General features: G+C 34.7%; 1 long non-coding RNA gene across 1 annotated transcript; it reads left to right on the forward strand.

Annotated features, from left to right (window-relative positions):
• The first annotated feature begins 36,324 nt into the window (after positions 1 to 36,324).
• Positions 36,325 to 36,990, forward strand: LOC105717190 (uncharacterized). Its single transcript, XR_001107466.1, has 2 exons — positions 36,325 to 36,382; positions 36,765 to 36,990. It is a non-coding gene; the product is annotated as an uncharacterized LOC105717190 (long non-coding RNA).
• Positions 36,991 to 144,179: the final 107,189 nt, after the last annotated feature.

A 144,179-nucleotide genomic window follows, 5' to 3' on the forward strand; every position in this document is an offset into this window, starting at 1 on the left:
GAGGCTGAGGCAGGAGAATCACTTGAATCCAGGAGTGGGAGGTTGCAGTGAGCTGAGCTCATGCTATTGCACTCCAGCCTGGGTGACTGAGTGAAACTCTATCTCAAAAAAATGAAAAAATTTAAAAACTTAAAAAACATATTTATAGATATATAATCTCCCATCTAGAGAAATGAGTTAATAATACTTATTAATTTATAATAGATTATAATAACCTCAACATGCAAGATGTACCCTGGATTTATTTTATTTTATGTATATTCTCCTGCCTAGTCGCATAGGACTCTCACCTGATAAATGCCCATTCTAATATATTTGCTTACTCCTTCATTACTTCTTTACTTCTTACACACAATGCGATTTATTTCCTGATCTGAATATGTGTCTAGTTTCTGGCTTCTGTGTGCTCTAGAGCATTCCATTAAATACATCAGCTCATCTTACAGGCATTGCCCACTCATAATGGAAGCATAGGCCGCCTTCTCCTCTGTACTTCCACAATCAATGTCACATGGACAGCTTCTTAATGATCTATGTGGAAATATATGTCAGATCCCTGGGCATGTCTTAACATCTTTATTTTCACTAAGTGTAGCCAAATTGCTTTTCAGATTTTTGTCCCATTGTGCACTAAAATCCAAGTCTCTTTCATACCAACATTTGTTACATACTTCTATAATTTTGGCTTTTTTGGCAAATGCAAAAAGAGAAACATGCACTGTTTCATTGCTACTTTAAACATAGCTAATAATTGCATCATATTATGAATTCCCTGTTGACTTTCAATGGTATGTGTTCATGCTTGCAACCATCTGAAACTGAGATGAATCCACAAAGAAAAAGAAAAGCAGAGAGACTTAGACTGAGATTTCAAAAGAGAAGGATTCTGTGAAAGAAAATGCTTGAAATACATTCATTGCCTTTGTCTCTCCCAGTGATTTGATACTGAAATTGGCAATTTTAAAAAATACTGTGAATGCCTAGAAGCTGACATTAATGGCCGCAGCCAAAGATGCTGAAGAGGCTAATATTGATGCTGTCATCCACAGCACCTCCCCCAATGCTTCTGGCAGGAACATGACTTTTGAATACCAACCAATGCTTTTACTAGCACAGCTGACATTATTGCTAACATGGACAATCATGCCACAGTAACAATTGTACTCACCCCCAGTGTGCTTGCTGTGGTCAGCACCTTCACTGGCACCAACAGCACTGCCAATGCCAGTTAGTACCTGTGTAATGTCTGCCTCAGCTGCCAATGGCAACGATGCTCTCTTTACCTTTTATCAGCTTTACAACCTAATGCTCTCCAGAAATCATAGCAAAATAGTTTTAGCTTCATTTTTAAGTTTTAATTTGTGCTTTAATTATATATGCTAAGTTACAAGACTATCCGTGTAGTAGATTTGCAATGTATTCAGAATTATTTGGTCCTGAAAAAACTTGCTTCCCAAGTTCCTTTGTCCCATAGGATGAGATAACTCACTTCAGGCTCCCTGTTTTATCATGTTACTATTCCTGAAATTGATAAAGGCCAGGTAGGGCTAGTTAACAGAATAAACAAAACTGTTTTACAGCCTGGAGCCTGTGCTATGGAAAGTGGTAGGAATTAATAAGTACTATAGAAGAGATTCAGACACAATTTTATTTTCCAGAATGCAGTTTTTTATAAATATTTTTTCCATTATTCGAAAGCAGCAAAAATCTTAACATTTTATATTTAAGGTAAAAAAGTAGTGAATATTATATCCAGTATTAATATGACAAATAAGTCATAAATCTTTAAAGTAATGACTGAGTATATATATTGTTTTTGGAATATTAACTGAAAGATTAAATAAAAATTAAAAAGTGACAATAATATATTTACATAAAACATGGTAGACAGAAACTTTCAGCTACACTCTTGCCCAGCAATCTCTAGCAGGAAATACATCAGGTCTTTCAGAGTTAAAACCCTGCCTCTTTATTCTATGGAAACATTTGGCTTTGGAAATAAATATGTTGGTCTAGGGCACTGTTTCTTTAATTTTAGTTAACATATAATGCCATATTAAAAGAGAAAAGAAGTCTCAGTCTTTCAATGTTGAGTTAAATTATTTTGATTATAACATTGCTTAAATATGTACAAATATAAACCAAAGTATAAACTCCTGGTGTTATAACTTATATAAGACCACAAAACTGAAATAAATATCTACATTAAATAAAAGAAAAACCACAAAACCAAGAAAATTTAACTTAACAACATTTATTTAAAGTGTCCGTTTCCGTTGAGGGTTTTTCTGAGCTGAATTGCCACTCACCATAGGAATAGGCGGTTGACTGCCATGATACAGATTCTTTGGAGTCAGTACTTATCTACTTCTCTGAGCCCTTTGAGGACTTAATTTCCCACCACATTTCTCTATGCAAAGGACTGTGGAAACTTTATTTGTAAAGCACGCTGTGAATCAATTGGCTTTCACTTGGCACAAAGTCATCTTTTACTTATTAAGTTTGCTTCTTTTCTCATTACCCTAAGACAATTAAAGTCATATTTTAGGTGCCAGAACAATTGTAAAGTCAAAGAAAAATGCTGATTCTGAAAGAGTATAGAGTTACAGAATATGAGTTGGTAGTCATCCAAATTATTTGAATATTCTTAGATATTATCATTGAAATAAACACACACATACACATACTTAGTTAAATCTCAAGACTACTTCATTTTGATTTAGGTTAAGGGCAGAGGATATACAAAATTTTAATATGCACAAAAAGCTAGAGCTCTAGCATTACCTGAACATATGGGAGAGAAAATATTTTTATTTTAATGTACAAATCTGGAAAAGTTGTGTTAATGTAATGCCATCATTTTTTGTTCATTGCACAAAAATCTTTTTTGAGGATCAATCCTTTATTACATAAAGTCCTCGAGAAACTGGCATAAAGATGAGAAATTCATGGTATGTACACTCAAGAAGATGAAAACCTAAGGTTGGATGATTGCACAGAGTAATGATTATCATATAAGGTGGTGATGGCTCTAATCATGGTATGTATAAGCTGCATTCAGACATTAAAAGAGTCCTTGTTAAATTATATTTGATATGATGATTTACTAAAATATATTTCTAACTCATTGAATTGAGTAGTGGGGAAGAGATGTTAAGCCTGTACACTAATTTTACACTTGAAACAGCAAGGGAGAATTTTAAAGGCATCTCATCCTCCAACATTCTATTAATCTGTTGCTCTCAGAAATTTTTTTTTTTTTTTTTTTTTTTTTTTTTTTTTTTTGAGACGGAGTTTCGCTCTTGATACCCAGGCTGGAGTGCAATGGCGCGATCTCGGCTCACCGCAACCTCCGCCTCCTGGGTTCAGGCAATTCTCCTGCCTCAGCCTCCTGAGTAGCTGGGATTACAGGCACGCACCACCGTGCCCAGCTAATTTTTTTTTTTTTTTGTATTAGTAGAGACGGGGTTTCACCATGTTGACCAGGATGGTCTCGATCTCTTGACCTCGTGATCCACCCGCCTCGGCCTCCCAAAGTGCTGGGATTACAGGCTTGAGCCACCGCGCCCGGCCTCTCAGAAATATTTTTAACACTGTGTTGATTAGAATACTTGGATACAATGGAAAGAAACTAACCCTAGATAATGTTAGCAAAAATCAATTGATACAGAGGATACTAGGTGCTTGCAAAATCAAAGGCATGGGAGAAAACTTCAGCCATCATACTGCAGAAAATTTTAAGTGTTTCTGATTAAATAGAGAGAAAGAATAAAGAGTCCCTAAGTCCAGTCAGCTACAATTATTTCTGTCCTTGTTTTGTCTTACTCAACATTTATATTTCTGAGAGAATGAGTACAAATGTCCCAATTGGAATCTTAAGACTTCTTCATCTGAAGTTAAGTTCTATTATAATAAACTGCTTATCTATTTAGTATGTAAATTCCACATTAAAATATAAATGCAATGAGGGAAGAATCATTAGTGTTCAGTTTACTACTGAATCTCCAGTGGCTGTATCAGTGTCTAAAACACAGTATCAGTTTAATAGTGATTGGTGAATAAAGTACAAAATGAATGTGCCTCCCTTGTCTAGAGGAAGCATACCTTGGTTTATAGTCTCATAAATACTAAGCACAATGGGAGGACAGTTCTCTATGGGAAAATCAGTGGGGCTGATACCAGAGACAGAGGAAATTGATACTGGAAAGACAAGAAAAGAAGGGGAGTGAACCTAAGTGTCTGTTAAAAACAACTACAGATTGATGTTGAGGTAAATGGGACCTTTTTTGAGTCTGTTTACTCCTGTCTCATGTGTAGTTTATAAGCATGTTGTTTTATCAGCATTAAAGCTAATAATAGAAAAAATGAAAGCTCTTAAAACAATAATGTATGCATCCACCCCAAAAAAATTGGGAAAAGGAGCAAATTAAGAAAAAAGTATAAGAAAGGAAATAAAAAAGAGTGCAAATAAACAAAAATAAAAGCAGAAAGTCCATAAAAGAAATCAATGGAGACAAAATCTGGTTCATTAAAAAGACCAAATAATTGGATAAATTTTGTCTATATCTACTTGGAACAAGAGACAAGAGAAAATCATAATATTATGAATAAGGTAGAAGATAATACCACAGATATTTCTGACATTTAATGAAAGAAAAGGAATACCATGACAATAAATTCAAGAATGTATATAAAACATGCAAATTCCTTCAAAGATAAGAGCTAACAAACCTCCCTCAAGATAGAGATAAGGGAAATAGTTTATGAAAAAAATTTAATTTGTAATTAAATAATTTCAATAAGAAAATGACAAACCCAAGTATCTTAAATAGTACATTCTTCCAAATATCTAAGTAAAAATAAATATGGATTCTACACAAAACTGAAGAGAACAATTCCCAACTTATTTCATAAAGTTAGTTTCTCTGATCTCAAAACCAGACATAGACATTATAAGAATATTGTAAACTAATATCCCTCACGAACATACACAAAAATATCACCTACAAAACAATACAAAATTTAATTCATTAAATATAGAAAGTATTATAAATCAAAATCAAGGTAGGTTTATCCCAGGGATATGAGATTGATTCCATATCTGCAAATGAATAATTGATACAATACAATATCAATATCAATATATAGTACATTTTTCCAGTAAAGTGCTAGATAATCGATACTTTAGATTTATGGGTTACAGATGTCTCTTGTAGATTTTCTTCTTCTCCTTAGAAAGAAAAAGGTCTTTATAAATATAGCTTGAAGATCATATACAAACAATATATGAATCAGAATTCACCTGCAAATTTTAGTTTGCCAACATCTGCATTAAAGCAAACTTGCATCTGACAAACAGCATCTATGATACACCTAAAAATAGCATAATACTTAATAATAAAATACCAGATACCTTCCACTTTAATTGTGAGAAAGGTAATAATATTAATTCCTACTACTCATACTTAACTTTGTACTGGAGTATCCAGTGAATAAAAATGATGATTACCAAAAAAAAAAAAAAAAATTAAAGAAAAAAAAAAGATCCTTGATTATATAATATTCTGTGTAGAAAATCTCAAACATATAATAAAATTTTAGAACAAATTAATATGTTTAAAATGGAAGCAAGATACAAGGTCTAAGTATAAACATAAAGTTTAATTCCATTTTAATTATTAATTGAAAATGTAAATGTAAAACTATCTTTTACAGTAGCGATGAAAAATATACAGCATTTTCACATTAATTTAGCAAAATGCATTCAAGATTAATAACTTGAAAACTTAAAAAAATAATAAAATAAATAAAGGACCAAAATATGGAGAGATATATAGGAAGAAATGATATTGTTGAGTTTTCCAATTCCTTTCAAAATGACTTATAGATTCAATGCAATCCCAGCCAAAATTTAGTAATTTATTTTGTGGAAATTAGCAGGCTCATTCTAAAATGTATACATAAATATAATGATCTATAATAATCATTATTAATTTCAAACAAAAGTTGGAAAATTCATGCTACCTAATTTCAAGATTTAGCATAAACTACTAATTAAGTCAATAAGATAAATCAAGACCTAGTAATATGGTGTCTATAAGAAATTCACATGAAATATAAGAAAACAGATAGATTAATATGTGGATATTGAGAATTATATACCATGCTAACACAAATCAAAGTAAAATTGAAATAGTAGCTGTATTAATTTCAGCCCAAGCAGACTTTAGAACAAGAAAAATTATCAGGGTCAAAGAGGGATAATGCAGAACAAAATGGGGGTTAATTCTCCAAGAAAATATAACAATTCTAAATATACATGCATCTAACTACAATACATCAAATACAGCAGGGAAAAACTTATAGGCATGCAAAGAGATAAACAAAAATTTATTATAGTTAGTGATTTCAGCACATCTCTTTTGGTAATTGACATATGCACTAAAAATAAAATAAATAAAAATTACTTGAACTAACGTGTACCATCAGTCAAACGTATTTAATTAACATGTATAAAATTGTTCATCCAGCAACATCATAATACACATTCTTCTGAAACTTTCAAATCATTTTCACCAAAATAGACCACATTCTGACAATAAAACATTCTTTAAGAAATGTATAAGAAATTATAAGAAGTGTGCTCTCATAAAACAGTAAATAAAATAGAAATCAATAACAGCTTGAAAATAAAAAATGAAGTATGTGTAGAGATTAAGCCACAAGCATATAAGTAATGTATAGGTCACATAAAAAGTCTCACAAAATTTTTTTAATATTTTCAAATAAATAATTTTTAAAAAATTTTATTTTTGAAAAATTGTGGGATTTATCAAAATCTGTGGGATGCAGCAGTAGCAGTGTTTTTAGCATCAAGTGTATAGCATGGAATATGTATGTTAAAATAGAAGAAAAACATAAAATCAACCATGTAAGCTTCCAGATTAGGAAACAAGAAAAAGAAAGGCAGTATAAGTTTAAATCTAGCAGAAAAATACAATAAATACTATAGCAGAAATCAATTAAATTGAAAACAGAAAAAAAACCAAAATCAATAAAACCAAAAGCTAGCTCTTTGAAAGTATCAGTAAAATTAATAAACCTCTAGCCTTGCTAAACATGAAAATAAAAAAGATACAAATTGCCAAAATCAAAAAAGGAAGGGGTTGTTCTGAAACCAAAGGCATTAAAGGATAATAAATGAATATTATGAAGAACTCTACATCCACAAATTGAAAACACACACTTGAAAGATAAAAACTACCAAAAATCATGCAATGTATATAGGTAATCTGACTAAGCATATCTACATCTATTAAAGAAACTAAATTAATAATTGATCACCTCCCACAACAGACAGTACCAAGCCCAGATGGTTTCACTGGGGAATTTTACCAAACACTTAAGAAAGAAATAACACCAATTAATTACAGTCTATTTCAAAAATTATAGGAAGACTACTTCCTAACTCATTCTGTGAGACCAATGTCATCCTAATACCTAAACCAAAGAAATTACAACAGGAAAATAACAGACCATTCTCTCTCATGAACACAGATGCAAAACTCCTGTACAAATTATTAGCAAATTAAATCTATAAATGTAAAAAAATAATTACATTATGAAGAAATGAAATTGATTCCACATATGCAAAGCTGATTCAGCATTTGAAAATAAATTAACAAAATCCATTACATAAAAAGACTAAAAAAGAAAAATCATATAATCATATTAATAGATGGAGAAAAAGCATCTGACAAACTCCAACATCCATTCATTTTAAAAAACTCTAAGCAACTTAGGAATAAAGAGAAATAGCCTTAACTTAGAAAAGAACATCTACAAAAACTTACCACTAACATTATACCTAACAGAGACTAAATACTTTCTTTTTTTTAAATACATATATTTTTTATTGCACTTTAGGTTCTTGGGTTCATGTGCAGAACACGCAGGATTGTTGCATAGGTACATACATGGCAATGTGGTTTGCTGCCTCCATCCCCCCATCACCTATATCTGGCATTTCTTCCCATGTTATCCCTCCCCAACCTCCTTAACCACCACTGTCCCTCCCCTAGCCCCCCACCCACCAACAGACCCCAATGTGTGATGCTCCCCTCCCTGTGTCCATGTGTTCTCATTGTTCAACAGCCGCCTATCAGTGAGAACATGTGGTGTTTGATTTTCTGTACTTGTGTCAGTTTGCTGAGAATGATGGTTTCCAGATACATCCATGTCCCTACAAAGGACACGAACTCATTGTTTTTTATGGCTGCATAGTATTCATGGTGTATATGTGCCGTATTTTCCTTGTCCAGTCTATACCAACCTGGAACGAAAAACTTTCAATCTAAGATTAGAAACAATACAAGAGTTTCCCTTCTTCATTCCTATTCAACATTGTACCAAAAGTCTTGGCTATCTCAATGAGATGTGAAAAGTAAAGAAAAGTTACATAGGCTGAGAGGGCAGTAAAAATCTCTGTTGTGCACAGATGCTATGATTTTCAACATAGAAAATGTAGAATCAACAGCAAGAACACAAAAGTTAGAACTACTGGAAGAAATGTACAATTACAGCAAGGTTTCAGGATAAAAGGTTAATGAACAAAAGTCAGTTGCTTTCTTATATACCAGGAATGAACACTTGGAAATACAAATTTAAAACACAATATTATTTATATTAACACAAAATAAATTATATCATTAGGTTTAAGTGTAGCAAAGTATGCAAAAGATCTATATGAGATAAGCTACAGAAACCTGTTGAAATCAATAAGATCTAAATAAACAGATATCCCATGGTTATGAATAGATGATATTGTTAGGATAACCTTTCTTTTCCACTTGATTTATAGATTCAATGCAATACCAATTAAAATCCAAGCAAATTATTTTGTGGATATCGAAAGCTGATTCTAATAATTATAAAGACAGGGAAAAGACTCAGAATAGTCAATTCAATACTGAAGAAGAACAAAGTTGGAGAACTGACACTACCCAATTTTTATCTATTATTAATGTACTAGTGTTAGCCTTCCAATTGCAACAAATGAACAATACTAAGGCAAGATGTTAATAATTGAATAATTGGTTTAATAGTAAATCTATAGTAATCAAGACACTATGGTATTGGTGAAGGAATATACAAATAATTCAGTGGAACCAAATAGATGCCCAGGAATAGACCAACACAAATAGAGTCAATTGATCTTTGACAAAGAAGCAAAGGCAATTCAATGAAGAAAGAACAGTTTTTTCAACAAATGGTGTTGCAACAATCAGATATCAAAATAAAAAAATTAATAAATTTTGGCACAGACTTTATGTCTTAAAAATTAAATCAAAATAGATCGTAAAACTAAATGTAAAATAAATTATAAGACTTCTGCAAGCTAATACAGATGCTTCTTGATGTACAATGGGATTACGCCCTTATAAACAAACACATCATACGCTGAAAATATTGTAAGGCAAAAATATATTTAATACACCTAATCTACTGAACATTACAGCTTAGCCTCGATTACTTTAAACATGCTCAGAACAATTACATTAGCCTATATTTGGGCAAAATTATCTAACAGAAAATTTATTTTATAATAAATTGTTGAAAAATCATGTAATTGGGTCGGGCGTGGTGGCTCACACCTGTAATCCCAGCACTTTGGGAGGCCGAGGCGGGTGGATCACAAGGTCAAGAGATCGAGAGCATCCTGGTCAACATGGTGAAACCCCATCTCTACTAAAAATACAAAAAATTAGCTGGGCACGGTGGCGTGTGCCTGTAATCCCAGCTACTCAGGAGGCTGAGGCAGGAGAATTGCCTGAACCCGGGAGGCGGAGGTTGCGGTGAGCTGAGATTGCGCCATTTGCACTCCAGCCTGGGTAACAAGAGCGAAACTCCATCTCAAAAAAAAAAAAAGAAAAGAAAAAAAAAAGAAAAATCATGTAATTTATTGAATACTTCACTAAAAGTGAAAAACAGAAAGTCAAACTCTCAGTCATAGACCATCTATATAGAAGAAAATGTAGGTGACCATTTGTTTGGCATTGAGTTTTTAGATACAATATCAAAAGCATAGTCTATAAAAGTGAAAAAAAAAAAAATTAAAATTTTCTGCCCTGAAAAAAACAACAGCCAAAAAACAGGTCCTAGACAGGGGTAAAACATTTGCATAGCAAAAAGAACTCTTAAAACTAATTTTTAGGAAAACAAGCTGATTTAAAATAGATATAATAGTCATTAAAAATGACTTAAAATAACAAATAAATATAGAAAATATGTTCAACATCATATTTCATTAAATTTCAAATTAAAACAATAATAAGATATAACTACACACCTATTAGAATGGCCGAAATCCAAAACTCTGAGAACACCAAATGCTGATGATGATGTAGTGCTAAAGGTCCTCTTATTTACTAATAGTGAGAATGAAAAGTGGTACAACCACTTTGGAAGACGTTTGCCAATCCATTAGAAAGCTAAACACAGTCTCAGCACACTGTCCAGCAAGTGTGCTTCTAGATATCCAACAAAAGGCTGAAGATTATGTCCACACAAAAATCTGTACACAAAGGTTTTAACAGCTTTATATGTTACTTCCCAAACCTGAAGCAACATAGATACCTTCAATAGGTGAATGGGGAATCCATGCTATATCCATACAATAGAGTAATATTCTACAGTAAAAAAAAATGAGCTATCAAACCACAAAAAGGCATGAAGGAAACAAATTCATATTACTAAGTGAAATAAGCCAGTTTGAAAGGTTACAGACTCCAAGATTACAACTCTGTGACAAAAACAACAAGGAAAGATGAAACACTGGAGACAATAAAAAGTTCAGTGGTAGCCAAAGGTTTGAGGAGAGGGATAGATATAAATAAGTAAAGCACAGGATATTTTTAGGGCAGTCAAACTATTCTACATGTTACTATAATGGTGTGTAAATGACAATATACTTTTGTCAAAATCCGTGAAACTGTAAAAAACAGAGTGAACCCAAATGTAAACTACAGACTTTACTTAATAATAATGTATTAGTATTAGTCTGCCAATTGCAACAAATGAACACTACTAAGGTAAGATGTTAATAATTGAATAAACTGGGGGAGAAAGACAAAGCATATTCGAACTCTGCACTTCTGCTCAGTTTTTCTGGAAAACTAAAAGTGTTTTTAAAAATGAGATGTACTAACTAGAAAATCAATATGTGATTAATATTGATCTTCAAGAAGAAAGACTAAATTTGAGAAATAATAAATGACATTTGATTAGATGCATTAATTTTAATGCTTCAGTATGAACTAGAATATTTGCTGAACATCAGACTTCTATTAATTTTAGAATTTAATATGAAATCATCTACTTAAAATTATGTGTTGACAATTTCATTCTCTTTAGTAATTATATTCTTTAAAAGGAATGACAGAAAAACTTAGGATATCTTGCTTTATCCAATGCATTTTTCTCACATTGCCTCTTTCATTTAACAAATTTCATGCAGAAAACCATTTCAATAAAATATATAATCACCTGTCTTTAAAAATATATTAGTATTGTTGAGCTTCCTTTATTAGTAGAATCTTGTCAAGACTTGAAATTCCATAATGGGTTAATTAAGAAAAATTATTCTGAGCAATACATTATCAAGCTTGATAAGATCACCCATTTAGTTACAGAGGACTCCCTTGTGGCTTACCTACATTGGTACTTTAATTACTTCAAGAAAAGATAATCCCCTGTTTTATTTCTTACAGACCCATTAATGATATGTTACAACAGAATCAGGTGTCCCAGTAGGTGAAAAAAGGCTATTCCTTGTCATTTTTAAACAACCTGATGCTATGCACACTCTTCATTGAAGATAATTTCACACATAAATTGTCTACTCAACTTCATGTATAAAAGAAAGTTGATCATAAATAAAAATCATAACCCCTGCCTCACTGATCACATCCTAGCATACAGTTTAATATGATTACTTAAATGCTCAGATTGTGATAAGTATCACAGGTCATCATTGTATGGGTGACTAATAACACATTGATGTTGCCATCATTTGGTCTCAAGTTAAAGTTTCTTTCATCTCTGTTGTGGGTCAAGCAATTGTCAAACTGAGGATAATGTCTGTTTCTCTCTCTCTCTCGCTCTCTCTCTCTCTCTCTCTCTCTCTCTCTCTGTTTCACTCTCAGAATGCGTCCACATTTTTTCAGCATACTCCTTAATTTCTATCAGCACAATTATTTTCTCAATAGTATTCACTTAATTAGTCATTGAAAATTTATCAAATGATCATATATCTTGGGTGCCCAGGTTTGTTTTAGCATATGGAAGAATATATAAATGAGCAAATTTAATCCCCTTCAATTCAAGAATTCAATATGAACTTAAGCCCAATATTAGGTATTATATTTCTTTCTATATTTGCACGTCATTGATAGTAATAAAGCCACTATATTATGTTAAGAAACAGACACAAATCCCTTAATGAATTTTCTCTGGGTCTTCATTGCTTTGAAGTAAAGAGAAAATAGGTTCAAATAAAACAGGGGAATCAGTTCAAAAGCAGTAAGAGAGTATTTCAAGATTGTAATCATCCTTAGAGTATTTTCTTTTCCCACAGTCACAAAAATCAGTGAAGCCTCTCTCAGGGTTTCTAACCTACTAGCCTTGGTGGTAGATACTAAGCTTATAGTCAGTAGGCATTGCAAGTGATTCAAGACATTCGAGAAGAGGAACAGTCACTTATTTTCCATTTTTCATGTGAGTGGACAATAGCAAGAGAAACAGAAATTATTAGAAAAATAGAAAGCATGACAGAGAAGATATAATTTGACTTTATAACTGATTAGAAAACTCCTTAAATTCAAAGTGGCTCCCACTTGTAATCCCAGCACTTTCAGAGGCCAAGGAGGGTGGATCACCTGAGGTCAGGAGTTCTAGAGCAGCCTGGCCAATACGGCAAAAACCCATCTCTACTAAAAATACAGAAAAGAAAAAAAAAAAGAAAACATCTTAAATTCAAATTCAAGACTACCTACACTATATATATATACACACACACACACACACACGTACAAATATATATATGCGCAAATATAAATATGTGCAAATATAAACATACACACACCACCACATGTCCATCACAAGGCAAGACATATATATGCATGTGTATATATACATAAATGTATATATCTCAGTGTGTGTGTGTATGTGTATATATATACATACACACATACATATACCTATATGTATATACACATATATACCTATATATAGGTATATGTATATACAGTTATATACCTTACATATCTACATATATATATATATATATAACCTTGAGATAGACATATGGTGGTACATATATACATGCACAAAAGTTATGTTAGTATATGCATATATACCCAAATATATGTGAGGCTATATGTGTACGTGTGTGTGTGTATATATATGTGGAGTGTGTGTATGTGTTTGCACAGGTGTATAAAAGACACAGTGCTGGTCCCCAGGGGATGAAGAGTGAAAAATGACATAAGCCTTGTTTTCAAGGAGGCGAGAGTTTATCAAGGGACATACACAATTAAAATGCCTAATTGAAGCTCTTGTGACTATGTTCAAAAATAGCACAGAGTGATTTTTTCCCAGGGTCAAGGAAAACATCATCTTAAAAGGAGACATATATGTTGGGTGGAATATGAATGAGAGTTCTTAAATGGCGTACAGTATGTAGTGAGGACAATGGTGTTGTGTGAAGAAAGTTCTGTGAGTCCTTCTAGAGAATTATCCAACTTGATGGGTGTTATGCAACCCACCCCCCTAGATTTGTACCCAGTTGGTTCAAAGTGTGAATAACTAAGGGATAACCCACTTGATGGCTGACACTTGAATGGGAGCAGTGTTGTTGGGGACCATTCCCTTAAACCTGTGGAATATAATGCTATCTCAAAGTGTCTAGTGTCAGATTTAAATTCTATCATAATGTGATAGTTGTCAGAATATAGATTTTCTTTTACTTAATGGCATGTTCTGATGATTTGAGAATAAGTCTGACTGAACTCCAAGGTATCAGGAACATTCATGACTGATACTTTGTGTTGAAGTTTAATTTTTTACTCATCATCAAACTGGGCATTTTTTGACTTTACCTACAGTTGGATCTCCTTCAAAACTGTAGAAAGGTCTTGATATTCAAGAAAACAAAAAAGCATGAGGCAAAAAAAAAAAAAAAAAAAAAAAACCTAGTAGCTGAATCAAGTTATGAAGATAAATTACATGGAAGTAGAAATGCTTTTTGGATAAAAACAATCATTAGAATATAAGATTTAAATAAGAGTATAAACTGATGGAGACAACAGATGCTGGAGAGGGTGTGGAGAAATAGGAATGCTTTTACACTTTTGGTAGGAGTGTAAATTAGTTCAAACATTGTGGAAGACAGTGTGGCTATTCTTCAAGGATCTAAAAAGAGAAATAACAAAATCAATCTATTATAAAGACATATGCACACATATGTTCCTTGCAGCACTGTTTATAATAGCAAAGACTTGAAACCAACACAAATGGCCATCAATGATAGACTGGATAGAGAAAATGTGGCATATATGCACCATGGAATACTATGCAGCCATAAAAAAGAATGAGTTCATGTCCTTTACAGGGACATGGATGAATCTGGAAACCATCATTCTCAGCAAACTGACACAAAAACAGAAAACCAAACAGGGACATTCTCACTCATAAGTGGATGTTGAACAATGAGAACACATGGACACAGGGAGGGGAACGTCACACACTGGGGTCTGTTGGTGGGTGGGGAGCTAGGAGAGGGATAGCAGGGAGTGGGGAGATTGGGGAGGGATAACATTAGGAGAAATAACTAATGTAAGCGATGGGATGATGGAGGCAGCAAATGACCATGGTGTGTGTATACCTATGTAACAATCCTGCAAGATCTGCACATGTACCCCAGAACTTAAAGTAAAAAAAAAGAAAAGAGTATAAACTGAATGGAAGCTAAAACCTGGCACCATTTTCTTTACCACATTAGAAAAAATGAAAACTTGCAAGATTTTTTGTTCCATAGCCAATAAAAAATAACAATGGAAAAAAAATCTACATCCCCGTAGAAAGGACCATCAAACAGATTTAAGATTACTCCAGAGTCAAACTGTGTCTGAAAACTTCTTGGCATTTGCTTAAGGACATATAACTGTGGGCAATCAGAATATCTGTGGTAAAAGAAAAATAAAGTCATTATATTTTTGAGAAATAGAAAAATGTAAGTTTTACAAATAACTGCTTTTCAAAAATTAAAAATTTCTAATTTCCTACAATGCTAAAAAAAAAAAAAAAAGCAAGAGGAACTTTAATATGTAGAAAACACTTTTCTTCCTCTGGTGAAATCTCAGATGACATTGGCTTATTGTTGGCTTAGTTTCTCCTGCAACTATCCATTTGTGATCCATGACAATCTTTGTTCTGCACCCTTGTTCCATCAACCCAGTTTTTCCAATTTCACTAGCATTCAATTTAATCCTCTCTGTTTTCTGTTTGCCTAAGGATAGAATCCTAGGTGGGGATCTCTTCTTCGAATCTGAACCTCGCAACATTCTGGCAGATCCCAAACTCTCAGAGCCACTCACCTTAATAGCTAAGGTTTATTCTCCTAATTAACTTGACTTCTCACCATTCCACAAACATGCCATACTCTATGATTCCACTTTGGCACAAGTTTTTCATTTTGAAAATAAAGATGTGTACTTTGTCTAGGAATCTTTTATTTCATGTTAATTTCCATTTACTTGCCACATTTCCTATAAACACACTGAACCTGTAGTCATATATAGAAAAAAAATGCTTATTGCATAACAAGCAAATGACAATAAAAATAAGAATATCTAAATTAAATATATAAAATACTTTAAATTCCTGATCACAAGTAACTGGATGCTTATTGTGACATGCTATATTTTCTTGTACAGTTGATTTTTTTTTTTAGTTTAAAACCAAGAAAAAATCAATAGTAAAAGTCCCTAATAATACTGATTGCCTCAAGTAATCATCGATAACAGTTATGGTATTTTTTTTCCATTCAGTTTCTTTAAAGTATTTGTTGTTTTTATAAAATTGACCCTTGTAGCGCTAATTTTTTTTCTAATACTGCCATTAATCATATTCAAAAGATAACTTGGGCAAAAAGCTTGTTTTATACTTTTTGTCTAGAAAATCTTGAAAAATTAAGTGTTTAAGATAAGAAACAATCTAACTCCTAAAATACAAAAATGTGCTCAACATGTCCAATGCAGGTACTTAAAAGAGAAATTTTTATGTATCTTTGAAATTATGTATCAAAAGCTCTCTGATAAATGTTTTATTGATGGGCACAATTCACATATTGATCATTATCTCCATTCTATGACTTTCAAAGTAACAGACAACTGTATGCTTGTCTCTAAATGTGTTCCTTAATCATATAAGTACTTAAATTAACTGAAGAGTTAGATGGGATCTTTGGGAATTTCAGTGACTTTTGTTGTGTAAATAACTTTGTATTATTAATATTGTTTTCAAATGCAGAGTGAAGTTATTTAAAGTATATATTCTCCAGAAGCACACTGTTAATGGATTGTATTTTTGTCCACTAGAGAAAATGTCTTTAAAGCCAATGCAGATGAACTACAAGAAAGCTAATGATCACAAACATAAATATAAAAGATGTTTCCCTATATTTTAAAATTTTAATTCGGCATATTAGCATTACTTGCCACACAGCCATTAACACTGAGGAGAGGAATTGTATCTATTAATACAAAAGGAACACACATGGATTTTTTCAGTTTGCTTTTGCATTGTGTTATCACACTTACATATGAAAGCTTAAATATTTAGCTGGTTTTCTAGCTAAAATTTTATAAACTCTGTTATCACAATGTTTTGTCAATAGGTAGCTGAATAGATTCTGCTTCCAGTACAAATAGTTTTTGCAAATTAAAATTACAAAAATCAGTTATCTAGTATTTCCTTGCTCAATTACAGTCTTTGCTAAGATAATATAATGTATAAAATTAGTTATTAGTATAAATATGATTATAATATGCTTTAGAAAATTTATATTAATTCAAAATAGAAATCAGGAGTAGTAAGTACCAATATTTGATAGCCTCATTTATATTAATTATTTCAAATCTCTTCAGTATTTGCTAAGCTAAAATTCAAAACTCAGCTAGGTTTTTGCTTGGTACTTGTCAGTTATAATGAGTAAAAAATGATACAATCCAGCACATCATTATAAAATAATTGCCACACATTTCATATGGTCACTGGACAGTGATCAGATCTCCTGATACATTTTTTAGTAAATGCGGTCCCAGCTCTAGGAAGCTCCATCTTCCCACCCCCTGTTAAAACCAAGCTTATAGTCTTGCCTCACAATTTAGTGAGAAAATGGGTGTAAACACATCAAATTCATCTCTCGGTTTTATTAATCCCACCCACTTGCCTCATTTCTAATCATGTTTCCTCATTTCTGTTGTGTGGACAGAAACATCTATATCCATTAGAATTTGATCAGAGAAGCAACACAACTGCAAGTGATGAAGAAGGAGGAGTTTATAACAGAGATTAGTGGAGCTCACAAAGCAGTCTAGGCAGGACAATGGTCCTGTGTCTTTTACTGTGACTAAAGTTACAACAGGTGTGCTAGATCAGCTGTTGGGAAAAGGAGGCTTAATACAACAAAAACAAGGATAATTAGAACAGGTGGGGAGTACTGGGACCTACGAAGACAAACCCTAACTCTTGAATGACTCTTACCAACTCCTACCTCAGTGCTATGAGAAACTTTCAGGAGAAGCTGAGGTCCTTTGGAGCTGGACATGCAGAACTCAGTGAAGCTGATTCAGGAGATCTTGTCAGAACCATTTCAATGAATAAACCTTCTATCTAATTGCTCAGGAAAAAATAAAAATGTTAGCCTTAATTCATGTCTTCTCTTTGTCTCAACTTATCTTATTCTTACTCTTCTTCAAGTCCTGTTATTACTAGTACAATAGAATGTGAAGCTGCCCATTCCTCCCAGATAAACAATTAATATCTAGTTCCAAGTTGTGACCATGTTTCGTCCATAAACATATCTTTCATTGTCCAAGTTTTGAGCCATCCTACCTCAAAAACGTAGACTCCACGCAGCGGCCTTGCCCCAGCCCCAAATTCATCAATGATTTTCCTTGACACAGTGAAATCTGAAGTCCTTCCCTGAGCTCTAAATCTCAATGCGGCTCCCTTAATCTAAAAATGTATCCATTCAACCTCACCCCATTCCACTTTTTTTTCTCACTTTATTTCATCCCTGCCACTTTAGCTTCCTTTATGTTTTGAAAGAGTTCTGTGTTATCATGATTCAATTGTTTTACCTTAAGCCAGCATCATTCTGCCTCTAGCTCTTCAATCTGCATGATTCTTTACCTTTCAAGTTTCATTTCAATATCATCCACTTGCAAATTAATTTTCTAATTACTATATTTTTAGTAAACATTCCCTGTCTCTTATTCTACACACAGACACATACACACACACTTACTCCCTTCTCTATCTTCTTCCTGGGCCTTATCGTAATGTAACTTATGTAAATGTAAAGGTTTCATAAACAAACCTTAAAAACAGAACCTGACAGACAGCAGTCAATATATATTTTAGAAAGACAAAATTATCACTTTCATTTGTATTCACTTTATTAATTGTAACGCTTTAAGTCATTTCACATATTCATTTGCAGTTGGTAAGTCTTCTGTATGTGGACAGCTGAATTATGCCATTGGTTTCTTTCTCATGTTCTTTTGTCTTATTTAGAGTGTCTTATTTATTTGTGAAGGCCAAGTATACCTTAAAATATTTATCTTTAGGCCAGGCACGATGGCTTATGTCTATAATTCCAGCATTTGGGAGGCTGAGACCAGTCAATCACTTGAGGTCAGGAGTTCGACACCAGCCTGGCCAACATGGTGAAACCTCATCTCTACTAAAAATATAAAAATTAGCCTGGTGTGATGGTGGGCACCTGTAATCTCAGCTACTTGGGAGGCGGGGGAGTCTCTTGAACCTGGGAGGTGGAGGTTGCAGTGAGCCAAGATCGTGCCACTGCACTCCAGCCTGGGCAAAAGAGCAAGACTCTGCCTCAAAAAAAAAAAAAAAAAATCTCTAATCTCTCATGTATGTAACATATTTTTCATCATTTAAAAATATTTGATAATTTTGTCATACAGATATTTTATATCTTCTAAATCAAATCTATCTTATACTTTGACTTTTCTGACATAATTGCCTATAAAGTTATTTTTCAACATGGTAATAAAAAGATCTTGACTAAAGTTGTCTAGCCATGATACAATTTTATAATTTAAATTTGTATCATTAATAGATGTGTGATATATTTTGTTATATGATATGTGATAGGGCTCCTGCATTTTAAAAAATTTATCTATATTTGTTGCCAATGATCTAATTAATAAAATTTCTGTTTTACTGATCTGTCTTATGTGAGAATCTTAAATTTTTAGTAAATATATCTTCAAATTCAACTCTGACATCTTACACTTTTTTCCAGAACTTTCCAGATTAGTGTCATATATACTCTTCCAAATAAAATTAAAACAATTTGAAATAACTTTAGAAATGTACAACTATGTTCCTAAGCATGGATGAATTACTTAGATATTTGTTTCTGTCTCTTTGTTGTTGTTTGCTACAGTTTAGGAAGTAAATTATCCTTTCATTAGATTTTGAAACATTAGAGTTTTATTATCATCTGTGCAAAATTGTCTTTCTTAAATGAAATCTTTGCAAATAACTCTTTCTATACTTTCCTTAAAACAACAATATGGGAAAAGTGTGTCACCCAGGCTATTTTTGCACTTGTCTAAATTCAGATTCATATTTTTATTTCCAAGAGAAGGTACTTATCATAAACTCATGGAAAGATTGAAATATATTTAAAATTAAAAATAGCCACATGTTTAACCTTACTATTTTTTTAATAATTTCAAAATAATGTAGAGTATATAACACCTAATCATAATACCAAGAAAGATTTGTATTATAGCTGTCATCTCATTTACAGCATTATAAAACATAAGTGAAATAACTAACTGTACACTTAACATCTGTGTCTTCCATTACACTAAACATTACTAGAGATTAAGAACCTACTGAGGATCCTCTGTCTCATTTAGTACTATGTTCAGAGTTTGACCACAGATCCTTACACACAGGCTCTTCAACAAATATCTGTTCAAAATGTGAATAAGTTAATGAACAAACCTATAAATTCACGCTTAGGTGGAAACAATTCTGAATAAAAATTAAGTACTCCAGGAGCTTCTTGCCAATGTGGCTTAATGTGTGTCAAAGGAACTTTTTTTCTAGAAACTAAAGATATCTTTAAATTAACACACAAAGGAATTTTCATAAAAAAATAGAAAGATATTAAAACACATTTATATATGATTTATGTTTACCTGGAAGAAGTTATAACTTCTTCCATGTGAGTATAAAATAAACCAGAGTGCGGAATTCACTTAGAAATATATTTTTAAGTAAAAACTGCTGGAAAAAAGAAAGCATCAAATATTAGCTCTTTTCTTAGTCATTGAAATTCTGTATTTTGAAAGAAACTGAATGCAAATCAATTAAATAAATGTTTGTCATATCTTGACCTTAACAAAGATTGTACCGTAATTCTTGCAAGTTATGAAACTCTGTGTACATAGATATTTTGAAATGCATTTGAGGGAATAGGCAAACATCGAATCAATGAATTAATATGATAATTACCCTGGAGGCTGTTCAGGTATTTGATTGCAGACCATTATCCAAAATAGCCCTATTATATTTCTAAGCTCCTCTTTCTTCTGCAAAGATACAATTCATTTTATGGATAAGTTTAGTATTTAGTGATCAAACACCTTTGCCAATAACTTATCAACCATTTATCTAGAATATTTGGTTCACTTTGCCATTATAGTAGTTGCACTAACAGGGTGAAATAGTAGCCTGTGTCAGATTAGCTCTACAGTGGTCAAATGAAACAAAATCAATAAATAACGATATTTCAGAGTCCCTTTTCCTAGTCTTTTTTGTTGTTGTTTTTAGTAACAGAATAAATCATTATAATTGTATTCAGCTTGATTATCCTTTTCCTTGCTTTTCTCTTTTTTTGATCAGTGTTTAGCTGAATCATCTTTGTGGTTCCAGCAATATCTCTTGGACCAATTTATCAATAATAGTTTAATAAAGGTTCAACAATGTATAAACGTCCTGTTGCTTAGGATTTTATTTGATTTTACATTTTAATTCTAAACTATTATGTTAGGGAGTAGATATTTATAAGTTCAGTGGAGGCTAGGGTACAATAATTCTTTTCTTTTCTTTCTTTTTTTTTTTTTAAGATGGGGTTTCACCATGATGGCCAGGTTGGTCTTGAACTCCTGACCTCAGGTGATCCACCCACCTCGGCCTCCCAAAGTGCTAAGATTACAGGTGTGAGCCACCGTGCCCGGCCATAATAATTCTTTTCTAACCTATCTAGCTGAAAAGAGAATCTATGAGGCTTAGAAAATGTAATTCGTGCCCCAATTGAATTTGGGCTTTTCTCAATTAATGATTTTAAATGGCTTACCTTGCCTTTTGATTTCTTTCTCCCCTGAGCTAACCAATCAAATCTCTTCATCCCAGTCCTTAAATCATCTGGTTGGTGGTCATCACACTTCATTCTTTTCTATTGCTTTGTCTTTTTGAAAGTCCTCTTGCTATTTCTTTCTTTACTTTGCAGTACCACTTCAAAGTTTTGCCCTTATCCCCTCTACAGGAAAACATCATATCAGTTTAATTATTTAGTAAAAAACACTAACAGAAAAGGAGTTCAAACACTAGAGATTCAGGACTGCATATCCCATTTAAACAACCATACTGCCTCTATTTCTGAGAGGAAATGCTCTCAGATGTTCAGTTTCCTTTCTGTGTAGTGAGAGTGCATGTAACTTTCCTTCAGCTCCCAGATTCATAGAAGAAAAAGTGGCATAAAGCACATAAAAACTATTAGGCTTTGGAACCAGAAAAACAGTTTTCAGATATCTGTTTTCTTGTTTATAAATCAATTTTCTTGGGGAAAAAGGGTTTTCTAAAAAGGAGAAATCATGCAGATTAAAATAAATAGATTTCAAATATTTTATTATTCTCACTAATGAGAGAACCAGGTGTGTATCATAATGTGTTCAAAAGAGAATCCAGACATGTCAATATAGAGTCTATATACATGTAGTTTGTGTATATACACACATTACATCTGTATATACATACTAATACTAATACACATACATAAGGAGATACATGCATGTATATATGTGTATATATACCCACAGATCCATACACACCAAGCATAATGGAATTTGGGTTTCTGCATATTCAGATTTGCCATTATTGAAATTAACTTCTGACATTTTTGAGAGTACTTTCAGACCCTAAGGTGAATGGATTTCATTTGTAGTTACTGAATTTGAATATAGATGATAAACTTAGAAGTGAAATACTACTGAATACATTTCCAATTTTCCTGCACAGTGTTTCATCAATATTTTAATGTTGTCTTTACTGCTTTTATAGCAATATACCATTTCCTTCGGTCTATATTCTCAGAGGATGCTTTGAAAATTCCCAGTTTTATCTACTTATATTAATTATTGTCCTTGAGAATAACATGCATGGCTGTGGATTTTTAGCAGATACTTTACAATCTAGAAAACTATCAAGGTGATTTTTAAGAGGAGAAATAGTTGTACCAATTTAGATATTCTGATTAATGAATACATTGCAGAAAATATTAAACACCATTTATACTTGCTATGAAAGCTCCATGGGCAACAAATTCTGTGTAGGCAGCACAAAGGCAAATGCTGATCTTGTTATCTACAATTTGACAGTATTCCTCTAAAGACCACGTGTACTTGTTTGAAAAATGCCATTTTCTGAGATGCAGATGTGGAGGTGCATGAATATAGTAAATCTGACAATGTTGAACTTTGCAGGAGTCCTGTGAGTCTAGAAAGCAGTCAAGGTTAAGAACTTGCTCTATTCTTCTGTGCTCTGGAAAAGGCATAAAGCAAAGGGACACCCCTCCCCGCAGGACTTAGATCAAAATGTGGATGGCTTCTTTGTTTAACTTACTACAAGTTCAGACACAGAACCTTCAAACTCCCATTCCTTGTTTCATAAATGATGAACTAAACTGCTTGTTCCCAATGATCAACAAAAACAGAATGCTTGTTAACCAAACTTCAGTTAAGTTTCTCTTCTTCTTCAAGGTCCCTGAACTTTAACCCACCCTCAGCCCAAGCCATCCAACTGCCCCTCCTGAGAACAGGCAGGTATCAGAATAAAACATCCTCTGATTGACTGATTGATAATACTGTGACTGGATTTGCAGCTTGGGTTCTGGGCTCAGGTTCTTGGCTTCCCTTGCTAGAAGAATCGAACAAGAGCCTTACCCCCACAGTGAGTGTTCCAGCTCCAAACAAGTGTTCGCAGACCCGGAGAGTGAGCAGCAATGCAGTTTATTGAGCAAGCAAAATTAAAAGCTTCCACAGCATGGAAAGGTGGAAGGGAGGCCAAGAGGGTTGCTGTTGATGGTTAGGGCTGCCTGGACTTATATCCCCAAGTAATTCTGAGTTGCTGAGTGTTTGCCCCCTAGTCCTGTGTGGGGAGGGGGCTTGTGACCACAAGTCACCTAATCTCTCCTTCTTGTGGTTGTTTCCTAGTTTCTATTGAACTTGCAAGTAGTATTGAAATGTGGTTCAACAGCTGACTGATACTTTGAACACAGCCTCCTGATATAATTGAAGTACCCGTGTTGACCTTTTCCCAGGTTAGGATTTCCAAAAGGTTCCCCATTGACCCAAAAGGTTTTATTCCCTCAATACTATGCTTTCATCCCACTTAAACACACCTAGTTCTTTTTAGCCTTATTTACTCCTCCCTATGAAAGAAAATCCCTTTTGGTCTAATTCTTGAGATTCTTAGAGATCTTATGATGACAGCATTTTTCCTATTGCAATAGTCCATTCAACCCTCTTTGCAAAAAATTCTTTTGAATAGTCTCTACTTAGGAAATCCAGATTTGAATTTTGTTTGATAGCTCATAGACTGTTATATATTTGGGCATTTTTGAGTAGTTTCTGAATATTATAATGGCCCTATTACTATTAAAGCCTGGTATAAAAAGGGTCTTGAAGAGGAGCTGGAATAAAGTAGACACCCACTAAAACTGTGGCTATGACGATGAAGATGTTGATGTTGTTGATATTGCTGTTGCTGCTGCTGCTGCTAAGGATGATAATGATGAAGCAGGGAGTATCCTCTTCGTTCTAAATTTGGAGCTCAGAGGTCAGATCTGAGATACTTGAAAGATGTGATATTTCAAAGATGAACTGGGAAACAGAAAAACTCAACTGCCAATGTAGAAGGAAATTAATAGCAATAATAGTAAAACAAAACCTTATAATTTGTATTTGCTATATAATAAATTTTGCTGTGTTGTGTGCTATTTAATATAATACCTCCCCAGCTCTGTTTAAGGCAGAATATTAACTGCCTCCCTGTAAACCATTTAACCTTCTCTATCCTCCCCACATTCTTAGCAACGTTCCCAGGAATCTAAAAGTTCCTGTTTTTCTTGTTAACCAGCTGCAAGGTCACAAAGCAAAGAAACCAAAACTGTAAAATGTGTTTCTCAAAATTTTACTTTTCAAACTTAAAGTACATCACAAAACGTGTCACAAGTTAATTAACTGCTCTTTGTTCTGGCTTCTGTAAACTTGCTTCCTGCTTCGTCATCCGAAGTGCATAAAAGACACCTTATTTTCTTTGTCCTTTGCTCAGAATTAAAAAGCAATTCTGCTAAGCCCATAATCACATTAAATAAAAACCTCTTGCAACCCCATCGCTCTCTCCAAATCTCTAATTTCCCACTACACCACTTGAGACCTCCAGTGCATGCATAAAAGATCAATGATTCACTGTTGTGTAATAATTGCCCACCCATTATAACCTGTTACTAGTGTACTCAAAAAAGGCTCTCCAGAGGAAGCCCATAATCCAATGTGCATGTTTGATTATTTTTGCACAAGTATACACACAGAGAGATATCTATCTATCTATCTATGTAAAGTCATTACATGTATGTGTGCCTATGTGCATAAAGTCATTCCACTTCTTAGTGGTCTAAGCCTGGTACTGGCATTTATCCAGGCACATGACTGCTATTGACTTAACTTTCAGAAACTCTTTTAAGTACTTAAAGAATTAAAATTATCATTTTATTCATAGAAATATGACTCTTATTTTAACTCTTTCTAGGAAACCTTTGGGTTTTGAAAATAAATTTTTATGAAAACTTAAAAGAAATAGACTAAATGGAGAGGAATTCTCTACTAAATTAGGCAATTTCAGGTGTCCCTAGAGAGCTGATAACTTGGTAACATGTAAGGATTCCCTTACGAACTGTAAAATGATCTAAATGTATTCTATTTTTGAATATAATAACTCACAAATGGATCTTTGCTGTGTCCTATAAAAATAAATGCAAGTAACTGCCAAATCTAACAAAGCATTGTATGTGTGTTTATATCAAAGTCAAAAGCATGTTGATTATGCACAGTACTTGACAGCACGGACAAGGCTAACTCATTTTTGGAGTGTAAAGAAGAATACCCATAACCCACAGACCTTGCCTGATAGGCTAATAGTATCACAAAACTGGGAAACCATTCACTACACTTTAACTCACATCCAAATCATTCTCAAAGAACCCACATAGAAATGTGAGTAAAGTAAAGGGCTATACTTTAAATGTAATACACACAAACACACACACACACACACACATATATATAGTTTTTGATTTAACTATGTACTCTTGGGTTGTGTCATAATAAATGGAGATTGAGAGAAAAAATGATATATTAATATTGTTGTATGGTATATTAGTCAGTGGAGAACACTGACAAATACACTATACAATATAGCATTATCAATGAAAGTAAGAGATTGGTTAATCTATCATATATCTCTCTTTATCTTATCTATCTATCTATCGTCTATCGAGAGACAAATACAGAGACACAGACAGAAAGAGGGAGATTTATTATGAAGAATCAGCTTACACAATTATGAAAGTCAAGAAGTCCCACAGTCTGCCATCTGAAAGCTGAAGACACAGAAGAGCTGGGATTCTAATTTCAGTCCAAGTGCAAAGACCTGACAAGCAGGTCAGCCAATGGTGTAAATCCCAGTCCAAAGTCAGGAGAAGACTGATGTCCCAGCTCAAAGTCAGGCAGAAAGAAAAAGGGATAAATCTCTCTTTGCTATGCCTTTTTGTTCTATTCAGGGCCTCAGAAGACTTTAAAATATCCATTCACAATGGGGAGAGAAATCTGCTTTAATGAGTCAATGATTCTAATATGATTCTCGTCCAAAAACTTCTTCATAAACACACCGAGAAATATGTTTAATCTGGGCACCCTATGCAGGAGTCAAGTTAACATATAAAATTCACCATCACAGTTAGCTACAAGAGCTAAGCTTAACAGTAACATCGCAACCACTATCTTTTACATATGCATACACTATTTTCACATCTCTTTACCTGCTATAAGCCATTGTGAACGTGACAGCAGACTTTGCTCTTCTTCCTTTCTCACTTGCTCTCTCAATCTTTTTTCTTCTCCTTCTTTCATTTCAACTTTCTTTTCCTTCCTCCCCTATTTCCCTTTTCTTCTCTTTCTTCATCCTTTTTTTATTTTTCTGTTTATTTCCCCCCCTTTTCTTTTGCTTTCTTGATATTTACCCAAGCTAGGTGAAAATTTGCATCTACACAAAAACCTGCACATGGATGCTTGTAGCAGCTTTATTTATAATTGCCTAAACTTGGAAGCAACTAAGATGTACTTCAATAGATGGAAAAATAAGTAGACTGTGGTACAGCCAGACAGTGAAACATTATTCAGTGCTAAAAAGAGATAGGCTATCATGTTATGAAAAACCATGGCAGAAACTTAAATGCGTGTTTCTATGTGAAAGAAGTCAACCTGAAAAGGCTGCATACTGTGTAATTCCAATCCTATTATATTCTAGAAAAGGCAAAAATACAAAGAGAGTAAAAATATTGGTAGTTGCCTGGTGTTAGAGGGGAGGGAGAGACAAATAGGCAGAGAACAGATGATTTTTAGGGCAGTGAAACTATTTTGTATGGTACTATAATGGTGGATCATTTTATTCATTATATATTGTTCAAACCCATAAAATGTACAACCCCAAGAGTGAATTCTAATGTAAACTAATGGACTGTGGGTGATTATGAGGTTTCAATACAAGCTGAACTTCAAAAAATGTACCACGCTAGTGTGGGATGTTGATAATGTGGGAGGCCATGCATGGGAAGGGACAAGGAATATCATGGGGTATCTCTGTACTTTCCTCTCACTTTATCTGCAAAACTAAAACTGCTCTGTAAGATAATGTTTTATATATAAAAATAGTCCGGACACAAAAAGACAAATATGTGATTCCACTTATGCATGCAATGTCTCACACAGGAAAATTCATAGAGAAGGAAAACAAATTAGAAGTTACTAGGATCCAAGATAAATGTGGGATGGAAGAATATTACCTTATGAGCAGTTTCTGTTTGGGGTAAGGAAAAATTTTGGATATGTAGTGGTGAAAGTTGTACAACTTTGTCAATATGATTAATGCCACTGTATTGTACATTTAAAAATGGTTAAAATAGCAAATTTTATGGTACACATAACCAAAATAAATGAAAAAATCAAAAAACACAGAAAAGTAGTTTTAAAGTACCAAAGGACATTTTACTGACAAGTATTTCATAAACAGTTAAGAAGGATGAAGCCAATAATCAATGCCTAACAGCTCATTGACCTTGGAAACAGAACTCCCCACTTGCTTTACTATGCCTTTTGAAATCTTTGCACTGTAGTCCTTTAGCCATATTTTGAGTGACATTATATGCCTCATACTCTTGAAGTAGATATTACTAAAACATTCTGTGTGCTCATCCCCTACCTTGATCACTGCTGTGGCTCTAGTTTTGTGTGACCAAAATGCTGAATTAACTGCATTTGCTAATCCAAAGACAGGTGTGGAATCCTTCCTTGGCAAGGAAACATCTATGTATAGGTTTGTCTCCTGGTTTGATGGGTATTTCTGTGAGGTTTGACAGGTGAAACTCTTCACTGACAGGTTCTTTACATCCTCCCAAACCAAAAACTATTGATCCATTCCTTGTTTCAGTACACATTTAGACACTGCGTTAATGCGTTTTGAATAGGATCATTACTTAGAAATTGGGAGATAAGAATTCCAGTTTTGGCTCTGGTACAAGGTGAGTGACCTTGGGAAAAGCATTTGTTTCTTTTGGCCTTAATAGCCCTTTTGCTAAATGAGGGTTTGGCTTAGCTTAGAGATTGACAAACGTGTTAGCAGCAAAAATCCTTGCTACATATACAAACAGTAGTGAATCTGTTCTGTTTGGCATTTCCTGATTCCCTTTCTTCACCTATGAAGCACCAAAGCAAAAGTACTGGACTTAGTGGTATTTAATGCCTATACTTTCACGTAGCAATCCCCTTGAGAACTGATTGTGATTGTCTCATTATGTATTAAAACATGTATATACCTACACACTAGAGTTATCATTAAGAAAATAACTTCAATATAGTATTTTTTATTAAGATGAAATTTATATAAAATAAAATTAACTTTTTAAAAATGAAAAAGTAGTGGTATTTTAGACATGCATGATGTTGTACAATCACCAACTCTAGTTCTAAAACATTATCAATTGTATTTCTTATTTTTAAATGACTTTTCCTGTACATTAAATAGTATATTCTAAATAAGAAAAAAAATAGACAGTGATGCAAACCAAAATTAAATTAACTTGAATACTATAGCAGAAGGCTAAAATTAAAATTTTGGAGCAAACATGTACACAGACACACACTCTTATTTAATATCATGAATTCCCCCATTATTATAATGGAAAATAATATGAACCCAAAATAACAACCTAATCTATTTGGATGTTCAAGTTCAAATAGCACTTCAAATACAAAAATATAGAAATATTTATAATCTATAGAAATACATATTATTGCCAAGAAGTGGGACAATATTTAAAAAGCTGAGGGAAACCCTGACTCCCCTTAACAGACGTTGGATTGGTAAGATGTAACAACTTAAATATAGTTTTATTTAGAAGCCAAACATGATTTCACAAACTTTCAAAAATAAAAGAATATTAATGTATTACTTCCAAAAATGCCCCCGTGGACCTTTCCCTAGGACATCATGACCCTTCCCATGATTAAGAAAATAGTAACGTAAAGAGAGGAATACATATAATAGTAATTTTTATGCAAAATTATACAGGACTTTGAGGAAGGAAATTACTTTCCTTAATTTCCTTAATGGGAATTAATCAACATGTAGCCAAAAGAGATAATAAAAGATGAAAAAGTGTTCCTTTTTATGTAAATAACAATATCCAAGCCTCCGTGTTTAAGGAGTTTTGGAGCACTCTATATTTTGCTTCGTCTACTATCTTTGGTCAGGATATTGATGCAGAAGTTGTATATTACAAAGGTGTATATCTATACTGGCTCTCTTATTCTACTGATCAACATGATTGGTCTATTTGCCTTTTCTGAATAAGCTTTCAGGTGTGCACCACTACATCCTCTCTCTCTTTGAGAAGTTTCTCTTTGAGAAATTCAAGAGATGACCAACAGACCCTCTGAAAGAAGCAGACTCCTCCTGCGGGACCTGGGAGATACTGTGACTGCCCCAACTGTGGAAGTGGGACAGGGAGACTCTCCTCTCCTGATCACACACCCTCACTGGGGAAGCTATAGGTCTGTTTGCGGGAGAAGTTTCCGACATTATCTGGAGCTGAGCCAATTTAGAGAGCTGAAATACAGGGGTAGAGGAAGCAGCAGAAACACCCTGGGAGCTCGCTGTATCCCCTATTCGGCCATTCCTACTTGGCACCACAGGTATCCACCAGGTGGGTGACCAAAGGAGCATGGGGTACAACTCCGCAGGGAGAAGGGAGTCTCTAGCGGAACTTTCTAACAATTCGGATAGTGAAAGAAGCCTCCTGGCCAGAACTCAAGAGAGGATACAAAGCTGGTGTATCCTCAGGCTAGGGAAGAACCAAGAGCTTTTCTCTTGCGGCTGAAGATGGGTAGCCCAGGATAAATTTTCAAGTCAGTCACACCCTCTGCCTGGAAACAGACTTGGGGCTGTTGGAGGGAGCAAGGAGGGAGTGAGACCAGCCCTTTGGTTTCTGTGGGAGCTGGTTGAGGCCTGTGACTGCCGGCGTTCCCCTACTTCCCTGACAACCTGTATGACTCAGCAGAGGCAGCCATAATCCTCCTAGGTACACATCATCAGTGACCTGGGAATCTCACCCCATCCCCCACAGCAGCTGCAGCAAGACCCGCCTAAGAAGAGTCTGAGCTCAGACATGCCTAGCCCCACCCTCACGAGATGATCCTTCCCTAGCCATTCTGGTAGCAGAAGACAAAGGGCATATAATCTTGGGAGTACTAGGGCCCCACCCACCTCCAGTCCCTCTCTATACTACTACAGCTGATGCTTTCTGGAGTGCCACCTCCTGGCAGGAGGAAACCATACAAAAGTAGAGCATTAAACCACCAAAGCTAAGAACCCTCACGGAGTCCATTGCACCACCCTGCCACCTCCACCTGAACAGGCGCTGGTATTCAAGGCTGAGAGAGCCATAGATGGTTCACATCACAGGACTTTGTGCAGACAACCCGGTTCTGGGTAGACCTGCTGAATGGCTAGACCCAGAAGAGAGACAACAATCACTGTAATTCAGCTCACAGGAAGCCACATCCATAAGAAAAGGGGGAAGTACTACATCAAGGGAACACCTAGTGGAACAAAAGAATCTGAACAGCAGCCTTCAGCAATAGACCTTCCCTCTGACAGAGCCACAAATGAGAACCAACCAGAAAATCAACCTTGCTAACATGACAAAACAAGGCTCATCGACACCCCCCAAAAAGTCACACTAGTTCATGAGCAATGGATCCAAACCAGAAGAAATCTCTGACTTACTTGAAAAATAATTTAGGACATTAGTTTTCAAGCTAATCAGGGACAGATAAGAGAAAGGTGAATCCCAATGCAAGGAAATTGAAAAAAAAGATAAAAGAAGTGAAGGGAGAAATATTCAAGGAAATAGATAGCTTAAAGAAAAAACATTCAAAACTTCAGGAAACTTTGGACACACTTTTACAACTATTAATTGCCCTGGAAAGTCTCAGCAATAGAATTGAACAAGTAAAAGAAAGAAATTCAGAGCTCAAAGATAAGGTCTTTGAATTAACCCAGTTCAACAAAGACAAAGAAAAAAGAATAAGAAAATACTAACAAAGTCTCCAAGAAGTATCTTGTCAGAGTATCTGGTCAGGAAAAGAAGTTATTATTCAAAAAAGATACTTGCACATTCATGTTTATAGCAGCATAGTTCATGATAGCAAACTCATGGAACCAATTCAAATGCCCATCAATCAATGAATGGATAAAGAAACTATGGTATATATATATAAATGATGGAATACTATACAGACATAAAAAGGAATGAATTAGCAGCATTTGCAGTGACCTGGGTGAGATTGGAGACTGTTATTCTAAGTGAAGTAATTCAGGAATGGAAAAACCAAACAGCATATGTTCTCACTGATATGTAGGAGCGAAGCTATGAGGATGCAAATTCATAAGAATGATACAATGAACTTTGGTGACTTGCAGGGAAGAGTGGGAGTGGGGCAGGAGATAAAAGACAACAAATACGGTGCAGTGTATAGTGCTCAGGTGATGGCTGCACCAAAATCTCACAAATCACCATTAAAGCACTCACTCATGTAGCCAAATACCACAATAACTTGTGGAAAAGAAAGCTAAATTAATTAAGTAATTAAATAAAACAAGAGAAAATAAACAAATAAAGCACAATTTTACTCATGATTGATATATAAGAATTGTAAAAGTGTTATGCTAAGAAAATGAAGAATTAATAGACCAAAAGCAAATTAAAATTCCAATTAAAAGTAAAAAAAGAAAAAAAAATTTCAGCCTCCCTTACTTCAACTATTGAGAATGATGGCTTTACCCATGAGGAACAGAAATTTAGGATTTTAATTATTATGTTAGCTAATTGGCTCCTGCTAAATACTACTGGGCTTATTCTCCTAATATTTTATTATTCGGCTTTTCATATGAACCCTTACTCTTATATGGAGTCAGTCTTAAAGTCCAGTTTTCACATTGGTGCTTCCAATTTGCTTCATTTCATTTACAAATCTGGATCTTACACTTCCTTCCTTCTTCTTCCCCAGTGGAAGCCATTTGAATGATTTAGCTCATCTGCACAGTGTATTTCTGCATCCATGACTGAGCACAGTTTCTCAAGACCCAAGCACAATTAGTTTACTTGCATGTCGTTTGGTTCCCATGAACAACATCTTCCCTCTCCCGGCCTGTTGTTGTTCTGGCATGTGACCCAATTTTGTGAACATATACGGGACCCAAATATTGACAGTTCACCATGCCACAGCTTACCCCAGGCTCATCATAGCACACTCTAGTAAGTGGCAATATAAAGAAAACTTTTACCATGTTGCTTCAATGTGCTATTTTCAGAGAGATTGCAAGTTACACTAATAGGTAACTTGCTCTCGTGTTCTTGGACATAAAGCATTAGTATAGTGGTCAATATCTGGCCCACATGGGTCAATTTGAATTTGTCAATTAGAGACTTTGTCATATTTTCTTATTATTTTTTCTTTGTCTTTGTTGAATTGGGTTAACAGATTTCAACTGTCATTCAGAGACTCTAAATCAGGAACCAGACAAATAACTTACTTTTATGGAAAGGAAAGAGCTAACAGTGGGAGATAGTGGCAAATTAGAAATTATACATCTACTTTCGAATTTGTGCCTGTTACTCAGGAACAAGCTAAGGATGGTGATCTATGGAAACCATGCCAAGTATTTCTACATTTTCTAATATAATTATTTTTTAAAAACTAGACATCATATTTCTCTAAGAATTATCCTAGCAACTTGAGAGACTGATGTGGGAGAATTGCTTGAGGCCAGAAGTTTAAGACCAGACTGAGCAACATAGTAAGACTTTGGCTCTAAAAGATAGAAATAAATTTTTAAAATTAGCTGGGTGTGGTGTTACTCGCTTGTAGTCTCAGCTACTCAGGAGTCTGAGGTAGGAGCATCACTTGAGCCCAGAAATTGGAGGCTTCAGTGAGCCATGATCTCACCATTGCACTCTGAAAACAAAGAAACAGACAAAAACAAAAAAGAATTATCCTAATTTTGAATTGTTGGCAAATTTTAACTTAATTTAATTGTTGGCAAATTTTGTGGTTTTGCTCCTGGGGACTAGCTTCTAGTTTGCAACTCTTATTTCTATTGGGTTTATGTTGCCATTTTTACCATGCATGATATTGTTACAGGATAATTTTGCAAATTTTACCATAAACTATGCATAATCAATGAACATTGCAAGATCAAAAGTCCTAATCTACTGAAATAGTTATTGAGTTATCACTTAAAAACACTAAAGTTATATTTTAAATTAAAAGTTTTGATACCTCAGCCCAAGGGGATAAATGATGTGGAGTTACAGATGCTACAAGAGAATAGTAAGTAGAGAGTTCCTGCAGTGTGGGACATGAAACTTTTAAGCTTCTCTAAAAAATAACTAAGATTTGCATAATGATTTATGGTTAGTATTCCATGTCATAACATTAATGAATTTGGTACACAGAATAATCCATGTAAGGAGCTACTATTATCTATTTGACAAAGTAAAAAGTAGACTCAAAGACTTGGTCAATCTTACACAGATTTAAGTAAAAGTGGTAGAACCAAATATTGATGCCCTGACTTCAAGCTTCAGATTTTGCCCATGATACAAAGCCAGTTGTATTTGAAACATATCCATTTTCTTAAACCTGCAAAAAGGAATTGGCAAAACAACTAGTCAACAAATGACTTTGAAACATGGTACCTGATTTTAGTGCCTGTGAAATATCACTTACACATGAAGAAATGCTCAGTATTATCATCTTCTAACACTTCGGCACTGAGAGAAATTGTAAGAAAGAGGACCACAAAGTGGCTTGACAATTGCCCCTAGTTTTTAATTTAATATTGTCTTTAACAATATTAAATTTTTAATAAAGTACATACTGTGCTGGCAGCTTACAACTGTGAACTATCCTGAGATTCAAAAATAATGATTACCAAGGGCAATTTCTTTCTTTATTGTTTGACATACGTGAGTGTGATTATATAACTTCCTTAAGACAAAATGCTGTTTTAAAGGCTTACCTAAAGAAAACAAAACTATTTTTGTTCCTGAGTTGATTATAAGTTGATTTTCATTTAGCATATTATCCTAATTATGGTCTGAAAGAGAGATTCGACTTTCCGAATTCCCCCAGTCCTTGTTCAAGGATTTCACATTGTAAAGACAATTGGAGAATTTTCTAATGCAGCTGGTGGAAACTGATTTCTGTTGGCCTTTAGAGAAAGCATAAACTTTTGCTTTGTTTTTTCCTTCTTTCCAACCCTTGCAAAAATAAATTCTAACATTGTACTCACTGGTGAAGGTCTGACTTTTACAAAGAGGCAAAAGTTGTTTCATTCCCTTGGTACATTAACATACACCTGTGGGATTCTCCAACATTGAAGGCTTATGTTCCCCAATCATTGGTGGTTAAAAGACCTGTCTGGGGCCTCCTTGTTTCTGGGGTGGACCTGAAACCTAAGAGAGTTAGGCAGAAATTTAGGTGGCTCCCAGAGAAAGTATCTATGGAGTGAATTGCTTAGCTTCTACTTTATATAATGACAAGAAAATATCATTTCTTATTTCCACTCTTCCTTAGCTTCATCTTTCTTTGTCCCTTTGTATTAGGATAGAAGCAAGTTCTTAGAGGCCATGTAAATAAAGTGTGGGCCTAAGAGATAACTAATAAGATAAGACTCAGTATTTATTCAAAAGCGGTCCTTACAGGTTTGGATATCTCACAGGATTGTGATGTGCAGATAGGACTTTGGGACTTTAAAATATATGCATATATAGTAACACATAAAGTAAATTTATCTGGACTTTTTCTTTGGGCATATATCGACATGTTTTTAGTATTCTAGAATTCTATCTGCCATATGCTTTTTTCTATATTAAGCATAAAAAATGTATGGATTAGTAAATTAGGGACAGACATGCACAAAGGCCTGGCTTTGTAAAGGAGGCTTACTCCTCAAGCACTTTTCAGAGCTGCATTTAACTATGGACAAAATCTCATGCAAAATTCTTGTTCAATAAGACGTTCTAGAAACCACTTAATTTTAAAAGAATATGTGTCCAGTTTTAGAGTTAAATTAGGCTTGCATGGAAGCTCAAAATGCAATGGCAACCACTCTTCTTGTACAAATGTATGCATTTAGAAAGGATATTGAATTTTGTATCTAAGGTAATTAGTTTTTAGTAGAAATGGGATTCTTTTCTGGAGATGCATTTGCTGTGCTGATAGGTTGCATTATATATGAAGCATAGCACTATATCAATATATTTATAGCTATTTCAATTTTCATATTTACTGCTGGAATTGGGGAGGAGGTGATTTGCTTTTGACAATGTAGGTATTTAAATGCTGATATTCATATTCAGAAAAACATTATTCACTATCATATTTAGGCAGACATTATTGATTCTCTGGAAGTCAGAAATAGAAGTATTGCCACTTCAAAGTATTTACACTCCCTCATCTATTCCTAGGATTCTTAAAAGGTTATCTGTTGTAAAAAAATTTTCCAAAATAATTAGAATAATTCTTCTGTTAAATTTTTCTATTAGAACAATATGGCATGATCTCTCCTAAAATGTGTTTTCTTTGTTTCTGCTTTTAATCTGATTCAGCCATTGAAATCAGATCAAGAATTCAAATGTTAGAGATCTGGTCATTTATTTTCTTTTCAAACTCAAATATATGCAAATCCCTACCCATAACACTGTAGGGCTATTACCAATTCCCCTAACCTCCAAATAGTCTTAATCCTCCATTTTGAGGAAGCATCAGTTCTATCCCAGCTCTGCTGCCTATAAAAAGACAGCAGCATGAATCAGAACCAGATTCCTAAGACAGATTGATCAGGGTCAGAGATGACATTTAGGATGCCAAATTTAAGGGTAAGAATGTTGCCCATCCTGGGTCGAAACTGTTTCTTACAAAGTCAAAGCAAAACTTCAAAGGATGCCAATAGAAAAGTATTGCAGAGTTATACAGAAAGAGATGAGTTTTTTTAAACAGGCAAACTGAACAAGGGGACACAACTGGACAGAGTATGTGTTCCTTAGTTGACATTCCATGGGTATTAACCAGAATGATATTAGTTCTTTGATTCATTCACCTTTGGCTATAATGCAAGATTAAAATGATAGTTTCAACTTGGGAAAATTTGGAGTTTGTGAGTAGAGTTATTTGTATACACCTATGTACCATTTGGAAGAATTTGTCAATGATTTACTTAATAGCTTTTAAAGTCTGGCTTCATTTTGAAATGGCTCCTAGGTAACTGGTTGTTACAAGAGAACAGAAAGAGCAATACCGAAGATAAACACAATGCACAAAGCAAAGGCATTTTCTTCCACTTCAATAGAGCTCCTATGCCTAAACGGGGCAGGGGAGTCATGGATGTCACAGTGCCATTAACAGCAAACCCTAGTGACATGAGTTTGTCTGTATAACAAATCTGCACATGAACTCCTGAAACTAAAATAAAAGTTTAAAAAATAAATAACGTTAAATTTTTTAAAAGAGTACCCTCATGTAATCAGCAAGATCATGAAGCTATTGCCAATTGATTTATTTTTTGTCATTTAATGACATTTGTTTATTTGAGAAGATGATTTATTTCATTATATTACCATATAATTAATTTATAATTAATAGTTGCAATTTTGTCAACTATAAAATGTTGAAAGGTGGGCATTATTAGTTTTACTGATGTTGAAATCCTTACATCATGTGAAACCTATAGAAAGTTGCCCAGAGCAAGGTGGATTTGATCCTAAAGTCTGTGCTCTTTCCCTCAGACCACACATGCGCTCTTCATGCCCATTCCACCAGCAGAGTTCACTTACAGCAATTACTTTATCAATTTAAATAGTTTAGCCAAGTCTTTTTCGAAGAATGACAGAACATTCAGTGGCCTTTTAGTAGCTTTCTAGTCCAATATCCCATCCAATGAAAGAATAACATCTTCATATTATCTAAAGAATGATCTTTCATTTTTGATCTGGACAAGTCACATAATAAGGAAGTACAATATTTCAAAAGGATGCTATTGTATTTCACAGAAATCACATAATTTGGGTAACAATTTCCCTCTTTTCTTCATCCTGTCTTATTGGTGCTGTTCAGAGAAAAAAATCAAGTCTTACTTATAAATAACCTGCAAAATATTAACCAATAGCAAAATCATTTCTTCTCTGGGCCAAACTTCTTCAATATCTTAAGCTACTCCTGTGCTAGGAAACCCCGAGGAAATCTTCTATTCAAGTCATAGGCATCTCAGTCACTTGCCAAATAACATCTTTCCTTCATCTAGAAAGTAGAAGTTTTATAAAATGTCACTAAAGTAATTTATCTAAATTAAAACTAATAAAGGAAGTAGAAATATGTAAGGTTCTGCCAAGTTCTAACATTTTGATTTCTGTCTAGATAAATTACAAACATTCTCTATTTAAAAATTATTTTTAGTCTTCAATAGAGGCCACATTTCTCAGGGTCTCAAATCAGTGAAGATATGACTGAATAGCACTCCTGTTCATCAGAATATAAAAGAAGGGTCAAGAAATCTCAGTCCTGGGAAGGGAAAGGCCACATCCACAGACTGTGATTCTAGATGAATCATACCGAGCTGAAATGCAGAAAGAAGCCTTTGCTTTCTAAATATTGGCAACAAAGAAAGTTGCCAAACATAAATCACAAAATCTTGCGTAGTAACATCTAATTATTGTCTCATATTCATTTGTAGAAAATAAAAGTGACATTTAAAAATAATCTTGGTTTCTGAACTTAAAATCTGAATTTTCTCATTGGTATATAAAAAGAACCAATTAGGTAGGGCTTGGTCTTGTGTGAAAATACTGTAAAATAGTAACTATTAAATATAATATTGAAATCTTTGTTAATAGATCACAAATATCTGAACATTAACTAGTTTGTTACTTGTTTGTTACTATTTCTTATTTTATTTTTGCTGACAGAAAATCCAACTAGTTATAAACTATTAATGTGTCTTTTAGGATGTAGCACTAAGAATTAAAAACAAAAATAAATTTTATTCCCCATGCAAAAAGAATAAAATTATGTCCTTTGCAGCAACATGGATGAAACTGGAAGTTATTATTCTAAATGAACTAACTCAGAAACAGAAAACCAAATACTCCATGTTCTCACTTGTAAGGGGAAGTTAAACAATAGGTATATACAGACATAAAGATGGAAATAATAGACACTAGGGACTCCGTAAGTAGGGAGGGTGGGAACAGGGTGAGGATTGAAGATTTATCTATTGGGTACAATGTTTAATATTATTTGGGTGAGCCGGGTGCAGTGGCTAACACCTATAATCCAAACAGTTTGGTACGCAAAGGTGGGAGGATTTCTTGAGTCCAGAAGTTTGAGACCAACTTGGGCAACATAGTGGGACCCTGTCTCTACAAAAAAATTTAGAAATTAGCTGGGCATGGTGGCAGGCACCTGTAGTCCCAGCTACTCAGGAGACTAAGGTGGGAGGATCCTTGAGCCCAGGAAGTCAAGGCTGCAGTAAGCCATGGTCACACTCCTGCCCTCCAGCCTGGGTTAGAGTCAGATGATCTAAAAAGAAAAGAAAAATCAGAGTGATGGGTACACTAGAATTTCAATATCCACTATTATTAATATATACCCATGTAACAGACATGTACATATACCCTCTGAATCTAAAATTGAAAAAATAAAAATAAAAACAAATACATTGTTTTCTTGATTCTAGAATTCCCTTTCCCTGGTGTAAAGCCTGAGGAATACATCATGATTTTCAGAGAAGTACAGGGTAATGGCAAAATAGATGAATTACTTTTACTCTTAAGTAGATCCAAGAAAAAGGGAGCAATCAGAAGTAAGCATGAAGCAGAGTTAAAGAAGGTCCTCAGAGAAAAGTGTGATTAGGTCAGCATAAGCTAGGATGAGGTCTAGATGTTGAATATCAGAGATAAATTCAGTGCCCATAGAGACAAGGGTATAGGGTGTTAATAACAATAGTTCAAAGAGGCAAGAAATCTGTCCTAGGACAAACACTGCGTGGGATGGAGCTGCTGCCAATGCTTAGGATGTGTTGCTGAGGAAACCTGGACTGTTTTGCTTCCGGGAAACCCAGGCTGAGGGAAGATTTCTAACCTGAACCACTTCTTTGACCACTTCTTCATATGAATGGCTCTAAAAATAACTATGTAACTATATATGTCTATGTAGTTTTATGTAACTATGTGTGTATAGACATACATATACATTCATACATATATACAGAGGAGGGGGAGAGAGAGAGAGAGAGATATGGATATCACTTTGGTCACCCAGATTACATAAAACTATTATGTAAACCCCCAATCAGTCATTACTCTGTAAAAAATGGCTTTAAGGATTTTCTATGTTAGTACATTTCCTAAGTCCTATTGAAAGAATTACTAGGTGGGAATGGCCATGACCATTATGCCTTTTCTACAGGACATTAATATCATGATTACAAAGAGTGAAGACAAAATAACACAATAACAATAAAAACAGCCCTGCTTTATCTGATTTTATTACACTAAGGCTGGCATAACAACATACTGTACACCAGGTTACTTAAAACAACAGAAAATTATTGCCTTACACTTCTGGAGATAGAATTCCTGAATTAAGTATCAACAGAGTCATACTGTCTCTGAAACCTGTTGGGAAGAATCTTTCCTTGCCTCCTGCTAGCTTCTGTAGAATATTTTGGCCATCCTTGGTGTTGTTTGGCTTGCATTTGCAACAGTTCAATATACCTGTCATCACATGGCATTCTCCTTGTGTGTCTGTCTCCAAATTTCCCTTTTCTTATAAGAACACCAATCATACTGCATTAGGGACCCATTCTACTCCAGTATGACTTCATATTCTTGAATTATGACTGATTAACCTTCAGTTACCCTATTGCCAGATAACGTAACATTCTGAGGGACAAGGGGCAAAATTTCAACATTTTTGTGGGAGGGTCCCATATCAATCAAGTCAAGCTAGATTATACTGCAATAACAAAGTCCAAAATATATGTGGTTTGCAGTAACAAAGACTTACATTCTATTCATGCTAGATGATAATGTTCTGCTTATCAGAGTCAGTCAAGATTCCAGGCTATCAAGGCAGTAATAATTCGAAAAGTTTTCAATCACTGTGCCAGAGAGGAAAAAAACCACACTACCAGGTCTTATAGGTGACCATTGAGTATTTATGGGTCTAAGGGAGCCAGAAAGTGTAGGATCAGAACAACACTGATTTCAGATGCCTTCAGCTGTAAGAAACAAAAAATCCAGCTAACATTGACCTAAATTTCAAGGTCTTGCTTTGTAACTCAGCAAGCTATTGAGTGACTAGAAGTCAAAGAGTTGACTTGTTGGCGTATTGATGCCCCCAAGAACCCAGGATAGGAGGATTGCTTGGGCTGCAGTGAGCTATGATTGTGCCAGTGTGCCCCAGCCTGGGTGATGGAGCAATACCCCATTTCTGCTAAATTAAACATAAATAAATAGAAAGATCCCAGGAGTCAACCTCTCTGTCTCTCTCTCTCATCCCTTTCCCAGGGCTATGTCATATGTCTAGTCCTTAACCATATCACCACCACAGGTGAAACTAGATAACCATAATTAGTATGGATCCAGTCTATCTCTTGAGACCAGACCTGGCCACTCAAACTAAATTGGATTCTGTGTACAAGGACAGGGAGAGTTAATTGGTGAATTACTGTAGAGTAGGAATAAAAGTATGTCACAAAAAATGAGTTTCAGATTTAGCATTATCTTATACATCATTCAATGTATGGATATGTGGATAAATAATAATTTTTCTCAAATTTTTTTGGTGCATTAAAAATAAGTGAAATTCAGATGTTATCCCTAGTTGGATTATTTGCTTGTTTAAGTGTGTTTAACAATTTTCAGCAAATGACAATAATAATAGTGATTTCTGTCATGTTCATATTTTATCATGTATATTCTCACATACACATTTTGTCGTCTTTTCTCAGAAAAAAATTATCATAATGAAGGCAGGGAGAGGCATGTATATATATATACATGCTTACTAAGTATAGGACTGAAAATTGAACTCTCCGACTCTGAGCAGTACATTTTCAGCTATCTCCTGATGCCTCTTGTTCTTCTTGTGTATTGCCTGTTTTTATATTAATGCACATTCTGAAGAGTAAAACCCAAGGGACCAATTAAATAGACCATATGGCTAATCTCTGAATTTCCCTTAGGCCAAACACAACTACAATTACAAAATGCTATTTTGGAAATAACTAAAATTTCAAAGAAATGAACTATCAAATATGTTTTGTGTTTCAAATGTGTAGGTCAGATTAGATATCAAATGGTAATAAATAGAGATTTTAAAAATATGTCTGATTTTATAAGATTTCATTTTGAAAAGAATGCTATTTATATAAATTTGAAATCTCATATATAAATATATATACTTACATATTTATATCAAATGCAATTTTATAAAATCAGACATATTTTTAAAATCTCTATTACGATTTGGTATCTGATCTTACCTATACATTTACATATATATACATATAAACCTACATATATATATATGGAATTTGTGATGTGAACAGCCCCTAAGCCAGCATTATAAAAAGCTTCAGCATTTTCTTTAGAAATGCCATGGTTATCACAGTCACTCAAGGGTGACTCAATGCATTTGATTGCTCAGAATAGCAACAAAAGCAGCTCTAACTCCGATAGGATTTTATCATGCTGAAGGTTCTCAAGGCATTCTGAAAACATATTAAAAATAAAATGTGACTCCAACTTGAAATGTTTGTAATTCATGAAAGGTTGATGAGCAGGTCTTAGCACCGGCATCATGATCAGTGTTAAGTGCTTGCCTGTGGGGATTGTGGTATCATCGTGAGATACCCAGGACAGTCATGTCATACAAAACAGAGACGGCATGTGTCCCTGCCTGACAGATGCTGATAAAGTGGTGACAAGAATAACAAGTAACTAAAGAGATCATTATGCCAAAATCCTCTGTCTGCGACTACACAGAATGGTATAAACATCAGCTGTAGTGTTATACAATGTCTTCCCAAACCAATAGAAACTGTCATGCCCTGCAGACAGCGATACAGCAGAATTAAAAGGCAGGGATACCAGACCACACCAAAAGAGAAAATGTGTAACTTGCAGAGTTGTTATGGGCCAATATATAGAAGCAGGATCAAAAGGACTGAGTTTTAAATGCTAAGGAAGCTGCTTAAAGTAAGGAATGGAGATACTGGCAGTTTTCAGAGTTGACAGAAAAGATAAAAGTGAAGAAATTCAGTGCTATGCCATGCATCATACACAACTGCTCAAGATGTGTCTTCCTGGATGGCTGGCTCAGGGCCTAATTCATAACAACACTAAATAATCATGTACTGAATGAATAAAGGTAGGCTTTAAAGAAAGTATGTTGCAGTCACAGAATTTATAATTTTTATTCTTTATTTTTCCCATCGGCTTATGATTCTTCTCTCTCACGGGACCATGAAGAAGAAAAGAGATTATGTTTTAGTGACTGTATCTCAGTACAAAGACCAGTACCTTTTAGGAAGAGCAAAGCCAGAGGGCATAGACGCCCATTGCTCCTGGGTAATCAATGAGTGATATTTACTAAAGAGAAGGGAAGAGCTGCTGGACAACAAGGATAAGGATAGTGAGCACAGGCCCTTCCAGGTGCTCAGATGGAGCTTAGGCAGACTACAAGTGCTGGTTTATTTCTTCCATAGCTCCGGGTATGGGTCACAGGGTTCACCTCATGGCCAACTAGAGGCCATGGGTGTCCTCTGCTGCCAACATTAGATGTTTCTCTTGAGGAGATCTCTATGAGTATGGCTTTGCCATCCTGAACACTACTGATCTCTCTCCTTCTAATTTTTGTTTTCTCTTCCTGTCAATATCGGGAAAACCTTTCCTACTTTGTAGTGGTAAGATGATTCTTTTTATCTCTGCAGATTTCCTAAGTCCACAGTCATCTTAGGGCCTTTTTATGAAACTAAAGCAGGTACTCTATATGTCTGCTTTATTACTTTTTTCTCCATCTATTGGATATTTCACAATTTAGGTATTTTAAAGAGGATAGGAGAATCAAGGTAAACAGAAACTGGACATTTTGGCTTCCTTTCTCTCACAGCTTTTCTCTCTCATTTGTCATCTTCTAAACACACTGTCCTGTGTTCATTTTCTTATATGTATCTTTCCCCTTAGAGCTCAGTGTCTTCACACATTCTGTTCCCACCTCCTGTGCCTCTCTTCCTTCCCTCCACAAAGCTGACACTTCTCCTTCAAGTCTGAGATGCAATGTCATTTCTTTTAAAAAGTCTTTCCTGATTACACAATTAAAAGTTGGTCACATCTTCCCTAACATTCTGATATGGTTTGTTTGTGTCCCCATCCAAATCTCAACTTGAACTGTAATCCTTATAATCCCCACAGGTCAAGGATGGGACCAGGCTCAAGTAATTAAATCATGAGGGTGGTATCCTCCATGCTGTTCTCTTGGTAATGAGTGTGTCTCATGAGATCTAATGGTTTTATAAGAAGTCTGGCATTTCCCCTGCTGGCACTCATTCTCTCTCCTGCCATCCTGTGAAGAGGTGCCTTCCACCAAGATTTTAAGTTTCTTGATGCCTTCCCAGCATGTGGAATTGTGAGTCAATTAAACCTCTTTTCTTTAAAAATTACCCAGTCTCAGGTATTTCTTCATGGCAGCATAAGAACAGACCTATACACACTTACATATTCTTTACAATAGAATTTGTTTTTCTTCTTATATAACATTTATCAAAATTTGCAATCATATGAGTACGTTACTAGCCTACCATACATTTTTTTCATTACCATAAATTTCATAAGGGTAGGAACTAGGAGCTATGTTGGTTTATTTCAACACCTTATAATTTGTGCCTAGGACAAAGGGATGCTTAATAAATATTTGTTGAAGAAACATGCAACAAACACTAAGATAGGCAAGATCCACTTTTGGCAATATCCACTCTCCTTTCTGTAACTAGCAGAATACTAGCTTTTGGAGATTCCTCTATTTGTTACATCCCCAGTGACAATACTTTATTCTCTCTTGTCTGAGGATAATACCACATAGTTTTGTACAACTCAATTTGAGTCAAATTATACTGGAAAGGGTCAGACTCAGTGTTTTGTTTTTTGTGTGTTTTATTTATTTACTTTTGCTTACTCTGTGTTGCCTGGAATGTCAGTATAATGTGTCAAAGAGAAGAAGCCATCACAAAAGCATTGGTGAAAAAGTCACATGCTGAGGATGATGGAATAGAAAGGCAGAAGTGTAACCACATTTCTTCTTGGATGTTGTGGGTTCTTGGCTTCCAGCCTCTTAAAGAATAAGCGGTGAGGCCGCTTCAGCTGCACCAGATGCTCACAAAAGTAATATATTGGACCCAAAAAGTGTTGCAGAAAGGTGATTTTATTTAGGTAGAGAAAAGAGAAGGAAAGGAGAGAAGAGAAGGACTTCCACGAAGAGTGCGGAAGGGGATTCCTGAGGGGAAATCCCGGAGGGAGCTCCCACCATGTGGGAGGAGATTCCAGAAAGTTGGAAATCCGGCGCAGGTGAAGGAGCACGGACTTTTTTTTTTTTTTTTTTGCATTTTATGGTTTTGGGGTACATGTGAAGAACATGCAAGATTGTTGCATAGGGAGCACAGACTTTTATCCTGGAGAAACTCCCACCTTCCCAAGTTCCTCTGGCCAATGAAAGGAGTTCCTTTAAACGGCGGCTGGGGTGATTGACTCTTAGTTTCTTGCCGCGCCTGCAAAAGTCAAACATAAACCGTTGAATCTCCCGAATGGTGAGAGATGGAAGGGGGGTATGGCACTGGGAAATTCTTGCCCTTAAAACTATGCCCTCTCATGGACCTGGAGAGAGAACACATTCCCTCAAAAGGGCTGAGTCCTTATTGGCTTCTTTAAACACTCACCCAAGGTATGGGCTCTACCACTGGAGCTCTTCACCTGTGAGGAAAATCAGCCTTATTTTGGTTAAGCTAGTATAGTCAGGTTTCTATTAAGTGCAATCCCAATTCAAAATGTGATTTTAGGAAAGTAACTTCATATCCTAACTTATCCAGTTTCTAATTTAATCACATTGCCATTGGATAGGATGATTTCTAAGATCACCAGTTCTATCATGGGTTTTCTTTTAAAATAAAAACATTGTTTATCTAAGCTTTAAATTTTAATTATTCCTTTCATTTTGAAAATCAATGAGATGTATGAATTTTTAAATAACTACTATGTATAAGACAATATGCCAGATGGCTTAATTAATGATATTTCCCTTTTAAATGCACATGTTGTACATTTTCCCTATTTTATACACTTTCTCTGATTTTTTTTAAAGTCTCAACACATCATTAATTTAAACGTTTGCAATTAAGAATTCATGAGAAGACTGAAAGGGACAGTTTTCAGATTTAATTGTATAGAATCAAATATTACTTTGTTCAGCAAATTATACTGAATACCAGCTTGAGGAAGGACAGATATACGTAATTTAAAGCAGTGATTTCAAAATGCTACTTTATAAACCAATGTTACACAAGCTGCATGAAATCACTTGGGAGTGCTTACAATCCAATCCCAAACTCCCATGTGTGGTAAAGAATTTAACTTGACCCAAAAAGAGGTCTGGCCTTTGCCCTTGACTTTTTGGAGGTAACATCTAAGTCCTTGGAATGTCATACAGGATGAGATCCGTTCTTTGTCTGTGAGCCTAAGAATATGATTTAGGATGGGACTACAAACCATGCCATAAATGTGATTTAGGATGAGGACTTAGAGTCACAAGGTGTTAGCTTGCTCTCCTGAGAGAGTGGAAGCAGAGATCAGCTGGGTGGACAACCAACCATGCCTAAACAATGGAGCACCAACAAAGATGCCTGACGCGAAGGTTCAGCTGAACTTCCCTGATTGACAATATCCTGTGTATGTTCTCACACCTCGTTGTTGGTAATAATTAACGCTGTCTATAATTCCATGGGGAGAGAACATCTGAATGCTCCATGTTGTATCACTTCTGGTCTGTGTCCATGCATCTCTTCCCTTGGCTGATTTTAATCTGTATCCTTTCTCTGTAATAAACCATAACTGTGAATAAAACAAATTTTATTGAGTTTTGTGAGTTCTTCTAGTGAATTAGCAAAACCAAGGGTCATTTGGGTAATTTCCTGAACTTGTAGTTGGTGTCATAAGGGAAGGCACTTTATGTGGGCCATGTTCCTAACTTTGTGGCTGCCCAACTGCTGCAGCCCAGATACCCTAATTCTGTAGGTATGGGGTGTTTACAGACATTTTGACTTGTAAACTGTATTAAGAAATCTGTTGTGCTTAGCAATTGGGAAATAATCATTTCTATATTAACAATCTGCACCACACATATTAACAATAAGCATTTATTTATTTAATTTCTATGTATACTAGGCCTGTATGTTTGTGCAGGTATAAGTAGTTGTGTGGATAATCACAATTAATTCTGTAATTAATCAAGGTCAATTGCATTCTTCTTAGGAAAGTATTTCTTTGATTAGGTAAAGTTGTAAGTACTTGGCTACATAAAACATTATTTTCCTTGGAAAATTTTACATAGGAAGAAAAGATAAATGTAGTTAATGAATCTGAATTCAAATTATATTGTTTAACATCTATATATCTTAGTAAAAAGGTAATGTTTTAGAAAGGTAAAGTGTTAAATTTAAATCATATGCAAGTGCTTTTGAAATATTTAAAAAATCTTTGTTTCTTCTCTAAAAATTATTTTACATTTCTCAAAGACTGTCTACATTATCAAAGTGCTCTTGGCACATATATTTTTCCTTACACCACCTATATAATCAAACTCATGGCCCAGTCTTGTTATCTGAGCTTGCTGTCTAATTCCATCAATAAGAAAGTAAAATAGCTAGGGACCATGGCTTCAAAGATTTTTGTTACTTTAATTGTATAAATTAAATGAAATCATTTCCTTGCCTAAGAAGGGGCAAATTATTCAAACTACATTTCATGTTTGCCTATTTTCTTCCTATTCCTTATGCCACTAGGGAACACAGGAGATGATTTCAGGAAGGGGAGCAGCCAATAAACGGTGACTTGTCAAGACAGTTAGGACTCTGGGAGCTAAATCTGCCTGGAGAACTATGGAAATTAGTGTAGAACACATACTTCAGCATTATCTCAGCTAAGGAACAAGCGAAGTGAGACGTTAATACGCAATTCTTGTCAGTCATTATTTGGTGGATATTGCTAAGGAGCATTAATTTTGCAGCCTTTCTGTAGGTAGAAAAATTTCTGTGCTGGTAGGCAGAAAAATTTCTAGCCTCCAGAGAAATTCCTCAAACAAATGGCAGCTGAACCCACCATATACTACAATAGTAGGACGTGAAGGCACAGGAATTGGCAAAAACAGCGTTTACTATATGGGTCGATACAAACTTGGCACCAGAAATAATTGTAAGAAACAGTCGCAAAAAGATGCAAGCCAAATCTAAACGAAAATCGTGTCTGAAGATAATTTTGCTTATTGTAGAATTACAATGGAGATTGAATTCACTACTTTGCCATGCTTTTTATGTAAAATAAGGGCATATTTTAGCAAAGAGCGAGATTCAAAGACAGAATAGAGACATCGGTGTGTATTCAAAGTTGGGAATCTTGAATCCATAAGTCTCTCTGAGATATTACTGCTGGCATAGCAGATTGTACCCTCATATCTGAGGACACCCTAACTTAATGATCATGTAATAACATGATTAAAGTAAGCTGTATTGCAAAGGGATTTCTACCTTCTCAGGACCCACTCCAACCACTCTTTATTCCTTCTATTAATGGGATGCTAGAGTAACAGGGGCTAATTGCCAGCTATGAAGCTCCAGAACAGGTGGGTTTGATTTCTTTAATAGGCTGCAAGAGTGAGGATATTTTGACCTATATAGCTCTTTGCAATGCTTAATTGATTATGGTGTTCCTAAAACTATGAATTATCTACTGGACAAAAAAAGGTTAACTCAGCAGACCTCTGTTACTCAAACCCTTCACATTCCAAAAAAGGCCTATTTTAGGATTGGTCCTTGACTGGCTCCTGGGAGATAACCTCTGAGCCCTTGGAATATTCTGCCAGACAAGAGCGTTTTTGTATGCCTGAAGCCTTGGATCTTGTTGTACAGATTGGAGCAAATGAGTTTATTCTAACAATATGATTTATGGCGAATGCTTATGTTAGCTTTGAGGTTAAGGGTGAAGTTTGAACAGCAGAGGTCAGTTATATGGGTGCTGTATATCCATGTGACTTGCCCTCAATAAAACCCCAGAACGCCAAGGCTCAGATGAGGTCCCTGATTGGCAACTCTTTACACATGCTGTCACACATTATTACTGGGAAAACTAAGCATCCCCTGTGAGACTCCTCACCTGGAACTTGCTTTTGGTTTTTCCTTGACTTCACCCTCTCCATGGCTTCAGATTGCTCTTTATGATCTTTATTTTTTCTCTGTAACAAACCATAACCATGAATATAACAACTTTTGGGAATCCTGTGAATCCTTTTATTAAATCATGGAATCTGAGAGGGGATTTGAAAACCTCTGACACACCTGCTAAAATAACACTTCATCTAATAAAAGAGAAAACTCTAGGTCTAGCCTCTAGAAACCTGACCTGAATCAACATAAAGGATAGTCATGGCTTCTCCCCAAGTTTTTTGACTGAAGCCCATATTTTGACTGGAGCACCTGGATTAAACAGAAGACCCTCTGAGGAAACACCACAGACAAAAGTGTATGTGGTAAATATTCCTCTAAAATTTCCCAAAGGGTCATATGGCTATTTTCCATCACGGTAGAAAGGTAAATTTGCAGACAGTTCATGGCTTACTAGACTGTGGCTTTGAAATGATGCTAATTTCTAGGCAACTAAAATGTCGTCGTGATTTACCAGTCAAAGTAGGAGCTTAAAGTTGAGGGAGAGAAAGCAAAATAAAACAAATGTCCCCACACAGGTAAAAAAGATTGATTATTTTGTAATTGATGCATACATACACAAGTCTCTATTTTTGATTCATCATAATTTTATTCTATATGAAATGGAATCTTTATTAATTCTTGTGAGAAAAATTAATAGTATGTTCAATATTACAACAGAGTGTTTTTATCAGAATCTCTTCCTATACAATGGTTATAAGTTGTAGCTATAAATCACTAAGACTATATTATCACATATACTATAACTTCTAATAAATTTAAATCCCTTACTCCTCGGGTGCTCATCTTAAAAGGCAATACATTAATTCAAGCAAATTGGTACTCTCATTAAATTTCTGGATCATCTATGGGATTGTTTTAGCCTATTTTCTTAGGAGGGACTGCCTTATGTTCACTTATGTTACTATTATTGTTTGAAAGATGATCTTATTTTCTAGAATGGACAAACAAGCATTTATAGGCAAATACAGCAAATAAGCAGCTATTAACTGAGGAACAACGATTTGATTAACAAAAGGAAAGGTCTATTAGGAGTCAAAAGTGCTTAAGAATGTTTGCATGTAAAATAAGTCAATCAACCAGTCATAAATCTTTTCTTCAAAACATCTGCATTATGAGTTATTTTTTTCTGATAAACCTTGTGGCCTGGGATTCCGCAACAACGTCAGAAATGACAGAGAGATAAATCACTGTATCTTCACATGTTTGGACATATAGATATTCTCAGGCCTCCCAGGGCCCATGTGGTTTTCCCCAGCAAGCTGTGATGTTTTCTCTCTAGGTCATTCTAGAACCACTATATTTTATGACCAGTTGCTACCTTTTCACAAATATTGCTTTTTTCAAATCCTGTGGAAAAATCAGAATAAATGTCAAACTGTTGCTGCATGTCCGTGTCACTCAAAATAAACATCACGGTATGGTTTTTCACATCAAAGTTATTTTTTTCAAAAATATTGCTTTATCTGATTTTTTATCTTCGAATATTATACACATGGTAAATTGTCTATTGAATGAACTAAATCTCTGAAATTTTTATTTTACACATATTAGGAAGTTGTCTGCCTATGTCATGTACCATAATTGATATCTTTCCTCTCTTTTTATATATTTGGTGCCAATTCAGATATATAGTCTCTTGACATAATTCCCATCTTATTGCTAAATCTATAGACAGATTTGCTTAACTTCACATAAAAATTTATATTTAGATTTTGCTCTATATAATTGTTGCTCATTTTTATACTAACAGTGAACACTACCCACATCCAGTTCCACATCTGTTCAAAACAGAAAAAAAAGGACCAAACCCTAATCAGTTCACCACAAAGGCTCTGCTTTTGCTTCTTGAATCCCATTGTAAAAACTCTGTTCAAAATACTTTTATTCCACTTTTTAAGATCTGAATCCCCAAAAAGAAAATCTTTTATTATTCTATAGTTAATTGGCTTTATCTAATATATAAAATTAAAGAAACTCCTTTTGATCAAAAGGAAGCCTCACTTCAAATAATACAACCCTCTGAAGTATCAGGTGTAAACAGTAAAGTGTCATTCTTTATGAGTCAGAGAGACTGTAATCTCTGTTTTAAGAAAATTAAATGTTATGTCTACCTAAGAATCTTATGCTATATACCATCTTTATTCAGCATATATTTAATTTTCATCTTTTTACTCTGTACATTTTTTACTCTAAATTCCACAGAGCATGCACTTACTTTTTGTTATTTGCTGAGATATCTTATGAATGTCATTTTTCAGCAAACAAGATAAGTAAAAAGTAAACAAATAATACAAACTGTGACAGGCCTGCTGGCATTGCTACTCCAAGTTTCACATTATTGTTACTCATCCCCACAGACCCAGGAGAAAATAAACTCCTGTTTCCCCTGTCCTTCAAACCAAGTTGCAGAACTCCATTCCAAGCTACTGTTAGAACACCAGCCTTCAGTAAGCAATCACCTCTAAAGTCAGCATGACTTTCAGCTCCCATCTCCTTGCTCATTTCTACAGTCTCTCTGCTCATTCATCAGTTATAACCATTAACTTTATTTCATGCTTAACAGGTAAACAAATAATCAGATTAACATTATCATCAATTTCAACTCCCAGATGCAATAAAACTATCAGATTTTAAGCCCCTCAATGCCTCCTTCTATTATTGCAATAAATGAACAACCTTTGTCTTGAATAATGTCAGCTCTCCATCTGTGCTCTAGACTGAGAGATCTAGACACCCCCACACAACTTCTCAAGGATTAGACCATTTCTCTCCTCCAACATCGTCCTATCTCTTCCATTAGTGTTTCATATCCTCTATTACTACTGCACTGTAGCACCATTGTCTCTTATTCTCTTTTAACTTGCCTAGGGAAAAAAGAAAAAAGAGAAGAAGTGAGGAAAGAAGGAAGTAAAGAAGAAGTAGGAGGGAATAGAAGAGAAGGGAGAAAAGAAGAAAAAGAATAGAAAAAGTCTCAAATTTATATCTCCCTGGTCTCATCTTGGTTCTCTCAATTCCTTCATCTTGATAAGAACAAACTTCTTGGTGGAATCCCTGTCTTTATTCTTCAGTCTTTTGTGTCATGTAGGATGTTTTTCATTGCAAATCACAGAATACCCAGTATAGATGATTGGGTTAAAAATAGCCCTTATGAGCTAAAGCCATAAAGGTCTTATATCTCATGCAATATATAAGACATGCAAAGATAGGGCTGTGTTGATGGGTTAAGTCAACTGCTTGGCAACTTGGTTAAGGGCTCAGGCAATTCCATCTTGACTATATATGTCTATATCTATATCTATATCTATCTATCTATATATGTGTGTGTGTGTGTGTGTGTGTGTGTGTATATATATATATATATATATCATGTTATGTGGACATCACCACATAACTGATGTCCTTGTAAACTCCAACCACATGGATGGAGAGGCAGTGAAAGGGTGTCATCTGCAATGCAAGGAAATAGGACTCAGAAGAAAACAGTCCTGCTGGCACTTTGGAGTTTCTGTCTCTAGAACTATGAGAAAATGAATTTCTCTTGGTTAAGCCACCAAGTCTGTGGTAGCCTTAAAAAATTGATACATCCAAGTTGTGTTGTTAAGGAATGAGGGCACCTTTGAGACCACAGTACAAGTTTGATAACAAGGGTTCTTCTTAGGAAGAGTATATAGGCCTCCCATTTTTTTGCATCTGGCTACACTGTTTACTTATCTTCAGAGAAAATTTCTAACCCCCTTTGTTTAAGAAGCAAACATTCTAGTTGAGAGTACTCATCTATATGGAGTTAATAACAGCATCCCTATTGGATGGGTGAAATGATGATGAAATGAAACAAGGTTTATACATTTCTTAACACAGGGTCTGCTTATAATAACATCTCCATAAAAGTTGTATACTTAATTTCCAATAACTTTCAACATAATAGAATTGAGTCTCTCATAGAAATTTGTCTCTCCTTGAACAGTGATCAAGCTTTCTGAAATTTCATACAAAAATACAGATACCACAGTTCTCTCTTATAATTCTTTAATACGTCTATACATTTTTTTTTTTTTTGCAGAAAACATTTGTTAGGGGTTGCATAATATAAGGAAGTTAATACCACTGAATTGTACACTTACAAATGGTTAAATGGCAATTTTGTTTTATACATGTGTATTTATTTATACAGCTTTTTGTTTTATATCAGTATATATAAAACAAAATACATATGCACATATATAATACATATCTATACACACATATATAAACACAAGATAAAAAATATAATGAAACATACCAAAAATCATTGAATATTATATTTTAATAGGATGAATTGTACAGTATGTGATATCAGGAGTAATACTTATTTAAGGACATTTTATAGATATCCTCAATAAGATAAATGCCATTTAGGTTAGCTTCAATTACTTCCTTTTTAAACTTTTTTTTTTTAACAGCAAGAAGAAAATAAAAAAGCTTTCAGCAATTTAAAATGCAGCAGAAGGAGTTACATGCCATTTTCCAGAAAAATATCAACCTGTAACAGATTTGCAATCTGAACCTGAGGTTAGTGCTTAACAGTGGTTGTTGGAATTGGAAATACCAGCTGCTTCCATTTCTGCAGTCACTTGAGAGAGAGCAAATACAAAGTATGGTACCAAATAGAGTTGAGGACATTGAAGTGGCAGTCAAACACTCTGCAGAAACAAATGGAAGAGAGGGATACCGCCGACTCAGGGAGGATACAGTTCATCCATCACAAAACCAGGCAAAATTGCCATTTGTTCTTTTCCAGCTTCTGAAAAGATGAGACTCACTTCTTTGTCTTCACATGGAAAAGCAACTCGGGAAATTTAAAACCCCCAAAACACCACGTTTCAATATAACCTTACATCAAACACTTAAAAAAATGAAAAGAGTAATTGAAACTAAAAACTAATTAAATTAACTTGCTGGATTAATTACAAATATTTGAGATTTTTAAATCATTGTTTGCTTATTAAATACTTACTAATTTTATATCCTATTGAATAGCCTAGGATTTACTTGTTATTATTATTCTGAAAATATGGGAGATTTTGAAAATAATTTTAATTATTTATTTTTTGAATTTGTTGTATGAGTCACTCTTTACATGTTGGTCTGAATCCTCTCATCAACACCTGTCTCATTTTCATCTGTGGCTGCTGTGATTACCAGCTCTGCATGGACATTGCCAAACTTTCAGCCAGCAAATCAACCAGAGAGAACATCTCCTGAGGTCCTTGCTTCCTGCCTCACATCTCATACATCTTGATTATCTTGCTGAGGATCCTCTATTGACCCTTTTGCAAGCCTCACAGCAGAGGAAAGATTTCTGGAAAGACTTTTATTTATTGTTCTGTGAAAGGAAACTTTGACTATAGTTGATGAGAATTAATTTGTCTTCCTTATCACCTCCATGCAAAATGAAGTTCTGAATAGTTTCTTAGTAGATGGTCCAGAGACGTTAAGACATCTAGCAATTAGCTCTTTGCAAGTGGATGACTTAGTAAGTGGCTTGACATAGCCTCAAATGTTTCTATGTCCTTTCATATCTAAATCCTAGCCTTGTCTTGCTCTCCTGTTATTTCGAATTGACTAGTATCAGGCTCTGGCTCTGCTTTCAGGTGAAGCTGGGCTATAATTTTTTTAATTTTTTTTTTTTTTTTTTTTTTTACATATTGACAGTCTAATAGTGTTAGAGCAGCATATCCCTTCTCTGTGTTCAAGGCAATTCAATAACTTCTTTCCATGGTCAAGTTCATTGAGAGCTCATTATGTACATATTCTGAGGAGAGAGGGTCCCATTTGAAGTGTCATGAGGATGCTATCCTATTCCTAGACATTCATCCATTGGTATGCATCTGAAATGAGAATTACTATGAAAATAAAAATAATATTGTGTCATGTTCTATGCCAAACTTTTATATATTTTGCTACATTTATTCCTCATATTCAATGTATGTAATGCCATGTGATTGGTAGCATAAAATAGCTTTGTGAGTATTGTTTTCAAGGATTACCTGACTTTTTGATTTTCTCTTTTAGAATGCAGCTAGTCTCTGAACCAGGGAATGACAAACCCTTCCTGAAAGAACAGGTAATAAATATTTTAGGGTTTGTGGACCAAGAAGTAAAATCAAGGCTATCATGTAGATATTTATATAACTATTTAACATGTAATCATGTACAAATAGAAAACATGGTTTTATTTGTGGGCCATACAGACACTGGAGATTGGCCATTTTAGTCTTATAGCTTGGGAATCTCTACTCTAGACCTAGAAAATATAAATTATTTCTATGTGTGTTGTACTTCAATAAAAAGTTCTTAAAACTCAGTCACTCAGAAAAGGTGGCACAATAAGACTGACTTAAACTATCTCTGATTATTTTCCTGGAGAAACCTGAAGCAAGAGATCAAGGCTGATCCTGAGCTGGTACACGAGCACAGTGAGGGGGCCAGTGTCCATTCTGACTGGCTGGTCCTTTGAGATGAGCACTATTAAATATTTTAAATATTAATCCTGATATGACATACTGTGCAATTCCTCCTTTAAAATGTAATATTCAATAATTTTTGGTATGTTTCATTATTTTTAAACTTGTGTTTATATATGTGAGTGTATATATACATATATGCATGTATTTATTTTATATATACATATATGTATGTATTTATTTTATATATACATATATAAAACAAAAATTGTATATACACACACACACATATATGTAAAACAAAATTGCCATTTAACTATTTTTAAGTGTTCAATTCAGTGGCATTAATTACCTTTATATTAGGCAACCATTACCTCTACCTATTTCAAAAAATTTTTCATTCATTTACTCTCACAGAAACTCTGTGACATCAAGCAATAAACTCTCAGCCCTTGGTAACCTCTAATCTACTTTCTGTCTCTTTGGATTTGCCTGTTCTAGAAAAATTACATAAGTGGTATCACACAATATTAATCCATTCTTATCTTGCTTATTTTGCTCGACATTAAGCTTTAAAATATCATCCATATTGTAGTATGTGTTAGGATATCGTTCCTTTTTACAGCTGAATAATATTCTATTATACATAGTACTATATTTTGTTTATCCATTCATCTGTTGATAGACACTTAGGGTGTTTTCACCTTTTGCCTACTGTGAATAATGTTGAGATAAACATTGGCATACAAGTATTTGTTCAAATCTCATTTTCTTGTGTGATTTCTTAAAAATTAGAATCGATTTAATTGTTGTGATATCTCATCATACTTTTTGATCATCGTAACAACCTAAACATACTTATTGATTGCTTACTATTTGCCCAGCATTGTGCTAGACCTTTTAATCTATTATATCTCATTTAATGCTGATAGTTGCTCAATAAGGTCAGTGTTATCAGGTTCATTCTAAAGACTGATGACTGACCTCTCGTGTAAAATGATTTGAGAAAGGCCATATAATGAATAAATAGCATAAGCAAGCTTCAAATCTATTTCAGTTCTAAGAGAAATCTCTGACATAGGAGGCACAGAAATTCTGCAATTGGAACTGCTCTCTGCTTCCACAAATTTAGAGGCCTAGGATTTGGAAGAGATTCTCTAAAAGTTGTTCATTTACTAATAATTTATTTAATTAATTTTTATATTCAAATACATATGTATTTTACCAATTTATATGTATATTCATTATGATATGTATGATATTTTGTAATAACTCCATCTGCTAAATAATCAATCTATATAGATGTTAAATGAACAGAAAAGATATCTGCCCTCACAGCTACCCTCTGGCCTACACCTAAGAGATAAACACCTCTAACAAATTCTTGTGTTAGTTTTTCTGTTGTCTAACAGTATAATTCCAAGTATTGTGCTCTCTAATTTCTTGATTTTATTTATTGACTCACCATAGACCATTTTGTTGGTTACAGTTTTAATTATTCCATTGTGTACATATATAGCCGTAAATAAGTACATGTAAATATACATGTATGTTGTATGAATTACAGTGCTCATTTATGATGAGTGGGTTAGGTTCCCTCTACTACCTATCATCTCAACCATCTTCTGTGATTCTCAACTTCACATTGCTTTTACATCATCAGTTGATGCAACTCTAATTCTTTCTTGTTTTGCCTATAGATCAATCTAAAACAATAATAAGTTCAAATGTATGATTACATAAGTATCATTTAGATTGAAATGGGGTTATTAGAACTATGCAGTAAGAATGCAATCAAATATCTTACTCTGTGACATTCTGAGAACAAATATTTGTACATCAAGTCATTATTTTTCTGTAATGCATCAACTCAAAAATCCTACTTAAAAATTCACACACATGGACGGGCATGGCGGTTCACTCCTGTAATTCCTGAACTTTGGGAGGCTGAGGCAAGCAGATCATAAGGTTAGGAGATCGAGACCATCCTGGCCAACATGATGAAAACACATCTCTACGGAAAATACAAAAATTAGCTGGATGTGGTGGCATGTGCCCATAATTCCAGTACTCGGGAGGCTGAGGCAGGAAAATCACTTGAACCAGGAAGTTGGAGGTTGCGCCACTGCACTCCAACCTGGTGACAGTGTGAGACTGCATCTCAAAAAAAAAATACACAGTCAATCCTACTATATATTGTATCATTAATTTTATTGGCAGCTTTTCCATTAAAAGTTTAAAGATTAAGGGTGTCTTTCTTTTTCATTTTCTACAGAAAAATTCAAATGTCTTCTTAATGTAAGTAAGATCTTCATTCAGCTTTTAAATTATATTAAGTATTAAATAGTGAAGTATAAGCTTATTTTCTAAATCTTTCAAACAGTTGTCATTTCAGGAATTCTTCTATTGCAAACCTGTTTCCAAATGGTTCTTTCACGTAGTCTATCTTCCCGTCTTGGTTTTCTTTTTGTTTTGATTTAGTAATTTCTAAAGAATTTCTGAGATGTCAGAAATATGAGAATGTCTTTATTTTACTCTCATACTTTATGAATAGTTTGATTTGGCAGAGAAGTCTTCATTCAAAGTCAGTCTCCCATAGACCTTTGAAGATGATGTACCATTGCCTTTTCAAATTCAATATTGCTGGTGAAAATATGATCTGTGTTTGGTTGTAAGTCACCTAGGTTTTCACTGGAGATTTTTCTAATAAATTTATTTTTTAAAATTTTGTATTCTAAAATTTCTTGAGCATGCATTTAATTCTTTTTTGAAATTTCCCTGTCCAACAATCTGTGTTTTTAATATGAAGATATATGTACTATCTCAATTCTAGAAAATTATTTTTATAATTTTGAAATTATACAGTGGGAGATCAGTAACTAACAAGTCATGCATTAATACATGGGTCATCACAGGAGCTGAAGAGAAATCCAGATAAAGGATTAGAAACAGAAGGCTCAGGTTGACTATCAAAGAATGTGTTAACATCTGAAAAAGAGTTGGTGACATAAGCTACAATTCTGATAGTTAGACCTGGATTTAACTAAGGATGTTCCAATGTGGGCTGAGCATAGCTCTGGAGAATGAGCACAGAAGCAGGTCCTGAGAATGACTGTCATCCTAGAAGGTGTATCAGCCATTGGGAAAAAGAGACTGGAAAACAAATTTGAATTTTTGAGAAAATTCTCAGTGGCTGTTAAACTTGTATGTTGTTAGACAGGTGAGTATATCTTTAATTCTGAAAATGGATAAAATAAAATATGGACATCCAAACTAGCCTGCAAAGGTAAGGCTAATGCTCAGAAATGAAATGAGTACCAAGATATCAGCCCTAAAATAGAACATCCTATCACCTGGATGAAGTAATGTCCTGTCCTAGAATGTGAGGCCTTTCTACTTTAATACCTTCTGCTTCAGGTCCCCTAGTTTTATAAAAATGGGTCTTAGTCAATATTTCTGGATAAAATAGAATTGTAAAAGTAGAATCAATAAAATAGGATGGCTCCAAAGGTATCTAGAAGCACAAGGATACAAAATAAAAACAAGAGTTGCCTAGGGTTAGTGTTCAACAAGGCTCAAGGGTCCAAAGATAGCCCTTGTCTTAGCTTTTATAGAAAATATATGTAATATATGTAATAAGGATTATTTTTCTTAACTCTATTATCAGTTTACGATTTAGTTCAAACATGCAAAAAGCCTTAGTATCAATAAACCTTTAGAAATATCTTTTCACCAAACTATTCTTTCTGACATTTTTTCTTTTTTTCTAATGACAGGAAGATGAATGATATTTAGAAATTTTCCACTGGCAAAAGGTTCCATGAATAATAACATTTAAGATCCATAAACTCAGGAAATTCTGTCAGCAGTTACATTCTTATGTTAGATTACTTGAAGTGCTGAATTTCCATTTTTTTGAGTATCAAAACTAGAATCTAAGCATAGAGGGTCTATCACGTGTTAACTATAAATAATTCAGGGTTACTTATGTAACTTTACCAGGCCACAGTTTCCTCATCAGTATTATTATGGTAGTAGCAAACAGGTTCAAGAGTTTTAATTCATGATTGATATAATCAAAGTTTACTATTGGTATTTTATTTAATTTTTCAAAGGCCAAGGCTTACACATGATAGACACCACTATGATTGATAACAGACTTTGCCTATGTCTTGGGGTAAGTCATTGAATCTGTGATCTGTCTAGATTTTATTATGCTCAATCGAGTACAGATATATTTTATGTCTTTTGAGCAAAGAGTTAACTTAGTTAAACTCAAAGTCTAAACTCTTTCTCTCTTGTAGTAGGCAGAGGCTGAACTTTGTTCAGTTCTTTTCCATTTAGCTGGGTATTCTGGAGTTGATCACACACATTTGCATGGCATAGGTTACCAGATCACTGGACAGTGTTTATGTCTCACTTTCCAGCTGCTGTGGTCACCAGGAATACTATCCTCTCATTTCTCAAACAATAAGAATATACTTTCTTTTCCTTCATTTTAGCCAGCCGTAGAGGCAACATCTGGGAACTGTACCTAGATGAAAAGTCATAAAACAGAAAACATGACCCATTACTCACACAAAAAGCTGTAAAACCAGGAAACTTCAAGTGTTGCCACTTTTCTAGATTTTGTCTGCGTCTGGCAACTCTCTAGTGACTTGAGATATTTTAAAAGTATTTTGATTCATGTTTTATTGTTTTAGGAAAGAAGATTGATCTGATATGACGTACTCTGCCATTACTGGAAACAGAACTTCAGATTTATTTCTAATGCAACACTTCTGAAGCTTTTATTATAATGATTGCTTTTCTCGAAATATAACCAATGCACATGAACAATGACTTTACAATATTTAGAGACAGTAGTAACATATTCAACTTTCTTTGCCATTTTATCTTGTTTATAGGTCAATAATAAACGTAAATGGGCTGACATACATTCTATCAGCAACCACATGACAGCTAGCATATAGCAAGTATAGATTTATATGCTGATCTTCATTACCTATCCTGTGTTATCAAATTTCTCAGTGGGGGCATGAGGTCTGTGATTAGAAGAGACTGATCCATCACAGCCGTATAAAGTTATAAGAGGTAATATGATCTTAAAGGCACTTGATGAATTAGAAATAATCTTACACTAAAATAGAAAAAAATGATAAAGCCTATAGCAGAAATAGGGTAGGATTATTTATCTTATCAATAATTTATTTTTCATCTGGTGGGAGGCTTTGTTGTAAAAGGTTATTTCTTAAAGGTCAGACAAATGATGGTTCAGTGCTAACTGCTTAACAGGCTATCATGCAATAAACAGTAAAGTCTCCAGAGGTAGATGTCAGAGGTTGAGAATTACAGTCTCAGGGGCTACAAGCAGTGAGAGTATTGATGAGGCTTTAAATTGGTTTGGTAAAGTGACATTTGACTTGGCATTGGGTTTATACTGCTTCTTGTTTTGTTTCTTCCTTGAATCCTGTTTTAACTTTGCTCTCTTTTAGTTTTAAAACAGTAAAATTAATTATCACTAGGAAATTCATTATCATTATCATTCAAACATCAAATTCATCATGAGTCATTATCTTAACAGTCAAATTTTTTATTCTGACCTGAACTACCAGAAGGCATTAAGACTTATTTGTTGCCCATTCTTATGGTTACCTCTTTTGACTCCAACAGAACAATAAAAAATTCCAGATATAGATACACTCCTCATTTAATATTTTTGTTACCAACAAAGTTACATATGAACTGACTTCATCTTAGGTAAGTCTTGTATATAAGGCATAGAAATTTAAAATAACAAAATCAAAATGAAACAAAACCAAGAAAGGCAAATAGGAAGCATTGATATATAGAGAGAAGGTCCTAATTTTAAGAACTATTCACATTATAGATGTTCAACACAGCATGCAATAATTGAAAACTGCAGCATTGTCCTTCTGGCAGATGAAAATATATGATACTCTATTGTCATAAAATAGAAATACTTAGAGAGATTTGAAACAATTTTTTGCTAAATACACTTAAAATTTTTAGTAAGTCTAAAATACATGGTGGACACGCTTGGAAAAATGCAAAAAAAAAAATCTGCTAATTCACTATCTATAGCTGGGCATAGCCACACCACAAATGATTAAAACATAAAAGACAAGGAATATTCTAGTTAAATTTGAGTCAATACAAATAATTTATTCTAATAGTGGGACAGAAAATTATGAACTGATAAAATTAGTTGTTCCTGGCTTCACAGACAAACAAAAAGAAAATCACTAGATTAGAAAATAAAGCTTAAATACTACATTTGCAGATAAAGCCATTGAGATGGAAAATTTTAGCTGTCCAAAGACTGATGCTGAGAACTTGCCTGGTATTCTGATAGTCTTATATATCAATAACCACATGTTCAATACTGCCATGTTTCTAACATTAGCCTGAGAGGTCTTACCTATTCTTCACCAGATATACCCCAAATCTACTCCATTGTTGTTTTGAACTCAAATGTCTGCAGGGTACTATCACAGTAGGTAGCAGTGGGAAAAGAAAAAAAAAAAAAAAAAAAAAGAAATGAGACAAAGGAAAGGCCTCTAATATGCTCACTAATCCAGTAATTTTGGACTTTTATATGGCTTTCTATTTTTAGGACCCCAAATTAGAAGGATTTTAATTTGAAAGAAAAATAGTAAACAACATTTATTGAATTATAACTTTTCTCTGCCCATATACAAACTAGCTGGGGCCTTTTAATACCACAAAAATACTCAAGTTACCTCATATATGTCAAGTGCACTCCTGGTGTAGCTGGTCTTTCCTTTTCCGCTATGTTCCTCTCTGTATAGTAAGCAGACGTTTTGGACACAGAAATTTGAGAAGTCAGTTGATGAGTTGTATCATTTAGGTCATAAGGTAAAAATCCTTTTTTAAAATAAATTAAAAAATAAAACATCTTCTTTAGTTTTTTTAAGCAAGGAACCAGGGAGGAAAAGAGGTAGTCAAAGCGAGATATTAGGATTTAGGATTGGTAAATATATATATTTATATATATACACAATATGAGAGAGAGAGAGAGAGAGAGACTGTGTGTGTGTGTGTGTGTGTGTGTGTGTGTGTGTGTGTGTGTGTGTATGACCATTGGTTTGTCTTTCATATTAGGAATGCCTTAAATCACAAATGGTTGTAGGCCAATGTGAGGTGGTAGGCCAGCAAGAATATTAGAATGCTACAATCTGGGAACTTACAACAAATCCTACGTTGGTAACTCTACACTTCCAACATCAAAGACAAGAGATTCCTGAAAGTGAGAAACCAAAATTTTCCCTTCCTTAATCCTCTTTTTGTTTAGGCAAACATACGGAGCTATAGGCTCAAAGTTGAGGCTCTGAATTGGATACTATACTGAAAATATATCCTCACAATTCCTGATTCATAAACTAGCATTTCCTTTATTCAGCCTTCATATATGTTCCTTTCTGGGCCTATATAAACAGTATGGCATGGCTCATGAATTCCATCATTAAAGTAGCACCAACACACTTGCACTCTTGATGAGAATTTCTTGTTTGCAGAGATTCACAGTTCTTTCTTGGTATAGGTGATACTAATGAAAAACCAGTGAATAAATTGAAAGATACCTATTTTTACTGGGGATAGATTAAATGGCTCTAAGAAGTACACAATCAGAGGTAAAATGATATTTTAAAAATATATGTGCTTTAGAATATTACAGCCATGATTTTGAATAATGCCCAAATCACTTACAATCTATGGGACTGGATCAAAGCTATCCAGATTATGTGAACTCATTTCTTTCATCATGAAAGTAAATATTGCAATATTAGTTTTAAAAGTTGTTGAGTGGGATCATAAAGGATATGGATAAAATACAATTTCAGGCATATACAGACTCTCTATAAATATATGATTCTGCTATTAGCCTGTCCGTACAGTTCATCGCTGCTCTAAACAAACAAATTACCTGTCAATCCCCTGATACCCTAACCAACAAGGAACTGATTTTGATATCCAATTTCATAACAATAAAATTACCTCAATGTAATTGTAACAATATTTGATATTTTCCATCATTGCTTGCTTATTTCTATTTTTGTTGATTAGAGAAATACCTGCAAATGAAAGTGGTAGCTAGAAATTAATATCACATCAAAAGGAAATTTAGAATTGAGAAGTTTTAACCATATTCATGTGAAAATCTTCCTTTATATTGATTAAAAAGTGCAATCACTTTATTCAACCAAGACTGAAATTGAACATTTTAAGTATATTTTTTATTTTATTTTGAAGTGGGCTTTTGTTTAAAATATTTATGAGGCTGAGATAGAGACATAGAGATACAGTTTGGTTGTATGAACTACTTTTATGTAAAACTGAAGGCCAAGGAATTCATGAAAACATGATCAGGGAATAGTTATCTTCCAAGGCTCTTAGAAAGCTATAAATTGTATGGGAGTTTCTAAGCCAAAAAATGAAAACCTAGTAAGATTTGTTGAATAATCTTGTTGATTCGCAGACATGTTCCCAAACCTGTGATAGTGTTTTATTACTAAAAAGAAAAATTCAAGTTCAAAATGAATATCTCTCAACTTCTAAATCAAGCTAGATAAGAAATTACTTTGTAAATCTATTTGAAGTTATAATATTGAATTTTTAACAAGTGCTCCTGGCTTACCAGGATGGTCATGGTAACAGTGCTGTTATGAGTTCTAAAAACCTGGTTATTTCTTGAAAGGATTATATAACATAAAATGAGATTTAATCTTATTTAATCTAAAATTAATCTTAATTTAAAAAATGAAATTTAATCTTATAAAATTACATAATAAAATATTGAGATTTATAAATGTCTGCTGTTTTATGGGCAAAACACAAGAACATGAAATCAATCACGTAAAATAGAATATTTTTGTATCAGAGCTATTACAGTCAATATTTAGTGAAAACATTTCAGAGAATATTAGCATTAGAAATAATATTAATGATACTAAATCTGACATCCTCAGTTTATCAGTGAGAGCACCCAGTCATTAGGGGCAAATTTGACTCAATAACAATGGAACTTTATTTCTAGTATAGCACACAGAACTTGTAAGAACATAGAGTTCTGAATTTGTGTAGGCAATTTGAGACATTATAACTCAAAAGTAGTTGAGAGTGGTATGTATACAGTCTTGATTTGAATGTAAGTCAGAAAAGCATTTTTGTAAGGCAATTCAGAATTGTGAATAGCAAAAATTGTGGCAATATATAATAATTTTCTTGCATTTGGGGAAAGAAATCATAGAAATAATGTCTTAGTCAAAAATACTCATACTTAAATGGCTGAGATGGGCAAACACTATCTTTATTCTACACTTAAGGAGTTCCCAGACATATAAGTATTAGTGGAAGGCAAAGACTGTCTTTCAATAAAGATGAAAGGGTCAGATATTAATTTTCCCAGCACTTTGAGTCTAGGATATAGGCATGTGGCTTTGAATTAATTTAATGCGGGAGCTCACCACACAGAATATTTGTCTTAGAAATCTATTTTGGTATTGATGAGAGCATGCTATGGAGAGCTCAGAAGTAACAGTAAAACAATCTGCAGCATCTGGCTTTTAACTGAAGCATGTGGTTTCTAACAGTGAAGATGTCATTGTCTTTACCAGAATGGTGTGTAGCAGGATTGTGACCATGGATTCTTTAGCTTATCTTACCCTTCTATAAACTATCCTACCATGGATTCTTTAGCTTATCTTACCCTTCTATAAACTATCCTACAGCTTTTAAAAGATTTTCTTGTGTGTGTGTCTATATATTATATTGTATTTATGTAATTATAGATGTACTATATATATATTATATGTAAGTATACATATAATTCTCTTTGTGTGTGTGTATATATATAAAACACAGCCATATTCCATTTTTGTGGCATAAATATAAAAGCTATGGTGAGTGCAGGAGTGTCTCAGTACAAGCAACCCATATATATAAAACAGCTCTCTATGATTACTAGTAAGCTTAATATTAGATTTTTTAAATTATAATATAAATTTATTAAAAGTTTAATAACTATTCAGTTATTTCATATAATAGGTTTTCAAGGCACAATCCCATTGACTTGGAAATTTACACAAAAACACATAAACTGTCCATAATTTTTTCAATCCAAGCACACATATTTGTCATTTCTTCAAAGCTTGTTTCTGACTGTCCTCTGAAACTTTTTTGGTATATTATTATGTCTTTATTCTATATATAAAATAATTCCTAGTTTGTGAAATTCCTAGAAGAAATAAATGAGATCTATATCATGCACCACATCAATTTAGCTATTTGGACTTCTTGGTAAGCAAAGCATACTATATATTTTAGACAATGGTCAATGATTTCATTTGGCTACTTTGTCTAATGGTATATGTAGACAAAATGCCAGATAATAACTAGTATTAGCCCTCTTCCTATTTGAAGAATCACTCAGTCTTGAAGGTCTAGGTCTGCTCTTCATTTTCAGCTGTATCAAATCAGCGTTGTTTGCTTCCTCGTGTTCTTTAGCACTTTCTCAGTGTCCCTTAGTGCTCTGTGGCCCAGCACCGAACAGTATAAAGTACTTATAAAGGGGGACTCGTGTTTATTTCTTAGGCATTCATAAGCATTTTAAATAATTGCTGAAAATATTTCAAATTTTAAGAAAAATATAAGTGCACAGACCCAATCGAAATGAGTTAGCCAGCTTGCTTTAGGTGACAGTAAGAGAAGGGTCCACAGAGAACTCCAACCTATGTTATGTGCAGATAAGGGAACTTGCACAGGGGGCTTGCCTAAGCATGCCACCAGAAGACCAAGAGCCCACATGTGCACTAGGGAAATTGGATGGAGTCACCAGGAATTTACACCTTATACAAACAGTGCACCTGGCCCTATCAGCTTTTACATAAAAGCACTTGTATTCAACTGTGAAGGGGGCAACTGGAAACCTGCTTTCCAGGACCTCTTTCTCTGCTGAGAGGTTTCCTCTTGTTTTATACATTCTTTTTTTTTCTTAACTGTTTTACTTTGAGTTCTGGGATACATGTGCAGAATGTGGAGGTTTGTTACATAGGTATACATGTGCCGTGGTGGTTTGCTGCACCTATCGACCCATCATCTAGGTTTTAAGCCCTGCATTTATTAGATATTTGTCCTGATGCTCTCCCTCTCCTCACTCCCACCCCAACAGGCCATAGTGTGCGTTGTTCCCCTGTGCCCATGTGTTTAACTATGATCTTCTAGATGGAAAAGTTCTGCCATAGAGAGAGCCAATCCTAAGCAAGACAAATTATACACCAAATACAAAGTCCGATAGCCTTCAGCTTCTCAATTTCCCTAAAAGTTTTCACCAATTCAAGACTGACTCCAATGAGAATTTGAACCAGCAGTCTTGAAGTTGTAGGCCCTACACCTTAACCAACTGTGCAAACGAGCCACTTGCATTAAAGGAAGGCAGAAAGCTTCCTTATGTGGATTTTGAATGAGAATGCTGCACCCTGAGGTGGTGTGGCCTGCTTAAAAGCCAGGTGGAGCTGATGGCCAGCAGCTGCTTCCTTTCCCTCAGCTGCACTGGCAGAGGAAAAAAGCCGCTTGCTGCCGTCACTTTAAAAGCCAGGCCTCTGCACCACCCTGCTATGTGCTGGAGGGGAAGGCCTGCCTCTGCCCCTGTGATGTCCCGTTGGCCATGTCACCAGGACTCTGTGCGCACCCTGGGCCACTCCCCAGCCACTGCCCACACAGGGACCCATGGCCGGCAGGTGAACGCCCTATGGGGAAGTTCCCTTGTGCTGTCCCTAACAGCTGGGTTCCATGGTTTCATGCTGCCCCCTACTTCGCCACTTTGCTTTCTTAAGCACTGCCGCTCTGCTCAGAGCTTCTGAGCCTGGCCAGGACACACCCTGCCCCGCCCTGTAGCTTTTCTCTGGCCGACCTCTGCGCATGTGCTGAGTTCTGCCCCCGGGGCTGGGCTGTTCCTGGCGGCAAGGAGCGGAAAGTGGGGGGTGCTCACCCTTTCCACCCCTCAGGCTCCCGCAGGTTTTGGTACCAGAGATAATATCCGAAGGATAGAGGAGAGGGAAAGCAGACAGAGAGCTTGGAGGTAAAAAAAACAGTCCTTTTAATTCCGGCTGGCCCATGGCCCCGCTTGGTGCCGCTGCTGCTTCTATTCTCCGCAGCCCTGCCTGGCTGCAGCCACTTCAGGTGTTCTTAGAGACAGGACAGAATGGGGCAGGTTTTACTCACAATTTTGAAATTTTCTTCTCTGGCTGTATGCCTTTCATGGTTGTACCCCTCTTCTGACTGTACCCCTTTCTGGTGTAGCCCTCTCCTGGCTGTACCCCTCTGTGGGCTGGCTTGCCAAAATGTAATATTGGGGTTCAGGATGCCCTCAGCTCCTCTGAGAGGATGTTTCTCCAGGTTGTTGGTCTCCTGCCCTCTCAAGAATGAGAGAGGGGACCACGGCGCAGTGCGCAGTGAATGTTGGACTCAAAAGTGTTTGAGGAAGTGATTTATTTAAAGAGAGAGAGAAAAGGAGAAGGAGAGAGAAAGAAACAGCTAACTCTCACACTGAGTGAGAGAATCCAGAAAGATAGAATCCAGGAGAGAAAAGCAGCTTCCATAATGAGTGGAAGGAAATAGAGAGAGACATGGAGTTCAGGAGAGGAAGACAGGCTTCCATGAGAGAGTGTGGAAGGGGACCCCAGAGAGGATATCCAGGAGAGAGAAAGACGGCTTCCATGAAAGGAGTGTTGGTGGAAGGAGACCCAAACATGGAGTCTGAAGGGATGTGGAAGAAGGGGGCTTTTAACCTGAGAGGAACCCCCACCTTCTCTAAGTCCCCAGGCCAATGAAAGGAATTCCTTAGAACTTCCGTTGAAGTGATTGACTCTTAGTTTCTTCCCGCACCCATGAAATTTAAACATACACTGTTAAGTCTCCCAGATGGAGAGAGAGGGGTGGGGGCATGGTGCTAGGAAGTTCTTGCCCTTAAAACTACGCCCCCTTGTGGACCCAGAAAGATAACACATTCCCTCAGTATCAGTTACTTTGCATTTGCTGAGGAGTGTTTTACTTTCAATTATGTGGTCAATTTTAGAATAAGTGCCATGTGACATTCAGAAGAATATATATTCTGTTGTTTTGGGGTGAAGAGTTCTGTAGATATCTATCAGGTACATTTCAACCAGAGGTGAGTTCAAGTCCTGAATATCCTTTAATTTTCTGTCTTGTTGATCTGTCTAATATTGACAATGGGGTGTTAAAATCTCCCAATATTATTGTCTGGGAGTCTAAGTCTCTTTGTGGTCTCTAAGAACTTATTTTCTGAATTTGGGTGCTCCTGTATTGGGTGCATATATATTTAGGATAGTTAGCTCTTCTGGTTAAACTAATACTTTTACCATTATATAATGCCCTTCTTTGTCTTTTTTTTTTTTTTAATCTTCGTTGGTTTAAAATCTGTTTTTGTCAGACAATAGGATTGTAACCCCTGCTTATTTCTGCTTTCCATTTGTTTGGTAAATTTTCCTACATCTTTTTATTTTGAGCCCATGTGTGTCTTTGCACATGAGATGGATCTCTTGAATACAGTACACCGATGGGTCTTGAATCTTTATCCAATTTTCCAGTCTGTGTCTTTTAATTGGGGCAATTAGGCCAGTTACATTTAAAGTTAATACTGTTATGTGTGAATTTGATCCTGTCATCATGATGCTAGCTGGCTATTTTGCACACTAGTTAATGCAGTTTCTTCTGTTTCATTGATCTTTATATTTTCATATGTTTTGGAGTGGCTGGTATCAGTTTTTCCTTTCCATATTTAGTGCTTCTTTCAGGAGTTCTTGCTAGGCAGGCCTGATGGTAATGAATTCCCTCAACATTTGCTTGTCTGAAAAGATTTTATTTCTTCTTCATTTACAAAGTTTAGTTTGGCTGGATATGAAATTCTTGGTTGAAAATTCCTTTCTTTAAGAATGTTGAATATTGGCTCCCACTCTCTTCTGGCTTGTCAGGTTTCTGCTGAGAGATTCACTGTGTGTCTGATGGGCTTCCCTTTATAGATGACATTGTCTTTCGCTCTGGCTGCCCTTAACATTTTTTTCTTCATTTTGACCTTGGAGAATCTGATGATTTTTTGTCTTGGGGGTCGATCTCATGGAGTATCTTATTGGGGACCTCTGTATTTCCTGAATTTCAGCGTTGGCCTGTCTTGCTAGGTTGGGGAAGTTTTCCTGGATAATATCCTGAAGTGTGTTTTCCAATTTGATTCCATTCTCCCTGTCTCTTTCAGGTTCTCCAATTGGTCATAGGTTTAGGTTTTTTACATAGTACCATATTTCTTGGAGGTTCTGTTTGTTTGTTTTTTAAATTCTCTTTTACTTAATCTTGTCTGGCTGCTTTATTTTAGAAAGATAGTTTTCCCTCTCTGATATTCTTTCTTCCACTTGATCAATTCAGCCATTGATACTTGGGTATGCTTCACAAAGTTCTTGCATTGTGTTTTTCAGCTCCATTAGATAATTTATTTCTCTCTAAACTGGTTATTCTAGTTAGCAGCTCCTCTGACTTTTTTTTATCAAGGTTCTTAGCTTGTTTACATTGTGTTAGAACATTCTCCTTTACCTCAGTGAAGTTATTACCCACCTTCTAAAGCCTACTCTGTCAATTCATCCATCTCATCCTCCATCTAGTTTTCAGCCCTTCCTGGAGAGGTGCTGTGATCATTTGAAGGAGAAGCGGCACTCTGGCCTTTTGGGTTTTCAGCATTTTTTCATTGGTTATTTCTCATCTTTATGAGTTTGTCTAGTTTCGATCTTTGAGGCTGCTGACCCTTGGATGAGGTTTTTTAGGGACTTATTTTGTTGATGCTGTTGTTGTTGCTTTTTTTTTGTTTTTATTTTATAGTTATGTCCCTCTTCTGTAGGTCTGCTGTGGTTTGCTGGGGGTTCACTTCAGGCCCTATTCATCTAGTTTGCTCCCGTGCCTGAAGATATCACTGGAGGAACCTGGACAGCAAAGATGGGTACCTGGTCCTTCCTCTGGGATCTCTGACATTGAAGGGCACTGACCTGAGGCCATTAGTAACATTCCTATATAGGATGTCTGACAACCCCTGTTTGGAGGTCTCACCTAGTTGGGTGGCACAGGAAGCAGGGTCCATTTAGCGAGGCACTTTGGGTGTCCCTTGGGGGAGGGGCCATGCTGTGCTGAAAGGAAAGCCATTCATCTGGGCTGCCCAGATTCCTCAGAGGTAGCAGGAGGAAATACTAAGTCTGCTGCTCCACAGAGACTATGGCCACTCCCCCCACCGCAAGGGCTCAGGCCCAGGGAGATCAGAGTTCTGTCCATGAGCCCCTGACTGGGGTGGGAGTTCCTTCAGGGAGACCCTGCAGGCGCAGTGTTGGCTGTCGTCCCTCCCCTAAAAAGCTCAGCTGACTTAGACTGCAGGCAGCCAGAGCAGTGGTTATGGCCCCGCCTCCCCAGGAAACTACAGGCTTTGAAGATTCTAGCCAAGTCAGTGTTGAGAAGCTGTGTGGCTCCGGTGGTTGGGGCCCAAGGCCCTGGTGGCATGGACTCCTGAGTGGGATCTTCTGATCTGTGGCTTGCACAGTTCTGTGGAAAAAGCAGTTTCCCAGCCTTGGTAGCATGCTCATTCACTGCCTCCCTTTGCTGGAGATGTAGGGTCTTCTGTCCTATGTGGCTCTCAGGTGGGCTGCCATACCACACTGCTCTTCCTTCCTTTCTGTGCATGCCAGCCACCTAGTCAGTCCTAATGATAAAACATGGATACCTCAGTTGCTGGTGCAGGATTCACATGCTGCTTTAGATCTTTTCGATGAGAGCCTCTGATTGCCACTGCTTCTAGTCGGCCATCTTGACCCTGCTTTTGCTTAATAAACTCCACTCCACTCACTCTGTGGTGTCCACATGTCTAATTTTCCTGGTCATGAGACAAGACCATGGACCTAGCTGAGTTAAAGGAGCAAAAATTCTGCATCGCATTAAGGTCAAAGGAACTTAAGCAGATAAACACAAAGAAAGCCACACCATATCACATTATAATCAAATTATTGAAAACCAATAATAAAGAATCTTAAAAGCACCCTGAGAAAATTATGAGACAGCTTAAAATTTAAGGAACAACTTAAAATTTAAATATGTGCAGTATAATACTTCTTAAATAATACTGATTTAGGAAGACATGGATACTTTTGACTTTATAAGATAGTATCTTTATTTTTGGATATCAAGGCTGAAGTATTTAAGAATGAAATATCATATCTAAAACTTATTTTCAAACAGTTTGGCAAAATAATATAGATAACTAGCTAGCTAGCTATATAAAATATTAACAAGGGCACATGGGTGTCCATTGTAGTATGCCTTCAACTTTTCTGCAAGTTTGAGAGTTTTATTTGAAATACCATATTTAAGCCCCAGGGCTTGAACAGATTTATTTGGTGAGATTTAAACAACAACAACAAAAACCTGTCAGTTTCCCCTGGAGCATATGGGAAGGAGGAGATACAGGGAGCAAAGCACTAAATACAGTAAAAACCCCCAGGTATTTTTCAAGGTGATTTCTGTCTTCAGTGTTAGTAAACTCATAAAATGTATATGCTTATGATCAGTCTGTTTTTCACAAAAGCCTATTAAAACACTATGATGTATGCTACACATTATTAATTCAGGCCGACCAAGGCAACATGTATGGTTGGAGGAATGTGGAAACAAAAAAAGAATGAGGAATAAGCTCCCAGAAATCTACAGGAGTCATTGGATGATATGTGGCCTTTCATGGGCCTGTGAAATAAGTATTCAAAAATCAAGACACAGCTTCACCTATATTACATTTGCATTACAAGTCCCAAAATAATTTTTATGAACAATGTTTTGATGCTTCTTCAATGGCTCTAAAATTCCAACAGAATAAAACTCATGTTTTTAACCTGAAGTTATAGCTTCTCAGTCAGTTTCCAAATTACCCAAAAGGGTAAGTCACTGTACCTTTCTTAGGGTAGAATATGTAAAAGTTTCCGAATCCCTGCCTTTTTAAAAAGGAGATTATGAAGTCCAATATCTAAAAGGCATACCAAAAATCTTACAATACGATTTCTGAAATCACAATGGCTTGTGCTAGCAATGAAACAACTTAAAATAGAAACAACCTAATAAAATCCCTTCATTTGCAAAGAAAACTCAGGAGTAAAGAATCACTGCTCTAAAACACAGTAGTAGAGGTCAGAGCTCTTTAAAGCCAAGGATCATATCTGAGTTCTCTCTGTATTTATCGCATTACCAACCAAACTAGTGTTTTTATCTTTAGTAGTCAATTGAGAAATGTTTGCTCACTGATAAATGAATAAATCTGCATCGATGCTCTCAAAATGCTTTAAAAAATAAAATAGAAAAAGTAAATGTGAGAAGAATATGGATAGGCAACATCCACAGCTAACTGAAGAATACAACCCCTGACAATAAGACATTCACACTAAAATAATAGCATTAACAAGCACCATAATAGCCTACAAAAACCAATTGGGGATTAATTCAGCCCACAAGTTGATTGTAAAGTAAAATAATCAGAGAAAAGCAAATAATTTAGACTGAGTTTTTTTGTGTGTAGGCACATTATAGCATTTTTTATGCAAGGCTGACCTAAATAAGTACTAATATACTAATTTCAACTTTTCTTTTCTCTCACTGTATTTTGCATTTGTTTGTGCTCTATTTGGAAGTCCTTTGGATATACCTTTCTAACAAGACAATCTCTGCAGAAGAATTCCAATAAACTGTTTGCCAATCCCTACTTTTTAAAAAGAGAGACTATGCATGTCCAATATCTAAAAGGTATACCAGAAATCTTAAAATATTACTGATTTCTGAAATTGCAATGGCTTGAGTTAGCAATAAAACAACTTAAAATATTTATCTTTGGAGGAGAAAATTTCAAATGTTTAAAGGTGTACTAAAGCCAAAGAAGCTCGAAGATAACATTAACTTTACATTGAGAAAAAGAGCATTTTGTTAAAGAGAAAGGCAAAATTAGATGACTATTCTAATTGTATTTTAAATTCCACACTTATCTACAGGACACTTTGAAAACCATATAAAATAAAATACTTGGACAGAACAGTCTTATTAATAACCGTCATCTTATTAATGACATTTCTAGAAATGTTGAGTTACTAATACCTTGTTCTACAACTCTTTAAGATCTATTAAATGAGTACTTACGACATCCCATTTAGTGTACTTCATGTCCATTAGTGGCACTAAGTTCTCTTAGCAGACTTTACAACTGTCTAATACCATATTATTTATTGGCTCATTTATTTTTTGTATTTTTCTATCTATCTACAATGTAAGTTCCATGAAATCAAGCTTTTTGTTCATAGTTGATTCTAAGTTGATTCACAGTTCATTCATAGTTGATTCTCAATGTTTATAAAATATTTCTGGTTTACAATAAAAGCTCTATAGATATCTTTCTATAGATTATTATAGGTGATTATAAATAAATGATCTAAAGGCAAACTTACTGAGAGGAAGATGGTGAAAAGGAATGAAGATAAGTCCCTCATGGAGTTGTGATAAAACAGCAACACCCTTATTTTATGCTGTTATCTTTATAAGTTGTTAGAAGCATTTTGGAGGATTATTTGCAAATGCAAATCAAGAGAAATTCCTGAATTTTTGCTCCTAGAAACTTAACTAATAAAAACTGCTCCAAAGATAACAAAATAATGTAATGTTGATGTTCATAATATTACTTATTTCTAAATATGAAATATAGAAAAACAATATAAATGTTCAGCATCAGGATAATAAAGTATCCTACATCAAGCTTATAATGCATTATGTATCATTAAAATTATTATTATTAAATATACGTGGACATGTGGAAGGTATAGATGGTATACCCCTGAGGCCAAGGGTAGAATTTGAATTACCATGCAACTGAAATATCTGTCAGTGTTGTTTGGAAATGCCAGGGATAAAAGGGAAAAGGTACTACATATGAGTTATGGAATGCCCTCAGAATCCTTTGGAATGAAGTCCATAAAATGCCATTCTCCCATGAGGAGAACTAGTGAAATGCCTGCCCCCAATTCTGTTTTCACCCTTGGCACCAGTGAATTCTCTCCCTTTGAGTATGAGATGGTTGGTTTCTCCTTTGGGTTAGCTGCCTTTTGACTTTGTTGTGGTGCAGATTTATGGCTTTTTACGTACATATCTGCCAGTCTGTCCTCTGGCATACTGTCACTTTGTCATGGAGATAACTAAACTAACTCTCTGACCACACAGAGACTAGGCTATGGAACACATAAGCTGGATTCTACCCAGAGAACATAGAATGTGTGTCTCTTAGTGTGGGAACAGAATGCCATCACTAAGCCTCCAGTTTAGAGAGGCAGAGGGTCTCTCTCCACAGTGCTACTTCAAGTCTCATCTAGCTTATTTTCCTTAGTTGTATGGGCTGTCCCTCACTGGCTCTCATTGGAAAGTTCTGCAGCTGTGCCACACATAGTTCCTGCAATTGATTTCCAGATTGTGGCTTTTCTTCTAGGTGACAGGCATTCAAGTAACTATTTTGCTTTTCATCCTAATGAAAAGGCATTTAAATTAATAAAAGATGTAATTTTGTTAATTTTAGCAAATTTTAAAAGATACAAAAAATATCTAGAGTTTATGAAATTAAAATACTTCTGGAAATATGCCAAAATTGGCAATTAAGATAATTTTTCTTTTCTAATCATAGGAGTTTTGTGTGGTTCATGATCACATAAAATATAGACAAGAGAATATAGATAAGAGAAATAAGAGGTGCCACTGAATTAAAAATTTATGTTATTTAACTATTGTACTTTTTCTTATTTCTGCATAATGATTTAGATTGCCATAGATGCATTTTTATCTTGTAAATGTGATAATTACGTTTCTTCCTGTGTTATTATTTCTTATACACATCATTTTAATGTCTGCATCAATTAATATGCAAGCACTTTAATATTTCATAGCTTGACCTACCTATATTAAGATTATATTTGATCGTGGATACTCTGTTTGTTTTGTATTTAACGTACATGTTAATTTGTACTTTATATTAGCAGTGAATAATACATTTAAAAGTAGAATTACCAGATAAAACATAATGACTATTTAAAGTCTAATTGTTTTATACAATTGTTTTCCTAGAATTCTGTTCTTACTCCTGGCATTTGCATTGAGTCACCTCCACGAGATATTGAAGAATGTGACAGTAGGTAAGTTTGCAATAGTAACTCTTAAAGCGGGTCTGCCCACTATGCAGATACTTCAGGATGATGTTCTGTTTAACCTTCTTTACCATATATATGAAAAATTCAACATGATTACAATTCCCATGCATATAAGATAAAAATATACTTTCCATCCTGAGAACATAATAATTATCTTGTCTTAGATAAAATTTTCTATTTCTTATCTAAATGTTTTTGTTTTATTGAGCCTACAGAGTAGGCTCAATTAATAAGCCAGCCTTATACATAATACATGAAAAACTAGTGTTCATTATCCTGCACAGAACCCAGAGATGCATTTTCTTTGGCCTATTTTTTAAAAGTTTAATGGCTTTATATGGCTTACCTATTGGTTCAGCCAACCATTCTGTACTTCTTGTTTGTATCAGGGTGAGCAACACATTGATGTTACTCGCTCGGCCTCTGTAGACACATGAGGTAGTGAATGCTGAGCAATCATACCATTAATTAATTCAATATGTGTTCTAATTATTTGTTCAGAAAGCATAGTCATTTCAGGCATTGGGTTAATTTTTTTACTTTTATTATTTTGAGCTCCTTGCTTCTGCTTTCTGAGGTCTTTCAAATTTGGGGCATGTCCAAATTCAGGTATGCAGGTTTTCAAGGTGTCTTTCAACTCCATCCACAAGCTTCCTCTTAGCAAACTTCCTCATAGGCTCATGGGGTAAATTTATTTTATTATGGCTGGCATGGGTTTAACATAAAACTTCAAATTAAGACCTGTTTACCTCAGAGCCTATTATTTGATATGTCAAGTTTGACTTTCAACAAAAAACTACAAAGCGAGCTAAAAGTTAAGCAAAAGAAACAGTCAAGAAACATAAAACCAAGCATCAGAACCCAATTTTGATATAATTGGGATTTTGGAATTATCAAACAAAAACTTGAAATAACTATTATTCATATGTTAGAGGCCCTCAGAGAAAAAGTGACTAACATTCAGGAACAGAAAGGCAATATAAACTGAGAGATGGAGCCCAGAAAGAATCACAAAGAAATGCTGGAAATCAAAAACACTGTAAGAGAAATAAAAAATGCCTTTGATGGACTAACCAGTAAACTGATCATGGCCAAGGACAGGATCAGTGGCTTTAACAATATTTCAAGAGCCTTCCCAAACTGAGATACAAAGAGAAAAAAATAATAAATGGGGAAAAACTCACAATATCCATGAACTTTGGAACAATTTTGTTGAAATACTAGAAGGAGAAGAGAGAAAGAAAATAAGAAATACTTGAAGTACTGTAATAATGGTTGAGAATTTTTCAGAAGTAATGACAAACACAAAACCACCTATGTAGGAAGTTTACATAATATCAATCAGGATAAATACCACAAAATCTACAGCTGGGCATACCATATTAAAACTGCAGAATACCAAAGACAAAGTGAATATCATAAAAGAAGGAATTGATAAATCAAATGAACAGAAATTCAGTAGAAATATTTGACCTGAGCAGCACCATCAATTAACTTGATTTCATTGATATTTATGGAATATACCATCCATCAACAGTTGAATGCATGTTCTTATCAAGCTCACATAAAACATTCATCAAGACAGACCACATTCTGTTTCATAAGACACAGCTTGATAACTTTTAAAAAACGGAAATCATATAAAATGTGCTCTCAGACCACAGTAAAATTTAACTAGAAATCAATAGTAGAAAGACAGCTGAAAAAACACTAAATATTTGTAGATTAACAACACACTTCTACATTACACAAAGATTAAAAAAAGTTTTAAGAAAAACCTTTTTAAAAATTTTGAACTAAGGAAGTAAAAGTAAAACCCATACAAATTTCACTGGGTACAGTGAAAAAGTACCTAGAGAGAATTTTATAGCATTAAATGCACATATTAGGAAGAAAAGAAAAAAAAAACTAACCAATAATTTAAAGCTCTACCTTAAGAATCTAGAGAGAGAAGAGTAATATGCCTAAAACCTACAGAAGAAAAGAAATAAACAATTGAACAAAAATTAATAAGTTGAAAATAAGAAATCAATAGAGAAAATTAATGAAACCAAATTGTTCCATTGAAGAGATTAATAAAATTGACAAGCCTCTAGGCATTGTAAATAACAAAAATGAGACAAGATAAAAGTTGCTAACATCAGAAATAAACTTTATCAAGAATCAGCCCATAGCTTTATTGGCTACTTATTCTGATAGGAGAATAAAACGAGTAAAGTATGTCTGTCCTGAAAATTACCCAGAGAAGTAGGGAAGGATCTCACTAATATTCTTGTTCAAAAGCTATTAAGAGAACCATAGGAATGTGTTTTTATTGTAACAATAGCTTATGTAGAAGCAGAACAAGAGATTCTGAGTTCCTTGTTTTACATTACAGAAATACTATTTTGTATTTATGAAGCTCTAGTGTCATGATCAGTTTGTTGGATGTAATTCCCATAGCATTTAAGTTCCGCTGTAGAAAAGGAAGCACTCTCTAAGCTCCATTCCCTCCCTCCTTTTCCCAGAGGGTATTTTGTAAATTACTGCTTCTGCACACTACATAGTTCCCTAGTGGCCTGCTATAGTGAACATAGTTCCTCAAAGTGCATAATAACTCCCAAGTTGCAGCTTAAGCAGTAGGAAATTAGAATGAATTATGGAGAATGAAAATACCCCCGGATGTCTTGCTGTTCTTGGTGGGAGGGAAGGGTGGCCCTTTAATGGTATCAGATGTGGTACAAACAGTATCCGCTATCAGACTTATTTCCCACAGCTTCCCAGCATAAAAACAGATCTCAGAGACAGACTCTGAGTAAGACAAAGAGATATTTTTCACTTAGATTTTTTTGTACCTGATTTGCAGATATCATTATTCTGGCAATGCATTTCTCACAAACAGAAGTCACCAAAGTACTTTAAAAATGCAAAGCATTTTTGAAACGTCTCTCTAGTTTCATTGTTTAAAGGCCCAAATCTTCTCACTTAACAAACAGTGAAATCATTAGTACATTTGTGCGGTTTTATTTCTAAAAATAAGACAGTTGGGATTACTCTGGCAATAAAAGATGAAGGCATATCAGAAAACTAGAGGTTAGAAGTGCTAAATAGATGGGCCACTATGAGATCCCTCAAATTTGACACTGGAAATTCACCAACATTATAAGTAGTACTGTGGAATAATGTCAACGATACTTACATGAACATCGTGTAACTTGGAAAGAAGTTTCCGGTAAACAAAAAAGGAAATGTGACTGTGGGCAAGATAAGGGTTAGGAGTAAGAGAGGAGAAGGGAGCTTGCCTGATTGCATTCTACTTTGGTAGGAAAGGTTGTCTCTCAGCACAATATTGCTGTTGCCCACTGTTTCTTCTTGCCATCCCAAGGCTCATTGTACACTGCATCCTATGTACCAACTCCAGATTGTCTCTGTCGACGAAAAGGGTCAAATTCTGTTAAATATTTGAAAATGTTTATTCTGAGCCAAGCATGAGTGACCATGGCCCATGACACAGCCCCCAGAAGGTCCTAAGAACATGTACCCAAGGTCGTCAAGATAAAGCTTGGTTTTATACATTTTAGGGAGACATGAAACTTCAACCAAATACATTTAAGAAGCATAGACTTTATGGTTTCATCCAGAAAGTCAGAACAACTTGAAGCAGGGGGGCTTCCGGCTTACAGGTAGATTTAAAAATTTTCTGGTTGACCATTGGTTGAATTTATCTAAAGACCTGGATCAGTAGAAAGAAATGTCTGAGTTAAGATAAAGGATTATGGGGACCCAAGTTCTTATTTGCCGGGGATGCTTTCAGGTAGTAGGCTTCAGAAAGAATAGGTTATAAAATGTTTCTTATCAGAGTTAAAGTCTGTGTTGATGTTAATGCCAGAGAAGTATAATGAGGCATGTCTGACCCCTACTTCCCATCATGGCCTGAACCAGTCTCTCAGGTTAAATTTTAAGAGTGCCCTGACTGAGGAGGAAGTCCATTCAGATGGTTGGGGGCCTTAGAATTTTATTTTTTGCTTATACCTCCAAAAGTGATAGTGTCTCAAGATCCCAGCTGTCTACCAACTTCCAACGCTTTACACTAGACAAACCATCTTGGAATATGCTGACTACTCACCCTTGCCTTAGTCTTCCATTGTGTTATGTTCTTATAATTTTCTGGCCTTCTTATTTCTTATTAAAGTATATTTTTTTCCTTTGTTATATCCCTTAAGACATGATTAGGGATTTTACATGTATGTTTTTCTTTCATGATTTTAAAATAAAATGCATTTATTATATTTTTGAAATAAATAATGCACTAACAGTAAAAATGTTACATCCAACACATTTTTCAAATCAGATCACATCTTCTGTCACAACAAATTATTACTTTTTTTTTTTTTTTTTTTTTGAGACAGAGTCTCACTCTGTCACCAGGCCAGAGTGCAGTGGCACTCTCTCGGCTCACTGCAATCCCCGACTGTTGGATTCAAGCGATTCTCCTGCCTCAGCATCCCCAAGTAACTGAGATTATAGGTATGCATCACCATGCCCAGCTAATTTTTGTACTTTTAGTAGAGATGGGATTTCACCATGTTGGCCAGGATAGTCTTAATCTCCTGACCCCATGATCTGCCCACCTCAGCCTCCCAAAGTGCTGTGATTACAGGCGTCAGCCACACTGCCTGGCCTACTACTATTTTTGATTCATTTAAAGCATTCTTTTTTATGTTTATTTGAGCAAATACAAATCTGTAGTCGTTTTTCCCTTTTATTTCATAACTGGTTTCATACCATATACACTATTCTTTGTTCTTTACCTCGCTTGTTTTAACTTTGTTACTTGTTTTGGAGATATTTACGTTATCGTACATGCAGAACTTTCTTATTCTGTTTTATGTTTCATAATATTCCATTGCAAATATAGACCATCATAAGTTTATTTCATGCTTATTGATGAACTTTAAGTTTGTTGTTACTATTTTGGTATTAGAAGTAATGCAACAATGAAAAACCTTAACATACATCAATTTGCATGGGTGCACATTTGTGAAGGAAATCTTACACTGGTCTTCTATTGCTGCAAACAAATTACCACAGATTTAGAGACTTAAAACAACACATATTTATTGTATCATAGTGTCTGTGAGTCAAGAGTCATCACAGAGAAATTTAGTCCACTACAAAGGTTCTCGCAAAGCCGTAATTAAGATATCAGCACAGCTATGTTGCCACCTGGAATCCAGGGTGCTCCTCCAGGCTCACTCAGGTTGTTGTCAGAAATCACTTCCTTAGAGCTGTGGAACTCACATGAACTGCTTATTTTAGACCAGCAGGAGAATCTCTGGAGGCTTCTGGGTAATACTTTCCCTATATCTTTTTTTAAAGAGCTTTCTTGATTAAGTCAGTCTCACCTAGGATATGCTTGCCTTTGATTAACTTAAAGTTCAGTGATTAAAGGCCTTAATTAAACCTGTAAAATTGCTTCACCTTTGACTTATAATCACTGGAGTAATAACCTATTATTTTACCATATTGTATTGGTTAAGAGGCAAGTTATAGGTCTTACCTGCACTCAAGAGGCAAGAATATGGATCACTGGGGAGCTTCTTAGAAATCTGCCAACCACAGATACATTCCCCCGAAGTGAAATAGTGGGATCAATTGCAATTTTGAAGGAAATTTGCCAAAGGGCCTTCCTAAAAATTACACTATTGATAACAGAACATTCTTACTTCGTCATAGATCTCACCAGCACTATGTGCTAATAAATTCTCGAATGATATCACAATTTATAGTTCAATTAGGGATCCTTAGTATGGTTTTTGCTCCTTTTGTTATAAATGAGATCAAGTAGCTTTTAATATATTTAATATTGTTTATGTTATTTTTGTTAATAATCGTTTCTTCTTTTATTTTCTCATTGGGTTAGTTGTCTTTATCTTATTGATTTGAAAGATTTCTAAATATTTGTCTGTTATTGACACTTGCAAACATTTCTTATAACTTTACAAGTTAGTCATTATTTTTTTACTTTATCTTTTTTATTTTGGAACTATGTAAAAGTTTGTATATTTATGTTATCAAATTCATTGTTTTTGTGTTTGTGTGTATGGTTTTTTGAGTTTAAGCAACTGTTGACATTGAAAAACTAATTGAAAACATTTTCTTCTATCTATGCCTTTGTGAATTTATATTTACATAGTCTTTGTTTAGGGAATTTTTGAGTAGTTTATTTTAAATATGAATATATATTTTTCAACAGGCTGTGTACACCGTTTATTGCTTAATTTGTTTTTTCTTGAATTTAAATAACCCCTTATGGAAAACTGTATTTTCCAAGATGGCACAATTTTCTTAAGTGAGACCTTGATACTATTTCTTTGAGAGCAAGGGTCCTTGATCTCTACCCTACATTTAGGAGGACTTTTGTTAACTGCCTTAGCTAATAGAATAAAATACAAGGGATACTGTGTGATTTACAAAGATAGCTAATGAAAGACAATATGACTTCTGCCTGGCGTTTCAGTTCAGGAAATGTGCCTTTCGAGCTTGAGCCCCAAGATAAGAAGTTCATCTGCTTTGACACTGACATAGTGGAGAGAACATGCAAATAGAGAGAGAGAGAGAGAAAGAGAGAGAGAGACACACACATGTAGAGATAGAGATGCATAAGGATCTCTGACTTTTCTACTATCCAGGTTTTAGCCCAGGCACCAGACATGTAAGTGAAGCCACCTTTGAGATAACCCAGGCTTAGCCAGTCAGAATCACACAACTGAGATGCCTTCACATCTGAAACCACAGAGATGACAAGTGATGATAACAATAAAATAATAGCCAAGCATGAGTGACCATGGCCCTTGACACAGCCCTCAGGAGGGCTTAAAATAATTGTTATTTTAAGCCACTAAATTGTGTGGTGATTTGCTACACAGCAATAGTAACCAGATTATTCCTCTATCGTGTGCCAAATGTGCATCTGAATTTGTGTGTATGTACGGCTTTAATATTCTGTTCCATTGTCTAGCTTACCAATTCTTATACCACATCGTATAGTTTTAATTACAGGAGATTTGAAATATTGGGTTTTGCTATTCGATAGTATTACTCTCCCTACATTGAACTCACTGTTTCAGAGTGTTTCTGACCATTTCCTGAGTTTTTTAACAAAAACTTTACATTCACAATTTTTAGTTTAAAAAACACTGGTATTCTAATTGAATTAGAGTAAATGTAGTAAACACTATGGGGAATATTGCTATGATCATTCTTTTTAAATCTAAGAACGTGTTGTATTTTCACATTTGTTCAAATTGTCCTTAATATCTTTCAGTAGCATTTGAAAGTTTTTGTCATATGTTTCTCAAAACTTTTGAAAGTTTATTGCCTAATGGTATGGTTTGAATGTGTCTCTAAAATTCAGCTGTTGTTAATGTGATAGTATTAATAAGTGGGACCTTTAAGAGGTGATTAGGCCATGACATCTCCTTCTTACTTAATGGGGTTAAGGACCTTATAAAATAGGCTTTCTTCAGTGTTTGGCTAGCTTGCTTGCTTGCTTTCTGTCTTTCTGCCCTTTAAGAAAACAATAAGAAGCCCCTCACCAGACAAGAAGTGCCAGTTGCATTGATCTCAGTCTTCAAAACTGTGAGAAAACAAATTTCTGTTCTTTATAAGTTACCCCCATCTTAGGAATTCTGCAACAGAAGCACAAAGTAGACGAAGACAATTTAGTATTGAATTTATGCTAGCTACTCTTAAGAATGAAGTATTTTCTGTTATTTTATTATCTTATTCATATAGACTGTACATACAAATGCTACTGGATCCTACATACTATTTTTACAATCTTATTACTACACAAATCAATATAATTTTTCTTGCGATTTGCGGACAATTTTTTATTAAAACAACACTCCTAGTTTTGTTACCAAAACTATTCAGAATCTTGAATTCTATTTATCTAATAGCAATAGATAATGACGTCAAAGATAAATAATGATAATGGAGGGCATCTTTCTTTTACTCCTCTCTAGAAAAATGTTTTTTAAGGTTTCCCATTAAGATGATGTCTTTGGAAGAAAATAGATCTTATAAATGTTACAGAAGCACCGATATATTCATAACTATTAACTGTGTTTAATAATCAAGTCATTATTGACTATTTTGTTTTAATGACCTATCCGAAAAATATGACTGTTACCAAATGTCTGGTCTGTTTCACATCAAACACTCAAGAGATACACTTCACTGATTAAATCAACGTGCAGAGACCATATTCAGATTTTTCTGTTTGTGATCTGTAATCCTTGGCCCCACTCAGTGGTATAGGACACGGGATCACCTACCTATTTCTATTTTAGACTCTTACCTATTCAAATATTACCACATGTACAAAAGAAGTCTTTATCCCTGTTAAGTGCACGTATCTTCAAATTGTTCCTGTAAGAGAGACATTAAAGCCTTCAGTCAGCTGGTGACCCTCAAATTATATTGTGTGATATTTAAATACAATACATAAATGTAAGGAAGGCAATGTCTCCTTTTCTCCTTTCCCAGAACCCGTATATATTTTTGAGAAACACTGTATTTGTTTAAAGTGTTAAGTGAGTGGCATATTGAAAACATTTCAAATTCATGAGTATTCTATTCACATCAAATGCAGGAATTGTGTTTTAATACGTCAAGAATTATTTTTGTGCTAGGTTGCAAGAAAAAAATGATTATAAAATTCAGCATTGCATATCCTGGTATAACTTGGGGGATTATCTATTTTACCTGGATTTCAGCAATTTATAAATAGAGATGACAAAGAAGATAAAGGAATGATTTAGATGCAAATAGCTACTTGTGTTTAATGAGGACATTAGGCTCACTGTGAGGTACCTTTTGAATTTTAATAACCTGCCATCAGGTAAGACTATTCAAATCATATACAGGCAATATCATTTCTATTTTTTTTTTTCTTAAAATGTTCAGGTTTCCATAGTTCATTTAGGAATAGGTACCAGTTATTCAAAGTATTTGCTTTTAGCCACTAAACAATCTAAAATACATTCTTTCCATTACAGAATTTTTTTTTACCTAATTAACTGTCAGTGAATATAATTCTCTGCAATAACATTGTGGTCTTTCACCTGTTTAATAATAGTCACCAACTCCTTTCCCTTCTTTGTACTAAACAGAACTCTAAATATTTTGTCATATGTGCTTCCTTACTTAGTTTCATTATCTAATTTGGTAATGTTCAATGAATGCCTACTTTATTCAAGGAACTATTTAATTGCTGGGAATACAGTTTAATTAAAAAGAGAGGGTCCCTATTTTCACAATAAATGTTTGTAGGGTAAATAAAGGCATAAATAAATGCCTGGTTGTTATTTTTTGTTGAAGTCAGGGATTGTTCCTTTTTCATATGTGTAGCCTCTTCCACTAAATTTATCTCTATTGTTTAATAAACATAAGTCTTATTAATAAAATATGATAGACTAGCATCTAAACACATGCTTAGTAGGCAGAACCAGTGTCTAAACTTAATGCTAGTTTTATTCTGATAATTAAATGGAAAAAGAAGGTAAAAAGATAGCTGGAATTTTGTTGGTGGGTGTGTGTGCAAGTGTGTGTGTGTGTGTGTGAGAGAGAGAGGGAAATGAAGGAGAAAGAGGGATACAGAGCACAGAATTAATCCTTCTGTTGGGTATATAGCTGAGGAGAGTGGGCATAAACAGAAAGGAGCAAAATAATGTAAGAATTGACAATGGGAAGCAGACAACTTTTCAATGATGTAGAGAAACAAAATTGTGTGCCATCATTGTATTTAAATGAGCAGTGCATTTCAAGCACCAAATGCTGGTCTACAGGGTATACAGGAGTAGATATAACAGACAGGTCCAGAAGAAGCTAGAGAAAATATTTTCAGATCTCACATGATATCACAGGTTACTCTGAGAACCCAGATTTTTGTAGTTTCATGTTTGTAAGATTTGTCTTTCCAACAATTTGAAAGCACCTACCATAAAGGCACATACCACATTTTGATTTTATTCAAATCCTTTACAACTACTAACAGACAGATGTTGTCAGATAGTATTCGTTTCTTGAATACAAGCTGACTTACATTAGTCACCTCACTTTATTGTCTTCTATATCACCTGACTTTTATTATTTCATGAATTTGTTTTTTGTTTTTTTTTTTTAATTTCCAGGATAACTCTATGTGCTAAAATTCTATTCAGTTTCTTTATCCTTTACTTTCTTATTATTTCCACCTTTGGAAATCCAAATCCTTATGAAGATTAGTGATGAGAGTGGATTCTTTCTTTCTGTTCACTAAAGCTGGATCTACACAAAAAAAGTAAGATAAGGAGATGAGTTGAGTCTCTAGCATATACGGAATAGATTTTTAAAAATATTTTTAGCAGTGTGAAGCTGACTCTATTTACTAAAATGTCAAACATTGACATGTAAAGCAGTATATTATAATGTCCTTGCATTTAAGTAACAGTGTAAGTTGACTAAGAAGCACCTAGAAGGGACATGCCTCATCTACGGTCACGTAAGTCACTCTCAGTGCATTCCTCCAGTCCCATCCCTGGTCATTCTAGCACCTAGCACTCATTCATGCTCATAATTACATAACTCTTATCAGATATGCCTCAGTTATAATATTTGAACTCTGCCTTTTTCCGGAGAATCTTCTCCTTGGTACCTTGATTCAATGAACCATACCCATTTCTCTGTTTTCTTTGTTTTGTTCCTATCTTGACACTTTGTGCATTGTTTCTGAGCCAGCAAAAATTATCCAAAAAAGAACTCAGAATTTATAATCATTCAAAAATTCTTCTTCACTCTGCTATTGATATCAGAAATTTTAATTTTCAGGAATGTGTTGTCCATTCTGCTTATTCAGATTAATCCACATTTTAGGCTAGGCTTTGGCTTATCAGTTTAATTTTCTTTCAAATTCTTATCCATGACTATACCTCCTATGCCATTATATCAAGTCAATCTGGTTCCTAACTGATGAGTTGACCATGTTACCTAATCATTCATTCATTCACCATATGTTGACCAAACATTTATTCTAGACTATAAGGATTCTGAAAGTGAAAACATATGAAAGGAATGAAAACACTGGAATAAAAAAAGTTCATAGAGAAAGTGATAATTGAGCTGAATCTTGAAACAGGAAGGAGCCAACGGTTTTCAAGTAGTAAGTGCACAGAGAAAAATATTGAAAAATATAAACTATGATTTCTTCCTTGATGTAGATGTATTAGGTGTTCTTGCATTGCTATAAAGAAATACTGAAACTGAGTATTTTAAAAGAAAAGAGGTTTAACTGACTTATGGTTCTGTAGACTATGTAGGAAGCATGGCATCGGGCATCTGCTTGGCTTCTGATGAGGCCTCTGGAAGCTTCCAATCATGGTAAAAGGCAAAGTGGAAGCCAGCATCCACATGGCAGGAGCAGGAGAAAGAGAAATTGGGGTTGGGGGAGGTGCTACACTTCACAACAACCAGTTCTCATGATAATTCACTCACTATCATGAGGAAAGAACCAAGAGGATGGTACTAAACCACTCATGAGAAATCCACCCCCATGATCCAATCACCTCCCCCCAGGCCCAAATGCCAATATCAGGGATTACAATTCAACATGACATTTGAGCAGGGACAAATATCCAAACTGTATCAGTAGGATTAGGCAAACTTTTTGTGTTTTTTATAATAAATATGTAATTTCCAATTTGTTTTATAAAACATCATAATTTTATAAGCACAGAACAAATAGTATTAGAAAAAATGAAGTAAAAAAATAAACGGTTTTTAAAAAGAACAGCTCAGGATCAGGATGGGGTAGATAAAGACAGAAGAGTAGGTCTCTGCAGCAATTCTACTCTCCAGAAATATCAATTTGAACAATTATATAGCTTTTTGCTTTACATAAAACACAAAAATAAGTTTGGATGAATCATGATTGATATAATAAAAAATATTAAGTAACAAAAATACCCACACCATGATAGGGGAATGTAAAATGAATCAGGAGCAGCTAAAAGAGTTCCCCATAGCCAAAGCTGGGACAATTTTAACATCAGAATAGAATAGGTAGTATTAGATTATAATCTGATAACGTAAAATAAATATCATCTATGAATCAATTCTGATTGTGTGTGTACACACACACACACACACACACACACACACGGCTTCTCTCCATAGACCTCAATGGTTTATGAGAACAATGAGCAGAAAGGATAAGACAGGAAAATAAGTCAATCGTGGTGAAGGCTTGGGGGAAAAATTCATGACACCTGGGAAATTATACAAGCACTGTATGGAGCCTGCCTTCCTATCTTCCATATAGAATATAATGCTTAAAATGCTGAAGGAAGAGAAGCAGACCTTGTCATTCTAATAGTAAATGTGAAGGCTCATCCTTGGTGATGGGCAGGAAACTCCTGGACCCAGGCCATTAGAGATCCACTACTAGTTGGGGAGGGGCAGGATCCTTGAGAAGTTTCCACCAACATGATCTAGAACACAGCAGCTGACTAAGGCAGGGACTGCACCAGAACGATAGAGAATGCTATACTATGTCCACCTGGCTTGCAAGTGTCTGAGCAACATGTAACAGCAGGGTTACTAAGGACATGAGCATGAAAAAAGGTAAAAGCTTAAGGTACAAAGAGAATTCCTAATGTTGAAGGTATAACAGACATTGAAGGAAATCCTCCAACAAACTGTTTGGTCCTCGTCTTAAACAGACTGTAACACTAGAGGACTTTGAAGCCTATATTGCACTGAAAGTAACAATAATGAAAGCCTAAACCCAGCACAGCATCTGACTTGATTGACTAAATCCTACCCTTAATAAAAACCTAGCCAAGGAAAAAAATGTCCATTTTGAGTCATGACTGTCATATCTCAGTCTCTGTTGCTCTCACACAGCATGCCTGGGATTAAATCAAAATTTAAAATATGCAGAAGAAAATAAGAAATAAAACAACATACTGCAAATGAGAAGCAAATCCTCTAAACCAGATTGGTGGTTCAGATGTTGGAGATCTGGATGGAAATTTGTTAACTATGATTAATATGTTAAAGTTTCTATTGAAAAAGCTGAACATCATACATGAAAAAGCTGGGGATTCCAACAGAGAGGTTCAAAGAGAAGAGAGAAAATGGATTGAAATAAATATTTCAAGAGATGATGGCTGAAACTTTCCAAATTTGATGAAACATACTCAGACCACTTAGGCTGTTATAACAAAACAATATAAACTTTGTGGTTAATAAACAGAAATTTATTTTGCATGGTTTTGGAGGCTGTGGAGTCCAAGATCGTATTGCTGGCAGACTTAGTATGTGGTGAGGGCCTCTTTCCTAGTTCACAGATTACACCTTATCACTGTGTCTTCACATAGTGGAAGGCATGGGCAACCTTCCATCGGGCTCTTTTATGAGGACACTAATCCCATTCATGGGCAGAGGCCTCACAACCTGATCAATTCCCAAAGGGTGAACCTACTAACACCATCACTTTGTGGGACAGGATGTTAACATACAAATTTGAGGAGGACACAAACATTCAGACCATAGTAGCCATCAAATCACAGACCTATGAAGCTGTGGGAATACCAAACATGATAAACACCAAACAAATAAGGTCAAAATTTCAAATCAGTAAATAAACAGAAAAAGAAAGAACCAAGACATATCACATACAAATTGCTGAAAACAAAACATAAAAAGACGATCTTGAAGTCAGCCAACAAATAAAATACATAATCCATACAGAGGAACAAAGAATATTAGAGTTCTCATCAGAAGTTATGCAAGCCAAAGGCAATGTTATAATCCCTTTAAGTACTAAAAGATGAAAATTCTATATCCAGTGTAAATGTCTTTCAAATTATTTTTAAAAAGCATTTTTAAAGAAATAACTAAAAATAATTCTTGGATCATACATTTTTACTATAAATAACATTAAAGGAATTTTTCAAACAAAGTGAATAATATCAGGCCAAAACTTGGTATTACAAACATATACATACATAACACACATACATATAAATGGAGTGTTCAAAATTACATAAATGGGCTGGATGTGGTGGCTCACACCTGTAATCCCAGCACTTTGGGAAGCTGAGGTGAGCAAAATATGAGGTTAGGAGTTCGAGACCAGTCTGGCCAATATGGTAAAACCCTGTCTCTAAAAATACAAAAATTAGCCTGGCGTGGTGGCACATGCCTATAGTCCCAGCAACTCAGGAGGCTAATGCAGAAGAATTGCTTGAACCTGGGAGGCAGAGGTTGCAGTGAGCCAAGATCATGCCACTGCACTCCAGCCTGAGTGACAGAGTGAGACTCTGTCTCAAAAAAGAAAAGAAAAGAAATTACATAAATGATGGTACATATAAAATTCAGTTCTTGTTTAGTAGCTGAAAAGTTATGTCTAATCAAAGATAATAGTAACATATTTATGGCATATGTAAAAGTAAAAAGTGTGATAATTGCACAAAAATGGGAGGAATTGATATTCTAGCTGTGTGAGATCCTCACGTTACAGTTAAAGTTGCATATTATTTTAAGGTAGACTATAGCTAAATAAACATGTATAAATTAAGTCCTAGACAACCAGTACAGAGCAGTTAAAGGCAGTGACATATATATCACACTTACCACCTCCTGCTGTGTGTGCAGAGAGAACAATCCTCATTTCAAGGGAAAAATGTTCAGAAGCTTTAGGTGGTAACTTTCAGCAAGCAGAAAATTAACCTGTAGCCTAGCAGAGAAAATTAAGGAGGCCCAACACTAAGTATTGTATGGAAGAGCATGACTCAGTAACTAATGAAAGGCAAAATATCTTCCTTTCCCATATACATTAAGGTAAACCCTAAAAATTGACATAGCTGCAAAGGACACTTAAGCAGATCTGCATTTTATGAATCACAGAAGTTGTTTTTATAAGTGCTGAGTATCCATGATGCACTGATTAGCAAATAGGGAGGGAGAGCATCCTTGCTGTGCTGCCATGAAAATGTGAAATAATTCAGTAGGCTTGCTTTCCTTAAAAGACACCTTTCCATTTTAAGATGTTAATAGCCAGAGCTGGTACAACTATTTCCAGGATTGGCTTACAGTTGTATTTAGATCTGTATAAGTTGATGTTACAAGAAAAAAGTCACACACAAAAAAAAACACGTAAATAACCACCTATGTCAGGGCTAAATCCATTACTTCCGGGACACATGAGTAAATTATTGACTCCAAATGTACAGTGCTTAATACATTTGTATAGAGGAAGATTAACTCAAAAGCCTCTTAACCCTGAAAATTAATTATACCCTTCTTAATATCTGGCTTACGTGAAGACAGTGGAGTTTATAACATTGCATGCCGAACAGCACCAAAAACAGAGACTCTTTCATCTTCAGAACAGTCATTAAATCAGGGGCATATTTCTAATCCAAACAGTGTTCAAGCCGGCAGCTGAAGGTTTATGTGTATGTAATAAGTCACCAAGATAAATATTTGTGAAGAAACTATCATTTTAAGATAGAAGTTTTGTTTCTCTAACACTGATCTTTTTCAAAAACAATTTTCATTCCAATACCCCTTGCCCTCCTAAGTCCAGCCTGGGTCCTTTATAATTTCTAGCATATTCTCCAAATCTATAGAATATTAAACAGAGAATTTCAGACTGAGGTTTAGAATCGGGTTTCTACTTTGGTGCCCTGGATAAAGGATCATAAAACATGTATTCAGTTTTCTCCTGCTTCTATGCTGTAGAATGCTACATGTGTTGCTAAAAGGAGATTGAACTGAGGATTTAGGGTGAGCTGATGGCAAATCACTGAGGTGGGGAAGAGATTACTTTGGTGCCACCCTGCAATGTTAAGCTCAGCTCCTTGCACATACACAGGAAGTTTCTGTTTCATGCTTCACTGCTGAGAAGTACAATTTAAGATTTGAGTTCAAGTCCACTTATTGCTTCCTTGTAATTTGATGACTTGCTAAAGTTTGTACATGCTCTGTGGCATCAGCTTCCTCCAAGGTTAAGCCATCCAAGAGTATTGTCAGAAGGCCCCCACCTGGAAGGCAACGCTTAGGGCTTGAAATCCAGTCTGTCTGATTCAGTGTGTACTGTTCCTGTGCAACACAGTCTCAGAGTCATTGGGTTTTATGAGGATTTATTAAATTAAAATATGCCTAATGCAATCTTAGAAGCTTTCACGCTTATTGATTGTCTCATTTAAGGTCATGTATTAACCGTTTTGTTTAAATGTAACTCCAGGAATCCATAGAATTGGGGTTCTAATTGTGATACTGCTTCAGCTTCTGTTTTTGACCCTGCATATTTTCTGCGATATTGACCATCACCTTCTGCTTTGCCTGATTTCAACATTTAACCCTAACTTCAGTCACTGGCTTCTGTTTTCTAAATTATCATGTAAAGATTAAATTTCTATTTGAAATACTCAGCTTTACCCTAAGACTATAAAAAATATGACTTTTTCCATTTTTAGTATTTTATTGTACAGACCAATAGGACTAGGAAACTAAAAGCCTAAATTAAAATACTAACTTCAATATTTTTATTGTGATTTGGGGACAGTTAATTTTGATTCTCTGTTTCCAAATCCACAGTGATACCTACCTGAAAAGTTTTCTGTGAAGATGAAACAAATATTAATGCATATAAAAGTGCTAAGAATAGTGCCTGACAGATTGTAAATAAGCACAATGGCTTCCCTCCTTTGGCCAATTTCTACTAAATTTATAATTATATAAACATAGACAGTGCCTGGCACATTATAAGTCATTATTGTTCTTAATGCTTTCTTTAGCTTCCGACACCCTTCACACTCTCCCAGATTCACATTCATATAGACAGCCACATAATTTAGGGTAATTTTGTGCAGTATGACTTCCAAATTTCAAATTTATAAATACATTTTAATTAGACCTGAAGCCTCCTCATTGTTAAATAGATCTAAACACTTCTCTGCTGTCTACATCAGTCACTTGCTGCAAAGCAACATCTATCGCTACATAGGAGGGGGAGTACAAATGACCTCTCTGTTTACTAACCACAAATCTGCTGACATAAAAAGGTAATTTGAGAATAATGAACACTCCTTCAAGGTACATGCTGAATCTACTGTAAATTCTTCCCTTTAAGTTTACTCATCTATCAAATAGAACAGGAGGGTTTCACCTTATCTTCTGGAAATTGCTTCCAAGTGGATATATTGATTTGGCTGGCCATTTAATGGGCTGGATGTCTATTATATTTTACCACACTGGTAAATGGGGTTTATTTAATCCTATTCTCAGTTTAAAAGGTTTCAGCATTGATAAAATCTGCAAAGACAGATGTGCAATAAATTGTGCTCCTTTAATGGAATTACTAGAGAATAAAATGCCAAGGAAAGCTGCTTACCCTAAAGCATAAATTGCCTAAGGTTTTCTCTACTTCAAATATATTTGAAAGAATTGTTGACGAGTTGAATCATTTAACTCTTGTAAATACAGCTCATCTTTTAAAAATTATTTTGTTCCTGTCAAAATCATTTGCTCACAGGTAAAGAAAAGAGAAAGAATGGGAAATTATACCATCCATTTGATTAATTGATGTAGCAAATTGGGATAATGCAAGTGATACCAAATGTTCCTTTTACTTACAAGTTACCCCTCCTCCCTCCACAATAAGCAAACTCTGCACTTCAAGTTAAAAAAAGTCCAAAATAGCCTCCTGCTCCTTCTTTCACATCTGACGATCACCAATGTACTGTATATATTTCTGCGATGCTAAATGGTGTTAGATACGTAATTTTTCATTTACATATTCCTCACTCTATCTCTTATCTTGTAAATGCCCTAGGAATGATTAAATTCTGTTGCTCATTGAGCCTTCATGGAGATTGCATCCACAATAATGGTTAGTAAAATAGATGAACAATGTTTGTGTCTTCAAAAAATTAATCCATGCTTATAGTGATCTCTTAAAAATGTAAAGCCTAGAAGAGAAAATTGGAAAAGTAAAGAAAATATATAAATCAATTAAAATTGGTTATTGTTTCCATTTGGTAAATTCCCATGAAATACAATTTTATATTTTGCTTTAAGTTGGTATTATTTCATAAGCATTTTCCCTGGTAATCAAAATTCTTTTTAAAATTCATTTTTATGATTGCATAGTAGTCCATTTGACAGATGCATCTTCATAGTTTTAGATATCTAGTTTTATTTATAAATTTCTCCTCTTATAAGTAATGCTGGAAGAGATCATCTAAATTTGATATTTTCCTTTAACATATTACTGGATCAGCCTATGTTCATTTTTTAAGCTCTAGAGACAAACTGCCAAATTATTTACAAAAATATCCTAAAGTACACAAAGCTAGAATTCTAAAATTCAAAATCCTCTGACACCTAAAATCTGTTCATAACTTCTTTGATGTCAAAACATCATTTACCTGAAATTACTGACTGTCAAAATCTCACCTGAACAGATATGATGCAAGACGTCAATGCCTTCCAGGCAAAACTACTAAGAACATACCCATAGCCAAATAAATTGAGTGTATTACTCACTGTAGAAAGAAAGAATGCACACCATGAGGAACCATAAAGTATCTCAATATGAAGGTTTTAGAATAACTTATTATAGCATTTAGGTTTTGCTTAGATGATTTGGAGAGGGTCTATGGAAGTGGGGTTAGCTCCAGATTGGATGCTGTCAGAAAGTAGGGGCAATTCTAAGATTGGGTATCTCAGTAAATCTATAGTCAGGCTAGAATAAAAATGAAGTTTTATCAAAAAATAATTAGTAAATAATTACTTACCAATAACTATAACAGAAAATAAATAATTGTTTTTGTTTACACTTACGAAGTAACCTTGTTTGGATCACTTTATCACAGTCTCAGAGTGGCCTTGTCTTTGGTTGGTGTTCTGTGAACTTACTTATATAAAACAATAAGCCTAATTGTAAGGGCCAGGCCAGTTTTTGAATGTGGGGGACTGCTTTTGTTTTAGTTTCTTGGAGATTCATTATGCATTTTATTTTCCTAGTTCATAAATATCCATAGATTTTGCTGCAGAAAAAAAAATTCATTATAGGATGCTGCCTTAGAGATTGCTGGTAGGTACACATGGTCTTGATTTTCTAATAGCTGAAGAAATATTGAATACCAATATACATTTGTCTCCAGGCTTTTAAGATAGAAATACTTAAACATATACCATTTTATAATTGTACATACAAATGAACTGGAATGGCCATTTTGTTGCATACTCATCAGCACTGAGTATCCTTATTTTAGAAAGCTTATTTTACTGCATAAGTGGTTTGATGTGCACAATTCCTAACTGAATGTTTAGTATTTGGCGCTCCGATACTAGAATCAAGTATGATAAGTTACAGTCCACAGGTACTGCTACTCCTAGGTCTCATCTGTTCCTGAGTTCTGTCTGTGATCTTTCTGTATTGTACTTAACCTTCCCACAGTCATTTCATTCAGCTCCTCTCTAAGTTCTGCAGTGTGTGTTTTAGGGGAACTGGATGGATACAGAAAAAGAGAAATCAAGATAGGAACAGGTGATGACTAAGATACAGGACTGTAGCTGTCTCAGAAAGCAGATACTCTTTAAGAGAAAGACATATTTTCTCTTTTCTGTTTGCCAAAGTTTCCCATGAGCTGAAACCCATGTACAGTAAGGAAGAGAAAAACCTCTCCTTGTTCATGTGCATGTCACAGAGAGTGACATATATATCAGAGGGTGACCATACTATGAAGTGGACTAAATCTTATTATCTAAAACACATTAAATAATATTAAACACATTGTAAAAACTGTGATTAAAAAATCAATGCATTTATTTTATTGAAATGAAATAAAGCATTTTGTTCTCAGGACCATGTATCTACCAGTGGTCCAAAAACTGTATACTGCAGTGAAATATCCTGGAGTAATTCTTCAACATGTAGTGTCTGTGAAATTAAATAATCCAAACTTAAAACCATGGGAACTTCAAATTATTCTGAGCCTTGAGAGCAATATGGCTAGGAGCCTGAGTCACATGGCATGCAGCTGCAACTTCTGCGTTTTTCTGTAAGTAATCAGGAAGATCATGTGGTACCAGAGATAAGAACATCTCAGATCGTTATGTAACTGCTCAACAGGTTCATTTTTCCCACTGCCTTTGAACAGATTTATCAAGACAGAGGAATTGCAATACAGAAAGAGATTAATTCATGAAGAGCTGGCTGCACAGGAGAGTGGAGTCTTATTAATAATCAAATCAGTCTTATTGGAAATTTGCAGACTCGAGTTTTTCAAGAATAATTTTGAAGGTAGGATGCCAAGGAGAGGGGAGTGTTTCTTGGTTGGCTTGGGAATCAAATCATATGGAGTAAAAGCTGTCCTTCTGCACCGAGGCAGTTACTGGGTAGGGGGCCACAAGATCAGATGAGCCCATTTATGGATTTGCATGGTGTCAGCTGATCCATCAAGTGGAGGGTCTAAAAAATATCTGAAGCACCAATCTTAGGTTTTACAACAGTGATGTTATCCCTAAGAGCAACTGGGGAGGTTTAGAATCTTGTGACCTCTAGGTGCATGACTCCTAAACCATAATTTCTAATCTTGTGGCTAATTTGTTAGTCCTACAAAGGCATTGTGGTCCCCAGGCAAAAAAGAAGTTTGTTTGGGGAAAGAGTTGTTATCATCTTTGTTTCAAAGTTAAACTGTAAACTAAGTTTCTCCCAAAGTTAGTTAGGCCTCTACCCAGTAATAAACAAGGACACATTAAAGTTTAGGAGCAAGATGGAGACAGTTAGGTCAGATTTCTTTCAGTATCATAATTTTCTCAGTGTCACAAGTTTTGCAAAGGCGCTTTCATTTACAGATGAGCTTTGTATAACCTCATGAAGTAATAAAGTAATCTTTCTTAGAATGTAGACCAATCTGTAACCAATCAAATTGCTATAATGTATGCACTTGTATGGAAAATGTAATTCTGCTAAGATTTCTCACTCTGCCTATATAAGTGAGAATGCTGATCCCATTCATTTGGAATCTTTTTCCCAGGTGGCTATCCTCAAACTTTGAGGTTGAGTAAGTCATATTTTCTGAATCTCATTTTTTAAGGTTGATGCTTCTCAAGCATCACCCTCTGAGATTCAGATGCAGCCAACCTGTAGTAGAGCCTGGGAAACTGGAGTGGGTGAATTTTGCTGTGACAAACCATATAGTAGGCTCACTGCCCTTTTGAACCAGAGAAGTGAATTAGCTCTCAGCGTCTCCCCTAGCCACAGGTGCAGTTAACAAGAAAGTCTGAATAAGTGACCAAGCGTTTGGGGCAGCTTTATTGTCATGAAACATGTTGGAATAGGTTCCAAAAGTGACAGTAAAATACTTTGGATGTGTGGCCTTGTTGTTAAAATTTAAGCACAAAATATATAATTTTTTTTCTTGGTTTTAAAAATACAAATATTTGTAAAAAGCTTTTAGAGAAAGCATTTCTATTAAGGTGGCTTTAGTATTTAGGTATTGGAAGCTGTGGAAATGGCACTTTCAACCTAAATTCTCTCATCAGAGCAGTTTGGACTATAATTTGAATTGTTTCAGAAAAAAGTCTGATACTGCAATTGGGTGTCAGTATTTAGCATGTGACTTTGTCTCTATTATTTTTAGGAGAATATTAATGGCCTATATTGTTCCAATGCATAATAGTGTAGGGGCCAAGGGAAGACTTCTTTACCTTCTGAAGGTTCACCGAAAACCAGCTGGAAAACAGGCGCTTCGCAGGCAAAAAAGCATACAAATTTATTAATGTACATAAAAAATTACAGATTGATTACCCCAGCCCCCCCACCCCCACCACCCTCCCAGTGAGGTACAGAAGCTTATATACCCTTATTATAGGGGAAGGAGGAAATGAAGAATGCAGAAATTCTTTTGAGGAACAGCAATTCTTATTAGGGAGAATGAATAAACCAGAGATACAGAAATTAACTTACAAGTGATTAGCTCTAGAATTTGAATGAGCCCAAGAAGCAGGCATTCTCTTATGAAAAAGTCCATCCAAGTGTGTTTGCATTCTTTAGTCTGCTTTTCAGACAGAGAGAATAAAATTTCAGGGAAGGAATAAAAGTCAATTGTGTCTCTTTTGGTAAGAAGCGTTCTTGGTCAGATTAGGAAATACCACAGAAAGTCCCTCCCTGTGCTGTGGGTGGGGAGTAGGGAAAAGAAACAAGACAAGGTTAGAGGGACCTTGATTCTGAGGCTTATTTTTAAGGCCTTTCAATTTTAAAAAGCACTCAGCATGACCACATGCCATATTCTGGGAAATCATTTTTTGCTCCCCAACGATAGAATAGCAGAGAAAACTTCTTTTTGCGTTTCTCAAATGCAAAAATAGAAAAAAAAAATCAGTGGAAGTAGGGATGGAGATAGAAAATAAAATGATTAAGAGACGATTCAAAATGATTGCAAGAGATTTCAAGGAAAACAGAATATAAGCAGGTTGAGCAGTTTGTAAAAGAGGAATTTCAATAAGAACCCAGACAAGGTCCATTAATATAATTCTAAACTCAGAATATTCCAGGGACATTCAGGGAACTGATGATTCAGTTGCTTCATCTACTCAGGTTTTTCCTTTCTCCCTAACTCCACTCTATAAAAGTGAAAGTAAAATGCAAATACAGTTTAAATAAAGTTATATTCAGGTGCTGATATTTCACACAGCTGGCCTCCTCAGCACCAGAAAACCTACATCAGCATATAAACAAAAAATAAAATTCCAAGCCCATCTAAATGGACGCCTCCTCTGGGCCAAGGGTATTCTAAAGGTAACCAAAAACCTAGTTTAGGCCATGATCAGAAGGGAGAGTTGGGCATACCTTTTTACCATTAACATCAAGGCAGACCTTAAGTCTGGAAGAACAGACTCTTTAAGTCTGATAAGAAATATTTACAATCTATTCTCTCTGAAGTCTGCTACCTGGAGGCTTCATCTGAATGATCAAATCTTGGTCTCCACAACTCCTTATTATAACCCAGACATTCCTTTCCATTGACTTCAGGTCTTTAGATATAACCAATTGCCAATCAAAAAAATCTTTGAATCTGCCTATGACCTGGAGGCCCCTGCTTCCACTTGTTCTCCCTTTCTGAACTCAACCACTGTATATCTTACATGTATTGACTGGTGTCCTATGTCTCCCTAAAATGTATGAAACCAAGTTGTAGCCTGACCACCTTGGACACATGTCATCAGGACCTCCTCAAGCTGTGTCATGGGCATGTTCTTAACCTTGGCAAAATAACTTCTAAATTGATTGAAATCTGTCTCAGATACATTTTGTATTACAAACTCATCTAGAAAGTTGCCCATTGGTTCTCCATAGAGGAAAGAGGACATGGAAATAAAGGGGGAAAAGACAAATACATGAATCCACATGCCTCTTATGAAATGGCTTTTTGGCAAGGAGTAGTTTCTTCACTTCCCTATAGAAAGTATTTCAACCATTTTGTACTCACAGTGGCTGCTAAAGAAATCCTACTGAAGATTAAGCCATGAAGTATTTTTGTTGTTGTTACATTTTCTAAAAATTAATTTTGGATAGATTAGGTATGGTTATATATTTCAGGTCACCTTAAATTCTTAGACTCACACACTAATGCTGTTAATATTGTCAAGATGACACTACACCTCAAATTGATTTTTACCTTCAATACAACTCCTATTACAATCCTATTACAAAGCTGATTCTTATATTCATATGTAATTCAAGAGATGCCAAATATTCAAAACATCCTTGATAAAAATCAAAGTTGCAAAATACACACTTCGCAATATCAAGATTTCCTATCTAGTTATAATAATCAAAACAATGTACTGATACAGAGTTAGATGTAGGGATCAATGGAATAGACTTGAGAGTGCAGAATTAAACATATATATGGATAGTCAATTGATATTTGAAAAGAACTTTCAAGACCATTAAATGAGAAAAGAATAGTCTCCTTGGCAAATAATACAGGGACAACTGGATAGCCACAGGCAAAAACGATTAGTTTGGATCTTTGTCCCTTACACCATATACAAACATTAACTCAAAATGGATCAAAGTCTAAATATATGTGTTAAACCTATAAAACTATATGAAAACATAAGAGTACATTTTTGTAATCTTGGATTTGGCAAGGGGTTCATAGATAGCACAAGACTCAAAAACATACGTATTGGACTTCTTCAAAATTCAGAACTTTTGTGCATCAAAAAACGCTTTCAATAGTGTAAAAAACCTGAAGAATATGACAAAATATTTTCAAATCAACATATCTGATAAAAAGATAGTATCTAGAATATAAGTTTAAAACCTCTTATACCTAAAAATAATAATAATCCAAATAGAAAATTGGCTAAGAACTCAAGGGACATTTATCCAAAGAAGATATACAAGAGGCAATCAAGCACATGAGAGGCTGCTCAGTATCATAAGTCAGCAGGGAAACACAAATGAAACCCAAAATGAGACTTTTCATCCCCACTCAATGGTTATAATTTATAAAATAAAAAACAAATGGAAAATATTAAATATTGGCAAAGATGTTGAACCCTCAGACACTGTTCATAGGAATTTCAAATGGTACAGTCACTGTGAAAAACAGTTTGGCACTTCTTCACAAAGTTTATTAACATATGACACAGCATTTCTACTTTTAGATAAATGCTGAAAAGATTTGAAATCTAGTGTTCAAACAAAAACTTGAGTGTTCATGGGATGGCTACTCACAATAGCACTATTCACAGTAGCCACTAAACGTCCACCAAATTATGAATGAATAAAATGTTGTGTATATATGCAATGGAATGTTAATCATCCATAAAAAGCAATGAAGTACTGATACATGTTGCAACATGGATGAACGTTGAATATATTATTCTAAGTTAATGAGGCCAGACATAAAAGGCCACACACTCTATCATTCCATGGGGAATGGAAGTAACTGCTTAATGTGAACTGGGTTTCCTTTTGGGGTGATGAAGATATTTTGAAATGAAGTGGTGGTGATGGTTATATAACATCATGAATGTACTCAATGCCACAGAATTTTACTTAAAAATAGTTAAAATGGGAAAATTTATGTTATCTGTATTTACCACAGTAAAATTGTTTGTTTTGCTTTTTGGTCTGAGTCTCTGCCATAGCTGCAGAAGTGACATGGGAAGGGAATGTCAGGGTTTAGAAGCCGTCACAATAAGTGGCACACATTTTACCACCACCATGGCTCTGAGTGTTACCACCTTCACGAGAGTACCTGTGGCAGATGTGGCTACCCTAACAAGCACAAGAGATCCTATAACTGTAGTGCCAAAGCTAAAAGACAAGAGACCACAAGGATTTGTCAAATGAGGCACCTGAAAATTGTTTACTGTAGATTCAGGAACAGATTCTATGAAGGAACATGTAAATGCAAGAGGGCAGCTGTTACAGCATCCAGTTCATCTTAAGAATTTCAGCAATTAGTCATGCAGTACATGTTCTGTTTTTGTTTTGTTTTGTTTTTTAATGTTTTGAATGGCCCTAAAATAGTTTCTACAAAGGGAAAGGCTTTTATTAATATCTCTCAAAGGTATTAACTGAATTTTTGGTTATTTCTGGTAAAGGTATTTATTTAAAATTCAACAAATGTATCAAAATAGCATTTTGTTGTATTATGTTGCTGTCTGCTAAGCCAAGTCTTTAAATATGACATAATAGGCTTATAAGAAATATGCAACAGATTAGAAATTTCATCTTACAGAAATTCCAGTAAGTTTACAAAATTTTCTCCCAGTCTCTTGCAGTAAGCAAGAACATATGTGATGGGTATTTTTACGTTCTTAGCCTAAATTTAGCCATGGAAAAATGTAATTGAAAATATAAACTCATCAGGCAATTTCAAGCTCTCTTCTCATGATTCAGCTCCTTCTTCTGTTTTTGATTGTTACCTCTTGATAAATAGACAACATTTGTACCAATGTGTTTAGGTCAAGAAATAACCTCTTTGAACTTTCTGTCTCTGGTTTTAGGCTTTGGGAGTAATCCTACCTTTCCTCTTCCACATGACAGCATCTTCTAGATGTGTGATGGCTATTAACAAATCCTGCTCCAGTATTTTCTGCTACAGGCTCAATGTCCTAAGGTGCTAGTTAAGTCGTGGGAATAACACTTCCTAGATCTGTACTGCCTCCCACCTCCAGATACCTTTATTTGTCAGTGTCATCTATAAAATGCAGACATATCAATCTCAGTGACTGTTACTATGTCTATTCCCGGGAATTGCCTGGAAGAGTTCTGCTTCAATGAATTAAGAAGGAGCTCACACAGTCTAATTTTATAAAGAGTTTGAGTACCTCTGAACTAGCCACTAAAATCCTCTCTGATCTCTGTATCCGTAGGATAATTCCTTTATCCCTTAGGCTAATCTGCTTGCAATGCTTTGGACATGATTTCCTCACACCCACCATTTGGTTCTTTAAAGGAAAATAGCTTTTGTTGAAAATACCTTTTTTTCTTTTCTAAAACTCATAGGCATTACTCACTAAAAGTTAACCCTTTCTGGAATGTCTTTCTGAAGCTCACATGATCAGTCTCCATTTCTTTCATATTTTCTCAGCATTCCCAGAGATTAAGTTAAATACTCCTTATTGTAAAGTTCCAGAACAGTGACCTTGTGGCAAGTCATATTTTCCTACAAAAGTAGATCATACATTGCTTAAAGACAATCACTACCTTAGTGGCTATCATTTACTAATTAAATTACATAACATGATTTAGCATAGTACTTCAATCAAAAGAGGTTCTTATTAAATATTAGTGTCTCTCCCATATCTCAATCCTCCCTCAACTCCACTATCTAAGCAGAAATAAGTTATATTTTTAAGTCCAAGAGTAATATTTATTGTTTTTTTAAGGCTGCCATTTTGTGTAACTATTTTAAGAAACGCCAGTGAGACTTCTCTAGTATATATATTTACCTTTAATTCTGCTCATTTGAATTTGTTTTTAATGATCCTTTTCACCCTTAGCACTTTATACAGGCTTGACTATTTCACTACCATTGATTTTAAGGATTAGATTTTACCACTTCAATGCATGGAAATGCCATGAAACAAAATAGACTGTGACAGAGAAAAAATAAGGGAGGCAATAATAACCAGCATATTTACTCACCCTCCAGATACGAGGCTTCAACCACTTAGCCAGCAATCAAGAAACATGAACAGAGAATCAGTGTTATGGACACTTGCATAGCTTCATGCTATCTGGCAAGGGCATAAGGAAGAACTGAAACTAGCTTTGCCTCAGTCATTCTCTCCCAAGAGGATACTGAGGAAGTTATATACAGAATGCACAGTAGCAAATAGCATAGAAGATACCATTTTTTAATCATTTGATAATGGCCTTTATCAAATGACAAAGGTGAAAGTAAGTGGACTCACAGAGACTATGAAAAAGGTGACATCAGCAGCATGACAGAATGAGACTCCTATCCCTCCTGCCACAGACACCTTGAGTAAATACCTAAACATGGGTCAATTTTCTTTAAGAGAAACCCAGAATCTAGTTGAACTCCTACATACTGAAATACGTGTACATCAAAATAGATTTTTAAACTGGAGATATATTCACACACTAATTCCACTCTGAGCATAGCACCTTACAATTGAGAAGGAAATATCAACTGTCGGCTTATTCTTAAGGAGTGAGGGGTTTGTACAATACACATAGTGTACAACTTTTAAAGTTCCTGCTAGAGGACTTGGCTCTTAAATAATCTTTCTTGCAGAATAGCATGGGCAGGGCATCTGAGAATTCTCTCAAGCACAAAGAACAAAGATAAGTTTTGAACCACATGAACACTCTCAGCAGCTATGGCCCCTGGGATCAGCTCAGCTTACAACTTTTCCCTGAAAAGGGTTTGGCTGCACACGTTTCCTGCAGCTCCCTGTGGTTCTGGCTTTTAATAAACCATTATCTCAAGAGCCAGGGAATGTGGGCACTGCCTGTGCTTTATTCCCTGGCTTGCTTCAGCAATAACTCCATGCCAGCAGTCGTCCCCTGCAAGGAGTGTGTGAGACTTCTGCATGCCTGAATGGAAAGTCAGCACTCCTTATGCCTGCTTCCCTGGTTTGCTCTAGTGACCATTCTAGCCCTGCAATCTCTTCCTGGGTAAAGGTTAGAACCTCTGCCAGCAGAAATGGGAAATATGGCACTTTCCAGCCTTGTTCTCTGGCTTGCTCCAGCAATAAATTAAGATCTGAAGACTCTCGATGGAAATGGTTTCTGCACACGTCAACCCTCCCCAAAGGATTTGCTACTAAATCACTTAGCTCTGGGAATTGAGATTCTGCACTCTTAAGTCTCCTATGCCACAGACAACAAAAAGGTGATCTTTAAACTTTCAAACATTAAGCGTAAATCTCTCCAGGTTCAATATGAGAAAACTGAGTGAGAGTACAGGTAGGCACCACAGATCCTTTCCTTGGTATAGAGCAAAATAAGAATATAATATCTGAGCTCAAAAATTCAATAGAAAGATCCATTAGCAGACTAGATCTAGAAGAAATTAGCAAACTTGAATGTAAGCCTTGAGAAATCACCTGATCTGAGGCAAAAATAAAGAATACAAAATAGTAAATATAACCTAAGGTACCAACAAGATACTGTCAAGTGGAATGTTATATACATTATTAGATTTCCAGAAGAAAGATAAAGAAAGAAAAGGACAGAAAACATTTAAAGAAATAATGCCAGAAAACTTCTCAAGTCTGAAAAAGAAACAGAGATCCAGGAAGCTCAATTGACATTGGACAGGATAAAAACAAAGAAACCTATACCAAGACACATTATAATCAAATTGTTGAAAGTTAAAGACAAAGAGAAAATATTGAACACTGCCAGGGAAAGGTAACGTGTTATATATAAGAGAATCTCCATCAGACTATTAATAGAATTTTCAGCAAAAACTTGTAGCCCCCAAAATAGAACAGAAGTTTCTGTTTATATATATAAACATGTACACACACACACATATATATACATATGTATATAAGCAAAAAAAAAAAAAAAAAAACAAAAATTACATCCAGCAATCCTCTCCTTAAGAAACAAAGGGGATTAAAAACTTTCTCAAGCAAATAAAAGCTGAGGAAGTTTATCACCACTAGACCCATCTTATAAAAGATGCTAAAGGGACTTCTTCAAGTTGAAGGACAATGTTTTTAAGAAGCAATATAAAAATAGAAAACTCACTGGTAAAAGTAAGTACATAGTCAAACTCAGCTCTAATACAGTAATGGTAACATGAAAGTTATCTCAATCTCTAGTATTAAGGATAAATGGCATTACTATTAAAAATAATTATATATAATGATTTGTTAAGAAATGCAAGTTACAAGAGATGTATAATTTGATATAATTTATAGTGGGGAAGTAAAATTGTAGTTTGTGCAAGTGATCAAAGTTATTATCAGCTTAAAATAGTCTGTTATTAGTATAAGATTTTTTACGTAAGCCTTATGGTAACTACAAAGCTAGAATGCTTAAGAGATACACAAAAGATGAAAAGATTCTATATGTGGCATTTCTCCCCATGCTATCTCTCCCCAACTCCCCACCCCATAGATGAAGGGGAGGAAGGCAGCAAATCACACTGCCATGTATGCACCTATGCAACAATCTTGCATGTTCTTCACATGTACCCCAAAACCTAAAATGCAATTAAAAAAAAGAGAGAGAAAGAAAAAAAAAAAGATGAAAAGATTCAAAGCACACCACCACAGAAACCCATCAAGTCAAAAAAGAAGGCAGCAAGAGAGGAAGTTAGAAACAAAGAATCTGAAATTAATCAGAAAGAAATTAAAGAAATAGCAATTAAAGAAATTTAATTTAAAGAAATAGCAATTAAAGATATGGCAGTAATAAGTTCTTATCTCTCAATAATCACTGAATGTAAATAGATTAAATTCTCAAATCAAAAGAGACTGAATTGCTAAATTTTTTTTTTTTAAATAGACCCAACTACATGCTGCCTACAAGAAAATCACTTCACATTTAAGGAAACATATAGAATAAAAATAAATAATAAAATTATTCTAGGCAAATGAAAATCAAATATGGCATGCATGGATAGCTTAGATTTAGATAATATAGACTTTAAAGTTAAAAATATAGAAAGAGACACTAAAGACCATTATACAATGACAAATGTGTCATTGAGCAGACCATCTAGACAAAGAAAAAAAATTTTTTAATGTTAGACTTGAACAACACTTTAAAGCAAATTAACCAAACAGATAGATTCCAACCAACTGCAACAGATGTATTCCTGTCAACAGAACATTCTCCAGGATAAGTCCTATGTTTAGAACATAAAACAAGTTTTAACAAACTTAAGAAGACTAAAAATCCTATCAAGTATCTTTTCTAACCACAATGGCATGAAGCTAGAGATCAATAACAGGAGGAATCTTGAGGAACTCACAAATATCTGGAAGTCCAGAACAATTGATGGATCAAAAAGGAATTTTGTTAAATTAAAAAGTATCTTGAGAGCCACAAAAATTTAAAAAAATAAAAAAACTTATGAGATACAGCAAAAGCAGTTCTGAGAGAAAAGCTTATAGCAATAACACTTAGATCAGAAAAGAAAGAATATCTCAAATGCATCACCTAACATTACACTTCAAGGAACCAAGAAAAAACTAAGTCCAAACCTAGCAGAAGAAAGAAAACAACAAAGATCAGAGGAGAAACAAATAAAATAGAGACTAGAAAAAATAATTGAAGAGATCAATGAAACTGAGTTTCTTTTTTTTGAAAAGAAAAACAAAATTGACAAGTGTTAGCTAGATAAAAGAGAGAGAAGACTCAAATAAACAAAATCAGAAATGAAAGAGTAGACATTAAACTCACACCTTAGAAATACAAAGGATCATAAGAACCAACTATGAACAGTAACACACCAACAAATTGGATAACCTAGAATAGGTGGATAAATTTCTAGAAAAATACAATATATCAAGATTGATCAGAAAAACATGGAAAATATGAATGGACCAAACAGCAAGTATGGAGATTGAATCAGTAATAAAGTTTTCTTATAAAAAAAAGCCCAGAACCTGATGGTTTCACTGTTAGATTCTACTAAATATTTCAAGAAAACGTAACACCAATCCTCTTAAATATTTCCAGAAAATTTAAAAAGAGAAAATATTTTCAAACTCATTTTATGAGGCCAGACTTACCCTGACATCAAAGCCAGACAAGAGGATACAAGAAGATAAAACTACAGGTCAATATCCATAATGAGCATAGATGCATAAAACTTTAACAAAGTACTAGCAAACCAAAATCAATAACATATTAAAAGAGTGTTCATCATTATCAAGTGGGAGTTACCTCAGGGATGCAAGGATGTTTCGACATATTTAAAATGATAAATCTTATAGACTATATTAACAAGATGAAAGACAAAAACCACATGAGCATCTCAATAGATGCAAAAATGGTGTTTAATAAGATTGAACATCTCTTTATAATTTTTTTAAATTTTCAAAATAAAGATACAGAAGTCATGTATTGCAACTCAAGAAAGGCATATGTGACAACCTTACAGCTAACATCACATTCCATGGTGAAAATATAAAAGTTTTTTCTCTACAATAGGAAGAAGACAAGAATCTTGAGTCTCGCCACTTCTTTTCAACATAGTACTGAAAGTCCAAACCAGAGCAACTAAGAAAAAAAATGAAACCCAAGACATGGAAATAGAAAAGAAAGAAGTGAAATCATTTGTTTGCAGACAGCATTATATTAGTTATAGAAAACCTTTAAAAGCTCTTAGAATTGAAAAACAAATTCAGTAAAGTTGCAGGTTAGAAAAATCAACATACAAAAATTAGTAGGATTTCTATATACTAATAACAAATTATATTTAAAAATTAAGAAAACAATCTCATTTACATTAAATCAAAAATAAAATAGGAATAAATTTAATCAAGGAAGTAAAAGGTCTGTACATTGAAAATTTTAATACACAGATAAAAACATTGAAGACACAAAAAGATATCTCATATTCATTGATTAAAGGAATTAATATTCTTAAAATTTCCATACCACCCAAAGCAATCTACAGATTTAATGTAATCTATATGAAAATTCAAATACCATTTTTCATAGAATTAGAAAAAAACTTTCCAAAATGTGAGTGAAGCCACAAAAGACCCTGAATTTCCAGAGCCACCTTCAAAAAAAGAACCAACCTGGAGGCATCACGAACTGCCTGATTTCAAAACAAATTACAAGCTATTTTAATCAAAACAGTATGATACTGTCATAAAAACAGACATATCAAACAATAGAATAGGACAAAAGTCCCAAAAATAAACTTAAGTATTTACGGTCAATTGGTTTTCAACAAAGATGCCAATAAGACAGACTGGGAAAAGACAATCTCTTAAATAAATGGTTCTGGGAAAACCAGATGTCTGCGTGCAGAATAATGAAAGTACACTTTATCTCATATCATATATAAAATTCAATTCTAAATGAATTAAAGACTTAAAAAATAAGACCTGAAATTGTAAAACTACTAGATGAAAATATACGGGGAAACTTCACAATATTACTTTGAGTGATTATTTATTGGATAGGCCTCTAAAAGCACAGGCAAAAAAAACCAAAAATGGACACATAGGATCACATAAAACTAAAAAGTTTCTGCACAGCAAAGGAAACAACAGAGTGAAGGGGCAACTTATGGACGGAAGAAACTATCTGCAAACCATATATCTGATAAAAGGCTACATATCCAAAATAAATGAGAAAAACATCTCATCTTTAAGAAATCAAATAGCCTAGTTTAAAAATGTGAAGAAACTGAACAGATATTTCCCCCTAAAAAGACATTAATGGCCAACAGATACCTGAAAAAATGTTCAACATTGTTAATTATCCAGGAAATGCAAATTAAAACCATTATGAAACATCACCATCATACCCGTGAGACAAATAGTAAGACTTGATGAAGACACAGCATAAAGGGAACCCTGGAACACTGCTGATGGGAAAATAAATTAGTACAGACATTTTTGAAAATAGTATGGATGTTACTAAAAAAACTAAAAGTAGAATTATGATTCAGCTATCCCATTTTTGGCTTTATATGCAAAGGACTGAAATTACAATGTTAAAGAAGTATCTGCCTTCCCATGTTACTTTCAGCATTATTTATAATATCTAAGACATGAAAGCCATCTAAATATTCATAGTTAGATGAATGGATAAAAAATATGTAGTGTATATATACTGGGATATATGATACATGGGAAGTATCTGCCTTCCCATGTTACTTTCAGCATTATTTATAATATCTAAGACATGAAAGCCATCTAAATATTCATAGTTAGATGAATGGATAAAAAATATGTAGTGTATATATACACAGTAGAATACTGTACAACCTTTTAAAAAGAAGAAAGTCTTGTCCTTTTTGACAACTTGGATGAACCTGGAGGACATTATGCTAAGTAAAATAAGCAAGGCACAGAAAGACAAATACTTATAGAAGCAGAAAGGACAGAGTGACTTAAGATGGCTGACTACATGCAGCTAGTAGGTGCCTATTCCACCAAGAGATATCAAAACAGTGAGTAAATATTCACACTTTGAATAGATTGTCTAAGAAGGAACACCGAAATTCAACAGAGAAGCAATAAGTATCAGAGAAAGCAAAAGTGTGAAGCCAAGCGTCCTGCTGTGCTGAGATCAGCATGGAACTGAGAGAAGCTCCCTGACACATGGAAAGGGTGAGTGAGAGACCCTGAGGCACCCCCAGTCCTGCCACAAACATTTACAATCCTAGCCATGAGAGAACTCAACCCTCCAGGGCCTGCAGACTAACATAGGGAGCTTCCTAGAAATTGCACAAAGACATTGCTTGAACTCACATGGAGTCTCACAAATACTGGAGCCCTGAGTGACAGTAGCCTGGTGCCATCCTGAAGCCCAGCTCCCAGAGGCCTGAGTCCTGGCCTGGGACTGCTGCTGCCATTGCCACCACCTCCACTGCCACAAGTACAGGGAGGAAGGAGGGAGGCAAGGCACTTTCATCACCCCAAGGATAGACACCACTGCCATTGCTGCAGAAGAGAGGAAAGAGCTAACCATGCATTCATGGCTGCCCTCTGTTTTCACTGCGCCTACTGATGGGGCTATGTCCTTCCCAGTAGCAGTCTTGCCGAGGGTCTGCCCGAGCATTTTAGCTGCAGTCAGGCATGATGTAGAGAGTGCATACTGTAGACCCCTGTGTCCTGCCCTGGGGCTGATGCTGCCACCACTGCCACTGCTGCTGGGCCAGGGAGGGAATGGGAAGGCTGGGCATTTTTGCATGCCCAAAGGAAAGATACTGCCCTGCAGCTGCTAAATAGAAACATGAGCAAACTGCATGCCTCACAGCTGCCTGCCCTTGCTACTGTCACTGAGAGGGACCTGATCTTCCCAGTGGCAGGCCCACAGCACAGACACCTTGCCCCTGCCTCAGCATTCTGCCAGTGGCCCAGGAACCAGTTTGCTCCTCTCTATCTCAACCAGCACCTGAACTCTGGATACCTGTGGTAGAGTCCTCTGGCCTGGTCCCTGTCTAGTCTTCCTAGGACTCATGAATACCATCTAAGGAGTTGTCTAGGGGCTTGGGGTTTGGGGATTATTTAGCCCAGTCCAGAATTATTATTTGTCAATTACAGATTTTTTATTATTGACAAATTATTATTTGTCAATTAAAAATAAAGTTTGAAAAGACTAATAGGCCCTTTCTTTTTCTTGTAGTGAATTACAAATATTGAGGTTTCATCCTTCTCTCTCTGACTCAGGTACATAAGAACATTAAACAGAGATGAAGATACATTCACACACACATTTGGATAAATGTGGTTCAAAACAAAGAGAGTAAGAAACAAATAAACACCAAAGGACATACATAAATTTTTAGGCCCGAGGGAACCTTTGTTCAGCTTAATGTTGCTATTTCATAGAGACAAATGGATCCTCTGGTGCCACCTCCCTAACACACATATCAATAAATGTAGCCTATATGTGTTCCTGAAATCTGTAAATTGGAGTCATAAATCAAATTAACTTTTTTCCCCAAATGTGGGCAGGGGAAAGAAGAAGGGAAACCCTCCATCTTCTAAATATTACTGTGTACACAGTTTTCATCCTTCATACTTCCACTCTAATCTCACTTTCTCCAGTTAAACAGTTTTGACTATTTTAATTTTTACATTATTTATCAGTTAATGTGCTGCTTTAACTACTTCTTATATAGCACTGGATCCAATAAAACTGAAATGTATTTGTGTACCTGTCAGGGTAGAGGTCACTTAAGTAGAACCAAAATGAAACAAATAAAAATCTAGACTACAAGATGAGCTGAGCCAACTATAGAGACCACTGAGTTGATGGCTACTTTTTTTTGATACTAGACAGCTATCATATTGCCTAATTCCATTTCATATCAAATCTATGCTGAGAAAACAAATAATCCTACAAACATTACAAGTTGTTTTATATCAAAGAACAAATATTTTTCTACTGTTGTTTCTTTATACCTGTCCTAAGAAAAACATGAATCGAAGCTTATTTGATATTTCTGTTATACTTTTGGTGACAGGATAATTCATTATCCTGAAATACGAAAATGTGTGAAAAATGTGAAAATATTAGAGGAATCAGAATTCCCTATGAGAATGACATTGAAAGATTATGACCAATATTTGGTTAACTATGTAATGCATGACTGATACACAGAGACTCTGATTTCTGGGGGCATATTTTTAAGGCAGAGATAATGAGTACATTTTAACATTCAAACAATGCAGTTTTGCAAATTACACAAACATAAACACACCTCTCCAAAACCAAACTTTAAGTTAACTCTGATATTACCTAGATTTATCAATCACTAGACTCTGAAACATGAATAACCATCTAGACAATGTTATATTCATTTTATTCAGAGAACAATAAAGATTGGATGATCAGAGATACAGAGAAACCAATGTAATTTGAGAAAAGCATGATATTATGTAGGTTTTATCAATCACTAGACTCTAAAACATGAATAATCATCTAGAGAATGTTATATTCATTTTATTCAGAGAGCAATAAGGATTGGATGATCAGAGATAGAAAGAAACCAATATAATTTAGGAAGAGAAAAGCATGAAAATCACCTATATGTGTACCAGCTGTGAACTGGTTAAGTACATTTTGATACATGCATGGAATGTAGGATGCTGAGTAGACAAAAGCCAAATTTTACATTTGAAATTATTAAATTTAAAAACTATACATCTGTACCTATCTATTTATATATCTATATAATACATATAAAAAGAATGTTTTGTGAAGAAGTTTATTATATAACTTCATAATATCGTTGTGGATGATAATCCGATATTTGTTACATATATTTTGGCCTGCTTTGAGGCTATGAATGTAATAATACTAATACTGTGTGCATGTATTAATATTTCAGAAGGTAATGGATGACCATGTGTTGTATGAATAGTTTCTTCTTTTTTTTCTGGACTTAACGTTAGCTTTAGCTACTTCTCCAACCCTATTTTATCCAAATATTTGTGGGAGGAAAGAACTGGAGCTATAAACTTTGTTACAATGATGTATTCCTAATTATTATCTGTTAAATAGATTATCAGCAACTATCTTTTTTCTTTAGTCTTCAGATTATTAGAATACTCAACTTGCTGCCAAATATAGTTAGCACATCATTAACCTGCTGGATGAGATCATTCTTTGCAGAAAGACTTGACTTGCTTCTACTACCAACCCAAGGGGCGGTCGTTAAATAAAACTTTGATTTCAAGTAGGTTCATTGCTACACCTGTTCACTTGCTTACTGACCACTGAAAATTGCTCTCATGCATTTTTTACTAATAACTGGGGAGAGTCTCAGGTGTTCTTTAGATGGCTTCAGCAGTTTTGTTTTATTTTTGACTTAATACCTTTTCCTCAATTTATGTAAAAAAAAAAAAGTAGAACATATATGATGGTTGGGAGTGAATTCTATCAGACAACTGATTGAAAGCATGAGAAAGGCCCTCTAAATTTTTGCTTTAAACATAAAATCCATTTACCACATAATCCTGTGGTTTAACTGCTTGTCTGTTTCTTAAATGAGACACTTTATTGCTTTATAAAATAATCTTGCAAAATTTCAATGGGTTTACCAACTTGTCGTTTTTGTTCACAGGCTTTAGAGGAACCTAAATATGGATTGGACATATATCATAAATGTCCAGACTATAAGTAAGAGAAAAGAAAAACTGTGTGAGTTTTAAAGTATGTTAATTTCTTAACATTGTATATTTTATCACAACAAATTATCTTCTCTCACTCGATTCTCACCTCACAGAATGTAAACACAATTCAAACATTTCTATTTTACTTCATCATGTATCAGACACTATTATGTGGTTCTAGAAGTATGAAAAAATAATAATTTACCTATAATTTAGTTGCTTCCAGATGCTATCAGATATCTTATGTTTCTTATTTTAACAGTAGGATTATTTTATATGCAAGAAAACTTACATTTAGATGAATTAATGGTTAACTCAAACCCACACAATAAGCTACTTGGGAGTAGAATTTAAACCCAAGTAGCTTGTAATCCACTGATTTCACTAAGCAATTGGATGTCATAGATTAAAATAAAACTTATAGCATATACACAGTCATAAATTTGATAATTTTCAAAGAATGTTGCTAAATAAGACATAAGAGAAATGCAACTATCTTTCATTTTACCATGACTTAATACTGGGTCAGTAACTCCATCCTGACGTTCTTTAACGACCAGTGAATACCTTTTCTAAGAATAATATGGCGTCTCATGCCTGTAATTCCAGCACTTGGGAGGCCAAAGCAGGCAGATCTCCTGAGGTTGGGAGATCAAGACCAGCCTAATCAACATGGAGAAACCCCAACTCTACTAAAAATACAAATTAGCTGTGTGTGGTGCATGCCTGTAATCTTAGCTACTCAGGAGGCTGAGGCAGGAGAATGGCTTGAACCCAGGAGGCAGAGGTTGCAGTGAGCCAAGATCACTCCATTGCACTCCTGCCTGGCAACAAGACCGAAACTCCCACTCAGGAAAAAAAAAAAAAAAAGTAACAGTGATGTTACTCCATTACTCCATGTCACTGTAATTTAAGGACTCTTGTAGAAAGACAGAGATATTTTCCTAAACAATGTCCAAAGAGTGTTTGCATAAGGAAAGACAGAGGCAAAAGAACAATGCATTCAACTATACGTGCATGCCAGAATACAGATGTAGCTCATAAGAGATTTGATCCACTCCATCAGTATTAGACAAGAGAGATCATATAAGTAAAATGTTCACCAAAAGAGACATTATTGAAGAATCAGTATCGTGAATATGGCCATACTGTCCAAAGTAATTTATAGATTCAATGCTATCCTCATCAAGCTACCAATGACCTTCTTCACAGAACTAGAAAAAAACACCTTAAACGTTACATGGAACCAAAAGAGAGCCCACATAGCCAAGACAATCCAAAGCAAAAAGAACAAAACTGGAGGCATCCCGCTACTTGACTTCAAACTATATCTACAAGGCTACAGTAATCAAAACAGCATGGTACTGGTACCAAAACAGAGAGATAGACCAATGGAACAGAACAGAGGCCTTGGAGGCAACACCACACATCTACAACCATCTGATTTTTGACAAATCTGACAGAAACAAGCAATGGGGAAAGGACTCCATGTTTAATAAATGGTGTTGAGAAAACTGGCTAGCCATGTACAGAAAGCAGAAACTGGACCCCTTCCTGACACCTTACACTACAATTAACTCCAGATGGATTAAAGACTTAAACATAACACCTAACACCATAAAAACCCTAGAAGAAAACCTAGGCAAAACCATTCAGGACATAGGCATAGGCAAGGCCTTCATGACTAAAACACCAAAAGCATTGGCAACAAAAGCCAAAATACACAAATGGGATCTAATAAACTCCAGAGCTTCTGTACAGCAAAAGAAACAATCATTAGAGTGAACCAGCAACCAACAGAATGGGAAAAAATTATTGCAATCTACCCCTCTGTCAAAGGGCTAATATCCAGAATCTACAAAGAACTAAAACAGATTTATAGGAAAACACAACAAAACAAAACAAATGAACCCATTCAAAAGTGGGCAAAGGATATGAACAGACACTTTTCAAAAGAAGACATTTATGAGGGCAACAAACATGAAAAAATGCTCATTATCACTGGTCATTAGAGAAATGCAAATCAAAACCACATTGAGATACCATCTCATGCCAGTTAGAATGGCGATCATTAAAAAATCTGGAGACAACAGATGCTGGAGAGGATGTGGAGAAATAGGAACACTTTTACACTGTTGGTGGGAGTGTAAATTAGTTCAACTATTGTGGAAGATAGTGTGGCAATGCCTTAAAGATCTAGAAATAGAAATTCCATTTGACCCAGCAATCCCATTACTGGGTATATACCCAAAGGATTATAAATCGTTCTGTTATAAAGACACATGCACACATATGTTCATTGTGGCACTGTTTACAATAGCAAAGACCTGGAACCAACCCAAATGCCCATCACTGATAGATTGGACAAGGAAAATTTGGCACATATACACCATGGAATACTATGCAGCCATGAAAAACAATGAGTTCGTGTCCTTTGTAAGGACATCGATCGATCTGGAAACTATCATTCTCAGCAAATTAACGCAAGAACAGAAAATCAAATACCGCATATTCTCACTCATAGGCGAGTGTTGAACAATGAGAACACATGGACACAAGGAGGGGAACATCACACACTGGAGTCTGTTGCGGGTGGCTAGGGGAGGGACAGCAGGGGATGGGGAGGTTGGGGAGAGGTAACATGGGGAGAAATGCCAGATATAGGTGATGGGGGATGGAGGCTGCAAACCACATTGCCATATATGTATCTAAACAACAATCCTGCATGATCTGCACATGTACTCCAGAATGTAAAGTACAATAAAAAAATAAATAAATAAAAATAAAATAAAATCTTGATCATGAGTAAAAAAAAAAAAAGAAAGACTATCTCAGAATTGAAGGATGATTAAAAGTTGGGAGATTCTAATCAAGGGTGAAATACTATTTTGATATTAAATCAAAGATATCCAAAGATATAGTGCTGAAGTCAGGGCTTAAATATGCCAAGTCCTGTGCATTCTTTTCTCTTTTACTGTGCATATGAGAAGAACCTTCTAGTTCTGTGGAGGGTAGACATAACAGTGAGAGAACACAGATGTGTATATCACCATATGTTGAAGAACTGGTGAGCCAAAGCACAAATGCATCAAATGATTTAAGTACCAGAGAGCCCCTGTATCCATCATATTGAGCTTGAGCAGCATTGGCTGCAAGCTGAACAAAGCAGAGGGTCAGAGTTGGGCTTGAATATCACTTCCATCACTTATCACTCTGTTATTCTGAGGGTTTACTATACCTTGTTTAGATAATTTTTATTAACTGTAAAACAGATTTAATATTATCATTCAATAGTTCAAGAATAAAAATAAATAGGTAAAGCATTTGGCTTATGCAAGGCCCTCCTTATTTTGTGACCCTGGCTTATTTTCTTTAACTCTCTCTCTCTCTCATTGTTCTATAACCTTCTCCTAGTCTCAGAAGACCATTTCCTGGAGGCTGAAACATAGCTGTCCAAGGACTCGATAAAAAAATTCCTGTTGAAGGCAGCATCTTCTGATTGCACCTGTGACCCTAGTTTCTGCTACTCTTCTATCCACTCACCTTTCTTAAAACATAACAACCCTGTCCAACTTCACAATTCCATAAAACATTTTATACATATTTAATTGTATTATGAAAATATTTTAAAATTAGTAGTAAAAAAAAAGGTAAAAAGTTCATATACTTTAAATGGAAGTTTCTAGAGGCTCATTATATAGTGTTGTGGGAGCATAAGGAAACTGGGATTAAGTCATGTTCACAGTTATATAAACTTTTAATTTTTTCCAGCTGAAGAACATAAAGAAAGGAGGGTAAAAGTTGGTGATGATGAACAATCTGAGAAATAAAATGTTAACAAAATAACAAACTTTGCCATAGACCGACAAGATCTTGCCTTGTGTTTACTTGGATTACCAGAGGCAAATTGAGTTTCATTTTTCTTGTTTTTGTATCATTGTTTGCTTATCATCTCCCGATGAGGTTGTGAGCTCTGTCATATTTGGGCATCACTAATGTGTACCACACTGCTGCATACAGATGTTCTTAATGTCAGTTCAATCCAACTTTCATACATGAGTGAATAAATTGCCAGAGTGTGGGATTCGTAACAATTGTAAGCATACCATGCTGGCAGAGTTCAGGTATGTGAAATGAACAGGGAGATGAAGAAAATGCCTCCAGGGCATTTTAGAGACCTTTGCGGCAGTCCTTTCCACTACAGGCCTGGAAGCCTGGGAGGGAAAAAATGGTTTCATGGGCCAACCCAGGGCCCCACTGCTCTGTGCAGTCTTGGGACACAGCACTGTGTATCGCTGCCGCTCTGGCTCCAACTGTGGCTAAAAGAGGCCAAGGTACAGCTCAGACCATTGATTCAGAGGGTGTAGTCACCAATTTCACATCTCCTTGTTCATGGTAGAATGCCCCTCCCTGTAACCTGACTTATGTGGTATATGACATCTTCTTACATTGCTCTCTGTGTAAAGTTATCTTAATATTTTACCATCTTTCATATTTCAGAAGTTTATACTTCTACCCTACAAATATCAAAAGGCAAACCAGAAATTGAGAGTTAATGCTATAACTCTGGCAATTTGTCTATCTTCATTTATTCTCCCTACATGGAATTTCTGTAAGTTATACTGCAAATTACAGATCTATTGATATCGTTTGGATATTTGTCTTCTCAAAATCTCATGTAGAAATGTGATAGCAATGTTGGAAGAGGGACCTGGAGTGAGGTGTTTAGATCATGGGGACTGGATCCCTGATATGAATAGTTGAGTGCTATCCCCTTGGTGACTAGTGAGCTCACCTGAGAGACATCTGGTTCTTTAAAAGTGTATTGCACCTCCGTCCTCTTGCTCCCACTCTCACCATGTGTTATGCCTGTTCCCATTTCACCTTCCATCATAGGTACAAGTCTCCTGAAGCTCTCACCAGAAACAGATGCCAGCATCATGCTTCCTATAAAGCCTGCAGAATCATAAGCCAATGAAACCTGTTTTTTTTTTTTTTTCTTTTTTAATTTTACTTTAAGTTCTGGGATACACGTGCAGAACATGCAGGTTTGTTACATAGGTATACATGTGACATGGTGGTTTGCTGCACCAGTCAACCTGTCATCTAGGTTTTAAGCCCCACATGCATTAGGTATTTGTCCTGAAAGACCCTGGTGTGTGATGCTCCCCTCCCTGCATCCATATGTTCTCATTGTTCAAATCCCACTTATGAGTGAGAACATGTAGTGTTTGGTTTTCTGTTCCTGTATATGTTATCCAGTCTCAGAATTTTCTTTACAGGTATGCCAAGAATGTCTAATGTATCTATTAAGTCATATGAAGTCTTTAATCTTGGGTATAATTGTCTCTTATGTAATACTAATTTATTTTCAGGGGTATTTTATTTGTATATTTTATAAAATACGTGAGTATTACTTCCATCTGAAAATACTTTAGATGCTGGAATTGGATGTACTGAATACTCAAGATTTCCTCTTTTCCAGTGACTCAGTAAAATAAAAGCTGTAGATTTGGTCGTGATTTATATAGTCTAGGCCAGAAGAAATTGAAAGCCTGATTCTAACCCCAGGATATATGTGAGAGAGATATATATATATATACACACACACACACACACATAATTATATATATAATATATATTATAATTATATATATTTTTATATATTTATATGTTTATGTGTAAATGCATATATAATTTATATATACATATGTATAAATATACACACATATATAAATTTTCACATATATGTATATATTTATATATTTACACATATATGTATAAATATATAAATATATTTTATATCTATATATTTATATATTTTATTGTATATTTATATATTTATAGTGTATATAAAATATACAAATATGTATTTATATTTATATAATTTACATATATATAAATTTACACATATATGTGTGTAAACATATTTATATATATAGTTTATATATATAGTTACACATATATATAATTCACACATATATAAATTTATATATTATATATTAACATCTATATTTATATGAATATATATGAGATATATGAATACATATGTGAATATATATTTTTTCACATATATATAATTCCTATTAAAACAATGATCCTATAAAAACAGTGATCTAACATAAAGATCAGAAAATAATACTTGCAAAAAATAATCATATCCACAGTTGTTTAAGAAATGTTTTTTTTATCCCTAGGCAGTAATCTTACCCTAGCATTGCATAGTTTCCTTTACTTTAAGAGGCAAATTAATACCTCAGTAGACATAGAAGTGAATTTTTGTCTTTCCAAAGATCTTATTAATAGCACCCCTCTTCACTCAGAGAATTGCCTCAGTTTTGATGATACATTTTATGATCACCTATGAAATTCTTGTCTCTTGACATGTACTCTCACATTTTATAGGTTCATCTTCTCAACCGTCTGTTTTCAGGTACAGCATGGCTATCAGAAGGCCATAATTATATGTTGTTCACTATCTCTTATATTTTCTCTACTTTTGGTACAACCAAAATGTTGCTGCCTACTGTCCCAGAGTTTTCTCTGTGTATTTGTCCATTCTTACATTACTATAAAAACATACCTGAAATTGAGTAATTTATAAAGAAAAAAGGTTTAGTCAGTTCGCAGCTCTATAGGTTATACAGGCTTCTGCTTCTAGGGAGGCATCAGGAAACTTAGTCACGACATAAGGCAAAAGGAAGTACACACATCTTCACATGACTGGCAGAGAAAGAAACAGAGCAAAGGGTGAAGTTCTACACACTTTGAAATAACCAGATCTCATGAGAAGGCTATTAGGAGAACAGTCAGGGGGAAAGTCCTGCCCAATGATTCAATCACTTCCCACGGGACTCCTCCTATAACACTCAGAATCACAATTAGACATGAGATTTGGGCGGGTACACAGAGCCAAACCACATTATTCTGCCCCAGCCCCTCCCAAATCTCATGTGCTTCTCACATTTCAAAACACAGTCATGCTTTCCTAACAGTTCCCAAAGTATTAACTCATTCTAGCATTAACTCAAAAGTCCAAGTCCAAAGTCTTACCTGAGACAAGGCAAGTCCCTTCCTCCTATGAGCCTATAAAATGAGAAGCAAGTTAGTCACTTCTAAGATACAATGGAGATACAGGTATTGAGTAAATGCTCCCAATCCACAGGGGAGAAATTGACTGAAGCAAAGGGATTACAGACCCCGTGCAAGTGCAAAACACAGCAAGAAAGTTAAATCTTAAAGCTCCAAAATAATCTTTGACTCCATGTCTCACATCTCTCTCACACTGATGCAAAGGGTGGGCTCCCAAGGCCTTGAGCAGGTCCACCTCATGGTTCTGCAAGGTACAGCCCCCATAGCTGCTTTCACAGGCTGGGGGTTAGTGCCTGTGGCTTTTCTAGGTGCACAATACAAGTTGTTGTTGGCTCTTATCATTCCAAGGTCTGTAGGATGGTGACCTTCTCATAGCTCCACTAGGCTGTGTCTCAGTTGAGAACCCTGTTTAGAGGCTACAACCCATCATTTTCCCTTTGCATTTTCCTAGTTAAAGTTCTCCATCAGGGTTCTTACCCTGCAGCAGACTTTTGCCTGGATGTTCAGGCATTTTTATACATACTCTGAAATCTAAGAAGAGGCTCCCAAGCCTCAACTCTTGCCATCTGAGCACCCACAGGCTTAACAACACATGGAAGCTGCCAAGACTTGGGGATTGTACCATCTGAAGTAGCAGCCTGAGCTGTACCTTGGCCCCTTTTAGCCACAGCTGGAGCTGAAGTAACTGCAATGCAGGGTGCCATGTGCCATGTCCCATGTCCCAAGGCTGCACAGAGCAGTGAGGCCCTTGGCCTGGCCCATGAAACCACTTTTCCCTTGTAGACTTCCAGGCCTGTGATGGGAGGTGCTGCCACAAAGGTCTCTGAAATACTTTGGAGGCATTTTCCCCATTGTCTTGACTGTTAATATTTGGCTCTTCTTTACTTATGCAAATTTATGCAGCTGGCTTGAATTTCTCTTCAAAAAATGAGTCTTTCTTTTCTGCCACATGGTCAGGCGGCAAATTTTTCAAACTTTTATGTTCTGCTTTCCTTTAAATATAAGTTCCAGTTTCAGACCATCTCTTTGTGAATGGATATGAGCATGGACTTTTAGAAGCAGCCAGGCTATGCCTTAAACACTTCACTGCTTAGAAATTTCTTCTGCCAGATACCTTAAATCATCTTTCTCAGTTTCAAAGTCTTACAGATACCTAGAGCAGGGGCACAATGCCACTAGTCTCTTTGCTGAAGTATAGCAAGAGCAAATTTTAGTTTCCAGTAAGTTCCTCATCTCCATCTGATATCTCATCAGTCTGGTCATCTCTGTCCATATCACTATCAGCATTTTGGCCAAAACCATTCAACAAGTCTCTAGGAAGTTCCAAACCTTCCTTCATCTTCCTGTCTTCTTCTGAGCCAACCAAACTGTTTCAACCTCTGCCCATTACCTAGTTCCAAAGCTATTTCTAAATTTTCAGGTATCTTTATAGCAATACCCCACTCTCAGTAGTAATTTTCTGTAGTAGTCTGTTCTCATACTGCTATAAAGACATACCTGAGACTGAGTAATTTAGAAAGAAAAGGGGTTTGATCAGCTCATGGTTCTGCAGGCTGTATAGTCTTCTGCTTGTGGGGAAGCATTGGGAAACTTACAGTCATGACAGAAGGCAAAGGGGAAGCCGGCATATATTCACATGGCCTGCAGAAGAGAGACAGAGTAAAGGGGAAGGTGCTACACACTTTGAAACCACCAGATCTTATGAGAACTTTATCACAAGAACAGTGAGGGGGAAGTCCTTCTCCATGATTCAATCACCTCCCACTAGGGCCCTTCTAAAACAATGGGAATTACAACTCAGTATGAGATTTGGGTGGAGACACGGAGCCAAACCATGTCACTCCCATTTCTGCCAATGCTGTGATCAAGACCTTAGCTAGAAAGAAGTAGAAAACTGGACTTGCACCATTGGCTCTCAAATGATCTATCACTAATTCTTCCCCTGATTGTGCTCTGGCTGGCAAATGTTGGATTTCAAGAAGACAGTGCAGCAGAATAAATAGAGAGAGGATGAGAGAGAGTTAAAAGGCCTGCATTGTTATCTTGTTATAGTTGATATTCAGGACATTCATGTTCTACTGTGTCTTTTCATTAATTTTAATAAAATGCTTCTTTATTTTTAAATATAGAGAGACAGTGTGACAGTGTGATGTCTGCACGTATGGCAGTTAAAAAAGTAACTTCGTTTATATGAGTCGAATAGGGACCAAATTACACAGAAACTGTAGTTATGAGAGAAGCATCCTTTGCACTAATTTGAGTACATAGAATGGATTTTAGAATACAGGTTAAAAAATGTAATTCTTATTCCTCCATATACGCAAATTAAAAGTAACTGAAGTGAAAAAGAAAAGTGTCACTTAGAAGCAATCCTCCAGGGTACAGCTTTAATGAACAATTTATAATTAAATGGCAATTGTTTTGCATGTTTCTGTATTTTCAGTCAGTTAGTTCCTCTGAAAAAAATAAGCTTTATAAAGTAACTGCCAGACATTTCTATTAAACTTACCTGTAAACTCCAAGCAGGCCTATTCCCAGATATAATATTCTGTGATTTCGTGAATTAGGTTTCATATTTTGATTCTCTAGACTTTCTAGATTATTTTTATCATGATTAAATTATATAGTTTTGAACTGAGAAGAGCAATTTTTTTTTCTCTGTTCACAGCATTAACTCTTTTGTTCATTGAGAGCATCACACTCTACTTTTACATAGCAGTATTAGGTTAATTCATTCATTTTCTTGTCCAGTAATATTTAATCTCCAAAAATGTGGTAGGTGTTGCTTCACAAGTGGATACTTAACAGTGAACAAGATAGACAAGATTCTGCTCATTCAAAATGTGCTTTATCTTGAGTTGAAAGGTGTAGAAGGAATGTGCCTAATAAATTAACAAGTAAATAATTTCATGTAGTGATGTGGTTTAGCAGAAGGTAACTGAATAAGAAATAATGCCTATCTCAGCCACATATAGAACCATTTAAGGAGTTAGTATAGCATGTGTTTAAATTATTAAGATACAATTAAAAACATAAATATATTTATCTCATTTCCAGGCACCAAGTGGTAAGCCAGATTCTGAGAACAGAGATAAACAAGACATAAAAATATGTCTTCAAAGCGTTTAAAATTAAGAGGCACAATACTGTGTCCTTTGATAATGCAAATAAAGTCATAATGGGATCCAGTGGCACCTTGGAGTTCCAGGGTAGCTAGGTGAGCAGGCTTGCCCTGTTACTTCATGACTCCTACTACAATGACACTTTGCATGGCACCTGATTAAATGTATAGGATCCTATTTATGGCATTATGGCAGGTTTTTACTACCATTATTTTTCAGGGGCTGCTCATTGAAGTTGTCAAAGCCTTTTTATTGGTCCTTGTCTTGGAGATATATTGCAGCTTTGAAAGAAGAAAAATAAAGCTTTTTTTTCTCCTCTAATATTAGACAACACTGGAAGACATGGCCTCAAAAATGCCATTGGAAGTAATACTTATTAAATGACAAAATGTCCTTAAAAGCAGGAGATCTGGTTTTAAATTTCCACTTCAAATCCTACTTCCTCAATGAAATTAAGCAAGTCATATGCCTTAGTGAGATCTGAATTTCTTTATCAATAAAATAAGTGAACTTATAATGACTACTCGGGGACTGTTATGAGGGACAAACAAAATACTGCAAGTGTAAAACATACTCTCACATTAACTGTACAAAGAGGATAGATGGTGTATTTATGGTTCAAATTCTTGTAGTAACTGGATAACCACTTCATGGAAGTGGAACTCTGCTTACATTCATAAACACATTGTTGCCAGCTTAGCGTGATGATACTGCAGTATTTAAGTCACGCTTATCGTACTTGAAGATGAGGAAGGGGTTCAATGCCAGGTTCATGTAACAAAGATTTATTTCACATTTACTATATTCCCAACACAGCGAAAGTTGCAGTTGAAAATAAAAGTGGAGAAAGATTTCTAAACTCTGGCAAATCTTCAAAGAAGGCAGAGCAGATAGGTGTCAGGTATATCATCTAAGAGATGGAGCAGGTTGATTCTATCTGGGCCAAGGGATCTTTTATCACTCCTCACTTGACTTAGAATTGGTTTTCTTTTTCATTTCAAAAGCTCAGTCTCAGAATAAAATATCTTCTGTTTATGAAACATCAACTCTGTGCCAGAAACAATTGCTTTCCTAAATACTACATGTGCATTCTCAAATGTCCCTCAGAGGCAATTATTATTATTGGTGAATCAGTCACTGAAATCAAACTTCCTATGCCTCAGTTGTTAATTTAAACAATGATACCTAGTTGCCTCATACTTTCAATGTGATGATTAGTATAATATATATGTCAAGTAAATGGATTTATACATGGCATGTAGTAAAAACCTAGATATTCTAGTCATGAGGCTGGAAATGGCTGCCCTCATTCTACAAATGGAGAAAAACTTAAAAAAAGTTTTGACTAGCCAATATTGCATATCAATTTGAATCTCAAACTGAGTTCTTCTGATTTGAATCATAACAACACCTTGTAATGCCATCATATAATCTTTGGTATTTCTAACTCTCAAAACTAGCAGTACAGAGGTCAGAAATTTTAATTCTTCTTCTCACATTTCCTGGAACACTACCCACAACCTGGCTGAGCACTCCATCTTTTGTGTCAGTAACAATTTCCTGCTGCTTTCTATTTAAAGCTGTTCTTAAGGGCTCAAAGGAAAACACATATCTCTGAACTCATTGACAGATGATTAAGGCTTATTCATGCCTTAATGAAATTCATCCATATTTTTGTTAATTGAGTTTAATTATAATTTTGATTATAGTTCAAAATAAATTTATGTGTAATGAAATACACTTAGGTATTTTTATAATCATTATTACTGTAACACATTTTGTGGTCAAATAGTTCAAATAGTTGAGAGACAAAAAGGAGAAGAGAATTTTAGAACTATCATACTTCATTTAAAGCAAAATATTTTGGAAGTATTAGAAAATATTTCCAAATTTAGAATTCAACTAAATTTTTACATAATTATGGACTAATTAATTTTTAACATCTAAAATACAACATTATCTTATAGATATATAGGTGAAAGTTTAGCTAACTTTAATTTAGAAAACATACAGTTGTGTCCTATTCTTTTGGTTGGCAATTCTTTGGTAACTTAATTCATACTTCCTATCCTTAATTTTTCTCAACTATAATATTGACCTAAAATTGCCTACGTCATAGGATTATTGTGCACATCTAATTGGAAACATGAACTAATACAAGGGAATACCATCATCTTTATCTTTGTTCTCTGGTCCTAAATTGAAGCCTTAATGCTGGAACTTAGCACAAGTTATTTAAAAATGTTTTGGGTTCAGAGTTTACATTATTTCTATATCCTAAAATCATCATCATCATAATGAAAGCCAAAATTAGTGGTATAAGTTAGTTCTTCAAGGACCATGAATGAGAAAACACAAATATTCCCTCAGGGAATATTCACACAAGGGGGTAAAAGAATCAGAAATAACTTTTTATAAAATAAAATCTCATACTAAAAAATAATAACAATGGAACACCTAAAGAAGAAAACTCTCATGAGTTAGTCACTATAACACCTATCTGCAAAAAAGTACACAAAATTTGAAGATATAAAAATTCTCAGATACAATGATAACAAATATATTTCATATTTCAAAATAGTTGTTAGTAAATATTTCAGAAAAATATTTTAAATCTAACTTGTAAGTGGAAGCTAAATAATATCCACATATGCAGCTATAGTGTGGAATGATAGACATTGGATACTGGGAGGGATGGAAGGGCAAAAGTGGGAGGGTAATGAGAAATTACTTAGGTACAATACACACTATTTGGGTGATGGCGATTATACTCTAAAAGTGAAAAGTCAAGACTTCACCTTTACACAATTTATGTATGTAACAAAATTGCACTTGCATCTCTTAAATTGAATAAATAAAAGTAAATTTAAAAATAAATTTTGAAACACTGTTTTGAAATAGTACAACAACAAAGGATTTAGAATATTACACAAATTTGGATAATAAAGCAGATTCAGGGTTTGAAAGGACTGACACAAATTTCCAAAGAAATTCTACTGTGCATAAAATGCTACCAAATAGCATCACATGCTGCAGAGAAATTTTTTGTGTAAGGAAGAATCAATCAATGCAGAAAACTTTATTGCTGTCTTATTTTAGAAAATTTCACCAGTAACTCCAATCCTCAGCAACCACCACCCTGATTAGTCAGCATCCATGAACATTGAGGCAAAATGCTGCACCACCAAAAAGATTATGACACACTGAAAACTCAGATAATCATTAATATTTCTTAGCCATAAAGTGTTTCTAATTAAAATATGTACATTGAGACATAGCTATTGTACACTTAATAAACTACAGTATAATATAAATGTAACTTTTATATGCACTGGGAAAAAAAATTTGTGTAACTCACTTGATTGCAATATTCACCTTTGCAGAGGTGGTTTGAAGATGAATTCCCAATATCTCCCAAGTATGTCTGTATTCTAATTCCTATATTTGTCATTTCAGCACTATTCACAGCATCTTCAGCATTAGATTCCATCTCAAGAAACCAATTTCTTTGGTCATCCATAACAAGCAACACTTCATTTCAAGTTTTAGCATGAGATCGTAGCAATTTAGTCACACCTTCAGGCTTCATTTCTAATTCTTCACTACTCTTTCTATTTCCACCAATCTATGTTTACTTTGTTCACTGAAGTCTTGAACCCCTCTAAATCATCTGTGAAAACTGGAATCATCTTCTTCCAAACTTCCATTAATATTGATATTTTGAGCCCCTACCATTAATTATTTATGTTTTTAATGGCATCTGGCATGATGAATCCTGTCCAGATTTTCAATTTACTTTACCCAAAACTGTCAGAGGAATTTTTATCTATTCAGTTAAAACCTTATGAAATATGTTTTCTAAATATTAAGACTTTTGTAAGTCAAAATTAAGCCTTGATTTATGGACTACACAATACATGTTGTGTTTGCAGACTTAAAGACAACACTAATCTTTTTGAACATCTCTATCAGAATTTTTGAGTAACTCAATGCATTGTCAATGAGCAGTAATATTTTGAAAGGAATCTTTTTTCTGAGCAGAGGTCTCAATAGTAGACTTAAAGCATTCACTAAACTGCGCCATAAACAGATGTGCTGTCATCCAGCTCTGTTATTTTATATATAAAGAAGAGTCAGAGTAGATACAACATAATTCTTAAGGGCCCTATGATTTTCAGAATGGTAAATGAGCATTGGCTTCAACTTTAAAGTCATTAGCTGCATTAGCCCCTAGCAAGAGAGTCAGCCTGTTCTTTGAAGATTTGAAGCCAAGCATTGACCTCTCCTTTCTTGTCCTGAAAATTCTATATGGCATCTTCTTCCAATGGAAGACTACTTTATCTACATAGAAAATCTGTTGTTTAATGTAGCCACTTTCATCAGTGATCTTAGCTAGATCTAGATAACTTACTACAATTTCTTTATCAGCACTTGCTGCTTTACCTTACATTTTTATGTCATGGAAACGGCTTATTTCTTTAAACTATGTGAACCAACCTCTACTAGCTTCAAACTTTTCTTTCTCACAGCTATCAGCTTTCTCACACCTATCAACATTTATGGAATGAATGAGTGTTAGGACCATACACTAGATTAGGTTTTGGCTTAAGAGAATGTTGTGGCTGGCTTGATCATCTATCCAGATCACAAAAACCTTCTCCATATCCTTAAAAACTCTGTTTCTTTTTTTTTTTTAATTATTCTTGTATTCACTGGAGTAGCATCTTTAATTTCCTTTAAGAACTTTCTTTTTTTTTTTTTTTTTTTTGTATTAACAAATTGGCTGTTTGGCTTAAGAGGCCTAACTTTTGGTGTTTTTTTGGCATGCCTTTGTCACTCAACTTCATCATTTCTAGGTTTTGATTTAAAGTGAAAGATGTGCAACTTTTAGTTTTCCTTGAACAGGTAGAGGTAATTGTAGCATTATTAATTGGCCTAATTTCAATATTGCTATGTCTCAGGGTATAGAAAATTTCAAGTAGAGGGGAAGGCATAGGTAATGGCTGGTCAGTAGAACAATTAAAGCAGACACAACATTTATCAGTTAAGTTTGTCTTTTTATAGAGCACAATTTGTGGAGCACCAACACAATTACATTATTATCATCAAAGATCACTGATCAGAGATCACCATAACAAACAAAATAACAATAAGAAAGTTTGAAATCTTACAAGAATTACCAAAACTTACACAGAGATGAAAAGTGAACACATTCTATTGAAAATATAGCACCAATAGACTTGCTGATGCAAAATTGCCACAAACCTTCAGTTTGTAAAATATGTACTATCTGAGAAGTGCCATTAAGTAAGTCACAATCAAATGAAGTACACTTGCACTTAGAAATACAGGAGTGTTAATGTTATTATTTTTAAAATTATATGCACATTGCACAGATAGTCATTATATGTTGGTATTTTTCTTATTTATATGTCAAAGATTCAATAGGGTGAAAAGCAAAAATTCTCTCTATAGTAGTATATCAATTCTGCTATGTAAACTCTAAACACCTTTTATGACTATTTTTCTGAAAGGTGCTATTAGCATCAGAATTACTCAGAAATGTTATATCTATTTTTCTAATAATGTTTGTACTGAAGTGTTCTAAGATGTATTTATCGAGTTCAATGATTCACTTAAATCTTCTATGTAAATGTTGCATGATGTACTTATAACAGGTAGCAGGCAAAGATGATTGGAGCATTAATTAATTATATGGTGAAATATGCCAGCAGGGAATCTGACTGTGGAATATGAATCACTTTCCTCACTCTCAGTACAGTCTCAAGTAAGAGGAAAAGGATTAGAAAAAAAAGCATTCATTAAAAAATGTTTATTTGAATATCTCCTACATGTCAATATTAGATTCCAGAGATATAAAAATAAAATATATTAAAAATAACTAAAAATCCTGACCTTATAGTGCTTACATTCTACATTAGTTACAGATAAAAATATTGACAAATTTAGTATGTGAACTGGTGAATGCTATAGAAAAAGGAAAGGAAAAAGGGAATTCCAGTGGAGAGGGAAAGGGTTACAACTGAAACAAAATGGGCAGGGAAAGTTTTCTTTAAGGAAAGAACTGAAAAAGCAATAACCAGAAAACGGTGAGAGAATGAATCTTGTGGGTGTCTACAGATACAGTATTTCATGTAGAACAAATCACAAGTACAAATGTTTTTAATCATGAGAAAGCACAGCATGAGTAGAAACAGATTGGTGGAAACTGTGCCCCTGACCAGAACCATCCACTCGCATCACCCAAGAGCTTGTTAAAAATGCAAAAACCAAGGACTTTTCCATATGTACTGAATCAGTTCTGCATTTTGACAAAACTCTTAGTTGATTCTTATGTAAGTAAAATTTTCAGAAGCATTGAACTAGATGGAAAGGAACAGGAGATGAGTGAAAAGATGTAGCTGGGGCTAGGTTACAGAAAACTTTTTGGGATTCAAATTTTACTTTGATTTTCATTCTGGGTGATTGGTAGCCATTGTGTGACAGTTAGCTGAACAGTAAATGATCTTAGGTCACCACTGGCTCATATGGTGCCTTTGTGTCAATCCTCAAAAAGACACTACTTTCTCAACACTGTATACTAACCATATGCCATAGCACTGTCATAATAAATGTACAGTTTCATAATGAGTGACATATGAATGGTGTTAACCACAATTCCACACTGCACAATCTGCACAGTCATATGCAGCAGGTCTACAACTTACCTTTTTATAGAATCATCCAGGGCTTGATGGAGAATTCTGCTAAGGGAAAAAAGTAAAATCACGAATATTAGTTAGAGGGCTTTGTCACCATCCAAGTAAAGAGATGTTAATGGTTTATATTAAGGTGGATATCGTTGAAGGATTCTGAATGTATTTTGAATGGTGTATCAACAGGATAGATTAGATTTGAGAGATTAAATAACAAAGATAACAACGATGACACTAAAATTTCTGTACTGAGTATTTGGAAAGTAGAGTTACAATTACTGAGTTGAGGAAGATTATGGGTAAAGTTGATCTAATGTGAAAAAAGGTAGCAGAGGTTCAGTTTTAGATAATTTTAAGATGCCAATTAGACATTCAAGTGAATATAATGAATCATCAACTACATATACAAAGCCAAAGTTTAGGAAAAATTATTTGTTTGGCGATATATAAGTTTGAGAAATTTTATCATAAAGATAATGTTTAAAAGCATGAGAATGGGCAAACTCAGGAAATGACTGAGTATAGACAGAAATAAAAGGTCCATGGGACACTACCCAAACTTTGTAGCATATCGATGTTTAGAGAAGATCAGAAGCAACCAGAAAGAAGGCTGAAAAGAAAGAACCAATTAAGTAGGAGAAAAGTCAGACACATTTGGAAGCCAAGGGAAAATACCTTTCAAGGAGGAATGGTAATTAATTGTGTAAGATACATCAGATAGATGAAGTAAGAGGAAGACTGGATTTTGACCATTAAATAAGGAAAGAACATTATTGACTTTGACAAGAAACACCACAAATGCTGTAGGATCCATGGATTGTCAATTCTAACAGGACTTAAGAGCTGTTGAAACAGAAGTAGAAGTGGAAATAAGCTTCAAATCTAAAAGATAAAGAGAGAAATGTTATTTTATTTGCATCTTTCTTATAAAATATTAATGCATGTTTTGTGCAAAGTATCCCTGAATCCTTACATTTTTGTGAGGTATATCGGGACCATTATAGTATCTTCTTTTGATAGAAAATGCATCTTTAGACAATGGAAATTGATAATTTTTATAACAGAAATTCAGGAAGTAGAATCTGCTTCTTATAATCAGTCCAGTTATATCTTCTCTAAATCCAAGGAATCCAGGTTACTTTGCCTCCTTCCTCCTCTAAGTCCCAGAAATTTTCTGTTTTTGCTACAGATGTGTATTGTGTAGACAGTTCACAGATATATGGCTTATTTATGCCCATGGATCAGAAGCCGTTTGAGTACAGAGTTTATTTTGAGAAATAGATAGGTGATAGATGATAGACAGATGGATAGATAGATAGATTTTTTATGATAGTGGTTTATATTAAGGTGGAAAATGTTGAAGAATTCTGAATATATTTTGAATGAGGTATCAACAAGATAGATTAGATTTGAGAGATTAGCTAAAAAACAAAGATGTCAAGGATGACACTAAAATTTCTGTTGATCTGATGTGAAAAAAAGATAGTTGGGATAGAGTTTTAGATAAATTAAATTTGAGATGCCAATTAGCCACCACACCAGGCCAGGTTTTTCTCTCTGTAAAAATGACTCAAATTTTCCTCACAAATTATTATTTTTTCTTGCCAATGGGCAAGGCTCTAGTGATTATAGTATGGGTTTCAGAATTATTTATAGAATTATATTGACTTCTAAAATAAATACCTAAGTTAATTTCTTTTGACAAAGAATGTATGCATGTGTTTATTTAATTAATGTATGGCATACAAATGGTAGGCTCAGGAAAGATGCCAGAATAATTTTAAAATATTTGTGTGTGTATTTACAAACATATATATATAAAAAACAACATTACAGATTTGAGCCATCCCAGGTTTGCAACAGTTGGATAAGTCTATCCAGATATATATGTATGTCTGTTTATGCTGCTCCTGTCTTTTACGATTGAATATGTGAACTCATTCCAAATTCTGATCTATTCAAAATATTTTACTTAATGAAGAGAAGAAAAGAAAAGACTAAATTGAAAAAAAAAAAGTTTTATTTTTTAATTAGAAAGTAATGAATAACATGGGAGAACAAATAGATGATAATTATTTAAAATTACTTATGTTTATGATGATGAGAAGGCTGGTCATGAAGTTTTCCAGCCATTCTTATCAACATGAGAGTCATTACTGTGTTTACAATCATTCCACATCTGCTCATTTTAAAACTTTGACTCAAACTTTTCCTTAAAGTCTCAGGTTTCTATTTTTTAAAAAGGTAAATTGGTAAATAGTAATAATTTACATTCAATTCTTTTAAGAGGTAAATTTGTATACAGTGATAATTTACCATAATGACAGGGAACACAGGAAAATGGAAAAGTCTCATCATAAAATTTTCAAGTTAAATATATTTATTTTAAATATTTGAAATTAAGTTGTGTAGAAATAGATGACTTTGCTAATTGCTATAAAGCCCGAAATTGAAATACTGATATTGTGATTTCATCTCAAATATTCTCATCATTGTGTTAAATGACTTCTACAGTATCACTCAAAAGCATGCATATAAAGTGATGCCTTATGCAATAATTGTTAGGCATTTAACTTACTGTGACTATTGAACATATATATATATATATATATATATATGTTGCGTAGTTTTTCCCTATGTTTGCACCTAATAATTTTACAGTTTCAAGTCTTATGTTTAAGTCTTTAATCCATTTTTAGTTTTGTATAGGGTGTAAAATAATGATCAACTTTCATTTTTTTGGAAATATTCAATGTTCCTAACACCATTTATATAAACATATATATATGTATTTTAGACAGTCTCACTCTGTTGCCAAGGATGGTATGCAGTGGCACAATCCCAGCTCACTATAACCTCCACCTCCTGGGTTCAAGTGATTCTCTTGCATCAGTCTCCCAAATAGCTGGGATTACAGGTGCCCGTCAAAATGCCTGCCTCAATTTTGTATTTTTAGTAGAGACAGAATTTCACTATTTTGGCCAGGCTGTTCTTGAACTCCTGGCCTCAAGTAATCTGCCGGCCTCAGCCTTCCAACGTGCTGGGATTATAGATGTGAGCCACTGTGCCTGGCCGGAGCATAAAATTTTTTGAAATAAATACCACGTCCTGTTCACTTTCAAAAATAATTTCAATTTGATAATTGTAAATTGACAAATTTCATTGTATATATTTATGGGATTCAAAATAATCCTATAATCTATAAGTATAATGTGAAATAATTAAACCAAGTTAATTAGCACACTCATGACCTCAAATACTTATTTTCTGTCATGAGAAATTTTAAAAATGTACACTCTTAGTGATTTTGAAATGTGAAATACATTATTATTTGCTGTATTCACCACACTGTGCAATATATCTCAAAGTAAACAGTAACAAAAACTTTATTTCTGTCTAATTAAGGCTTTGAACCCTTTGTCCATTATCTTCCCATTCCCTTCACTGCCACCCCCGCCACCCCTCCGCCAGGCTCTGGCAACAACCACTCTACTCTCACTTTCTTTGAGTTTAGCTGTTTAGATTCCATATATACATGAGAACATGAGATATTTGTCTTTCTGTATCTGGCTTATTTCCCTTAGCATAATGTTCTCCAATTCTATCCATGTTGCTTCCAGTGAAAAAAGTTCTTTTATTTTTAAGGCTGAATAGTATTTCATTGTGTATATATATATTGCATTTTCTTTATCCATTCATCTGATGATGGTCACATAGGTAAATTATAAAACATGACCATTGTGAACAATGCTGCAATGAACATGGTAGACCTCTCTTTACTATATTAATTTTAAATATTTTGGATAAATTCCCAGAAATGGAATTTCTAGATAATATGGTAATTATATTCTTAGTTTCTTGAGGGACCTCGATTAAGTTTTCTAGCATGGTTGTACTAATGTATATTCCCATAAACACTGTACAATCGCTCTCTTTTCTCCACAGCCTTGTCAGCACTTATCTTTTGACCTTTTTAAAACAGCCATTCTGACAGATGTGAGATGAAATCTCATTTGGTTGTGAGATTGTACTTTTGTGGTTTTCCTTTTCATTTCCCTAATGATTAGTGATGTTGAACATTTTTTCATATATCTGTTGTCCATTTTTAGATCTACAGTTGAGAAATGTCTATTCAAGTCCTTTACTTACTTTTTAAGTTGGATTATTTATTTTCTGTCTATAGAGTTGAGTTCGTTACTTATTTTGGATGTTAACCTATTATCAGATGTATGGCTTGCAAATATTTTCTCCCAATTCATAGGTTATCTTTCACTCTGTTAGTTTTTTTCTTTTGTTATACAGAAGGTTTTTATTTCAATGTAATCCCATTTGTCTTTTTTTTTTAATTGCCTGCACTTGTGGGGTCAAATTTAAAAAATTATTGCTCAGACAAATGTTCCATAGTTTTCCCCTATGTTTGCACCTAATAGTTTTTACAGTTTCAGGTCTTATGTTTAAAATTTTAATCCATTTTTAGTTGAATTTTGTATAGGGTGTAAAATAATGGTCAACTTTCATTTTATTGGAAATAAATATTCAATGTTCCTAACATGATTTATTGCAGAAACGCTCCTTTTCTTAGTGTATATGTTTGACACCTTTGTTGAAAATCAATTGACTGTACATGCATAAATTCATGACTGGGCTCTCTATTCTGTTTCATTGGCCAATGAGTCATTTAATTTTTTTTTTTTTTTTTTTTGCCAGTACCATGCTGTCTTAATTACTATTAATTTGTAGCATTCTGAAACCAGTTTGTGTGATGCCTTAAGTTTTGTTCTTTTTGCTCTTGATTGGCTTGGTTTTTTATTTTTTGTGCTTCCATATGAAATTTAGGCTTATTTTTTCTATTTTTATGAACAGGAAATTAGAATTTTTATAGGCATTGCTTTGAATGTGCTTTTTTTAATATAGTATGGAAATTGTACCAATATTCATTCATACTCATGGGATATCTTTCCATTTATTTGTGTCTTCTTCAATTTATTTCACTAATGTTTTAGTTTTGACTGTAATATATATTTCACCTCCTTGCTTAAATTTATTCCTAAATATTTTAATATTTTGTAGCTATTGCAAATGGGGGTTTTCTTGATTTCTTTTTTGAATAGTTTTTGATATTTAGAAATGCTACTAATTTTTGTGTTGGTTTCTTATTCTGCAACTTTTTTGTATACATTTATTGGTTCTAAGTCTTTTGATGGAATCTTTAGAGTTTTCTATATTCTAGATCATGTCATCAACAAACAGCAACAAATTTACTTTTTTCTTTCCTATTTGGATACTTCTTTTTCCCCATGCCTAATTGGTCTGAATAGGACTTTCAATGCTATGTTCAATAGAAGTGGTGAGAGTGAGCATCCTTGTCTTGTTCTGGACCTTAAATTAAAAGGTTTCAGTATTTCCTTGTTGAGTATTATGGCAGCTGTGGTTTTATCATATATGGCCTTCATTGTGTTGAGGCATATTCCTTCTATACCTAACTTATTCAATATTTTTAGACATGAAAAAATGTTTAATTTTGTTAAATTCTTGTTTTAACCTAACAAGATGCTCATATAATTGTCCTTTGTTCTCTTAATATGATGTATCACAATGATCAATTTCATATTTTGAACCATCCTTACACCTCAGAGAATAATCTTACTTAGTTCAATTTGGTTTACTAGTATTTTGTTGAATGCTTTTGCATCCATGTACATCAAGGATATTGGCTTGTACTTTTCTTTTGAAGTTCTTGCCTAGCTTTGTGTATTAGCCCATTTTCCTACTTTTATAATGAAACATCTGCGATTGGATAATTTGTAAAGAAAAAAGGTTTAGAGGACCACAATTCCACATAGCTTGTGAGGCCTCATAATCATGGTGGAAGGTGAAGGAGAAGCAAAGGCATGTCTTACATGGTGGTAGGCAAAACAGCATTTGAAAGTGAACTGCTCTTTATAAAACCATCAGGTCTCATGAGATTTATTCACTATCACAAAAACAGCACGGAGAAACCTGCCCCCATGATTCAATTACCATCCACTAGGTCCCGCTCATGATATGTGAGGATTATGGGAACTACAATTCAAGTGGAGACTTGGTTGGTGACACAATTAAACTATATCACTTTGGCATAAGGGCAATGCTGGCCTTATAAAAATGAATGTGGAAGTAGTTCTTTCTCTTCCATTTTTTGAAAGAGTTTGTGAAATATTTGTATTAGTTCTTTTTTAAGTATTTTATAGAATTCAGCACTGAGACACCAAGTTGTGGTCTTTTCCTTGACAGGGGACTTTTTATTACTGGTTCAATCTCATTAGTCATTACTGTTCTCTTCAACTCTTCTATTTCCTCTTGATTAAGTCTTCATAGGTTGAATTGTATTTAGAAATTTAACAATTTATTCTAGTTTATCCATTTTTTTTTTTTTTTTGGTATATAATTTTCATCAAAATCTCTTACAGTCCTTGGTATTTTTGTGCCATCAGTGTCTTCTTTTTCATTTTTTGTTTTATTTAAATTTTCTTTCTTTTTTCTTAGTGTAACTAAAGGTTTTTATCTTTTTAAAATCTACTCTTAGTTTTGTTGCTCTTTTGTGTGTGTGTGTATATATATATATATAGTCTCTCTGTCATTTATTTCTGCTTTGATCCTTATTATGTATTTTGTGTATGGTGATATTGGGCTTAGTTTGTTCTTTTTCTATTTCCTTGGGATGTAAAGTTAAGTTGTTTATTTGAGATCTTTATTCTTTTTGATCTAGGTCAATGTTGCTATAAAATTTCCTCTTACAACTGCTTTTATTACATCTTGTAAATTTTGGTATGCCATGCTGCCATTTTTGCTTGCTATTTTTGATAGTTTGTTATATACATTATATCAACTACTAAAGTCATTGTACACAGAATTAGATAAAACTATTTTGAATTTATATGGAATAAAAAGAAACCAGAATAATCAAAGCAATCCTAAGCAAAAAGGACAAAGCCAGGGGCATCATATTATTGAACTTCAAAAAATACAAGACCACAGTAGCCAAAACAGTATGATACTGATACAAAAGCAAATACAGAGACCAATGGAACAGAACAGAGAATTCACAAATAAAACCCCACATCTACAGCCTTCTGATCTTCAACAAAATCGACAAAAATAAGCACTAGTGAAGGACTTCTTATTCAATAAATGATGCCGGGATAACTTGCTTTTCATAGCTAGAAGAATGAAACTGGATACCTATTTATCACCATATATGAAAACTAACTCAAGATGAATTAAAGATTTAAATGTAAGACCTCAAACTATAAAAATCCTCACAGAAAACTTAGAAAATATTCTTCTTAACATTGGCCTTGGCAAAGAATTTATGGCTAACTTCTAAAAAGCAAGAGCAGAAAAAGAGAGAAAATTTTACAAGTGGGACCTAATTAAAGAGCTTCTGCCCAGCATAAGAAATAATCAACTGAGTAAATAGCCAATCTACAGAATGAGAGAAAGTATTTGCAAACTATGCATCTTACAAAGGTTTTATATCTCGAATCTACAAGGAGCTTAAAGAAATCAACAAGCAAAAAACAAATATCCACATTAAAAACTGGGCAAAGAAAACAAATAGACACTTCTCAAAGAAGACATACAAGTGGCCAACGAATATGTGGGAAAAAATACTCAACATCACAAGTCATTAGAGAAATGCAAATCAAAACCGCTATGAGATACCATCTCACACCAGTCAGAATGGCTATTTCCAAAAAGTCAGAAAATATCAGATGTTGGTGAGGCTGTGGAGAAAAAGGAATGTTTATATAACATTGGTAGGAATAAAAATTAGTTCAGCCACTGTGGAAAGCAGTTTGGAGATTCCTCAAAGAACTAAAAAGAGGACTACCATTTGACTCAATAATCTAATTACTGGGTATACACCCAAAGGAAAATACATTGTTCTACCATAAAGGCATATGCACCTGTATGCTCATGACAGCACTATTCACAATAGCAAAGACAAGGAATCAACCTAGGTGCCCATCAAGAGCATATTGGATAGAAAACTACAGTACATATACACCATGGAATACTACGCAGGCATAGAAAAGAACAAAACCATATTCTTTGGAACAACATGGTGCAGCTGGAGGCCATTCTTCTAAGTGAATCAATGCAGAAACAGCAAACCAAATACCACATGTTCTTACTTAAAAGTGGAAGCTAAACATTAGGTACACCTGGAGATAGAAGTGGGAACAACAGACACTGGGGACTGCAAGAGGAGGGAGGATGGGAGAAAGGCAGGAGTTGAAATTATCTTTTGAGTGCTATGCCCATTAATTTGGTGACAGATTCAATTTTATCCAAAACATAAGCATCATGAAATATACCCTTGTAACAAACCTGCACATATACTACTTGAGTCTAAAAAGTTGAAGAAAAGGTAACACTGTTTTAGTGTTCAAATCTATGCCTCTAAAAAAATAGCTTCTAAGTTGTTTGTGATGATTACAAATGCTTTTCCTACACCTAGATTAGTAAAATATATTACAATTAAAAAATTTTTAATGTTTGCAGGTACTACATGTATATATTTATGGAGTACATGAGATGTTTTGATACAGGCATGCAATGCATAATTTTTTAAAAGAGAAATTTATTCTCAGACCTTTAGTAATTCTGCACTTTGATTTTCATCTCTCTTCTCTCCTTCATGCCTTCCACTCCTCTGTTTCTTAAAAATTGCCTTTTCACTTTTTTGAGTCATCCACTTAGCGGTCTCACCCTACCAGACCCCTCTTAGCTACATTTACTAGTTGCACCACGCCTGTGCTTTGTGGTTAAACTATTTTTAAAACACATTATCATTTGTATTCTCAATTCTATAATAACTATTTTCCTTCTGAGCTACCAATACTCAGGAAGTCTTATCTGTGATAAAATCAACATCCGTCCTTCTGTCTCCAATTTTAAACTATTTTGCATTTTGGATATGGTGACCTGAATAATGGAAAGGACACCACTACAAAAAAATACACCTCTTATAGTTCTCAATATTGTCAGGCATTCCTCAGGGTGGCTAGTACAAATTTAATTATTTATTTACATTCAAGATCTGAGAGGCAGCAAAGAGGAGCCTAAAGAGACATGACAATTACATTTAATGTGGTATCCTGGGTGGGATACTGGAACAGTAAAAGGACATTAGATTAAAAAGTAAGAAAATCTAAACTTCTAGCAAAGTATAAATAGTAAATTATGGACTGTAGTTAATAATAATATATAAATATTGCTTTATTAATTGTGACAAATGTATCATTTGTATTAATCTGTTCTCATGCTGCTAATAAAGATATTCCCAAGACTAGATAACTTATAAAGGAAAGAGGTATAACTGACTCACAGTTTCAGATGGCTAGGGAGGCCTCACAAACATGGTGGAAGGCGAATGAGGAGCAAAGCCACGTCTCATATGGCAGCAAGGAATAGAGCTTGTATAGGGGAACGCCCCTTTACAAAACCATCAGATCTCATGAGACTTATTCACTATGATGAGAATAGCCTGGGAAAAACCCCCTCCCATGATTTAATTACCTCCAACCGGTCCCTCCCATGGCACATGGAAATTATGGGAGCTACAATTCAAGATGAGATTTGGGTGGGGACACAGACAAACCATATCACCATTCTAATGTAAAAAACTATTAGTTGGGGTTGCTGGGTGTGGGAATATGAGAACTCTCAGTACCATCATCTTGACATTTTTATAAATCTAAAGCCATTCTAATATTTAAAGGTTTATTCTTAAACTGCATAAACTATGTCAATAAGCATTTCACAGCAAGTGATATCCATATTGCCAAATATGAACATAATTAAAAATTTTAAACTATAGTGACATCTCACCAGGCTTCTTTTCTTCTTCCTTCCTTCCTCTCCCCCGTCTCTTTCTTTCTTTCTTTCTCTCTCTTTCTTTCCTTCCTTCTCTCTTTCTTTCACAGTGTCTTACTCTGTCACCAGGCTAGAGTACAGTGGTGTGATCTCAGCTCACTGCAACCTCCACCTCCTGGGTTAAAGCAATTCTCCTGCCTCAGCCTCCTGAGTAGCTAGAACTACAGGTGTTCAACACCACTCCTGGCTAATTGTTTGTATTTTAGTAGAGAAGCAGTTTCACCATGTTGGCCAGGATGGTCTCAATCACCTGACCTTGTGATCTGCCCACCTTGGCCTCTGAAGGCATCTTTCTAAATGGTTAAAATTATGAAGACTGACAATAATAAGGTTTGACAAGGACATGCAGCAAGAGGAACTTTCATATCCTACTGGTAGGCATGTAAATTGGTCTAACCAATTTGGTAAATTTTTTTGCAGTGTGTACTAAAGTATCACATATGCATTCCTTTTGTCCAATCAGTTCCACTCCTACTCATATACCTACACATACTGCATGCCTATGTGCACCAAAATAACTTCTACAAAAATACTCATTGCAGAATTATACATAATAGCTTAAAGAGAAAACAGTGCAAAAACCATAAAAATAGAATGCATGAATAATCTGTAGTATATTTGTATATTAAAGTACTGTAAAGCAGTAAAAGTTAATGACTACATAATCAATAAAACAATACATGAAACATGGATCAATGAAGATAATATGTTGATTAAAAATATCAATTAAAAGAAGATACAAGAATGAATATCATATGATTCTTTTCATATAAAGTTTGAAGATAATGTCGTGCATTAGACAGCTCATTGTACTTACCTTTTGGAAGGAAGATATGATGTTGACTGGGAAGAAACTTGAGGGAAACATTGTAAATGCTGGTGATTCCATTTCTTGATTCAAGTCATGGTTTCATAACTGTTTTCATGGTGTAAAAATCTAAGGAGCTACTCATTTATATTATGCTTCAGACATTTGTTTGAAACAACTTACATTTTTTCCAATTAAATCTACATTCTCTAAGTTCTGATTATCTTTACATGCTTTTTACCATAGTCACTAATAATTCCTACTTGCCTAAACTAGTGGTGTTTTTATTTCCTTTTCTATTCTTGACCTCTGTCACACTATCTACTTCTTGAAGTATTTTATTTGCCATTTCATTTTATTCCCCTTTTGTATCTCTTTCTTCTTCATCTTCTCATCAAATGTTTTTCCTGAGAATTCTTAGGTGGTTGTCTCATTCAGTATATAAACCAAAATGTATCCAATACAATATATTCAATTAAAGTTAGCCATAGGATGATAAAACTCACTTTGAAGGTCCAAACTGATACATTTAACTATTTATTGAACATCTTCATTTGGCTTCCTTAAGACACTTTAGATTTAATTTCCTGGTCTTCTCCTCATTTACTGGTATGCCTCTTATTGTTGTAAACTTAAGGAATCATGAAAAATTCTCAGCTCAAAATCATCCCAGACCACCTAATTCTTCATCTCATAGGCCACTGCAATAGCTCCTTGGCTGAATTTACTTACTGCAAGCCTTGACCCATTAATACTGCAGTGAATTATTTTCCCTAAACCAAATCTGTTAACTCAGCTAAGATTTGTGCAAACTATTTCCTGTCCTCTACATATCTACATGCTAGATTCAATTTCTCAAAACAGCATTTAGTACATTTCAGTCTCAGTCCTACTTACATGAGACACTTTACTTTATCAAACCCATTCCCTGAGTACGTTAAACCAACATATTCCTATTCTGTTAATACTCCATCTCCTCACCATCTGGTATGGCTCTGTGCCTATGAACAGACTGTCTTAAAGAAGATTGTCTAACATTCTGCTGCCTATCTCTGCTTGGAAAATTATATTTCTCTGTCAGAATCAAAACAAATATAATTTGCATCTTTCCATATCTAAGATCTTTATGTCCTTTTCTATTTTCCCAAGTGTTCTAATTTCAAAAGTATGATTCCAATATTGAAATTAAAAGTGGATAATATGAGATTAAATTATACTTCATAGGTTTATTTATTAAAGTATTTTTTAAAGTTAATTATAACTATGTACATTGAAAATTAAATCTTCAAAGGCTAGTTAATAAACATCATTCACCACATATTTTGACTAAGAAGATTCCTGAGAATTCTTAGGTTGTTATCCAACCATCCATCCACATGCTGCAGAAATTTCTCAGCTTTTTTTTATTATTCTGTAGGATATCATTTAGAAAATAAAGAATGAAAATTTTAAAAATTTTGCTGAATTTGAATTTTACATTTGAAAGGATGGTTAGGATGCAATTGACTTCAGAATGTTTTCTCTACCTTTTCCCTACATCTTCTAACCTCTCCATCACAAAATCCTCAACTTAGTCACATCTAAAAAGTTTCATGTACCAAATAAAGTTTCCGGTAATAGGATGTGACAATCTTTGAGGAGGCATTTTTCTGCTAGCCACATTTGAGGACATCCTTTTCATGCTGAACCTTATTGTAGATTCTTCTTATTATATGGGTAAAATAATAAACGAATGGTGAAATCCTGAGATTTCCTCTGAGCAGTGTATCTCAAAATATGCCCCAGGGTTATTACTAAAATGGTATATTTCTTGGCTTTACATAATTACTATAAAGTCCGAATTTGGGGGAATGGAGTTTACAAATACTAATTTTAGCAGGAGTGCACCTCAGTCAGAATGAAGTTGAGTACCCATGTCTAAGAAGTGAGAGGATATATTCAACAACCAAGTCAAGGCTTTCTCTTTTTTTGCTCATTTAAGATAAAAAGTGAAAGAATGTAAGATGATTAATAAATTAAGGCTGGAACATGCATTTCCTTGTTTTCAGTCCTTTACCACAACATTTATCAAATGTCGATGAATATAAATTCATGGTCAAAATTAGGATAATATAAAAAGCAAATTTTAATTCTTTCAGATCAAAAGAATGCTCATCTATCTATCTAATTACTTTCCAATCTGCATAACCTTTAAGGGACTAGAGTACTGCATTCTAACCAAGACAAAAAATCCCAAATGTGATTATTCCATATTCAAATAAATTTCAGAATTGCAGGCAAGGTGGCTACATAACAGCATAAACCTTTATATTTTAATCTCTGTCTTCAAAACAATAAAATATAAAAACAAAAAATAAGAACAAAAAATGAACATATTAGTTCATTTTCACACTGCTGTAAAGAACTACCTAAGACTGTGTAATTTACAAAGTAAGGAGGTTTAATTGACTCACAGTTGTTCCACATTGCTTGGGAAGCCTCAGGAGACTTATAATCATGGCAGAAGGGGAAGCAGGAACATTTTACATGGTGGCAGGTGAGAGAGAGAGAGCAAGAGCAAGGAAAACTACCTTATAAAAGTATCAGATCTCATGAGGACTCTCTCACTATCATGAGAATAGCATGTGGGAAACTGCCCCCATGATCCAATCACCTCCCACAGGTCCTTCCTTTAGCATGTGGGGATTACAATTGTTGATGACATTTGGGTAGGGATACAGCCAAATGTTATCAATAAATATTGACTCCACAATATTAAAATCAGTTTTCAATTAATGCTAATAAGACTAATTTGAACCATATCAATAAATACTGACCCCACAAAACTACAATCGGTTTTTGATTAATGCTAATTTTAAGTTAGTGCAAAATTGATGCCAGGGGAATTCAATTTTTAAAAAAGCTTATTGAAGATCAACTCAGTTTTCTTCCTGTGGCTTCTAAGGACTTGACAGATTCCCGTGCAGTTCCCTAACTTGAACAAGGAAAAGCTAGCCTGATCTGAGAAATAAGTAGCAAGGGAATGTTGAAGACACTGGGAACTAGCAGAACTGGGTTTTGTCCATCTATTCAGAGGGCCTCACAATTTGCTCATAGATTTGAAACCAGTGGTGACAGGGGCAAAATGAGGAAGAAAGAGGCTCCCCTTTGTTTTCCTCAGTGGTATCAAAGCTTAGATCATAGTCATTACAGTGGGCTGCATCTCCGAATTAATAACCTACTTCTTTAGTCCTGCAGAAAACCTATCTAATGTTGTACTTAACTCTAAGTAAAGAATGGGGAGCTCAACTTGCTTCTTTCCAGTTAGAGTATATGTTTGTATACTCGAGTAATTTTAGAATAATTTTCAGCGACATTAAAAG

This window comes from Aotus nancymaae, unplaced genomic scaffold (genome assembly GCF_030222135.1).
Source record: "Aotus nancymaae isolate 86718 unplaced genomic scaffold, 86718_ANA_hifiasm-v0.15.2.pri h1tg000017l, whole genome shotgun sequence".
Lineage (NCBI taxonomy): Eukaryota > Metazoa > Chordata > Mammalia > Primates > Aotidae > Aotus > Aotus nancymaae.